This window comes from Staurois parvus, unplaced genomic scaffold (genome assembly GCF_062004578.1).
Source record: "Staurois parvus isolate SC_StPar_1 unplaced genomic scaffold, SC_StPar_1.0 ptg001137l, whole genome shotgun sequence".
Classification (NCBI taxonomy): Eukaryota; Metazoa; Chordata; class Amphibia; order Anura; family Ranidae; genus Staurois; species Staurois parvus.
The window spans coordinates 735,440-879,618 of NW_028318933.1; positions in this window are offsets into that span (position 1 = coordinate 735,440).

The following is a 144,179-nucleotide window of genomic DNA, read 5'->3' on the forward strand; positions in this document are numbered from 1 at the left end:
AAATGCTATATTACATGTTGTTCATATTCATTCAGTAACTATGGGATTCATTTTCTATATTCTGTAAACCTGGTTGATCCTGCTGTTCTCTATCTCCCCCTCCTTTCCATGTCTCCACTGCAGTTGGGGAATTTGCAGAGCAGTGTTGGCAGCTACTGCACATGCTCAGTTTTCAGTGTATTTCTATGCTGTGCATTTCCTCCCTATCACATCTGAGCAGCCCATGTGTCTATAGAGTCACACATGTGGGCGTATACATAGGGATAAATGACAGCCCACTCCCTCCCTCCTTTTCCACGCCCACTAACCAGCTAAACACAAGGGGGGTGGGATATTACATCTTTATTGATGGAAGCTTCGCCTCCCTGTTATTCTAATATTTGTTAACAAATATTAATATTGTTAATATTGTTAATATTTGTGACCAGTAGCAGAGGACAAGAAGCTCCTCCTGCCACTGTTTCCCTACAGACAGACTGGGAAAGAGCTGGGTTATGTGACTTTTGTATATTAATTAGAAAACGGGTACTTTTTTAATAAAAATAATTACAGTGTCATCATCCACAAACAGAAAAAGAAGGGACAATGTCAATTAAACAGTGTGTGTTTAGAACCACTTTAAATTTGAGAAAAATACATTTATTTAGAAGACAGAAAGGTACGATGCTGCAAACAAATTGTTAAAAAACTGTTGCACTTCAAGGCCTGGAAACTGTGAAATCTCCCACATGGAAAAAAAATATATTTGAAATATATTTAAAAAATATTCTTCCCAAATATATTGCCATATATTTGAAATGCTACAATTTCGGCCTTATTCAATATATTTCAAAACATATTTAAATAAATATATATATATATATATATATATATATATACTGCATGTTGAAATGCGTTTTTATTACAAAATATATGAAAAATATTTTTAAAAACACATTTCAAATATACTGTATGTCTTTAAAAATACAAATCTACATTTTTGGAATGCATTTACAGATATATGTAAAAATATATGTTAAAATTACTTTAACATATATTTTTTAAATATATTCTTCAGATTATATTCTTCAGATTTTTTTAACATATAGAAAAGTCCTTTTAACATATATTTTTACATATATTTGTAAATGCGCTCCAAAAATGTAGATTTGTATTTTTAAAGACCTACAGTATATTTGAAATGTATTTTTAAAAATATTTTTCATATATTTAGTAATAAAAACGCATTTCAACATGTAGTTTTTATATATATATATATATATATATATATATATTTATATATTTATTGAAATATATTTTGAAATATACTAAAACAAAAACAACCTTCGCCACAAGAACTATGTGAAAAGTTTGAAAGTGAATGCTGCTGTGCCTTGATAAGAATCAAAAAGATTGATAAAAATCAAAAAAATCAGTGAAACAATAAAACAGCGCTGTTTTATTGTTTCACATATTTTGAAATATATTGAATATGGCCAAAATTGTAGCATTTCAAATATATGGCAATATATTTGGGAATATTTTTTAAATATATTTCAAATATATTTTTCTTCCATATGGGCTGACCTGGTTCAAATGTTATAAATTCTTATTCATCATCCAATTTTTTTTTTTTTTTTAATGATACAAAAAAATATGTCATTTTTACCTCTGTCAAATACAGTCTAACCCCCATCCCCCACTAACTTAAAATTCCTTTTTTACTCTTGGCCAAATCCCTACTGGTTTTGTGTACTTTTTACTTGCCGGTTTCACGTTTCAGAAAACACAGATTTTCAATTAAAATAGTAATGTCAAGAAACCTATCAACAGCATTGCATTTTACGGGTTGACATCCACCAAACTGGCTGTTCGGAATGTCGATTAACCTTACTCTTTCTGACACTTATGACAGTAAAACAAGTTTGTGACTGCACCATAGTGAAAAAAAAAAAATCATCGTGTAAAGGTATTTTTTTTTTTTTCTTACGCTCTTCTTACTCCCGTGCCTTGTCCTAAGACGGCATTGACGCAGGGTTCACTGGGTAAAAACAGACGTAAAATAATATGATTGCTAGATGCGAATTGCATATTTATGAAGGTGTCAATGTCATTCCTCCAAAGAGTTACTTCATTTTCAACTAGGAATAAATTACCCCTAAATATTCATAAAATATTTATGAAGCCGGCTTTAATAAAAGCATCATTTCGTATTACAAAAATGTGAATCAACAATAAGTCGCAGGGCCTCATTAAGCGCACATTATACGCAGACGGCTGATACCTGAGAAAAAAGGGGGGAAGCTTGGCAGATTTATTTTCGACTTTTGATGTCTGCAACTGTGATGTTGTTTTGCGGCGGAGCATTGACAGATGTCTGTTTTATAAAGGTCAGGCGTAAAGTTCGTTTCTAACTACACAGGCCTTTGTTGTCTGGGGATGTATTGTTTGAAAGAAGTGTTTACAGTATAAAAGAGGGCTACATATATGAACTTTGTTCTATATGGCGGTGAGTTTAGCAGCGCAGTTTTTCTTCAGCCGAATGACAGGAGACTTGTGTCTGTGGAGGACTAGCCAAATGTATGCGTAGAAGGCCAAAAACGGTTATATGATCTGAATAATTGTGAAGCAGTTGCTTGGCTATGCATAGGCAGCCAATGTAGGCAGTGGCCTAGGGTGGCAGTGCCAGGGGCAGCACACAGTCGCCCAGACATTATTATCTTCTCCCCCTGCTGGTTCTTAGCAAGAAGTGCTGCTGAACATTTCTTTTGAGGTCATGTCAGGGCAAGCTATTTAATCTTCATGACTTGCGGAACGATCTCCTAGACCAGAGGTCTCCAAACTTTCTAAGCAAAGGGACAGTTTACTGTCCTTCAGGCTTTAGGGGGGATGGATTGTGGCCAGTGGAAGTAGAAAAATGCCCCGGCATCAGTGCCAGTGGTGTATTAAGGTTTTGTGCTGCCCTAGGCAACACAAAAATCGTCTGCCCCCACGAACACCACAAACACCCCCCCCCCTTCCTCCTCCCACAGAGAGAGCCTGACATTGACCAACAACACCCCTGCCCCCCACCTGGGAGAACCTTCCACTAGCCCCTCCCCCTCACAACGAAAAGAGAGAAAGACATCCATCTTCACAGCTCCGGACATGAATGAGAGTCAGGCTCTACATACACCATCAAGCAGCCCACAGCCTCTCTTGGAACCCACCTGGTTCCCATGGTGTGTGTGTCCCTTCTTCCATCCCTTCTTCTAAGGGGAGGTGCTGCCCCCCTGAAAAATGCCGCCCTAGGCAAGTGCCTTGTTTGCCTTGTGGTAAATATGCCCCTGATTAGTACCCCATCATTGGTTTTAATGGGAAGAATAGTGCCCCATTGATGGTATCAGTAGAGGGAATGGTGCCCCATCATTGGTGTCAGTTGGGGGAATAGTGCCCCAAGGGCCAGATAAATGCAAGCAAAGGGACACATCCGACCCCCCAGGCCACAGTTTGGAGACCACTGTCTTAGAACAGCCGTTCTCAACCAGGGTTCCTCCAGAGGTTGCTAGGGGTTGCTTGAGCTGTGGCTGACTGACTTCTCAATTGATGGTGTCTGCATAGTTTCAGGTTCAAGGCCTCTTGGCCAGGGGCAGACCGACAACTCATGGGGCCTCCGGGCAATAGGAGATCATGGGGCCCCTGTGTCCTCACCCACACTCAAACCACACCCAAAAAGCCTATGCAAAGGTACTAGGGGCATCTCATGGGGCCCTCTACTGTCCCTGGGCCCTCAGGCAGTGCCCGAGTGCCTGAATGGTCAGTCCGCTCCTGCACTTGGAAGCCAATGGCATGACACCAATGGTCTTTTTAGCTGTTGGTAATTGAGGATTCTCTCCACCACTGTAAGGAATGGGCATTTCTCCCACTGACCCCAACTGAATTGGTTTTAGCAGGGGTTCCATGACATCAGAAATTTTTTTCAAGTGTTCCTCTGGAGAAAAAAAGGTTGAGAAAGGCTGTCCTAAAGAATCTGTTCCTAGGCTCCTCTACCCCTGAGCTCTCTTCCAGTTACCTCTGATATCGATTTACAGCCGCTACCTGTTTCTCAATGATCCTTGTTTACTGCCTGCCCTGACCTTTTGCCTGTTTGACCACATCTTTGTTTGTTGATTTTGTACCATGCTTCAACTCTGCCTGTTGTCAGCTGTTGGCTCTCCAAGCAGAATCAAGGTCTTCAACCTAGGAGGCATTAACAGCAAATCTCACAATTCCTTGCAGGATGCTGTGTGCTCTAGGGCCTACATTTATCTGTTGACACAAAGGATGCACTACCTTCATGACAATCACATTGCTGCATGGCTTCATACACCCAGATACACTATATGGCCAAAAGGTTGTGAACACCTGTCCATCATACATCACACTTAATGTCATGAGCATTAACATAAATTTGGCTCTCCTGTTGGCGCTTTATAAATCCTGTATGATAAAAATAACAAAAGCAATATGTTCAACTGTATCTAGTGAATGTGAAAAAAAAATTTGTTTGAACTTCAAACCTCCTGGAATAGTCAGAAGGAAACATGTATGGTTGTCTTAAACTGAACCTGTCCAGACCTAAAAGGTAACTTGGTGCTGAAACGAGGGTACTATGAGGTGCCTGCTTACTTTGATCTGATTTCATATTCCCTTTAGCTTGGTATGGAGCAAATAGCAGTTTTGATACAAATGCCCAAGCACACAAGACTATAGTCTTCAGATCTATCTCAGTGTCCCAATGGTGGCCCTTGGGTCTTGTATTAGAGTTGTACAAAGTGCCTTGACTTCTCTCCAAGTCGAGATTAAACCCTGCCCTTCGTGGCAGTAATAGAAAGGTGGACCTCTTAAAGCAGTAAGTGTTTTCAGTCAGGCCTAAAGCAATATAGAGGTGATGATTCTTTTTAGACAGCTCTCTTAAGAGTGATATCTGGCAGTTGGCTCTTTTCCAGGAGGGATGAGGTATGCAAGGAGGTGAGTGGCAAAAGAAGAACATAGAAAGTCCAGATTTGATTTTATTCCCATTCCTATATAATAATAAGCCAGCATGGTTTGGGTAGTTGAAAGGTCCCTGTTCTTCAGGACTTGGTACTGTTGATGTAGTACTACCCTCATGAGGGCTGCTGGATTTGTTTTGGATCCACCTAAGCTCTGCAGGGCCAGGCAACACCCATTTTCCACACTGCAATCAGTAAACTGTCCTTGAGCTGGTTTTTAGTTGTTTTTTATGAAGGGGTTAACAACTTGGATGGGGTCTAGGGGTATATGGGATGCCCGAGGAACTGTAAACTTGAGGACAAATTCTTAGGAACCTGTACACCTACGTGGCTCCAGAAAACAGCAAATAAAGCACTGTCTCTTTTTAGAGAGCTCTAAGCCCCCCTTGGTGTACCTCCTAAGACCCCAGATGAATCCTTCCTCTTCACCTGGCTGCACTGAGGTTATCTCTAGGTATGAAATTCCAATATCTAACAATGAAGTAGTCCCGGATGACCACCCTCTCCCTTTATCTGGCCCAATAGGTGTAGGAGTACACACTGTCCTGTCAGCATGGTGGGTTGGTAGCTGCACTCAGGCCTTTTACTGAGCTGGCTCCTTCCCTACTGCTCAGGATGTCCGGTGGAACAGTGAAGATACTCCTGTCCAGCAACTTGCCTGTAGGTAGGCTTCCCTCCCTGGTAACCCTCCCAGGCTCCACACTCCAGCACCTTCCTTCACTCCATCGTCCACCCGACTCCGCTGCTGCTCAGGCTCTTCCACATTTAAAGTGTTACTAAAACCAGGACCCTGCATTCACTATATCTGGTCTCCCACAGTACATAGAACATGGAAATGCCATTATTTTAGTGAATATTAACTGCTAAATACCTTTTCTCATCAGCAGTTAGAGCAGTCATGTTACTTCTATCAGTGTCCAGTTGAACACTGGTTAAAGCTTGCAGGATGAGTTTTAATTCTCCTCTGACTGTCCTATGAGGCTGGGCTGAATAACCCCTGGCCCTCTGTCTGGACAGTGCTGATTGGCCCTGTGCTGATCACATGCACCCTCCCAAAGAAAAAAAAACTCTCTAGCAATACATACTAAACTGAGTATGTGCAGAGTGACTCCTAGAGCTCTGTACTATCAGCAGATGGATTGGGGACATCAGAAGAAGGGAAGGATCAGAGAAGACAGGATCAAACAGCGTTTTTACACAATGCAGAGGATTAATCCCTCAGGTTCCACAGTGAATATAACCAGCATGCTTTACTGCACATACTGACTGATTTACTGTTGTGAATTTAGCAACACTTTAAGGGTTGTCCTTGGTCACCATGTATGTCCTCCTGCCTGGGGAATGGCCAAGTTCCCTTCAACATGCAGATCTAGGCATCCTCCCCTCCCCTCTCCCTTTCCAGAAAGTTTCCTGAGTTTCTGGAAGGGTGGGAGGGCTCCAGAAGCCCTGACCTATAGAGCCTCCCAGCCTGTCTAAAGAAAACCAGGCTGCTACTCAGAAAAATACTAGCTAGCTAAGCTAGGGGGCGCTACATTGAACAGAGTGTGTAGTGGATTAATAGATCCTAGGGGGTAAGCAGTGAGATCTAGATCAGCCTTTCTCAACCTTTTCAACATAGAGGAACCCTTAAAGTAACGTTCTAGTCTCAGGGAACCCCCTACTAAAAGCTACTATATCTACAACTCTTGATACCTTAGTGTGATGGTCAGTGGGAAGAACGCTCCTTACACATGTGGTCATTGGAAAGAATCACCCCTTATAGATAGCTAAAAAGATCAATGGTGTGAGTGGAAACTTATCTGAGAGGCAGAAACTGCTCATCGCTCAAGGAACCCCTAGCAACCTCTGGAGTAACCCTAAGGTTGAGAAACCCTGCTCTAGATGCTAGTTAACCAGTTGCTGCCCGGCCTATAGCCAGATGGCTGGGCGAATAGCTCGTCCCTCTGGGTGGACGCCATTTCCGGAACACGCATTGCGCATGCCCACAGGGCCACACAGTAGCGAGATCTGTCACCGGCTGTGTACCTCGGACACGGCCGATGACAGATCTGTGTACCGGCCCCGTTGCCGGTACCATGTGACCTGCTGTGACCAATCACAGCAGGTCACATGACAGTTGTATACAATGGATGGCTTCCTTTCATGCCATCCATTGTATACAAGTGTGTCTAGCTGTGAATGGTCACAGCGATCACATGCACAAGCTGGGCCAATCACAGCCCAGCTGTGTCATGTGGTTAGCCGTGGCCAAATCACAGCTAATCAAAAAAAAAACCTGAATTAATCTATTTCATTCAGGTAAATGCTTGCTTATAGCAAAGTAATTCTTTGCTATAAGCAAATTGTGTAAAAAAAGAAAATACTGATCACTTCCCCAAAGTAGTACAATATTACTATGGTGACATTGTACTACTTTGGTCATAGTGCGATATGAAAAAAAAGATCTTAAAAAAGAGAAAAAATGTAAAAAAACATTTTTTTTTCTTTTTTCGTACTGTCACCAGTCAGTGTCCCTGATCACTGCTATGCCAGTTATATGACGATGTTGTACTGCACTGGTGACAGTATGTAAAAAAAAAAATAGTGAAAATCATTTTTTTAATTTCTTCATTTTCCGAAAAGTATGACAAAAAAATTACAACTTCAAAAAACTCGCCACGCCTGTTATGAAATACATTGGACAGTCTACTTTGAAAAAAGGAGTCATTTGGGGGATATCTGTACTGTTCTGACATTTGGGGGATATCTGTACTGTTCTGACATTTGGGGGATATCTGTACTGTTCTGACATTTGGGGGATATCTGTACTGTTCTGACATTTGGGGGATATCTGTACTGTTCTGACATTTGGGGATATCTGTACTATTCTGACATTTTTGGGCCTCAAGAAATTAGATTGGCTGTCAGTACTTCAGGACTGATCAATATTCAAATATATCCCATAGTTTGTAAACTCTATAACTTTCCTACAGACTAAATAATAAATACAAATTTGGGTTATTTTCATCAAAGACATGTAGTAGAATACATCTTGGCCTAAATTTATGAAGAACAATTATTTATTTGCAAATTTTTATAACAGAAACAATGAAAAACGTGTTCTTTTTTTCAAATATTTCGGTCTTTTTTTGTTAATTTAGCAAAAAATAAAAACCCCAGTGGTGATTAAATACCACCAAAAGAAAACTCTAGTTGTGTGAAGAAAATGATAAAATGTTAGTTTGGGTACAGTGTTGCATGACCGTGCAATTGGCATTCAACGTGTGAGAGCGCTGAAACCGGAAAATTGGCCTGGGCAGGAAGGGGGTAAAAGCGGTTAAGCACCTCCTGGCAGTAGGACCCACCTCCCTACCATTTAACTACCTTATGCTAATTTGTGCCAGGACAGAATACCTTTTACCTATTATTAGGATCTCCCATGTAGGAATTTAATCAACCCAGCTCTCAGAAAATTAATTTTCCAAAAGCAACCCAATGATTAATCTGGTTCCCCACTACCTAAATCCACAGTGTGGGGGTTGACTGGTCTTAAGTCATGTCTCTTGGAAATATTGTGAATGTATTTTGCTTCCGTGAGATGTTTCAATGCAATGCTGAAGAACAAGGAAAGAGCGGAGTTGAGTTATTGCTATCTTAAAACAGGATCCTGCAATATCGCCATAGACCGCTGGCTGCGGGCCATTCCTGGATTGAATTCATTCTGAATAGGCTAACTTCTTAAAGTGCCTTGCAAGTTAATAGCTTTCCGTTTTTCAAATTTAAGGGAAATCTATACTGCTTCCGTTTTATGGCTTATTATGATTGGATAATCAAACACTGCCATTATATCTTGCAAGAAAAAAAGGGGGTGGGGGGGGGGGGAATACGAGCCGTGGAAAATGAAAACAGTGACAGAACAAGTAAATTGCTGGTGACAATGGAATATAAATATATACTTTGAAAAAAAAACAGAATTACCGATCCATCTTTATTCTGTTGTTGTGTGTGGCGTTCGTCTGTTTGTTGATTCCTCGCTGTTGATTCTCTCCTGGTAATAGTTTTCCTGATGGGAGATAAGAGCGGCTGGTTTTAAATTTGGATAGGAGTTTTGACACACGGTTAACTTAAATTAGAGCTTTCAGTAGCTTTACAGGTCTGCGTGAATACATTCCTGACATATCGCAATATACAGCGGCGGTATCATTTTTTGAAAAATCTGTACATCTTATAATTAAAATGCCATCGTTGAGCTCCAGGTAAACCATTTATTTCCATTTAGATATAAATTTACAGCAAACTACAGCTTGGGCAAAATGGGAAAAAAAATTACTCCCTGACATGTAAAATTGAAAAAGCAACTCCAACTGTAATACTCTTTCCATCTCAGGCATTGTCCCCTGCAGGTTCACCGATCCAGCGATCCTGTGCCAATCAGCATCATTCAATCCATTTCCTGTCTGGGGCCCAGTCCCTACCATCCTAAACTTACAGGGGAATTACGTCATTACCTGTAATGTGGCACGACCCGACCAAAGTCACCTGGCCGGTGAGTGTACATGTTCTGCTGAATTGTCAGTAAAGTTGTTTTTACTGCACTATGCCTGGTCTGAAGTTACTCAAAGGGGTGTATGTTGGGTCCTGGTGTACTCCTAAAGAACCTGGGTCTGTAAAAGCACCATGGGGTATGTGTAACACAACTACAAAAAGGTTAACCTGCAAGGCTGGGAGATAGTTGCCAAAGGTAACCGCACAGCAAGCAGTCGTTGGCGTGGCACCTGGTTAGGGGAGCGGGAGAATAGGGAGGGGAGAATCTGAAGTTAAGCTTGTGGGCAGGGTCTAGCTGTACCCTCCGGCGACCAGAGTGCCCCCCTCGCTACCGGAGGACCTGTCACCTAACCAGGTGTCACGGCAATGGCTGGTTGCTGTGCGGTTACCTTTGGCAACTATCTCTCAGCCTTGCAGGTTAACCTCTTTGTAGTTGTGTTACACAAACCCCATGGTGCTTTTACAGACCCAGGTTCTTTAGGAGTACACCAGGACCCAACATGTAACCCTTTGAGGAACTTCAGACCAGGCTTAGAACAGTAGTAACAACTTTACTGAGAATCAGCAGAACATGTACACTCACCGGCCATGTAATTAGATACAGAGAAAGGCTTAACAACATCAATTGGCCAGTGTGTAGACACCCAGATGGGAACACACACAGCTCTATGCAAAAATGGAGAGAGCAGGTTCTGATGAGCCGACAGCATCTGTTTCCAAGGGCGGAATGTGGACTGGCCAGTCTGAGTCCAATAGGCAGGATACCTAGACAGGAGAACGTGCTCCTATCCTGTCCCTACACGACTGGAACCTTTCCGAGACAGATGGGTGACCTGTCTCTACGCTGCCCACTTGCGGTTACCTTTGGCAACTATCTCTCAGCCTTGAAGGTTAACCTTTTTGTATTTGTGTTACACATACCCCATGGTGCTTCTACAGACCCAGGTTCTTTAGGAGTACACCAGGACCCAATATGCAACCCTTTGAGTAACATCAGACCAGGCTTAGTGCAGTAGAGACAACTTTATTACTAGAAATCATCAGAACATGTACACTCACCAGCCACGTTATTAGATACACCTGTTCAATTGCTTTGTAACACAAACTGCTAATCAGCCACTCACATGGCAGCAACTTAATGCATTTAGGCATCGAGATGTGGTGAAGACAATTTGCTGAAATTAAAACTGAGCATCGGAATGGGGAAAAAAGGGAATTTAAGTGGCTTTGAAGGTGGCATGGTTGTTGGTGCCAGGTGGGCTGGTCTGAGTATTTAAAAAACAGCTGATCTACTGGGATTTTCATGCACAACCATCTCTAGGGTTTACAGAGAATGGTCCGAAAAAGAGAAAATATCCAGTGACCAGCAGTTGTGCGGATGAAAATGCCTTGTTGATGTCAGAGGTCAGAGGAGAATGGGCAGACTGGTTCAATGTTAATATGGACCAAAATCTCTGAGGAATGTTTCCAACACCTTGTTGAATCTATTCCATGAAGAAATAAGGCAGTTCTGAAGGCAAAAGGGGGTCCAACCCGGTACTAGCAAGGTGTACCGAATTAAGTGGCAGGTGAGTATATAACATGCATAAACCTTTTCAACCTAGCTACACCTAACTGAGGCTGCCCCAGGTTACCTGGACAGGTCAAGTAATAACGGGAATAGTCCATGCTTGGTAAGGCTCGTACAGAGAAGTCCATGTCCTTGGGATGTCCCAGTCACTTAGCATCTGATGCAGGACCACTGGTCTCAGCAGACTCTCGCAAATGCCCCGTGTTTTCTTTGGTCCCAGTTCTCCTGGGATTCGAACCTCTTCCCTTTTATACAACAAATGAGGGCATCTGATCCCATCAAAAAGTCCACAAACGCACACACACACAAGAATGGCAGTAATATGGTAACGTCTTCCCCCCACCCGGGCAGCTAAGCTGGCTAAACTGACAGAAAGCCACCTGCCTACAAGCTGGTCATACACTAGCAGATTTTCAACTGAATGTTCGTATGCACATCCATTTGAACATTTGTACAAAACTTCTCATCAGTACATTCCATGACAACACAAATGTCTTTCAAAGTATTTCAAAAGTTTGTTTACATAAAGCATTAGATTTTGGAGTGAATGGCCTTTCCCAAATGAAAACCACATTCATTGTTAGAAATTCTTTCATTCAAGAAAATCTTTCCATCCTTTCCATCCTGTTCTCTTGAATTTTCTTGTCAGTGTTTTCAAAAACAAGCATAAATTTGACCCCACTAACCATTGACAAATTGACAAATGTTCTTAAAACAAAACAAATTTGAATGAAATCCATGACGTTATCCACCTGGGTAAGATCCCACACCATGTGGGTGGCTGCAGCATGATGTGGCGGCAGTAATTACACTGAGTCTGGTTGGAGTTAACAGAATTTGTATGGAAAAAAGGCTAAACGACACCAACAGGCCAGTGTGAAGGCACCCAGATGGGAACACACACAGCTCTATGCAAAGATGGAGAGAGTAGGTTCTGATGCGCTGACAGCGTCTGTCTCCAAGGGCGGAATGTAGACTTGCCAGTCTGAGTCCAATGGGCATGATTCCTAGACAGGAGAACGTGCCCCTATCCTGTCCCTACACGACTGGAACCTTTCCGAGACAGATGGGTGACCTGTCTCTATGCTGCTCACTTGCGGTTACCTTTGGCAACTATCTCTCAGCCTTGCAGGTTAACCTTTTTGTAGTTGTGTTACACATACCCCATGGTGCTTCTACAGACCCAGGTTCTTTAGGAGCTTTTCCGAGACAGATGGATGACCTGTCTCTACACTGCCCACTTGCAAAATGCGCCAAGACCAGGAGCCAGGGACTCATATAGACTGCATGACCCAAGATAGCCGCTATGGTCACATTGGACAGCGCCATCCAATCAGATCGCTTCCTAGTGTCCCAGGAAACTGTAGAAGAAATATTCCTCCTGACTTCCTCTCCCTCTGCAGTGCCACCTGCAGTAGAAACAAGAGACTGCACCTGCCTACAGCCAGCCATTCTCAACCAGGGTTCATTAGAACCCTAAGGTTCTTTCAATGGCTGCTAGGGATTCCTTGAGCTGTTGCTAATTGACCTCCCATCTGATGGTTCCTGCATAATTACAGGTCCAAAGCCACTTGGCAGAGCCACCCGCATGAAACCAATGATCTTTTAGATGCCTGTAGGGGAGGCATCCTTCCCTGACGACCATTGTATAGGGGGCATTCTTCAATGACCACCAATGTAAGGGGGACATTCTTCACTGACCAGCATTGTAAGGGCAGATATTCTTCCCACTGACCACTATTGAAAGGGACATCCTTCCCACTGACCCCTGACAAATTAATATTAGTGAAGGTTCCTCGAGACCTGAAAATTATTTCAAAGGTTCTTCTGGGGTAAAAAAAGACTGAGAAAGGCCGCCTATCAGCATCTAACACTAGAGCTTATCCAAGGTGGAATCCTGGAAGTGGGAGATGAAGAGGTAGTGTTGATGGGTGTACCTTGCTGTGGTGTAGACTATAAGGAGGTACTGTCCTACTGTCCTGCCTATGGACAGGTGACAGTGTCTCTTTAAGTGGACATTTTGCAATTGTAACATATCCTGGAGAGCAGTGACATTTTTACTTTCCTGTAGTCTCTCTTGCACGCTGTACACGTCCAAGGGTAAAAAGATACTCCACAGCATTAGCGGAGGAGATCAGAAAGGGGTACTGTCACCAGGCAAGACTCTTGTGTTGCGCATTAATGGGGAGAGAACATGCACAGATGCCTCCTGTGATCAGCTGACATAGGATTCACTGTGTTCAGGGGCCTAATAAAAAAACATAGCTTTATTAGCAAGCCGTAAACCTCTCCACGTATACTACAAAGTCATAGAAATGCACCTGTGCCGATAATTATCATACAGACGGGTTATACAGTTACCGCTGGTAAGCAGTAAAATCTTTACAAGATCGTGAAAAACATTCCATTTTTTCATGAGAAATTTGAATAGGATTAAGTGCTAAAAGGCGCCTGTGGTCTCCATGTACACAGATACAAGCAGGGATGAGGATATAACTTGGCTTCTTCTGCTTCATTCTATAAAAAGAAACTAGTGCGTTTTTTATAAAAGGAAACCTTTCCATAGAGGAACATAGACTTTACCATCACTGACTTTTCATTCTGCAAATAACAGTTGCCTGGCTGTTGTACAGATCCTGTTACTTTAATACTTTTTTAGTAACTCAGTTCATGTAGCTTAACCCCTTCCCGCCGGCACCTCCCGGCCCTTTAAGAGTTTCAGAAGCCGGGAGGCGTGGTGGGCGGGGCGTGGTTTAGGGATCATGTAACCGCCGTGACGCGTCGTCACGGCGGTCACATGATCGGGAAAGGTCCCGATTGAAAGAGCAGACCGGGACCTTTCTGTGAGTAGCAGGGGGCGCGCTCTCAGCACATATGTTTTTTCTTACAAGAACGCAAATGTGCGGAAGCTCGGCGTCTAGGCCCAGACGCCGGGAGGCCGCACATTTGGATATCAACCAATCCCCATGTAGCACCCTCTAGCGTGCTACTAGAATAATGTATCATAGGTAAAATCATTGTGTATGACTCATGGTAGTTATGTGAGTCTGTGATTGAAGCAGGTCAGCTGGATGACTTTACAGGTTGTGGCTCTACCACCTCCTCCTGACTCTGGAGGACCATAGAACTTTCCAGAAGTCAGTAAGCAGGAAGGGGTGTTGACCTGATCTCCTTGTTCATGGAAGTCTGGCCAATCCCAAGTTTAGAGGCCCTGGTAGAATGGTGGACTGGCTGATGATAAATATGGGAGAGACAGTCTGACAGAGGAGTTGGGTGGAAGATGGAGTGCTGATGAGATGGTCGGTACCTGGGAGGGGTCCCCTAAGTCTCCGGGGGGGGGGGGAACAGCCTCCAGGGTGGTCTCGGGCTGGCTCAGGAGGCGTGAATGTGATCAAGATCTGGAGCAGCAGGGAGCAAAGAGGACAGAGTGAGTACAGCAGTACTCTCTGGGGTCTACAAGGGGAAAGACTGCCACACGTAGCAAGCTTTCTAAGGACAGCGCTAGGCTCAATTCTTTATCCTTGAGCTGTCAAGAGGGCTGGTAGTGTTTGCAGGTCATGGAGCTGGGAGAAGCTCTGCAGGAGGAGAGAAGATATCTCTGCAGGTAGCTACGAGAAGTTAAACTCATTTTTGAGGGCTGCTAGTTCCTCACCCATAAAGAGCTGTTGCTACTGATCTGCAACGACTGACAGCTTTCAAGAAAAGAACAGTCCAGGATCTGCTTTTGTATATTTTATCATCATCATCTATCGGGGGCCCCTTCAGGGTACCGCTACACAAGAAAGATCCAGCTACTGCAGGGAGCAGCGCAATTGTTTTCCAGAGTACTTTACCCTAAGTGGGGTGGTCCTTTGCTGCCACCATTCATTTGTGTTTCCATCCCAGACACTCCTTCAGCCAACTACCTGTGGAATCGGTCCTGAAATCTCTCTACCAGCTTGCCTGATTAATAGACCCATAATTCATGAGAAAGGGATGCTGCCCAGGGGCCAAGTAGCTGATCATGTACTTAAAGTGGTTCTAAAGGCAGACTTTTTTTTCATCATAACCTGTTGGTGCTGACCGTACGCAAATATGCAGCCTCTCAGTGACTGGGCCTTGACGCTGAGATTCTGCATATTTGCATACCCAAAAGAAACCACACGTGTTGAGAGAGCACACCCTGCGTGCTCCCGGCACATTTACCGGCAACTCACGGAGAGGTCCTGATCGCTACTTGTGATCGGGACCTTTCCGATCATGTGACTGCTGTGACAGCCAGTTATGGTGGCCACATGGCCCTAAACTCCATCCCGCTTCTCAGCATCACAAACCCCTTAAAGGGCTGGTAGGCACCGACTCCAAGGAGTTAATACATTCTCCGCATTAAGGTAAAAAAACCTTCTGGGTGCAGCTTCCCCCCAGCCCCCCTCATACTTACCTGAGCCCCAAATCGATCTAGCAGCATGCATGAGAGCAGTGGCTCTCTTGGGTTTCTTTGTCCTTTTTGGCTCACACAGCAGCGGGAGCCATGTCAATCACAGCCAACAAGCCAGTGAGGAGAGCTCGGGGGGGGCGCCTGGTCGAGCTGCACTCTCTGTTTGAATGGACAATGTCTAGTCACAGAATAGCAGCTCAGGAGGGAGCCTGCTCAAGTGCCCCCATAGTAAGAGGCTTGCAATTGGGGGCACTCGGCAGGGATAGGAGCTAGGACCTCCGACGGGAGACCCAAAAAGAAGAGGATCGAGGCTTCTCTGTTCAAAACCATTGCATAGAGCAGGTAAGTATAATAAGTTTTTTTTTAACCTCTTCCCATCCAGCCCATGTCGATAAATGGCTGGACGGGAGCGCTGCTGATGCGGGTGGATGTTTCTAAACGTCCCCCCGCATCCATTGCCTGTGCGTCCTCTGGACGCAACGGAACACAGATCTCTGTACGAGACCTCTGTGTGAGGTCCCGATTCATGTGATCACTGATTGGCCAATCAGTGATCACATGAACAGTAGTAAACAAGATGTCACTTTGTGACATCATTGCTTACTACTAGTGAAATCTGTGAATGATCACAGAGGTCACATGGTACAAGGCTATACACAACAGCCTTGTACCATGTGACAAGCTATGACCAATCACAGCTCGCACAGTATTTCTCAATGGCTGCAGGAATGCAACCAGAGAGAGAGAAATGATTGCTTTTACAGCCTTGTAAAAGCAATCAGTGTAAAAAAAGAGAAAAAAATCTTCATCGCCCCCCAAAAGTAGTACACTATGGTGACACTGTACTGCTAGGGTGACAGTATGTTAAAAAAAAATATAAATAATCATATAAAAAAATTAAAATAAAAATGTAAAATAATTTTTTGAAAAATTATAATTTTTGGTTATAAATTAATTTGGGTTATTTTTTTTTTACTAAAAAGATAGATGAATACATTTTGGCCAAGACTTATAAAAAAAATTATTTATTTGTAAAATAAAAAAAAAAACAAACACTTTTTTTTTCAAAATGTTTGGACTTTTTCATTTATATAGCAAAAAAATAAAAATCCTAGTGGTGACTAAATACCACCAAAATAAAGTTTTATCCATCTCAAAAAATTCATATGGGTACAGTGTTGCATGACTGCAGAATTGTCATTCAAAGTGTGATAGCGCTGGAAGTTGAAATTGGCCTGGACTGGAAGGGGGTGAAAGTGTCCGGACTGGAAGTGGTTAAATATTGGGCAGCACAGTGGCTAAATAGTACTAGTGTCATTGGTTCGAATCCCAACCATTTTTCTTTGGAGTGAGAAGTACAGTGCTCATCAGTGCAATTTTTTGGCATTCCTAAAGATAGTGAGGTATTTTTGAATGGCTATGGATATATACTGTATATATATGGCAGCACAGTGGCTACATGGTTAGCACTTCCGCCTGGCAGTACTAGGGTCGTTGGTTCTAATCCCAACCACGGCACCACCTGCCTGGAGTTTGAATGCTGTGCCTGTGTGGGTTTCCTTCAGGTACTCCGGTTTCCTCTCACACTCCAAAGACATGCTGGTAGGTTAATTGTCTCCTGTCTAAATTGTCCCTAGTATGTGTATGTATGAATGTGAGTTAGGGACCTTAGATTGTACGCCCCTTGAGGGTTAGGGACTGATGTGAATGTACAATATATATGTAAAGCGCTGCATAAATTGGTGCTATATAAGTACCTGAAATAAATAAATAATTACAGCCTTTAGAATCACTTTGTAGAGTTTATTGAAGTTGTGATCACTTTCTAAATTTGTTCCCTGTTGTCCTTACTGAGTAACAGAGACATTGCTCTTAGGAGCTTCTGTTTGCATGTCTACAGCACCCTTTCAGCCTCTCTTTCATTGCATAGAGAAGCACAGAGGCCCAGTGATGATGTAACTGTGTCTAAAAGAAAGTATGAAATGAAAGCGGAAAGGTTTACTTCAAAGATTTCAATCACATTTTGAATGGAGGGGGAGCCAGCCAAGGCGAAATATCATCTGATTAAACGCCTGCTTTAAGCAAGTCACAGACTTCTTCTACACGAGAAAAAAAAAAGTTGGAAACGTACATCACGCACAACGGCGACACGCGATTGTGATTTTGAATGACTTAGACACTTGTCATATGTGTGAAGTTCATAGTGTCACACAGAATTGTATGTACATAGTAATTGCGTTCCAGCTTTTAAAGGAATTTGTAATATTCTCCTGGTCTACAAATGGCGATAATTCCCGCGTTCTTTTTTTTTTCTTTGCGCTCAGTGGCCGGAATCTCCAAACAAGCTGCTAATCCGTATTGTTGTGCGTCCTCTGCAGCTGTTGGCAGTGACATTTGTGAAAGCGGCCTGCAGTGACTGAAAGGAAGGTTAATGAGCGTGACCGAGTCACCGTCAGTCACCGGCTACTTACACATTGTCTGAAGTTCAGGCCTTCGTGGCGGGGCCAGTGAACTCTGAGAGAGGCCTATTTATCAAATTCCCAGAAGGCTTTGGGGAAAGAGAGAACGCAGAGGGGCTATGCTGAAATACACAGCTAGATCCTTTCCTGCTCAGACGCATTCATCCTCCGGAATGGCTTTATTTTAAAGATGAATTGGTCCCTTGCAGGAGGCTTCCGTGTCCAGGTGGACTTCAACTTAAAGTGTTCCTGAACCCACAACAGTAACATCAGTCTGTAGATGCAGTAAAGCATGCTTGTTATACTCACTGTGGAACCTAAGGAGTTAATCCTCTGCATTGTGTATAAAGGCAGTTGGTCCTGTCTTCTCTGGTCCTCCCCTTCTTTTACTGTCCCCAATCAATCTGCCATATTACAGTGGCAAGTCTGCACATGCTCAGTTTGGTGTGTTTTACTAGAGAGTTTGTTTTTTTCTTTGGGAGAGTGCATGTGATCAGAACTGTCCAGACAGAGGTTCAGGGGTCATGGACACCCCCCTGTTCAGTTCACAGTCGAACATTCAAACCTACCGATAGTTCGACCGCGAACTTCGAACAGCGATAGAGGTATGTTGCCGCATCTGAGTATGTAGTAAGATACCACTCAGTTACTAAAATACAGCATGAATTATATTATTAAGTCATGCAGTATTTTAGTAGTGAAACATTCATTCATGGTTCAGCTGTCAGTGGGGTTCCCAATCAGCACTGTCCAGACAGAGGGTCATGAGTTATGAAGCCTCATAGGACAATTAGGAGAGAATGAAAACTCCGCCTACAAGCTTTAACCAGTGCTCTGCTAAACACTGATAGAAGTCACAACACTGCTCTAAATGCTAATGAGAAAAGGTATTTAGCAGTTTATATTTACTAAAATAATTGCATTTCCATGTTCTGTGTACTGTGGGAGACCAGATATAGTGAATGCAGGGTCCTGGGAGACCAGATACAGTGAATGCGGGATCCTGGGAGACTAGATATAGTGAATGCATGGTCCTGGGAGACCAGATATAGTGAATGCAGGGACCTGGGAGACCAGATATAGTGAATGCAGGGTCCTGGAAGACCAGATATAGTGAATGCGGTATCCTGGGAGACCAGATATAGTGAATGCAGGATCCTGGGAGACCAGATATAGTGAATGCAGGGTCCTGGGAGACCAGATATAGTGAATGCGGGATCTTAGGAGACTAGATATAGTGAATGCGGGGTCCTGGGAGATCAGATATAGTGAATGCAGGGTCCGGGGAGACCAGATATAGTGAATGCGGGGTCTGGGGAGACCAGATATAGTGAATGCGGGATCCTGGGAGACTAGATATAGTGAATGCATGGTCCTGGGAGACCAGATATAGTGAATGCAGGGTCCGGGGAGACCAGATATAGTGAATGCAGGGTCCTGGGAGACCAGATATAGTGAATGCGGGGTCCGGGGAGACCAGATATAGTGAATGCGGGATCCTGGGAGACTAGATATAGTGAATGCATGGTCCTGGGAGACCAGATATAGTGAATGCAGGGTCCGGGGAGACCAGATATAGTGAATGCAGGGTCCGGGGAGACCGGATATAGTGAATGCAGGGTCCTGGGAGATTAGATATAGTGAATGCAGGGTCCTGGGAGACCAGATATAGTGAATACAGGGTCCTGGGAGATCAGATATAGTGAATGCAGGGTCCTGGGAGATCAGATATAGTGAATGCAGGGTCCTGGGAGACCAGATATAGTGAATGGAGGGTCTGCGGAGACCAGATATAGTGAATGCGGGGTCCTGGGAGACCAGATATAGTGAATGTGGGGTCCGTGGAGACCAGATATAGTGAATGCGGGGTCCGAGGAGACCAGGTATAGTGAATGCAGGGTCTTGGGAGATCAAATAAGGGGGAATTCAGGGTCCTGGGAGACCAGATATAGTGAATGTGGGGTCCTGGGAGACCAGATATAGTGAATGCGGGGTCCTGAGAGATCAGATATAGTGAATGCAGGATCCTGGAAGACCAGATATAGTGAATGCAGGGTCCTGGGAGACCAGATATAGTGAATGCAGGGTCCTGGGAGTCCAGATATAGTGAATGCAGGGTCCTGGGAGTCCAGATATAGTGAATGCAGGGTCCTGGGAGACCAGGTATAGTGAATGCAGGGTCCTGGGAGACCAGATATAGTGAATGCAGGGTCCTGGGAGACCAGATATAGTGAATGCAGGGTCCTGGGAGTCCAGATATAGTGAATGCAGGGTCCTGGGAGTCCAGATATAGTGAATGCAGGGTCCTGGGAGACCAGATATAGTGGATGCAGGGTCCTGGGTTTAGGAACACTCTAACCCTGAACTCCAGGCAGTTATACATAAAAAAGTTAAACACCACTCACATTTCTTTTTAAACACAACCTATGTAAGTATCTAAAGTTACTTGGTATGAATCCCTTTTGATCTACTGTACATCAGCACCAGGGAGGGAGGGGCGGAAATAGGAGCGAATCAGATGTGCTGAATGCAGTTATGCTGGCAAACAAATTTGCTGGCAGCAGGAGTTTGTTAAAGCACAGTGTATAAAAACAACTGCCAATTAATAAATACAACACCTTTTTCACTTTTTATTCAACCTTTATTGCGTTTCAGTGCACATGCACTCCAAGGATGGCTGCATAGCAGTTTCCAGAGAGATTAGAGGAAGAAAACCCTTCTCCAAACCAATCACACTGTTGAAGCATGTTGATCGCCCGCTAAAGGAACGGTCAAACAGCGCTGTATAAAGTCAGAAGGAACTTAAGGAATGGACTCTCCACCAGCTTCTCCCCCAATTCTCACTTTCTTAGGTTTACAGATCGATCCAACCAGGTGGACAGGTTTACTCTCAAAAGATGTCAATCAAAGGAGAGAAAAGCCATCTCATAGTGTAGTAGGCCAGATATCAACTATTTCTTCAAAGTAATGCACTTACATATAAAACATATTAAAACCAGCATATAACCAATCTCCACATGTTGTTTACAACCCACTAGATGGCCGTTGTTTCCTGGTGCGTGATGACTTCACATGCCATAGCTCCACCCAATGCGTTTCGTCATCTATGGTGTCTATAATAGGAAGTGCCTGAACAACGACTTTCATGGCAGGATCAGCAGGGTAATTAGAAAATTCCTCCTTGCAGTGGGGCAACCCAAGCACTGCAAAGGTTGACTGCTCGTTTAGGTCTAGTGGAGAGTGAAACCATTTTATCTGATGTCATTCTTCCTACACTCTGGCGGTGGACTGTCCCTTGGCTTTATCACATTCAGTGCAGGCCAACAGACCTGCATTGGTCTTGATGATGACAGGACCTTAGATTGGTGGAGCATGGGTGAAAAGACATGAACCCAGGGGCATATTTACCACAAGGCAAACAAGGCACTTGCCTAGAGCTGCATTTTTTAGGTGGGCAGCACCTCCTCCCAGAAGAAGGGATGAAAGAAGGGATGAAAGAAGGGATATGCACACCATGGGAACCAGGTGGGATCTGAGAGAGGCTGTGGGCTGCTTGATGGCGTATGTAGAGCATGATTCTTGTTCCCGGGGATGTCTGCAGCTGTGAAGATGAGTGTCTTTCTCTCTATTGCCAAGGGGGGGGGGGGGGTAGTGGCAGGCTTTCCCAGGTGGGGAGCAGGGGTGTTGTTGGTCAATGTCAGGCTCTCTCCGCAGGGGGGCGGAAGAGGGGGGGGGTTGGTCTGTGTCCATGGGGGCAGACAATTTTTGTGTTGCCTAGGGCAGCACAAAACCTAAATACACCACTGCATGAACCAGTCTAGCAGCCCAGTGGTTTGGGTGAGTATATCTTATTGTATCCCTTAGACCTAAATGAGCAGTCATTGCTTGCAGTGCAGGCACATCCCCACTACAAAGGGTTCCCCAGAGTTGGGCTTGAAAGCTTATATGGAATTTTATTGATTGGGTTTACATATATGTCTCACCAGATGCATTGGGGTGCAAATTGTGTGTAGCACTACCCCCTCAGGAGTAGCTTGGTAATTTGGGTTCTCTGTTCTGTGCCTCTATTCCAAGAACACCCTCAGCCCCTCTGATTTACTTGGTTGAATAAAAGTTATTGCAGGCACTTATTCTTACAAGTGTTCTTACACAAGTATAGATATCTTTAGCTTGGCTGTGAGTTAGTACAAAGAGTGTTTAGAGGCAAATGAACTGAATGTATTGGTATGGGCAGAATAAATGAGTATACAGGTAGGTTCAGACACAGTCTGCTAGACAGTACTATCACTATGCCAAGGTAACTTAGAATAGAGTTCTGTGCCACTAGACTAAAATCAACACATAAATCAACAGTAAACAGTATATATAAGCATTAACTGCAATGTGAATAATAAAACTATAACTGGTTTAGAGTGCACTCTAGTAGAATGACACTGTCAGGAATGGACTTGCCAGTAATGGTGGGACTCACCTGCCTTGTGGGCTGCAGTACCAGGGCTGGCCAGCGGGTGCTCCCAGCAATCAGAGACTCAACCCTGCAGCCAGCCAAACACCTGAAACTGCTTATACAGGTGTATTTAAGTGATGGCCAGACCTGCAGTCTTTGCCTTGGTGTGTGTGGTTTTCCTGGGCCCTGTATCTTGTTCCTGCATTCCTGTTCCTGTCTGATTCGTTGCAGACCCTGCCTGATTCCGGACCTCTGCTGACTTCTCCTGTTTCATCCCTGGCTTGTGACCCCGACCATTCTCTGCCTGACCCCCTGTTCCTACCTGCCCGATTGTTATTGACCCGGCCTGCCTGACGACGCTTGCATTGTATGTACTGTTATCTGTGGGTGGTTTGGTTTGGTTCATTTGCACTGTGTTATGTTTTAGTATTGCACTGCGTTTATGTTTGTATTGTTAGTCTTTAATAAATTGTCTTATTGTTTATAACATATCTGAAGCCTGCGTTTCCCTGCGTCAGTCACATACCTCTGGTCAGACCCCGGAGCCCTGACATTACACCAAGGCCAATCCTGACCAGAAGTGGCTGCACAGGGAAGCCATCTTGGCTTGTTGCTGGGAAGGATGGATCTTGATGAGGTTGTGTATTTATCTCTGCTAGTGTTTGATGACAGAGAGTATGCTTATCAAACACTGAAGGAGTATCCCAGGGATGAACTACTAGAATGTATACGGATCGCTCATGTTCTAGTAGATCAGGGCACAGAATTATCTGAGGTGCAGCCATTGATTCAGGTTTGTGCTGAGTTGGTTTCATCTGGTACCCCCTAATGCAGGGATGAATTTTTGCCGCCATTTAGTGCAGACCAGGTAGAGTCCCTGGTATGGTTATTAGAGGATGATGTGGATTACTTCTTGGAGCATTATGCTGCATGTCCACAACAGGTATTAAGGGATTGTATAAACGCAGTGCAGTCTTTGGTCAGACAGGCTTTGTGTAAGCTGAGCTTTGTTCAACCCATACTGCAGACATGGTCAGACTTGTTGCACCCAGCCTCAGCTTGCAAAAACCCAGTCCTGCTTCAAATCTATTTCTTCAAAGCTCTATTCCTGCTTTCCCAACAGCACCTCCAGTTCCAGCCCAGTATACCCTGCTATCTACCGCATGACAGACTAGGATATGGTCTAATGTCCCCTGAGAGGTACCTCTTAGCAGTTACAATAGGTAAAGGTCTCTGTGTAGCAGCTGTAAAGGGGCAGTCTTTAGTCCTAACTCCTCAGCCAGCTAGCGTTGGGGCCCAGTTGTACCATTGGTGTAAGTAAGAATAATCCCAGTTAAGCCAGCAGGCAGGAATAAGGCTACTAGATGGCTGTAAGATCAGTTCCTAAAGGGCCCAGGCTTTCTAACAGCAGATAGTAAGTCCCCACAGCAGTGGCTCACCAGTCCCAGCGAAATTGCAGCTAACCATCCGGTCACACAAAGCAATTAGTCCACTCTCTGCTCTGCACCCTGAATGCCGGATCCCGCTCAGGCCTTTGACATACAGCAGTGATGGTGCAAACTGAACAGCGATGTGCATTTTCCGGTCTCACTCACAGCAAGAGGAAGTTGTGTCCTGTACAGCCTGAAAAACACAACTCTTTCCTCTCCTCCTGGCAATCTCCCTTTTTAAAATGCAGTTCAAAAACTCCTGATTACAGTAGAATCTCTCTCCTCTGGACTACAGTTTCAACAGTGCAGTGCTGCCTGACTCAGTCTATTGAACGCTTCCTGCTCAGTAGCTCCCTCCGCTCACTGAAAGAGCTGCTAACCAGTTCAGAGCTACAGAGAGCAGCTGCAGCCAGTGTTTCACTGACTCTCCATTCTTAGCCAAGCACATGGCTACATTTGTAACACAACACATGCATTTGGTTGCTCTCCTCTAGACTACAGTTCCCACAGTGCAGTGCTGCCTGACTCAGTCTGTTGAACTCTTCCTGCTCAGTAGCTCCCTCCTCTCTCTGACACAGCTGTTAACCAGTTCAGAGCTACAGAGAGCAGCTGCAACCAGTGTTTCTCTCACTCTCCATTCTTAGCCAAGTACCTGGCTACATTTGTAACACAACACATGTGCATTTCTTGCCATTCAAACTGAATGACGCAGAAACGCATGTAACATGTTTTGTCGCCCAATAAACGTTCAAGTTGAAATGGGCTCCGAGTGTGAATTTTTCAGCTTGTTGACAGGTGTTGAGAAGGTAGCGGAAACAGCAATGGAGGTTTTGTAGTAGCAGCCTTGAGTAACACAACCCAACATAAGACGCTAGGAGTCGCCGCGCTCTGACCTCTGCCCGGACCTCTGCCGCCCCCTGACACTTCCTATTGTGTTTGTAAACACGGTTTAATCAAGGTAGCACAGACCGCGTTCGCCTAAGCTGCCGCAGAGGAGAGAGCATATTCACAGCTTGTTCTAATTACCCTGACAGCTAGCCAAGCCTTTCATCTACTTAGTAAGGTTAAATGGTTGTATTTAGTCAACCCGTATGGATTACTCCTAGAATCAGCTTCCTGATGGAAGGGATTACAGACTTTTTTTTCTCCCTTTTCTAAAGCCAATGTGTTAATCTTTATCTGTGATTTACCGAATCACGGTGCAAAATATTAAATGGATACCAAGCTCATCCACAAGTCGTACAAAACGGGGAGCTGCCATTGTCAAAAGTTCCCAGGCATCAGGCTCAATTCACAAAGCTTCACACAGGGACAAGGATCTGTATTTTCAGAGATGGGACTGTTAATTTTATATTTCATTGGACTGAGCTGAAAATAACTGTCACTTAAAAAAAATACATATATATATATATCTTTATTCCAATGTGATATTCTCAATATGTCCATCCCTGTAGCTGCAGCTGCTGTTTCTTAGTATTTCTGGCTCTTCATAACAGACATAATGGAATGATACATCAGTGTCCTGCCTAATGCAACAATGAAATAGTGAAAAAACACATACCCAGGCACTCTTTAAACATGTATGTTCCAGGGAAGGAGTTGGGCACAGGATGGTGTAGACCAGGGGTCTCCAAACTTTCTAGACAAAGGGCCAGTTTACTGTTCTTTAGACTGATGGGGGCCGGACTGTGTACTTTGGGAGTAGAAAAGGTCCAGAGGTCAGTGGGGAAAAAACAATGACCAGTGATGTCAGTGGGAGGAATTGTTCCTCATCATCGGTGTCAGTGGGAGGAATTGAATTGTGCCCCATCAGTCAAGTCATTGGGCCTCATTGTTGGTGTCATTGGGAGAAATTGTTCCCCATCATTGGTGTCAGTGGAAGGAATTGTGCCCCCACCATTGGTGTCTGTGGGAGGAATTGTGCCCCATCAGTTGGGTCATTGGGCCTCATTGTTGGTGTCATGGGGAGGAATTGTTCCCCATTATTGGTGTCAGTGGAAGGAATCGTGCCCCATCATTGGTGTCAGTGGAAGGAATTGTGCCCCATCATTGGTGTCTGTGGGTGGAATTGTGCCCCATCAGTCGAGTCATTGGGCCTCATTGTTGGTGTCATTGGGAGGAATTGTTCCCCTTTATTGGTGTCAGTGGAAGGAATTGTGCCCCATCATTGGTGATATTGAGAGGAATTGTGCCCCATCAGTTGGGTCAGTGGGCCTCATTGTTGGTGTCATTGGTCGGAATGGTTCCCCATCATTGGCGTCAGTGGGAGGAATTGTGCCCCATCATTGATGTCAGTGAGAGGAATTGTTCCCCATCATTGGTGTCAGTGGAAGGAATTGTGACCCATCTTTGGTGTCAGTGGGAGGAATTGTGCCCCATCAGTGGGGTCATTGGGCCCCATTAATGTGTCATTGGGAGGAATTTTGCCCCATCATTGGTGTCAGTGGGGGGGAATTAGGTCCCATTGTTGGTATCGGTGGATGTAATAGTGCCCCAAGGGCCAGATAAAAGCAAGAAAAGGGCTGCATCTGGCCCTCGGGCCGCAGTTTGGAGACCACTGGTGTAAACTATAGCTATACAGTCTGCCCATCGGTTGCTTAATTAGATTCTCATTCAGTGACCAGCAGGTTGAAATGTGCTCATCTACAAGGATGTCAGGGATGTGTTCTTTCACTCATCACTTATCTCTTACACTCTTTGCTTTCAGTGCATCTGAATAGGTCGCTAAAAAGGAAGATATTGAGAGAGCTGAATCAATCGAAGACACAGGCATAAAGAAAATTTATGCAGGTGGGGATTTCTGGAACATTTCAATGGGCATGGCAATCTTTTACGTCTACTTGGAGTTCAGCTTTATCGTGCATTTGTAATGTTGGAGAAAACAAAATGTCACAAATGAAAACAGTAAGACCCCATTCACAGCTAGCAATTCAGAATCACTTGCAGAATTGGCATGATTCTGCCCATGATTCCAACTTGCGCAACATGTGTTTGGGTGCAATTCATTCTTAAGTTCATCCATCCCTGTAGCTGCAGCTGCTGTTTCTTAGCATTTCTCGTCCTTCATAACTGCCATAATGGAGTGATACATCAGTTTCCTGCTCAATGCAACAGGAAGCAGTTCCTTTCACTATATCCCAGGAAGCAGATGCTGCCGGTCTCATCCATACCAGGCTACCCGACCAGGCGGGCTGCAGAAAGGTTGAGGGGGACTCTGTTCGGCTGTCTGCCATAAAAAAACGATACTGGGATCATAGTTGTAGCCTCCCAATATAACCACTTCAACCTTAGGCTGTTTATAAATGGCCTTAATACAGGAAGTGGTTAAAAATCACCCAACGTTAGTAGTTACTAATGTACCTACCCCTGTCTTACTCATCGCTGGGCGTGACATCACCGCCCTTCCAGAAAGAATCCTGGGGAATGCAGAGCCACCACATCTCATGAGAAGATCCTCCAGTACATTTGAAGAGTGTCTTATCGAAGATCTCCTCCGCTTTGTATTTCCCAGGATGTAGATGTATGGAAAGTGTGAAGTCATCTTTGCCTAGGCAAGAAGATGGGATGAGGCAAGTATGACTCTAACTTCTTGCATTCCAGGTACATTTCGGAACTACTACCATTACGGTGGTGGAGGGGACCTGACAGTATAGGTGGTCCTTCCATTTTACTGCAAGGTCCACTTTAATTTGTGTATTTGTTCATCTTTAGGGCTCATGTACACGGGACGTTTGGAAAACTCTTCTGAACGATGGAAACTGACTGCTGGAAAACGTAGGTTAAAAAAACGCTAGTTTACCTGCGTTTGCATTTAGAAGTGTTTTTAAAAGATAACCTCAGGAGTCCTTCCCAAATGCCCAGAATGCACTGAAAAACTGTAAAAAATTAACTATTTCAGACATTTTGAGAGAAATAGAGAGAGGAGAAGCAGAGAGAGCAGTATGTGTTGAGATGACCTGTCTTTTCTGGTTGTATTCACTATGGATCCCATCATGAGCATAATACGGCACATTCTACCATTTTATCCTTCACGCAAAACCTTGAACTGGCTGCGCTGGTGTACCGGGTCCATTTGAGTACATGGAAAACGCTTTGCATGCATTTCTGATAATGAAAAAAGGCTCCGGACAGCATCTGGACATGGAACAGTTAACCACTTGACCTCCAGAGGATTTACCCCCCTTAATGACCAGGCCTCTTTTTGCTACTCGGCGCTGCACTAATTCAACTGATAATTGCGCGGTCATGCAATGCTGCACCCAAACGAAATTTATGTCCTTTTTTTCACACAAATAGAGCTTTCTTTCGGTGTAATTTGATCACCTGTGCGCTTTTTATTTTTCACGCTATAAACAAAAAAAGGCCAAAAATTTTGAAGAAAAACAATATTTACTTTCAGCTATAAAAAATATATAGTAAACTCAAAGTTGGTTATAAATTTAGGCCAAAATGTATTCTGCTCCATGTTTTTGGTAAAAAAAAATCCCAATAAGTGTATATTGATTGCTTTGTGTGGAAGTTATAGCGTCTACAAACTATGGTATAGATACTGCAATTTACACCATTTTTTTGCTATACAGCGCTGCGCTAGTTTAACGGACAATTGCGCGGTCATACAATATGGTATATAAATGAAATTTACATCCTTTTTTTCCCCACAAATTGAGCTTTCTTTTGGTGGTATTTGATCGCCTGTGCGGTTTTTATTTTTTGCGCTATAAAAACAAAAGGCTGACAATTTTGAGGAAAAAAAACAATATTTTGGACTTTTTGCTATAAAACATGTGCAGTAAAAAAAAAATGTAAAAATCAAATTTAGTCATAAATTTCTGCCAAAATGCAAAATGCGACATGTCTTTGCTAAAAAAAAAACACAACGTGTAAATTAATTGGTTTACGTGAAAGTTATAGCGTTTACAAATGGTGGGAAAGATACTGGGATTTTTAGGGGTTTTTTTATACTAATAATGGCGTCGATCAGCGAATTATGGCTGGCGGCGATCAGGGACTTATGGCAGCGACCAGCGACTTATGGCGGGACTGCGGGACTGCAGCGGACATTTTGACATTGGGGGGAACTGACTTGGGGTCACTGACATCCCCAAAAACACTAATACAGTGATCATGCAAAAAAAAAAACACTGACACTGTACTAATGGCAATGGGGAGGAAGGGGTTAACTTTATTTAGCAGGGAAGGGTTATAGGAGCGAGGGGAGTGTTTTACTAGGGGGCGGGGGGGTGTACTGGGAGGGACAAGGCTGATCGAGAAAGAGAAACTGTTCTTTCTCGATCAACTCATCCTCGAGCTGACAGGGAAGTGACAGACAGCACAGCTACTGCAGCTGTGCTCTCTGTCACTGTTTACCACCGATCGCCGGGAGATAGCCGCTAAGGACCGGCTGTGACCCAGCGACTGACATCTGCAGCGGTGATCGGCGGGACAGATAGGGCGGTGGCGCGCCCCCTATTTGTTTACAAAACACACATTTTAAAACGTGGTTTTGCCTGCGAGTGCCGCCCTGCCGCCGTATATCTACAGTGGCTGGGCGGCAAGTGGTTAAAAAACACTTCTAAATGCAAACGCTTATAAACGCAGTTAGCCACATTTACACGCGTTTACAAGCGTTTGGATTATGAAATGCTGATAAAATCTACTCATGAACGCAAGTTTGGTGCATTCAAAGAGACGACTGTAAACTCATATGCTTGTAAACGACTATATGTACATGGACATTAGGGAGAGTTCAGGGGCTGCTGAAGTTAGGAATCACTATACAAAAGTTCAATGCAAATGTTTGAGCACAGGGGTCAAATATATTTGTTTCCTTTGTGAAAGAAACTCTGTGAAGAAAAGTTAAATTAGAACTCAGAGTTATTTTAGACAGCAGCAGCTCCTGTATTTACACAGCAACTCCCGGCTGTAATTTTGACAACCGAAATTGCCAGAAAGTGGGAAGGGGGAAGCTACAGCGGGGCAGAGGAACAGGACGTACTACACATGTCCTGTGAACTTCAATGGGGCCTGTGTAGTACACCCAGTGTCCACAACTAGGTATTGAAGCTACGTATTTAGTCCCATTGTAGCCTTGATAGCTAATGCTAACTAGTCATGGTTCTTTCTATGGCACTATTATTATTATTATTATACAATGAAGGCAGACATTACAGTTACAATACAATTTGGTAGAAGAGGAAACAGAGGGCCCGGCTCCTCAGAGCTTACAATCTAGGAGGAAGGGTTGAGTGATACAAAAGGTAATAGCTGTGGGGGTATGGGCTGATAGAGGAAATAAATGGCAGTTTACAAGGTAGTAGCAAGATAGACTTCTTTAACTACTTGCCCCCAAGAGGACTTACCCCCCTTCGTGACCTGGCCATTTTTTGCATTACGGCTCTGTGTTACTTTAACTGACAGCGGTCATGCGACACTGCACCCAAATGAAATTTACGTCCTTTTTTTCCCACAAATAGAACTTTATTTCGGTGGTATTTGATCGCCTGTACATTTTTTATTTTTTGCGCTAAAAAAAAAAAACAGACTGACGATTTTGAGAAAAAAACAGTATTTTTAACTTTTTGCTATTAAACATGTCCAGTAAAAAAATTTCAAAAAAAAGTCAAATTTCGTCATAAAATGTATTCTCCATGTCTTTGCAAAAAAAAACCCCAATATGTGGAAATTAATTGGTTTACGTAATGGCGGTATATATACTGGGAATTTTCTTTCTATACCAGCAATGGCGGCGATCACCCACTTATAGTGGGACTGTGGGACTACGGCGGGCATTCTGACACCAATACAGTGACAGTGACACCAATACAGTGATCAGTGCTAATAAAAAGCACTGACACTGTACTAATGGTACTGGGCGGGAAGGGGTTAACATGTGGGACGATCAAAGGGTTAACTGTGTGCTGTTTTACTATGGGGGGCTGTGTGTTTGTGCTTCACTGTAAGCATACTGCTTTGCATGGCAGTGTGCACGATCTGACAGGGAGGAGAACTGTTTTGTTTACAAACAGTTCTCCCCTCCTGTTGGAGATGTTTGGCAATCACAGGGTGCCAGCGAGTAATCACCGGCCCGAAATTCTGAGGACCCTCTGCACACTGGTATATAGGGATATTTAGTTCACACATATTGCAATACATGCTTAAGCTGGCCAACTGCCTCAAAGTAATCGCCCGGACCCGGTGATTGACAGCGAATGGCAGCACGGGTAGGGTGCTCGGGTAGGGCGCACGGGTAGTACGTGCGTGCGCCTCACATGAACCCCCTACCTGGAAGTGCATAATCACATATATATACGTGATTTTGCGCACCCCTTACACCCTGTAGCAGCATATCTGGGAATGCGGTTAAAGAGAAAGATTTTCAGGGATCGTCTAAAGGTGGATAGATTAGGAGATAGCCGGACATATTGGGGTAGGGAGTTCTATAAGTTGGGAGAAGCTCAGGAGAAGTCCTGGAGGCGAGCATGGGAGGAGGTGACACGGGAAATACAGAGCAGAAGGTCTTGGAAGGCATGAAACGGGTTTAAGGTAAAAGCTGCAGGAAAAACTTTCACTTACTTACTTACTTACTTGTTATTCTCTTCTTCTAATTTGGATCATAGATTAACACTGGCTGGCTAATAATTCGCCGTCTGTATCTTCTGTTTTGACTGGATGCACAAGCTCAGCAGTTATTTCGGCGGAGGATTCGGTCCTGGGAATTGCTGCTGTGCCCCGACACTCTTAAAGATGTGCTTTTCTCCGAACGATAATGGTGATATGAGATATACTGACATTTTAATTATAAATCAACCCAGAAATAGAGTTTGGAGAAAAGCATGAATAATAATTAGATCCATCATCTCCAAATTCCATTGTGAAATGGAGTTATTTTGATGTTCAGGAAGACTTCTCAGAGACTCTTTGTTCATCTCAGGCTATGATGCATTGTAAAGCAGATGGGTGAGAAGTTAAAGTGAATTCAAATCCAAGAACAAAAATGGAATATATTGTACCTTACCAGTCCTTGGGTGTGGTGACTGCAGTTGTTTTCTTTTTTTTCAGGTTTATATTTCTTTAATTACACGCAGTGATCCCGCCATTAAAACCCATCCTGTCCTCGCCCAGTGTACTGCAGCAGTTCCCAACCTTTTTGATCAGAAATCGGTTTAATGGAAGTCAGTTTTTCCATGGACTGGGGGGGTCAGGGTGGAACTGGGGCTAATTTGCAGTTTCCGGTGACAGATGATTTACTATATTGTCACTGCACAGACACACAGAAAACAATTGTTTCCTATGTGTCCCATTCACACCTTGCCTATTCACATGACAATATACCTCAGCACAGCACATGGAGCTGCTGTACATTGCCATCACTGAAGTGGAAGTTTTGTACGCTTCAAATAAAGTTTGTACAAAAAAAAGAGAGCCGTGTGATGCACTGAATTGTGCACCACACTCGCCCCCTGCCGCGGCCAGCAAATGACGCTGTTGTGACATTTTACCTCTCCGTTCCCATGCTCAGAATTCCTCCATGGACCAGTTCCTAACAGGCCACGGACCGGTACTGGGGTTGGGGACCCTTGGTGTACAGCATCTATGGAAGCGCAGCGTTGTCATCCTGGAGCAGGAATTGTGTTGGGACTACAGACTTCCTCTTTCCTCGTCTCCTAATATAGGACGAGATGTTCTGTGGTTTTTGGAAGAAACCTGGTAAAACTGATGAAAAAATAAAATCTAATGCAGCCACCACATCTACATACATGCCAGCTGCCCTCTGTTCCACCAATGTTATGTCCAGGGCCATGTCCCAGGATCATGGAATCAAACGTATTTGACTTACTGCACATGCTCTGACCATCTTTTTGTATCATGTCTGCAGTCTCCGATCATCTGTTGTATCATATCTGCAATCTCTGACCATCTCCTGTATCAAGTCTGCAGTCTCTGACCATGTCATGTATCATGTCCAGGGGCGGACTGACCATTTGGAAATTCGGGCACTGCCCGAGGGCCCGGGGTCAGTAGGGGGCCCCATGAGATGCCCCTGGTACCTTTTTTATAGGCTTTTCTGAGTTTGGGCAAGGACACAGGGGCCCCATGATCCCCTATTGCCGGGGGCCCCATGAGTTGTCAGTCTGCCCCTGGTGAGGAGACATTGATAGATAGGAGAGTTTGCGCTAAATATTAGAAATGAATAGTGTTTTTGGTTTGTTTCTCAGATGTCAGTCCGCCCCTGATCATGTCTGCAGTCTCTGACCATCTCATGCATCATGTCTGCAGTCTATGACCACCTCTTGTATTATGTCTGCAGTCTATGACCTCTTCTTGTATTATGTCTTCAGTCTATGACCATATCTTGTATCATCTCTGCAGTCTCTGACCATCTCCTGTATTATGTCTGCAATCTCTGACCATATCTTGTATCATCTCTGCAGTCTCTGACCATCTCCTGTATTATGTCTGCAGTCTCTGACCATATCTTGTATCATCTCTGCAGTCTCTGACCATCTCCTGTATTATGTCTGCAGTCTCTGACCATATCTTGTATCATCTCTGCAGTCTCTGACCATCTCCTGTATTATGTCTGCAGTCTCTGACCATCTCCTCTATTAAGTCTGCAGTCTCTGACCATCTCATGTATCATGTCTGCAGTCTCTGACCATCTTTTTGTATCATGTCTGCAGTCTCTGACCATCTCGTGCATCATGTCTGCAGTCTATGACCACCTCTTGTATTATGTCTGCAGTCTCTGACCATCTCCTGTATTATGTCTATAGTCTATGACCATCTCTTGTATCATGTCTGCAGTCTATGACCACCTCTTGTATTATGTCTGCGGTCTCTGACCATCTCCTGTATTATGTCTATAGTCTATGACCACCTCTTGTATTATGTCTGCAGTCTCTGACCATCTCCTGTATTATGTCTATAGTCTGTGACCATCTCTTGTATGATGTCTGCAGTCTATGACCATCTCTGTCTGAAATCTCTGACCATCTCTTGTATCATCTCTGCAGTCTCTGACCATCTCTTGTATCATCTCTGCAGTCTCTGACCATCTCTTGTATCATGTCTGGATGAAATCTGATTTATTTTCATGAGGTGAGGGGTAGCGGTGGACGCGGTATACTTGGACAGAGGGGTGGCGGTGGACGCGGTATACTTGGACAGAGGGGTGGCGGTGGACGCGGTATACTTGGACAGAGGGGTGGCGGTGGACGTGGTATACTTGGACAGAGGGGTGGCGGTGGACGCGTTATACTTGGACAGAGGGGTGGCGGTGGACGTGGTATACTTGGACAGAGGGGTGGCGGTGGACGTGGTATACTTGGACAGAGGGGTGGCGGTGGACGTGGTATACTTGGACAGAGGGGTGGCGGTGGACGTGGTATACTTGGACAGAGGGGTGGCGGTGGACGTGGTATACTTGGACAGAGGGGTGGCGGTGGACGTGGTATACTTGGACAGAGGGGTGGAGGTAGACGTGGTATACTTGAATTTTGCAAAAGCATTTGGCGCAGTTCCCCACACACAGCTAATGTGTAAAGTAAAGTCTAGGGGCATGGGAAAATCTGTATGTAAATGGATAGAAAACTGGCTAAAAGATGGTATTCAGAAAGTAGTGGTTAATGATTCATACTCTGAATGGTCTAGGGTCATCAGTGGTGTACCCCAAGGTTCAGTGTCGGGACCCAAACTTTTTAATATATTTATAAACAATATAGGGTCTGGGATTATAAATCCCATTTCAGTCTTTGCAGATGACACCAAACTGTGCCGTGGAATAACGTCCTTACAGGATGTCTCCAACTTACAAGCCGAACTCAATGCTCTGTGTAATTGGGCAACTATGTGGCAAATGAGGTTTAATGTTGATAAATGTAAGGTTCTGCACTTGGGGGCTGAGAATATGCATGCATCATACATACTGGGGGGGGTACAACTGGGGGAATCAATGGTGAAGGATCTGGGGGTTCTGGTAGATCACAAGCTTAATAATGGCATGCAATGCCAAGCTGCGACTACTAAAGTGAGCAAAATCCTCTCTTGTAATAAAAGAGGTATAGACTCCAGAGAGAGATATCATATTACCCCGGTACAAATCATTAGTAAGACCTCATCTGGAATAAGCAGTTCAGTTTTGGGCACCAATTCACAAAAAGAACATTGGGGAACTGGAGAAAGTACAGAGAAGGGCAACCAAACTGATAAGAGGCATAGAGGAGATCAGCTATGAGGAAAGATTAGAGGAACTGAATTTATTCTCTCTTGAGAAGAGGAGATTAAGGGGGGATATGATCACCATGTATAATACATAAGGGGGGATATGATCTCCATGTATAATACATAAGGGGGGATATGATCTCCATGTATAATACATAAGGGGGGATATGATCTCCATGTATAATACATAAGGGGGGATATGATCTCCATGTATAATACATAAGGGGGGATATGATCTCCATGTATAATACATAAGGGGGGATATGATCTCCATGTATAATACATAAGGGGGGATATGATCACCATCTATAATACATAAGGGGGGATATGATCACCATGTATAATACATAAGGGGGGATATGATCACCATGTATAATACATAAGGGGGGATATGATCACCATGTATAATACATAAGGGGGGATATGATCTCCATGTATAATACATAAGGGGGGATATGATCACCATGTATAATACATAAGGGGGGATATGATCTCCATGTATAATACATAAGGGGGGATATGATCTCCATGTATAATACATAAGGGGGGATATGATCTCCATGTATAATACATAAGGGGGGGATATGATCTCCATGTATAATACATAAGGGGGGATATGATCTCCATGTATAATACATAAGGGGGGATATGATCTCCATGTATAATACATAAGGGGGGATATGATCTCCATGTATAAATACATCAGTGGTTCATATAGTGAACTCGGTGTAGAGCTATTCACTCTGAGGTCATCACAGAGGACAAGGGGGCACTCTTTACATCTGGAGGAAAAGAAATGTAATTTCCAAACATGGAAAGGTTTCTTCACAGTGAGAGCTGTGAAAATGTGGAATAGACTCCCTCAAGAGTTGGTTCTGGCCAGCTCAGTGGATTGCTTCAAAAAAGTCCTGGATTGTTTCTTAGATACACAGAATATAACTGGATACTAACATTTATAGGTAAAGTTGATCCAGGGAATATCCGATTGCCTCTCGGGATCAGGAAGGAATTTTTTTTCCTGCAGGAGCAAATTAGATCATGCTTTGCTGAGTTTTTTGCCTTCCTCTGGATCAACTGTGGGTATAGGATTATAACTTTTTTTTTTTGTTTTTTTCTATGCTTGAACTGGATGGATTTTTGTCTTTTTTCAGCCAGACTAACTATGTAACTATATACCTATAGTCCTTGACTATGAATTTTATATGTAGCTCTATGGTGATGTCAGGGGCTGCACTTGAGCCCCCCCCCCCATATCAAGAAAGCTGACCAGCACTGTTTTAGCTGACTTCCTCCCTTATCCCAGCATCTCTGCGGGGTGGCCAGGTTCGATGCGGCATTCGGCTGGTTAAACCCGAGGCAGGCTGACGCTAACTGAGATTAATTTTTGTTGAAAATAAAAATTATTTTTAATCTGCTATTTTACCACTAAAAACAGCTCCGCTAAGTGTTTCCAAGAAGTCTGACATTTGCAGTTCTGGATTCATTTGATTTAATTAGTTAATGCATTAAAATTCATGTTTGGAAATTACAATGTTTTTTTCCTTTAAATGCTCATTCATTCAATGTCATGCTTCCCTAATTGATCAACTTTAGTTTTGTGTTCCATTTATTTTCCGTACAAATGTACCTCGGTGAAGGGAAAGCACATCTCTCTCTTAATTACATTAATAGCGGTAATAGGGACAGTTTAAAGAATGCGGCAGCAAATTTAAGCCTTGCTGTCCGTTTATTAAATGCAGTTTTTCAGAGCAAGCGCATTTAAAACTGAAGGTTAATCTCATAATAGTTTTGTCTAACTTGGTTCCTTCTTTACTGCTTATCAATATATTGATGATTTTTTTTTTAAATAAAACCTTTCTTTTTTCATTATCTACACTATTTTATACCCTGTGATGTCATCACTAGGTTTCTGTGCTTCTCTATGCAATACAAGCAGATCATGGCTGGTGGGAAGGGTCAGCAGGGTGCTTTACATAACTTCCTTAAGGAATACAGAACCCTTCCTCAGTATACCTCTCAAGGGCCCTCGGTCCTGCTGCAAGCAGTGGGCTGGCTCTTGGGAGGAGTTATGCAAATAGTATGCCTTAATGGGTGGATGTAAGTCTGGAGGAGTGGGCGTTGCTAGGCAGACTGTATTTATATGATTAATAAAACTGAAATCCAATGAATGAAAAGGGTGCTTCTCTTTTTCTATCTTAGTTTTTTGTATGAGAGCCTGCAGTGGGAGTGTTTGGGACTGGCACATAGGTGTCATGGGGACCCAGATCACTAGGTTATTGACATAAGGTGTAGGCAGGTGCAGTCTGTACTGCCTACTGTGGCTATCGACCAAAGCGGCTCTGCAGAAGGGGAAGGAAGTCATGAGGAACTTGGCTCCTCTATGACTTCCTGGGGTCACCAGGGGGACAACTGTCCGAGTGGATGCTAGCACTCCACGTGACCTTGGTGGCCATCTTGGGGCAGGGTAGTGTCTGTTTAAGACTCTGGCTCCTGGGTTTAGCGCTCTTTGTGCGAGTGGCTAGTGTAGGGACAGGTTCCCCTTCTGGCAGGGACAGCGCATAGCAGCAGTGCGAGTTTCCCGAAGAGTAGGGAAAATGCAGGGACTACACTATCTCCACTTAGGAAACCTCTCATTTGGGTGTGGACCGGCCAGGCCCCATTCCCGCTCTTCGTTGCAGAAGATGTTGACATCATCTCAGGATATGCTCCTCTGCTACAGTTTTGTAATTGGCTAATCGGCTGTGCCTACCCGCCAGGCATAATTATACGTTGTTGGGACCAATACATTGTTTTCTATAATCTTGGACTCTGTGTGACACATCACACTGCAAGATCCGAGCATGTGGACTTGGTCTTCTTGTATGTACCCCAAAGTAAAATTTTCAGTTTTGGCTAAAATATAGCTTCAGGAGTTGTCTTACTTTCAATATTTTTAAAGCTTTAGAGGTTTTTACGACTACTACAGTTGTAGCACCCCCTTACCCACGTAAGGTGGTTATAGGGATCCACAAGTGCCTACATGGGCTAGCACTTCAGCTTAGGGTGGAATCCTTGACTCTTTATGAGTTGGAAGAAATCGAGGTTGAAGGTTTATTAGCGCCAAAACCCAGGTCGAAAGAGAACAAGGAACAAGAAACCTGAAAGACCAAAAAAAAAAGCAAACCTTGAATTTCTACTCAGTCAATACAGAAGGACTTTTAAGCTGAACCATCGCTCTATGTTCTCCAGACTGTAACGCAGTATTAATGTAGGACCTGTACTCCTAGAATTAACTGCAATGCATGAAGCTTCTACCCAGCTCTTTCAGACGCTCTTCACCAATGAAAATTTCATCCTTGGTGCTCCAGATCCTGGTAGTCAGATTTCTGCACCGACCACCCCTGGGATATACCCTTTAGTAGAACAGCTTTCCCAAGCAACGGACTTGGAAGAGAGTTTTCCAAGGTCACCCTTGCCAAGGACTTGGTACAGCTATAAATTGTTATGATCATTATTAGTTTAGTCTTACTAATGTGTTTACATTTAGGTCTATAAAATAGTATATTAGGCGTGATCTCTTACCTAGAAGGCAATATTGCAAAACCAGCTAAAACATGTAGTAGAAGAGAGTCAAGAATATTTGTCAATGTCCGAAAAAATGACCATGTTCTGTTTATTCTGCTTTTTTGTTCTGTTTGATTAAATGTGCAAGTGTTTGGAGAAAACCTAGAATTTAACTAGATCTTGCTGTCAAAAATGTGTTAAATTGTACTTTGATAAGCCACATTGCAAAAGTGATCATTGTGGAAAGGAAAATACCGTGATTAATTTATTAACCTGGTGTAGGCCCATGGTATGACCATAACACGCCTATATTGCAACTCATTAAGCTATGTATACACCTTTGAGTGAACAGTATCAAAGAAGTACCAAAACAATAAAAAAACAGTTCAGATGTTCTGAAAGCCTTCTGTCTATCTGAACGCACGATGCATCATCATACGTTCCTAAAGACAACCATCTTAATCAATTTCCTTAACACCCTAAATATTTATACCCTTCCCCAACATGCAAGGCTGGCAAGGACCCTCCTAGCTGTTGGCACCGAAGACATAAATATTCATATCTCAGATGATTGTATCATCTCACACTATTGCCAGGGACACTCCCCAACAGCAGGCGGAAGAAACAATAACAACGAGCTTATGGAAAGCCTGAAAAAAGCAAAGCTATCAATCCTAGATTCTTTAGAGTAGGTACACTACTAAATCAGAGGTCTACAAACTATGACCAAAGGGCTGTATGCTACCCTTTGCTAGTCTTTATCCAGCCCACTGACACCAATGATAGGGCACTGTTCCTCACACTGACACCAATGATAGGGCACTATTTTTCCCACTGACTCCATTGATAGGGCTTTATTCCTTCCTCTGACACCAATGCTGGGGCACTATTCATTCCAATGATACTAATGAAGGGGCACTATTCCTTTCATTATTACCAATGATGAGGCACTATTCCTCCTACTGACACCAATGATGGGGCACTATTCCTCCTACTGATACCAATGATGGGGCACTATTCTTCCCACTGACACCAATGATGGGGCACTATTCCTCCCACTGATACCAATGATGGGACATTATTCCTCCAACTGACACCAATGATGGAGCACTATTCCTGCCACTGATACCAATGATGGGACATTATTCCTCCAACTGACACCAATGATGGAGCACTATTCCTGCCACTGCCACCAAATATGGAAAACTATTCCTCCCACTGACACCAATGATAGGGCACTATTCTTCCCACCGACACTAGATGGGACACTATTCCTCTCCCGTTAGTACCAAGGATGGAGCACTATTCCTCCCACTGATACCAATGATGGGACTTTATTCCTCCAACTGACACCAATGATGGAACTCTATTCCTCCCACTGCCACCAAATATGGAAAACTATTCCTCCAACTGACACCAATGATGGGGCACTATTCTTCCCACCGACACTACAGATGGAGAACTATTCCCCTCCCAGAGATGAAGGGGCACTATTCCGTTCATTATTACCAATGATGAGACACTCTTCCTCCTACTGATACCAATGATGGGGCACTATTCCTCCCACTGATACCAATGATGGGGTACTATTCCTCCTACTGATACCAATGATGGGACACTATTCCCCCCACTGATACCAATGATGGGGCACTATTCCATCCACTGATACCAATGATGGGGCACTATTCCTCCAACTGTCACCAATGCTGGGGCACTATTCCTCCCACTGATACCAATGATGGGGCACTATTCCTCCAACTGTCACCTATGATGGGGCACTATTCCTCCTACTGATACTAATTATGGGGCACTATCCTCTTCCTACTGACCAAAGGTGTTATGTCATTTATTGACTCACACTTTCCACCAAGCCTGAGCCATCGTTTATTCCCAATGAATCTGTGACATTTTCCACTCCCACTGGCTGCAATCTGCCCCCCCTATAGTCTGGTCCTTTGTTTAGAAGGTTTGGAGACCCCTGGTTTAGACAATTTTTGGTTGGATTTAGCACAATTGACCCATCTTTGGACTTTTTTCCCTTGGCATTGATGCTTCATCTTACTGCCTTGGCACACATACCATGCTAAGGATGGGTTCTGGTCATAGGGAATAACAGCACCAGGGACAACAGTAGTGCTGGCGATCAGAGGGGTTAAAGGGGTAAATAAAGCCAATCACAATCCTGGGCAATACACCCAGAACATATTATGAAACAATGTGTAATTAAAAGTTACCATCAGTGACAACCGCATGCCATGACAAGAACTTACATGTTGAACGTGACCCCTCCTTCTGCATTCTGAGACTTTTCATTGGCCCCTCAAAGTTTAACTCTGGATGAACAGCTAAATGCGCAGCTAAAACAAATATACGAGAGCTGTGCTACCTGCAAAAGAATTTTTAACTCTGTCCATCCAGTCATAAGTTCTACAAAGCACTGCCACACAGCACAGTCTTGCTGGCAGGGGACCTGATCTTTCTCCTGCAGTTTCACTTTCACTTACAAGTCTGACCATTTCCACCCTGTGGAAGAGAAAGGTGATGTAGCACAATATGAGCTCATTATTCTGTCACTACGCTCTCCTTATATCAGCATGCCTTCTTGCACTGCGACACAACTGTTCGGCTCCTGATGCGCTGCTTCTCCCACTCTGATCTTTGCTGTACGGTAGACTGTAAAAAGCTGATACAAAGTCAAAATCAGATACTTACACTACTTGTATTTTATAATTACAGAGCTGCTGTAATGTGTGCCTTTAATATCTGCCTGGCACTCAGCTTTAAATGTATGGGTGGCCTCATTGACCAGTAGTATAGATTCCCGTTTGCCAGTAAAGATTTTTTTTTTGCTTAGTAAGAAGAGAAAAAAAATTGGATACAAGAAAAAAGGGGAAAAAATGGTATTTGTAGTAGAGGGCCAATCAGGAATCACACGGGACCATGCTTCCTGTGCGATTTGAGTGCAGTACATTTTCGGGCCATTCATTAGAATGGGTTGAATCGCAGTGCACCGCACCAAAAGTAGTGTGCGTACTACTTTTTTAAACGGACTGCAACCGGATTGTATGGTACTTATGTACCAAATGATCTGGTGAAGGCAAACGCACTGCATGTGTGGTGTCATTAGCATTGCATTCACATCCCCTGAAGATCGTAAGTGCAGTACATTTTGAACATGGTGTGGGAAACGTGCATGGAATGCGAGTTTCCCGCACCTCATTCAGGTATGAACCAGGGCTGGATCTAGCCTTTCCAATGTGGGGGTGCAGTAAAAAATGTGAGGGGGGGGAGAGGATGGGAGGTCGGCAAGGCAGAGGACAGAGGTCACTGCTGGTAGGGCAGAGGACAGGAGCATGGCTACTTCTCCCATCACTGCACTGCACACAGCCTGGGCACAGGGAGCAGAGCTCCCCACGTTGAGACCAGTATAGTTTCAGTCAAGGACAGTATAGTGTCAGGCTAGGGCAGTATAATGTCAAACTAAGGGGGTAAAGTATCAGATTAAGGTGGTATTTGTCAATTTAGGGCAGCATAGTGGCAGGGTAAGGCAGTACAGTGGCAGGTTAAGGCAGTATATTGGCAGGTTAGGGTAGTATTGTGGCAGGTTAGGGCAGTATAGAGGCAGGTTAGGGCAGTATAGAGGCAGGTTAGGGTAGTATAGTGGCAGGTTAGGGTAGTATAGTGGCAGGTTAGGGCAGTATAGTGGCAGGTTAGGGCAGTATAGAGGCAGGTTAGGGCAGTATAGTGGCAGGTTAAGGCAGTATAGTGGCAGGGTAAGGCAGTATATTGGCAGGTTAGGGTAGTATTGTGGCAGGTTAGGGCAGTATAGAGGCAGGTTAGGGTAGTATTGTGGCAGGTTAGGGCAGTATAGAGGCAGGTTAGGGCAGTATAGTGGCAGGTTAGGGTAGTATAGTGGCAGGTTAGGGTAGTATAGTGGCAGGTTAAGGCAGTATAGTGGCAGGTTAGGGTAGTATAGTGGCAGGTTAGGGTAGTATAGTGGTAGGTTAAGGCAGTATAGTGGCAGGTTAGGGCAGTATAGTGGCAGGTTAGGGCAGTATAGTGGCAGGGTAAGGCAGTATATTGGCAGGTTAGGGCAGTATAGTGGCAGGTTAGGGCAGTATAGTGGCAGGTTAGGGTAGTATTGTGGCAGGTTAGGGCAGTATAGTGGCAGGTTAGGGCAGTATAGTGGCAGGTTAGGGCAGTATAGAGGCAGGTTAGGGCAGTATAGAGGCAGGTTAGGGTAGTATTGTGGCAGGTTAGGGCAGTATAGTGGCAGGTTAGGGCAGTATAGAGGCAGGTTAGGGTAGTATTGTGGCAGGTTAGGGCAGTATAGTAGCAGGTTAGGGCAGTATAGTGGCAGGTTACGGTAGTATAGTGGCAGGTTAAGGTAGTATAGTGGCAGGTTAGGGTAGTATAGTGGCAGGTTAGGGTAGTATAGTGGTAGGTTAGGGTAGTATAGTGGCAGGTTAAGGTAGTATAGTGGCAGGTTAGGGTAGTATAGTGGTAGGTTAGGGTAGTATAGTGGCAGGTTAGGGTAGTATAGTAGCAGGTTAGGGTAGTATAGTGGCAGGTTAAGGTAGTATAGTGGCAGGTTAGGGCAGTATAGTAGCAGGTTAGGGTAGTATAGTGGTAGGTTAGGGTAGTATAGTGGCAGGTTAGGGTAGTATAGTGGCAGGTTAAGGTAGTATAGTGGCAGGTTAGGGTAGTATAGTGGCAGGTTAGGGTAGTATAGTGGCAGGTTAGGGTAGTATAGTGGCAGGTTAGGGTAGTATAGAGGCAGGTTAGGGCAGTATAGAGGCAGGTTAGGGTAGTATTGTGGCAGGTTAGGGCAGTATTGTGGCAGGTTAGGGCAGTATAGTGGCAGGTTAGGGCAGTATAGTGGCAGGTTAGGGCAGTATAGTGGCAGGTTAGGGCAGTATAGTGGCAGGTTAGGGCAGTATAGTGGCAGGTTAGGTGACCACCGTGATCGCTGTCACGGCGGTCACATGATTGGGAAAGGACCCAATCACAAGAAGAAATCGGGACCTTTCCATGCATACCGGACATGTGTGCTGGGAGCGCACAGGGCAGTATGTTTTTTTTAAATTGCACGCAAATGTGCGGCCACTCGGTGTCAAGGCCCAGATGCTGAGAGGCCACACATTTGCATGTGTGGCCTCTCGGCGTGAACAGGTTAAGAAGTATTTAACCCTTGAGGAATATCTCATCAAAACAGAAATTCCTGGCTGTACCAACTGTTAAACTTAATAAAAATAATTTTACCAAAAAAATAAACAGAAATCCCTAAAATTTGACTTATCTCAGTGAGCCCATCACACAAGGAAATTACATTTCTGGGGTTGCCAACTTGCATTGACTTTTAAGGAAAGGTCATTTTTACTCCAATTAAATTACAATATGGTCTGACCAGCAATTAGTTGTTTATTTATGTATTTATTTATTTTTGCTGTTTTTTTTCCCACAAAAGCGGAGTTATGCTTTAAAATGTACCCAGCGCTTGTATATTTCAGATGAACGGCGTCAGTATATGTGAAATGTGCAGGCACACACGGGGAGGTTTGGGACTCGGCATTTGTATATCGGGAATGTCTCTTCCTTTGCCAGTAATCTAATTATTGATGCATGGGTTAGTTTGTATAAAGGGGCTTTTTCAGGGTTACACATGACTGATGCCCGCCGCGGCTCACAATCAGGGATGCTTTAGTAGCCGGTCCACAAACATATGTCAGTGTTTCCACATTGTGTCACTTTCATTAAATGCCATGAATCCGCTGAGCCACCTGCCTTCCTGTTAGTCTTCTGCGGACAACGACCTCTTGATATGCAGAGGGCCCCAAAGAGCCCCATAAACACAAGGACTTATACAAGCACCAGCAAGCTTTGCCTTTAAGGGTGTTAAGGGGTTAAAAATCCCAGTATGCCTGCCAACCAAATACAGACACTAGTAGTAACCCAACATTGGAAGAGATTCCCAAAGTACAGGGGACTAGAGACATTTCAAAATGTTATGATGGATGTTTTTAAATGGCGTATCATCATCATCAAAGTCTCAGCGCCCATTTTTCATTCAAGTGCCTGAATGGTCAGTCAACCAACCCCTTGTTACATAGTATCTCTACTCATTCACAAACAAAAAGGTACTTTCTGCAGCTGTTAGCTGATGTGCAGAACGAAAAAAAATCGTTTTGCTTCGATTCGTTATTTTACCACTTCAAGTCCGGACACTTTCACCCCCTTCCTCTCCAGGCCAATTTTCAGCTTTCAGCGCTATCATATTTTGAATGACAATTGCGTGGTCATGCAACACTGTACCCATATTAATTTTTTAGCATTTTTTTGAGACAGATAAAAAACGTTGTTTTAGTGGTATTTATTCACCATATTTTTGCTATATAGATGAAAAAGTCCAAAAATTTTTTTAGAAAAGTGTTTTTCTTATAAAATTTTGCAAATAAATAATCTTTCTTCCTAAATCTTGGCCAAAATGTATTCATCTATCTTTTTAGTAAAAAAAAAAAACCCAAATTAGTTTATAACCAAAGTTATAATTTTTAAAAAAATGTTTTTACATTTTTATTTTTTTTTATATTATTTGTTTTTTTTTTATCTTTACATACTGTCACCCTAGCAGTACAGTGTCACCATAGTTACACTGTACTACTTGTGGAGGGTGATGAACATTTTATTTTATTTTTTTTACACTGATTGCTTTTACACCCATAAAGGCTGTAAAAGCAATAATTTCTCCTCTCTGGCTGCATTCCTGCAGCCATTGAGAAATACTGTGTGTGCTGTGATTGGTCACAGCTTGTCACATGGTACAAAGCTGTTGTGAATAGCCTTGTACCATGTGACCTCTGTGATCATTCACAGATTTCACACGTAGTAAGCAATGATGTCAGGAAGTGACATCTTGCTTACTACTCTTCATGTGATCACTGATTGGCCAACCAGTGATCACATGATCAGGACGTCACACAGAGGTCCTGTACAACAACCGGTGTTCCACTGTGTCCGGAGGACAGAGCGGGCATCGAGTTACGGTGCTGCGCACTCCCAGGGAGCTCGCACAAGCAGGAGCAGGGAGCCCATTTATAAACGGCCCCCTGACCCTGCACTGCCACCTTTCGCCCGTTTATATACATGGGCCGGACAAGAAGTGGCTAAATAGCGCATCATTTTACTTGCCCTCCAGAGGATTTACCCACCCTTTCCTGACCAGGCCATTTTTTGCGATACGGCGCTGCCTTACTTTAACTGACAAGTGCACGGTCATGCAATGCTGTACATAAATGTCTTGTTTTTCTCCACAAATAGAGCTTTCTTTCGGTGGTATTTGATCACCTGTGCGGTTTTTATTTTTTGCGCTATAAACGAAAAAAGACCAACAATTTTGAAAAAAAATATATTTTTGACATTTTGCTATAAAACGTGTCCAGTAAAAAATTGTAAAAAATCTAATTTCATCATACATTTAGGCCAAAATGTATTTTGTGACATGTCTTTGCTAAAAAAAATCCCTATAAATGTACTGTTTATTAATTGGTTTATGTGAAAGTTATAGCATCTACAAATGGCGGTATATATACTGGAATTGTTATTTTTTTTTACACTAGTAATGGCGGAGATCAGCGACTTATAGCGGGACTGTGGCGGGCATTCTGACACTGGGGGGGAACTGACCCCAATTACACTAATACAGTGATCAGTGCTAATAAAAAGCACTGACACTGTACTAATGACACTGGGCAGGAAGGGGTTAACATCTGAAGCGATCAAAGAATGTGCTGTGTGTGTTTTACTAGAGACATGCTGCTTTGTATTTCAGATTGGACATTTGAATCCTCCCCTCGCTCAAACTGTAGAAACTTCTCCTAGAGGCAGGGGGAAGTAATCAAACTCTCAGCCTTCAAAGCTTTTGAGCAGACCAAACCAACCTCTGCATCTGTGATCACAGCAGAAGCCAAAAACTAAATTTGCTTAGCATCCTAACAAGGAGGGTACTACAGACCAGGGGCGGACTGATAACTCATGGGGCCCCCGGGCAATAGGGGATCATGGGGCCCCTGTGTCCTTGCCCAAACTCAAAAAAGCCTATGAAAAAGGTACCAGGGGCATTTAATGGGGCCCCCTACTGACCCCGGGCCCTCGGGCAGTGCCCAAATTTCCAAATTGTCAATCCGCCCCTGCTACAGACATTAGAGACCAATGGGGTTATCTGTCATGAAAATCCTACTTGTACGCACTTTCTTATTAGCACTTGGGAGTACTACAGGTGAATCTAAAAAAATTAGAATATCGTGCAAAAGTCCATTTATTTCAGTAATGCAACTTAAAAGGTGAAACTAATATATGAGATAGACTCATTACATGCAAAGCAAGATAGTTCAAGCCGTGATTTGTCATCATTGTGATGATTATGGCTTACAGCTCATGAAAACCCCAAATCCACAATCTCAGAAAATTAGAATATTGGGAAAAGGTGCAATATTCTCGGCTCAAAGTGTCCCACTCTAATCAGCTAATTAAGCCATAACACCTGCAAAGGGTTCCTGAGCCTTTAAATGGTCTCTCAGTCTGGTTCAGTAGGAATCAGAATCATGGGAAAGACTGCTGACCTGACAGTTGTGCAGAAAACCATCATTGACACCCTCCATAAGGAGGGAAAGCCTCAAAAGGTAATTGCAAAAGAAGTTGGATGTTCCCAAAGTGCTGTATCAAAGCACATTAATAGAAAGTTATGTGGAAGGGAAAAGTGTGGAAGAAAAAGGTGCACAAGCAGCAAGGATGACCGCAGCCTGGAGAGGATTGTCAGGAAAGGCCATTCAAGTGTTGGGCACTTTCACAAGGAGTGGACTGAGGCTGGAGTCAGTGCATCAAGAGCCACCACACACAGACAGATCATGGACATGGGCTTCATATGTCATATTCCTCTTGTCAAGCTGCTCCTGAACAACAAACAACGTCAGAAGCGTCTTACCTGGGCTAAAGAAAAACAGACCTGGTCTGTTGCTCAGTGGTCCAAAGTCCTCTTTTCTGATGAGAGCAACTTTTGCATCTCATTTGGAAACCAAGGACCCAGAGTATGGAGGAAGAATGGAGAGGCACACACTGCAAGATGCTTGAAGTCCAGTGTGAAGTTTCCACAGTCTGTGTTGATTTGGGGAGCCATGTCATCTGCTGGTGTTGGTCCACTGTGCTTCATTAGGTCCAGGGTCAACGCAGCCGTCTACCAGGAGATTTTGGAGCACTTCATGCTTCCTTCCGCAGACGAGCTTTATGGGGATGCTGACTTCATTTTCCAGCAGGACTTGGCTCCGCCCACACTGCCAAAAGCACCAAAACCTGGTTCAATAACCGTGGGATTACTGTGCTTGATTGGCCAGCAAACTCGCCTGACCTGAACCCCATAGAGAATCTATGGGGCATTGCCAAGAGAAAGATGAGAGACATGAGACCGAACAATGCAGAAGAGCTGAAGGCCGCTATTGAAGCATCCTGGTCTTCCATAACACCTCAGCAGTGCCACAGGCTGATAGCTTCCATGCCACGCCGCATTGAGGCAGTAATTGCTGCAAAAGGGGCCCAAACCAAGTACTGAGTACATATGCATGCTTATACTTTTCAGAGGTCCGATATTGTTCTATGTACAATCCTTGTTTTATTGATTGCATGGAATATTCTCATTTTCTGAGATTGTGGATTTGGGGTTTTCATGAGCTGTAAGCCATAATCATCACAATGATGACAAATCACGGCTTGAACTATCTTGCTTTGCATGTAATGAGTCTATCTCATATATTAGTTTCACCTTTTAAGTTGCATTACTGAAATAAATGAACTTTTGCACGATTTTCTAATTTTTCGAGTTTCACCTGTACACATTCCCAAAGGACCTATGTAGTATGCCTTGTCTTGCCCCACTGCTTTGCCCCCTCTCATCCTTGCCGGCATTTCCCAACTCTCAAAATGACAGCGGGGAGTTGCTGTGATCCTGTGACTTGCTACAAGGTTACAATCTTGCAGTTTGGTCACTGGGGGAGAGGTGATGGAGGAAATGCTTCCTATTGCCTGCAGCAGACTAATAATCACTGGACTGGAGAACGGGGACTGCTGTTTGATGATAAAACATGGAAAAAAGTCAATTAAAAATGTATATAGTGACATGTTAGGAATTTATTCATGTAGACTTGTAAGGTTACATGAAGGTCCACTTTAATACCTACTGTGATCAGCGTGGTTTCTAATGACCTGCTATGTTTAACCAGTCCTGTTTAGTATGGACACTCGTCCTCTGCCGTGTTTCAGACATTTGCAAGTCATTACAGATTAAAGATACATTGGTGTGATATTTCCAACCTCAGTAAACTCATCAGCATACTTTTATGAAGCATCAACAAACTATGGATCCGTTCATCTCGAGGCCGAACTCATCTTTACTGCCGATCAATAAGTTTTATCTCACCACATCGTACATCTTTGCAGCTAGCAAAACTTTACCAGGTGATATAGCGGCAAGGAACACAGATTTCCATTTTAGAAGGAAAAAAAAAAAAAAGAACTGACAAAATACAATTTGTTCCGCAAACCTGGAAATCTGCACTTTGCAATTTCACGAAATTGTTTTTGCTTGTTGCTTCTATTTACAATAAAACGTTTAGAAAGATCATGCAATTTTTCTCATGCACGCGCCATGAAATACAATGCAGGTTTTTACAGAACAATGCTCGTAATTGAGTTATTTTTGATTTTATGAGCGATGGGTGTAAAGTTCTGCAATTCCTGTATATGCTAACAAGGTTGCATGCACAAAATATTTGGAAAAAATAAAAAATTAAATTGTAACTGTAGGCAAATCAAAAATGTGTCACTAGCATCACCACATCAATTTTTATTTTTCCATAGTCCCCCTGGTCAGTGGTGTATTTTGTTTTTTGTGCTGCCCTAGGCAACACAAAAATCCCCCCCCAAATAAAAGGGATTAGAGAGAGGAAGAGAAAAAGCAGCAGGCCATCCCCGGAGCTACAGACAGAGATATGTGTTTTTAAGGTACTCAGATGGACAAAATACTGAACACAGGATGTTCCTACTAGGGGTGAACTGACAATTCATGGGTCCCCCAGGCAATAGGAGATCATGGGGCCCCTGTGTCCTTGCCCACACTCAAAGCACACCCAAAAAAGCCTATAAAAGGTACCAGGGGCATTTCCTGGGGCCCCCTACTGACCCCGGGCCCTCGGGCAGTGCCCGAGTGCTGGAATGGTCAGTGTCAGGGCTCCGGGTATGACCAGAGGTGTGTGGACTGACACAGGGAAACTCAGGCTTCAGATATAGTATAAACAATATAATTTATTTAAGACTAAACAATACATAAACGCAATGCAAGACTAAACATAAACACAGTGCAAACAAACCAAACCAAAACCCCCAACAGATAACAAAAGAACAATACTAAGCGTAGTTGGGCAGGCTGGGTCAGTAGCAAACTGGCAGGCAAGGTACAAAGGAGCAGGCAGAGCGTAGTCAGACGGGCCGGGTCAGGAACAATCAGGCGGACAAGGTACCAAAGGAGCAGACTGGAGAGTGGTCAGGAATAGCAGAGTTCAGGACAGGTGGAGTTCAATCAGAGTCAGGGATCAAGCAGGATCAGACAGGAAGCAGACAGGATGCAGGTACAGGGGCTCTTGGGAAACATACACCAAGGCCCTGATTGCAAGTCTGGCCATTCCTTATATGCACCTCCTGCAATCAGCCTCAGGTGTTTTGGCTGACTGCAGGAGTGAGCCTCTGGTTGCTGAGAGCACCCGCTGGCCAGTCCTGGTACTGCAACCCACAAGGCAGGTGAGTCCCACCACTATTGGCGAGTCCATTCCTGACAGTCAGTCTGCCCCTGCCTGCACCTCTCCAGAATGAAAGCAGCCAGCCATCTCTTGTCTCGCCCTTGTGTGGGAACGAGAGTCGTCCTCTACCTACACCCTCCAGCCTCTCTCGGATCCCATGGCGGAGCTCAGGCAGTGCCTCACCTGGTGCCCATCTTCTGTCACCTGCCACGCGAGCCCCTTCTTCCCGGGGGCTGTGCTGCCCCCCTGAAAAATGCCACCCAAGGCAAACGCCTTGATTGCCTCACAGTAAATATGCCCCTGCCTCTTGTAACATAGTTATATCATCTGTTGATCCTGCCATTAAATCCATTGTTTTTCCAATTCCTGTATCAGGAGAAGCTGGCAGTTAAAGGGGTTATGACAAACCATAAGACACTGCCAGAGGGTGCATACAATGGTCAGCTTTTATTTATTTATATGGTTTAAACATTTTTATGGTTTGAACCTTTTATTATTTGTTTAAAGCAGAACTATACTCACCCTCACTCCAGCCCTGCATTGTCCCAGAGCTCCTCACCAGTCGCTGATATCTTCAGCCCATCTACCTCCAGGTGCCGATCTTTGTCCATTTACATTATATTTCATATATCATTTTTTTTATTTTGTCTGCTTTTGTCCACTTTAACATAAACCATCTGGTTATGAAGAGTGGTGGATGCTGGCTAATCCCTAATGAATATAAACATATAGGGGGAGATTTACTAAAACTGGAGCACTGTGCATAGTAACCAATCAGCTTCTAACTTCAGATTGTTCAATTAAGCTTTGACAATAAAACCTGGAAGCTGATTGGTTACTATGCACAGCTGCACCAGATTCTGTATGCACAAGTTTTAGTAAATCCCCCCCCCATAGTTTTTATAAACTATATCTACTTTGCCCATACTCTAATAAGGGTCCTAAAGGGTCAATCTGGTGGGCTGTGTCAGACGCTGAGGTATCTGTTTTCAGGATCCTAGTCGTGAGATCTTTCTGCCATAGTTCTGGGATGTATCTCTGGATATGTAGTTAGGGTGCCTGGTGAAAATGGTAATCTAACCTAAAATTTGTTTATGGTGTTTATTGAACAAGAACATCAGGTACAGCCAATGTGTTTCAGGAGGTAGGCCTTCCCCTTACCAAGAAAACATTTTGTGCAAGAATCATGACAATATTCGTTATGAAGCCTAAATTCAAGTTAAAACAGCTGAAAATGTCAGTGTACACTGAACACAGTAAATGTAGCTAACTGAATCTCTCGTTCAGTAAGGACCATAAGTGAATTTCCAAGCAGGATGACTGTTTTTACTAGGTGCTGATAACTACAGTGCATAACCAGGATTTCATCTTCTGGTGAATGGTTCCTCTGTCGTAATTAAAGAGGCATCAGTGTAGGACCAGAACTATGCATACCATACTTTCATTATGGGCTTACCTCCTTTAAGGAGAACACCCCTCCTTTGGAAATATACCAGAACCAATTTACATTCCTACTGGCCAGCGCTACCTCCCATCTACCAAAACTCATGTCTGTTTCTGACAACCTTAGAGTTCTGGGTGTTCTCACTCATCCTCTTCATCTTCTGATGTGTGTTCCTCTATCGTGGTCAAGGAGGCATCAGTGTAGGACTGGAATCAAGCACACCACACTTTCATTATGGATTTACCTCCTTTAAGGAGAATACCCCCTTCTTTGGAAATACACCAGATCCAATTTACATTCCTACTGGCCCAGCGCTACCACCCATCTACCAAAACTCATGTCTGTCTCTGACAACCTTAGAGTTCTGGGTGTTCTCACTCATCCTCTGCATCTTCTGATGGTGGTTCCTCTATCATGGTCAAAGAGGCATCAGTGTAGGACTGGAATCAAGCACACCACACTTTAATTATGGATTTACCTCCTTTAAGGAAAATACCCCCTTCTTTGGAAATACACCAGATCCAATTCACATTCCTACTGGCCCAGCGCTACCACCCATCTACCAAAACTCAAGTCTGTCTTTGACAACCTTTGAGTTCTGGGTGCTCTAACTAATCCTCTTCATCTTCTGATGGGTGTTCCTCTGTTGTGATTGAACAGGCATCAGTGTAGGACTAGAATCAAGCACACCATACTTTCATTATGGGTTTACCTCCTTTAAGGAGAATACCCCCTCCTTTGGAAATACACCAGATTCAATCCTTACGCCTCTTGGCCCAGTGCTACCACCTATCTACCAGAACCTAATTGTGTCTCTGACAACCTTAGGGTTCTGGGTGTTCTCACCTATCCTGATGCATTCTCCATAATTGTAAATTCTTACAGAAAGCACATAATAGACACAGCAGGTGTTCAGGACTGGGAACTCAAATGCAGATATTTCACCCATAGAGTGCCTGGGATTGATAAGAAACCATATGTTTTGGCCAAGGGTCAACATTTTTGCTAAAAAAAATCATGCTTGTCATAAATTGATTTATATTATGCATTAAATAATAGAAATTAGCATGAATTCATGCCTACAACTGAAAATGGAGCTCCAGCCAATTTAACAGTAGGGAAGGTTTGGAAGCACTGTCTGGCTGCGGAGCCAGGATGTTAGGGGAAATCTCATCAACAGGAATACAGTAATAAAAGCTGTTTTACATTTTTGCTTAAAAAGTCTACATTTTGCAGTTTGCATCTCCTCTGTAGAGATTTACTGTCACTGTATGTCTTGGTGACACCACGGGAAAACAAAAGAAAATCTCCCCACTGGGGGCACAGAAAACAATGAGAATCTGACAGGGGCTCTAACTCTTCCTGACTCCTCAACTAATAGAAGGTTTTGGCTGGAGTTGTACTTGGAGCTTAAACAGGGCATCATCTTTTTGGCCCTTGCCACTGAACAGAGCAGCCAGGGAACAAAAAGGAAGGTGAATATATAGGAACAGTTTAAAAATGGGGGTTAACCTCCTATTCTGGATCTGTCTAATAAAAAAATAGACTTGTTTGTCTCTAATGACATGGCGCACAGTTAGGTTTAACCCCCTGAGCTTTATGCTACATGAGAAAATGTACAAGCAGCAGTTATTTTATCCATGCCAAGAAATTGTTTCTTTTTCAACTGAGATTTGGCAATGTTGACATTTCCCCTATTGATTTATGTGTGAAAGTTAATGACAGGTCCACTTCAATATAATTCTAAATTCCACTGGGCCACATTCTCTGTGCTCATTTTTTTACATACTTTCTAAGCCTAGACGTGTGGCTTACACCCTGCTTTAGATGACAGCCTCCTAATATTAATTCTGGTCTTAAAAAATGAAAAGAAAATAAGTCATAAAACCAGTGACTTCATTTTCCAAGAATCCAGTAAAGCCTTTGAGATGACTGGACATGGGGTTAGGAGAGCTGATGACTTTCAGTTCTTCAACGTGCAAACAGATCTATGTGTATAGTAATCCGTCAAGAAGGTAAACAGCAAGGGTCATTTGGCAGAAATATCAGAGGGCAAAAATAGAGACATCATTCATACCAATCAGTCAGAAACTTGCTCTTATTAAGGAGACACTGTTATCTCAACGCTGAAGTGCAATTATAATAGTCACCATCCGCACCTATATTGAATAGAATATTTGCTGTCTCATTACTTGCAACACTAGAATCTTCTGCATTCTAACACTATGGCTATGTTGAATGCCTCAGTCTCCCCACAGTCCACTGTGCCCCCACTCCTGGTCATTAAGTCACTGGTGTGTTCTCGCAGTTCTGGAGTGTATACTTGCAATGTTGCAGGGGAGATGCAACATCCCAAAAAGTGTTGCATTTATATGATATCCTGGGAGAAATATGGGGTTTCCCATTGCTAGCTTCTTGGCTGTTGTGCCTAGATTCTTATTTATCCAGGTGAAAGCATAGAGCAGGGTTTCTCAACCAGGGTTACTCCAGAGCAGGGGCGGACTCACCATTGGGGAACTGTGGCACTGCCCGAGGGCCCAGGGTCAGTAGGGGGCCCCATGAGATGTCCCTGGTACCTTTCATAGGCTTTTTTGGGTGTGGTTTGAGTGTGGGCGAGGACACAGGGGCCCCATGATCCCCTATTGCCCGGGGGCCCCATGAGTTGTCAGTCCGCCCCTGCTCCAGAAGTTTCTAGGGGTTCCTTGAGCGATGAGCAATTTCTGTCTCTCAAATAAGTTCCCACTGACACCATTGAACTGTAAGTGTAAGGAGCATTCTGATCATCACACTAATGTATCATGAGTTGCAGATATAGTCGTTATTAGAAAGGGTTCCTTAAGACTGGAAAGTTATTTCAAGCATTCATCTGTGCTGAGTAGGTTAGGAAAGGCTGGTAGTAGTAGTTAGTCATATACACCAATGTAGTGCGACGCTACATAAAACCGATATGATGACGAGAGCAAGTCACAAATATATTAGTAACAATTCAATTACACACACTAAACAGTAGGTAAGTGCTGCTAAGGACACACTCCCCCTCCTGGATCCTCAACTGAGGGATCATAAGTAAGTGAGCACAGACAAACACACATGTGAAAGGGATCAGGAACAGCACTGCAGCAAGGAGGAAGGCCATGTTTACTGCTAGTGAAGTATGCAATAATAAACAGTTTTACACTATGTTGGCCATTCTCTGTCTCACTACTGGGGCCGTGTAAGGAGAGTTTCATGCGCAGGAGTGTTACTAGTGGCTGGAGGTGAAATTAACATAAGGAAATAAGTACCACCATCATCACCAAGAAGACTACCCAGGACTGGGAGGATCATATATTTGATTCATAAAGCTCATTGGGGCCTGGGCAGGAAGGTGAGGGGGCACCCCAGCTTTTGAGGATTGGCACAATACCAGCACAAGCACAAGAATATCACTTGCATGTGTATGTGAAGTTATGCCATTCATGTGGACTATCTATACTACGGCATCTATTATTATTATTATTATTATTATACAGTTTATATAGCGCCAAAGGGTATGCTCAGCACCATACAGTAGCAAGGGGGACAGAACATGAGACAAGACAGTAACAATACAATATCTATGTTATCTTTGGGGATAGTGTGCAGTAGTATTTTCCAGTAGAGTCTTTTGCACGGTTCACTGAGTTACTTCATCCCTCAGGGGATGCATACACTGTGTTTGCACTTACTTATGATCCCTCAGTTGAGGATCCAGGAGGGGGAGAGTGTCCTTAGCAGCACTTACCTACTGTTTAGTGTGTGTAATTGAATTGTTACTAATATATTTGTGACTTGCTCTCGTCATCATATCGGTTTTATGTAGTGCCGCACTACTTTGGTGTATATTGTTATCATTTTGTGCCTAGGTTGAGGCATTTTAGGCGGCACGGTGGCTTAGCGGTTAGCACGTCTGCCTTGCAGTAAAATGGGTCATGGGTTCGATTCCTGACCATGGCGCCTCCTGCATGGAGTTTGCATGTTCTCCCGGTGCTTGTGTGGGTTTCCTCCCACACTCCAAAGACATGCTGGTAGGTTAATTGGCTCCTGTCTAAATTGGCCCTAATATGTGTATGTATGAATGTAAATTAGGGACCTTAGATTGTACACCCCTTGAGGGTTAGGGACTGATGTGAATGTTCAATATATAGTATGTGTAAAGTGCTGTGCAAATTGACAGTGCTATATAAGTACCTGAAATAAATACATTTTGGTGCTGGCAGCTTATAGTTAGTGTATCCATATCAGCGCAGGAGGTACTATACATTTTTGCAGTAGTAGTTAGTCACATTCAACTGGATTTGTTCTATAATGTTGAAGATGTTTTGTAGGCTAGCCAAGCCACTTCTAATGTCAGAAACATCCCACAGCCTATAAATCCATGAAGATAGCATCAACACCCTAATCCAATCACCATGAAATGTGTAGATGCTGATTGCCCAAAAACAGGATGGGGATGTTTTAAAAGTTGAGGAATCCCCCGCCTTTGTAATTTTGAAGGCCATTCATAGGCTATCCAAGCTAATTCTTCAGTTCTAATGAGTATCAGAATAATCCCACAGCCTATAAATCCATGAAAATACTTTATTTCAATCACCATGAATTGTGTGGATGTTGATTACACAAAAACAGGATGGGAGGTGTGAAAGTTGAGAAACCACCCTGTTCTAATTATAAAATGCCATTCTTGGTGTCAGGTTGTCTGTATAGGTCTTACATCTTCGATTTATTTGCCTGAAGATGTGAATTGTTTTCAAACCCTGTTTGTCTAAAATTGTACATGTTTTGAACTGAGAGGACAACTGGTTCACAACAGGCTTGAAAGAGACCATCTACATTACACTGGAACAACCATCCCTAAACAGTGGTGGTGGACCTTCAAAACCATCTGTCCACTTATAATGCCATTTAAATATTTTTGACAACATGTTCACACCTTTAGACATGTAATTGAAGGGATTAACACCTATGCAGACTTCAGTCACCAAGGATAAGATTGTGTAACTAGAAGGGGGTGGTTCCCCAACTTTCACACCTCCCATCCTGTTCTTGGACAATCATCCTTAACATATTCCATGGTGATTGGAATCAGGTGCCTAGGCTAACTGTGTGATCAAAAATGACATGGTATGTTCCTCAACTTCCTCAACATTATAGAACAAGTCCATTTGAATGTGACTCATTACTGCTAGCTATCCTGGCTGATATATTTATTACTTTCAGTCACTGACCAGAAGCTCTAATCCCATGATCTAATAGGAGTTTTCCTTTTTGTTCCTCTTTTGTCAGTCTTGACAATGCAATAATGGGATTGGACCAGCTCAACACAACTGTTAAGTGGCTGCTGCAGATCTTGAGCACCAACAACAAATTATTTGGATTGTCTGCTTCAAAGGATCAGTCAATTTGTTCATCTCCCAGCTTCAGAAACAGAAATGTGTTAATAGGTTTTATTTAGAGATCTAAACAGCTCTGCTATTAGAAAGTTTAGAAACATTTTCATCTAGACCCAAATACATGGTGTACACATCGTGCTGATAAAATGGTGATGGCATTGTTGTATCAAGATCTGTGCAAACAAAGGCATACCCCAGGTAAAAAGATATTATGGACCCATAATCAGAATTTTTTTAATGTTAAGTGTATCCATGCTACGTTATGTGTAAGTGTAACACTTCCAGGTATTTATTACCAGCCACAGAGATCACAGTACAACATAAAGATGGATTCATCTCCGGCAAGGCAAAGTCACTAGGCTGGAGCTCTGAGGAAAGGTAGGAGGCACAAGGAGCAGGAGAGGTTAGTTAAAGCACTATTCTAGTGCAGGGAATCTTGTTTATGGTATTTTACACCTGTTACGTGTACAATACCATCTATCAGGGGCGTATGCACATATACAGTAGACTATCAACTAATACTTTTTATCAGCAAAACATTGTATTAACTTTTTTTTGTCAACAGTTAAGCCATGCATGTGCTCCTGTCATCTCAAAAGGGTAATTGATATTTGTTTGCTATCAAACACCAGTAATGGGGGGAACCTGTCCACAATCTGTGTCTACTTAGCTCTAAATAATTTAAAGCAGTGGTCTCCAAACTGCAGCGCATGAGCCAAATATGACCCTTTGCTTCCTTTGAGGCACTGTTTTTCCCAATGATATGAGATGCTATTCCTCTTACTGACACCAACGATGAGGCGCCATTCCTTCCACTGGCACCAACAATGGGGTACTATACCTTTCACTGACACTAACAATGAGGCACTATTCCTTCCTCTGATATCACTGATGATGCACCATTCCTTCCATTGACATCAACAATGAGGCCGCATTCCATCCACTGACACCAACAATACGGCACTATTCTATTAACTGACATCAACATTTGGGCACTATTCCTTTAACTGACATCAACAGTGGGGCAATGTTCCTCCCATTGACACCAACAATGGGGCACTATTCCTTCCAATGACAAGAACGACGGGACATTATTCCTCCCATGAATATCAATGATGGGGAACTATTCCAGCCACTAATACTAATGATGAGGTGCTATTCCTCCAACTAATACCAATGATAGGACACTATTCCTTCCCACTTATGCCATTGATGGGGCACTATTCCTCCCACTAATACAAATGATGGAACACTATTCCTCCCACTAATACAAATGATGGAACACTATTCCTCCCACTGATACAAATGATAGGACACTATTCCTCCCACTAATACAAATGATGGAACACTATTCCTCCCACTGATACAAATGATAGGACACTATTCCTCCCACTAATACAAATGATGGAACACTATTCCTCCCACTAATACAAATGATGGAACACTATTCCTCCCACTAATACCAATGAGGGGGAACTATTCCTCCCACTAATACAAATGATAGGGAACTATTCCTCCCACTAATACAAATGATGGGGTACTATTCCTCCCACTAATACCATCGATGGGGCACTATTCCTCCCATTAATACAAATGATGGGGTTCTATTCCTTCCCACTAATGCCAATGATGGAGCACTATTCCTCCCAATAATACCAATGATGGGGCACTATTCCTCCCACTAATACCAATGATGGGTCACTATTCCTCCCACTAATACCAATGATGGAGCACTATTCCTCCAACTAATACCAATAATGGAGCACTATTTCTCCCACTAATAGAAATGATGGAGCACTATTCCTCTAACTAATACCAATGATGGGGCACTATTCCTCCCACTAATACCAATGATGGGACACTATTCCTCCCACTAATACCAATGATGGGACACTATTCCTCCCACTAATACCAATGATGGGGCACTATTCCTCCCACTAATACCAATGATGGGACACTATTCCTCCCACTGATACCAATGATGGGGCACTATTCCTCTAACTAATACCAATGATGGAGCACTATTTCTCTAACTAATACCAATGATGGGGCACTATTCCTCCTACTAATGCAAATGATGGAGCACTATTACTTTAACTAATACCAATGATGGGACACTATTCCTCCCACTGACACCAATGATGGGGCACTATTCCTCCAACTAATATCAATAATAGGGCACTATTCCTTCCCACTAATACCAATGATGGGACACTATTCCTTCCCACTAATGCCAATGATGGGGCACTATTCCTCCCACTAATACCAATGATGGGGCACTATTCCTCCCACTAATACCAATGATGGGGCATTATTCCTCCCACTAATACCAATAATGGGACACTATTCCTCCAGCTAATATCAATAATAGGGCACTATTCCTTCCCACTAATACCAATGATGGGACACTATTCCTCCAACTAATATCATTGATGGGGCACTATTCCTCCCACTAATACCAATGATGGGGCACTATTCCTCCCACTAATACCAATAATGGGGCACTATTCCTCCAACTAATATCATTGATGGGGCACTATTCCTTTCTACTAATGCAGTGGTTCTTAACCTGGGTTCGATTGAACCCCAGGGGTTCGGTGAGTCAGTGTCACGGGTTCGGCAGAGGTGAAGACCCACACCCGACTCATATGATTCGTGCAGTAAATATTCATTATTATGTTTTTGTTTTTGTGTGAAAATCATGTTTTAATGGTTTTGTTCTTTGTTCTTAATGGTTTTGTTCATTTTGTGCACCTATGTATAAATATATACCTAAATATATACCTATGTTTTGAATTTGAAAAATCATATTTTATTTTTCCAATTAAGAAGGGTTCGGTGAATGCGCATATGAAACTGGTGGGGGTCAGTACCTCCAACAAGGTTAAGAACCACTGTACTAATGCCAATGATGGGGCACTATTCCTCCCATTAATACCAATGATAGGGCACTATTCCTCTTCCTACTGACTGCAGGTACTATGTAATTTTTTTAATCAGACAAGAACCAGAAGAAGTAGGAGACTTCTAGGCCAATAGATTAGAGTCCAAAAAGCATTTATTCCATAATAAAAGTCCAATTGAAAATCCATATACAGTGTACATACTGTATATCCAATACTTTTTAAGGACTTCAGGGTGCTGCCTTCATCAGGGCTTACATTTTTGGCTAAAAAAAAGAGAATGCAAACATTTCTTACTGCAAGATATTCAAAGGTAAGATCCTCAGTAGCAGGTAGTTGTAAAAGTATTGTAAGCAAAATATTTATTTATTTAATTAGCAAAACGGTGTATTGCATATAAGTGACTGAACAGCTCAGTTCCATTTTGCTAATTTCACCCAAAAACCTATATCCCCTCGGTCACATGAAAACTAACCACCTACTTAGAAGACAATATGACCCAGTTTAAGCAAATTTAGGGCCTTTAGGAATCATTCAGGCCTACAAGCTGTAAAGTCTTCAATCATGTAAAATTAGCATCGCTAATGCCCTAATTTTGTGTTTGTGAAAAATGAATCCCTTTAGAGTATGTTTTAGTATTGCAACTGGCACTTTTGTCATTAGGATTGTTATTTACGATGTTGTTGTTTTACACCTGCCACAACTTGGGCAATTCACACTGGGCACATACTAACACAATACATAATAATCTTCAGGTAAAACCATATGTGCAAATGGTCAATAGTGTAGGCAGTGGATCCTTCCTAGTTGTCCTATAACGAGACATATATATATTCTCACAGCTTGTATATGTGGGAATTTGTGCTAATTAAGCCAAAATGGCACTTGTGAGGTCTACAGACAACAACAGTAGTAGCCAAGGACATTTTGAGGAACACTTCGTGTATAAAAACCATAACTTTTATTATAACATTCGGTAAAAGCCAAAGAATAAAACAGACAATAAAATACTGAATTTAGGGTTCAAAAAACTGTTTAGATCCAATACAGTCCGCATAAAGACGCATATGCATTTTGATAGATCTTCTTCAGGAGTACATGTGGATGATCGGCATAATGAAACCAATAGTTCTCATTGTAATAAAACCATATATGGGTTTCATCATGATGATCATCCACATTTACTCCTACAGATGATCGATTGAAATGCATTAAGTCTTCATGTGCGCTGTATTGGATGTAAACAATTTTTTGAAATCTAAATTCAGTATTTTATTCTCGGTCTTGTTCTTTTATTAAGTGTTGTAAAAAAAATGCATTGTTTCCCTTTTATCTATATGTTTCTAGAAAAGTCCTTGGCTAGTAATATTGTTGTCTGTATACAGCATGTCTGGGTGGCACAGTGGCTTAGTGGTTAGCACGTCTGCCTTACAGTAAATGGGTCAATTCCCAACCATGGCGCCTCCTGCATGGAGTTTGCATGTTCTCCCTGTGCTTGCTCTCACACTCCAAAGACATGCTGGTAGGTTAATTGGCTCCTGTCTAAATTGTCCTAGTTTCATCCCTGGCCATGCGGGATCTCCTGCATGGTAGGGGTTGGGGAAAGACCTGGCAACCTACCCTGTAAAAATAATTGCTAAGAGAATTCATGGAAAAGGTTGCTTACGAGTGACGGTCCATGCAATCGCCAAGGGTTGGATACAACTGAATGGATAGATACAGTATGTCTAATCAAGGGATGAGGACATATAGCACACAGTATATTGGATAATCCACTTCTAAGAATTTATGAGGTCAAGTGTTGATGTTGGATGAGAAGACCTGGCTTGCAATCAGCATTCCCATTCAAACTAAATTAATGTGGTGATACCTGGCCACTCTTCCACACCAAACTCGTTGATCCATGTCCTTATGAAGTTGTGCATCCTAATTTGGAGGGAGATACATATATATGTTACTTTGGTAATCTTGCTCCACACTTAGTTGATGCAGAATCGGAAACTCCAAAAAAGCTTGCACATGAGCCTACGTTCCGTCTCTTCTTTTCTTCTCTGTCGCTCCACAATGGCAGGAAGGCACTGAATCTGCTTCATCTCATTTTTCTTAGGAATCCTGTAAGAGAAATTGTAATGTAAATCATGTGGCTTTGTGTTACCAGTTTTTATGATAAAGTGAAGTAAAACAGAGAATTGTATGAGTGTTATATTTAAAATGTTGTGATTAGAATAATTGGAAGAGATCATCTCAGACTAGGCTGATGTGCTGGGCCAAGAGAGAAGCAAGCGTGGCAGTTGTCTCTGTGGCCTATTGCAGTCTTGCTGCCTTCTTCCTTTTGCCACTTTCTGGCCAGAGGATTAGGAAACCTCAATAGACATGACAGAGTGGCCACATTGCACATGCAAGAGTCTTATCTCCTCCAGTCCCAGAGCCATCTCTCCTCTTTCCCACTTACAGCTCTTGTCCCCCGGTAATTTGTTTTGAACTGGTTATTGGTTAAAAACGTCATATATTGTACACTCTCTTGTTCTTCTACACTCTCTTATTTTCCTTCCAGATCTCATTCTTCTATCTCTTCTTCTACACTCTCTTCATCTCCTTCCCTATCTCATTCTTCTACACTCTCTTGTTCTTCTACACTCTCTTCATCTCCTTCCCTATCTCATTCTTCTACACTCTATTGTTCTTCTACACTCTCTTCATCTCCTTCCCTATCTCATTCTTCTACACTCTCTTGTTCTTCTACACTCTCTTCATCTCCTTCCCTATCTCATTCTTCTACACTCTCTTGTTCTTCTACACTCTCTTCATCTCCTTCCTTATCTCATTCTTCTACACTCTATTGTTCTTCTACACTCTCTTCATCTCCTTCCCTATCTCATTCTTCTACACTCTCTTGTTCTTCTACACTCTCTTCATCTCCTTCCCTATCTCATTCTTCTACACTCTCTTGTTCTTCTACACTCTCTTCATCTCCTTCCCTATCTCATTCTTCTACACTCTATTGTTATTCTACACTCTCTTCATCTCCTTCCCTATCTCATTCTTCTACACTCTCTTGTTCTTCTACACTCTCTTCATCTCCTTCCCTATCTCATTCTTCTACACTCTCTTGTTCTTCTACACTCTCTTCATCTCCTTCCCTATCTCATTCTTCTACACTCTATTGTTCTTCTACACTCTCTTCATCTCCTTCCCTATCTCATTCTTCTACACTCTCTTGTTCTTCTACACTCTCTTCATCTCCTTCCCTATCTCATTCTTCTACACTCTCTTGTTCTTCTACACTCTCTTCATCTCCTTCCCTATCTCATTCTTCTACACTCTATTGTTCTTCTACACTCTCTTCATCTCCTTCCCTATCTCATTCTTCTACCCTCTCTTGCTCTTCTACATTCTCTTCATCTCCTTCCCTATCTCATTCTTCTACCCTCTCTTGTTCTTCTACACTCTCTTCATCTCCTTCCCTATCTCATTCTTCTACACTCGCTTGTTCTTCTACATTCTCTTATTTTCCCTCCCAATCTCATCTTCTACACTGTCTTCTTTTTCCTTCCCTATCTCATTCTTCTACCTCTTCTTATACACTTTTTTGTTCTTCCACACTCTCTTATTTTCCTTCAAGATCTCATTCTTCTATCTCTTCTTCTACACTCTTTGCATCTCCTTCCCTATCTCATTCTTCTATATAAAGCCATTTATAACTCTGCCCCAAATAACATCACCAATCTTATCTCCAAATATCACCCAAACCGTCCTCTCTGCTCTTCGCACGACCTCCTGCTCTCTAGCTCCCTTGTCTCCTCCTCCCATGCTCATCTCCAAGACTTCTCCAGAGCTTCCCCCATCCTCTGGAACTCTCTACCACCAACTCCTCCCTCTTAGATTGTAAGCTCCGAGGATCAAGCCCTCTTAACCATATTGTATTGAACTGAATTGTTGCTGTATCATCTCCCGTTATATTGTAAAGCGCTGAGCAAACTGTTGGCGCTATATAAATCCTGTATAATAATAATAATAATACAGTTGCAAGAAAACGTATGTTAACCCCTTGGGATTACGTGGAGTTTTGCATGAATTGGGCATAAAATGTGCTCTGAACGTCATCTAAGTCACAACAATAGAAGAACACAGTCTGCTGAACATAATACTACACAAACATTAGATGTTGCCATGGTTTAATTGCACATAACATGTAAACATTCACAGTGCAGGGAGGAAAAAGTATGTGAGGCCCTAGCTTAATGACTTCTCCCAGACCTAATTGGAGCCAGGAGTGAGCCAACCTTGACTCCAATCAGTGTGATGATATTGGATGTGTTGCTGACAGCTGTCCTGCCCTTAAACACACACCTGTTTTGGGTTTACTGGTTTCAAGAAGCACTGTCTGATGTGAACCATGCCTCGCAGAAAAGAGCTCTCAGAAGACCTACGATCAAGAATTGTTGACTTGCATGAAGCTGGAAAGGGTTACAAAAGTATCTCCAAAAGCCTTGATGTTCATGTGTCCACGGTAAGACAGACGGTCTACAAATGGAGAAAGTTTAGCACTGTTGCTACTCTCCCTAGGCGTGGTCGTCCTGTAAAAATGACTGCAAGAGCACAGCGCAGCATGCTGCATGAGGTAAAGAAGGATCCCAGAGTGTCAGCTAAAGACCTACAGAAATCTTGGCACATGCTAACATTTTTGTTGACACATCTACAATAAGGAAAACATTAAACAAGAATGGAGTACATGGGAGGACACCACGGAGGAAGCCATTGCTGTCCAAAAAGAATATTGCAGCACGTTTGAAGTTTGCAAAAGAGCACCTGGATGTTCCACAGCACTACTGGCAAAATATACTGTGGACAGATGAAACCAAGATTGAGTTGTTTGGGAAGAACACACAACACTATGTGTGGAGAAAAAAAGGCACAGCACACCAACATCAAAACCTCATCCCCACTGTAAAACATGGCGGAGGGAGCATCATGGTTTGGGGCTGCTTTGCTGCCTCAGGGCCTGGACGGATTGTTGTCATTGATGGGAAAATGAATTCCAGAGTTTATCATCAAGACATTTTGCAGGAAAACGTACGACCATCTGTCCGCTAACTGAAGCTCCGCAGAGGATGGGTGATGCAACAGGACAATGACCCAAAACATACAAGTAATTCAACAAAACAATGGCTGCAACAGCACAGAATACGCCTTCTGGAGTGGCCCAGTCAGAGTCCTGACCTCAACCCGATTGAAATGCTGTGGCATGACCTTAAGAGAGCGATTCACACCAGACATCCCAAGAATATTGCTACACTGAAACAGTTTTGTGAAGAGGAGTGGTCCAAAATTACTCCAGATCGTTGTGCAGGTCTGATCTGCAACTACAGGAAACGTTTGGTTGAGGTTATTGCTGCCAAAGGAGGGTCAACCAGTTATTAAGTCCAAAGGTTCACATACTTTTTCCTCCCTGCACTGTGAATGTTTACATGTTATGTGCAATTAAACCATGGCAACACCTAATGTTTGTGTAGTATTATGTTCAGCAGACTGTGTTTTTCTATTGTTGTGACTTAGATGACGTTCAGAGCACATTTTATGCCCAATTCATGCAAAACTCCATGTAATCCCAAGGGGTTCACATACTTTTTCTTGCAACTGTAATCCCAGTAAAGGTATAGTCCCAGTAGAGGCATTTTATTCCCCGTAAAGAAATTTTCCATTTTGGCCACTAGATGGAGCTGACAATCATAGAGAAAAGGTTTCGCATTAGCTCCATCTAGTGACCAAAATGCAATATTTTCATGATTTACTCTCTTTTGTATGAATGAAGAACATTCGACCTGGAGAAAAAAAATGGCCTAATAACATTTGGTTTAGCCCTTATTTGAATAGAATTAATATACAGGCGTACCTCGGTTTATGAATTTAATGCGTTCTGCGGGACTTTTCATATTGCAAAAAATTAGTAAACGAAACACGGTTTCCCATAGGATTGCATTGAAAACCAATTAATCCGTTGTGGAGGTCAGGAAAAAATTAAAAAAAAAGTCTTTTATCTATTGAAAACTCTTTATAAAGTGCATTTTAAAGGCATAAATACTGTACAGGGACATGATTAAAAATTAATTTGTAAATGCATTGAAAATCAATTAATCCGTTCTGGAGGTCAGAAAAAAGTAAAAAAACGTCTTATCTGTTCAAAACTCTTTATAAAGTGCACTTTAAATCCATAGTACTGTACCAAAACCAATTAATCCATTCGTATTGCAAAAAAAAAAAAATTTGTAAACCGAGGCATTATTTTCAATGGATTTTTATTCGTAAACTGAAAATGACGTTAACCGAGTTGTTTGTAAACCGAGGTACGCTTGTATATGCAGTTTCACAGGAAATGGTTTTTTTTATATATATATAAATACACAAGGAGACTTCATGATCTGGGATCCAAGCTTTTTTATTTATTTTAGGCAATGGTATAGCACCAGCAGTCTACCTTCACATCAGTCCCTGACCCCAAGGAGCTTACAATCTAAAGTCCCAATCACACACTCATATTAGGGGCATTTTTGACAGGAGGCAATTAAGCTATTAGCACATCTTTAGAGCATTTGAGGAAGCTTTTGCAATCACATGGAGAACATACAAACTCCATGCAGACAGTGTCCTGACCGGATTCGAACCAAAGACCCCAACGCTGTTTGGCGTAAGTACTACCCTTTAAGCCACTGTACTGCTGGCATGTTAAGTACCTTTTCTTTTTGGTGTGTTTTTAGCTTTTATTTATGTTTTTTGTTTTTCAAGGTGCAGGAGCTCAGTAGCATTTTCATGCTAGGTCCACTTTAAAATCATTATTTCCAACCCAAATCCGTAAGACAAGGGATTTTGTTCTTTACTGAAGGACAGTGGGAAAAGCCATGCATATCATATCCTTATGCTCGAGTGGCCAATTGTGCATCCAGATCTGCTGGTTTACGGCACAGATACAGCCTGAAATGACAGAGCCATTTATTCCAACCTGCCTACAGCTATTTCAGGCTCGTTGGCTGTCGTCGGTGCAAAGCAGGGAAAACGCGGCATCTGCGGCTAGAAGAAAGGTTTTTATCATTGTGTCATATTATCACGGCCACTAGGGGCACTTTGAACCAGCATGTCAAGCAAAGGTTGTGTTGTGTGACGTGTCGGCTATCAGGGGAACTGTCAGCATTAAGAAAAAAATGTTGTCAAAACTATGGTTGCCGTTCCTATTTGGGGAAAACACTACAATTGCACGATCGCAGATTGTGAAAGAATGCAATAAAAAGGCTTGCAGAGTGCATGATCATATGCGCATAAGCAGCACTTTAAGGGCCGGTTCACACTGTAGAAACGCAGTCCAGATGCGTTCCGGATGTGTTTACACATGTGCGTTTTTTGCGCTTTTCGGTGCACTTTTATGCTTTTTTTGACACGTTCCAGTGCGTTTTTTATGGATTCCAGTTCATTTTTCCCTCCTTTCTTTCTCTTCAATTTAACCCCTTGCCTACCCCCCTCCTGCCCGGGCCAGTTTTCAGCTTTCAGCTCTGTCACACTTTGAATGACAATTGCACGGTTATGCAACGCTGTACTCAAATGAAATTTTTATCATTTTTTTTTTAGACAGATAGAGCTTTCTTTTGGTGGTATTTCATCACCTCTGGGTTTTTCATTTTTTGCTAAACAAACCAAAAACAACTGAAAATTTTGAAAAAAAAATTTTTTTCTTAGTTTTTGTTATAAAATTGTGTAAATAAGTGATTTTTCTCCTTCACTGATATGCACTAATGAGGCTGCACCCATGGGCACTGATAGGCTTCACCGATGGGCACTGATAGGTGGCACTGGTGAGGGGGTACTGGTAGGTGGCACTGATGGGCATTGATAGGCATCACTGATGGGCACTGAAAGGCAGCACTCATATATGGCACTGATAGGTGACACTGACTGCCGCTGATAGGCGACACTAATAGGTGGCACTGACTGACACTAATAGGCGGCACTAACTGGCACTGACTGGCAGCACTGGCTGGCGGCACTGATAGGTGGCACTGACAGGCAGTGATAGTTGGCACTGATATATGGCATTGATATGCACTGGTAGGCACTGATATGTGGCATTGATGTGAAACTGATGAACACTGACAGGTGGCACTGCTGGGGCTACACTGATCATCAGGGCACACTGGTGATCTGGCCAGTACCACACCTCCTGTATTAGAGTGTCCCTACTCTGGATGAAGGAGCACAGCACCCAGGGGCGGACTGACCATTTGGAAACTCTGGCACTGCCCGAGAGCCCGGGGTCAGTAGGGTGCCCCATGAGATGCCCCTGGTACCTTTTTCATAGGCGTTTTTGAGTTTGGGCAAGGACACAGGGGCCCTGTGATCCCCTATTGCCCAGGGGCCCCATGAGTTGTCAGTCCTCCCCTGACAGCACCTTTTGACAGCAGAATTGTCAGCCTGGGGGGAGGGGAGTGTTAAATGGACTAGCAGATTTAGATACACTAACAAATTGACGCCGAAATCCAGCTCACAAGGCAGTTACAGCAGCAGTTTTTTTTTATTATTTGGGAGGTTTTACATAAATAAAAGCTGATCATCGTAAGCACCGCTGTCAGTGGTAAATGGTTTGCCTCAACACTCTAATTGTTACATCTGCAGGGCAGCTTGTTCTGCTGAAAAACAACAGACATGCTGGCTAGATCACCAGATGAAAATATGAGAAAGGAAGCCTAAAAAAGGAAAACTAATGCAGTCATCACATCTTAGAAGGTGCAATATAACAAATGTTTTATGCTGCTTTATTATTCTGACCAGAGCCTTACCCAGAAATGCAGCCTGGATGGCCAGGAAACTGAGGGCTGCAAGCATGTCCCCCCTCCCCCCTTCCCGGACCATGCAAGGTCACTTGCCTCTCAGCCTTTCAACATCGGGGAGTTCCTTGCAAAGTACCCTTATCCTCGCCTTTATGTCCCCCCGAAAGGGAGGTGGTGGTAATATGGGGGAGACTTATTGTGGAATCTGGAAGCCTTCAAGACTGTTGGTATCCAGAGTGGAGTAAATGCACACAGAGGCCAAAGAATGCAGCACAATGTATAAACTCAACGTTCCACCAAGTTGGCGACAGGGTCTGAATATCACGGTTGAACCCAGTACAGGCAGTACCTTACAGAAGGACTCATAGTACACAGTCTCAATACTGTAGAACACATCAGCAGGTTTGCGATAACTGGCAGCATTTGAGGTGATTGGTAGGCGGTGCGGTGACCATGGCACCTGAGAGGCAGAGGAGGTCCAAGGTAGCAGCTCTGGTATAAGGTCCTTGCACTGTCCCTCCTCCTCCTGAACCTTTCCCTGTACTAGACACAATGTCCCCCACCAGCAGGTTCCTGTCCCTGACCTAACCACTTCACAAATGCGTGTCAACTGCAGTGGGACAGTGCTATATATTAGTATTGCCCTCACTAAAGATGGCCACCGAGGTCAACCAAGGCAGCAGTGTCCAATTCAATGGCTGCTCTCCTGACAATGCCTATAGAGGCCAGAGAGGAACAAGAGTTCCTCTCCTCCTTTCAGCCTTTCAACATCGGGGGGTACCTTGCAAAAAGCACCCTTATCTTTGCCTTTGTGTCCCCCCGAAAGGGAAGTGGTGGTAATATGGGGAAGACTTATTGTGGAATCTGGAAGCCTTCAATATGGTTGGTACCCAGAGTGGAGTAAATGCACACAGAGGCCAAAGAATGCAGCACAATATATAAATTCAACGTTCCAGCAAGTTGGCAACAGGGCCTGAATATCACGGTTGAACCCAATATGGCAGTACCTTACAGAAGGACTTGTAGTGCACAGTCTCAATACTGTAGAACACGTTAGCAGGTTTGCGATAACCGGCAGCATTTGAGGTCATTGGTAGGCGGTGCGGTGACCATGGCACCTGAGAGGCAGAAGAAAGGAGGTCCAAAGTAGCAGCTCTGGTATAAGGTCCTTGCACTGTCCCTCCTCCTCCGGAACCTTTCCCTGTACTAGACACAATGTACCCCACCAGCGGGTTCCTGTCCCTGACCTAACCCCCTCGCAAATGCATGTCAACTGCAGTGGGACAGTGCTATATATTAGTACTGCCCTCACTAAAGATGGCCACCAAGCTCATCCAAGGCAGCAGTATTCAATTCAATGGCTGCTCCCCTGACGATGCCTATGGAGGCCTTAGAGGAACAGAAGTTCCTCTCCTACTCCATCCTCTCTGCACAGCGGCTGCCGTAACAACGCCACCTAGGCAGGGAGGTGGAACTACATCTGCCTACAAGCCCCTTTAAAATAAGGGGGTAACCAGATACTGTATCTGCCCCTCCCAGAGGAACAAGCATAAGGGTAAATTAGTACCTCTCACCCATTTTCACCATGCCTTCATGGACATGAGTGCATTCGTTATTTCATTTATGTAACGGCAGAGCTTTACATGTATATTGTACATTCATATCAGTCCCTAAACTTCAAGGGGCATACAGTCTAAGGTCCCTAACTTACATTCATATACTAGGGCCAATTTAGACAGGATCCAATTAACCTACCAGCATGTCTTTGGGAGGAAACCCACGCAAGGCCAGGGAGAACATGCAAACTCCACGCAGGTGGTGCTATGGTTGGGATTCAAACCAATGATCCTAGCACTGCTAGGTGGAAGTGATAACCATTTAGCCACTGTGTTGCCCATTAGGCCATATAATGTAAATTGTAGGTGTATTTCTGCATCTATGGGTCACACAGGTGATGCGTACAGCCCTGGATACAAAAGAAAACAAAAAGAGGGCACTCCGGCCTAGTGCATTATCATAAAAAATATTTATTAAAAGGATAAAAAGTAAGTATCATACTCACAATGGACATATAAGACAAAGGCACATCACAATAAACAGCGGTGTCCAATCCACACTGCATCTAAATGGAACCCTGGACTTCCAACTGGCTAACGCATTTTGAGGACTCAGCTCAGAGCTCTGAGGAAGAGGCTGAGTCCTTGAAACGCGTTAGCAAGTTGGAAGTCCAGGGTTCCATTTAGATGCAGTGTGGATTGGACACCGCTGTTTATTGTGATGTGCCTTTGTCTTATATGTCCATTGTGAGTATGATACTTACTTTTTATCCTTTTAATAAATACTTTTTACGATAATGCACTAGGCCGGTGCGCCCTCTTTTTGTTTTCTTTTGTATCCAGTGACTTTGGATTACCTTGGTCCGTTGAGGGCAGCAAGGAGTGCATATTCCAGGATATCTGAATTGTTATCTTAGCCTCTGCTGAGTCCATCCCCAGCGCAGGAGTACAGAGTTTGCTGTGGTTGTGATGCGTACAGCCCACCATAGTAATGAATGGCTGTATGCGGTTGTACAGCAGCTTACGCCACTACTTCTGCAGTACCTTACAACAATGGATGCATATAGTGTCTGGGGGGCTACGACTTTTTGCATGCGTGGGTTAAAACAAGTAGAATCATAAACCTGTGATGCAATACAGCAATTGATTACTATGGTTGGCTGTACAGCGGATGTGTATCCCTGGCACAGAAATACATGTTGTATGCCAAAAAAGTGCCCAATAGGCATGAGCCCAAAGAGTTAAAGGTTAAAATAAACACCTAAACCAACAGCAACATAGTCCTTTAAGTACATAAAACACAACCACATTCTTACTGGCTTAAAAATTTAGTTTATTAATGTCCCCCCCGAGTAAATCCAGTGTCAGTCAAGGCGTCCAGCATGGTAATCCACATCAGCGAGGTACTCCACATCAATTACGCTGTCAAGCAGGGTAATCCACGTCAATCACAGCATCCTGCAACGTAATCCACGTCAATCACGATTACCCATCACTAACCGATCTATAAATTACCGCAGCCTGGAATCTGTCATTTAGAGGCGGGAGTGTGGCATGTACGGCCCACCCAAATTCAGTCACTATTGACTTCAGTGGTGTTCAGATTTGGATTTGAGGTTTTTGCCAATTTGCATCATGTTTGGACCAAAATATCCAAAAAAAACGATAGAGGCATGTACACGCAACATCGGTCAAGACACCCATGGTCATTGGGGAAGCAATTGCTGAAAATATGAGCAGTGATTGTGTCAGGATCTTCTGGATAACAGGAAGTGTTGAAAACAATCAAAGTTGACTTGTAGAGAACATTTTTTTTTATTGTTTTTGTAAAATTCATAGCAGGCTATCTCAGATCTTCCACGACAATTAAATGTATTCTTCTATTGACATGTCAACATCTGTCCACTAGGGGCGCTGTAAGATTGTGTTCCTCTCTCTTGTAGTCTTGTTCTTTAGCATACATTAGACCACGGGTGTCAAAAACATTCTTCCCACTGACCACCAATATAAGGAGCATTCTTCCCACTGACCACCAATGTAAGGAGCATTCTTCCCATTTACCACCAATGTAAGCAGCATTCTTCTCACTGACCATCAATCTAGGGGACAATTTTCCCACTCATCATCAATGTAAGGAGTATTTTTGTCACTGTCCACCAGTGTCAAAAACATTCTTCCCACTGACCACCAATATAAGGAGCATTCTTCCCACTGACCACCAATGTAAGGAACATTCTTCCCACTGACCACCAATGTAAGGAGCATTCTTCCCACTGACCACCAATGTAATCAACATTCTTCCCACTGACCATCAATGTAAGGAACATTCTTCCCACGGACCACCAATGTAAGGAGCATTCTTCCCACTGATCACCAATGTAAGCAACATTCTTCCCACTGACCATCAATGTAAGGGGCATTCTTCCCACTGACTACCAATGTAAGGAGTATTCTTCCCACTGACCATCAATGTAAGGAGCATTCTTCCCACTGACCACCAATCTAAGGGGTATTCTTCCTACTGACCACCAATCTAAGGAGCATTCTTCCCACTGACCACCAATCTAAGGGACATTCTTCCCACTGACTACCAATCTAAGGGGTATTCTTCCCACTGACCACCAATCTAAGGACATTCTTCCTGCTGACCACCAATCTAAGGGACATTCTTCCTGCTGACCACCAATCTAAGGGGCAGTCTTCCTGCTGACCACCAATCTAAGGGGTATTCTTCTCACTGACCACCAATCTAAGGGGTATTCTTCCCACTGACCACCAATCTAAGGAACATTATTCCTGCTGACCACCAATCTAAGGGACATTCTTCCTGCTGACCACCAATCTAAGGGGCATTCTTCCCACTGACCACCAATCTAAGGGACATTCTTCCTGCTGACCACCAATCTAAGGGACATTCTTCCTGCTGACCACCAATCTAAGGGGCATTCTTCCCACTGACCGCCTATGTAAGGGACATTCTTCCCACTGATCACCAATGTAAGGAGCATTCTTCCCACTGACCACAATGTAAGGAGCATTGTTCCCACTAACCTCCACCCTAATAATTTGTGAGCTGTGGATATAGTAAATATCAGCAGAGCTCATTGAGATCCGAAAGTTATTTCAAGTGTTCCTCCATCTTAACAAGGTTGAGAAAGGCTGCCTTAGGTGTATGTCAGTTGTGAAGGCACAAGCCAACCACTTGAAGGAATGTCAGTTGACATCTAAACGTTCTGCCATCCAAGTACTTTGGGCTGAATGGGGAGGAAATAAGAGGCCAAAAGATAAAGAAACAATAGAAATGAAAACAATGTTTTTAAACCCATTCGGTTGATCAGTCCCCAACAGTGGTCAGCATTTCTCATTCTTTCATTCTCTTAGAAATGTGGTGATCACTATGGTCTTCGGTAACGGGCTCTACTGTACACTGCATAGGGTGCCATGAATGACTATGAATGACACCTCAATGACACCTCAATGCACCCCACATAGAGCAGGTGAATTGCTATGCATTGCCACAATTCATAAATGTGCATGGGCTCTTGGGAAGCTGCACATGTGGTAGGTGTGGTATTGGCATACAACAAGGGTCGCTCCTCCATCAAAGACAGAGGGACAGCATCTGTATAAAGGGGCCCCTCTGACCCATAGACAGTCACCATGCCCATGTCTCAATGATTCTGGTGCCAGCTACAATGAAGGAAAGACCAGTGGGGAAGTGATGGCTAGAGGAGTATAATTGGGTCGGGGGGACCCCATTACTCTTCAGTGACTTTTTACCCTGAATGTGGAAGGTCTTTGTCTCTTTAGAGTGGAGCACCATGCACCATTGGCTGGGATAGGCCCCTTGTGAATGGAGACCTGGGCCAATTGGCACTGCTTACCCCCTTCTCCAAGCCCTGCCCAGACTATAACCATCTCATTGTGTCATCGGCTACATTGTTGATGTCATCAGTTCCCAGTCAAGTGATAAATGTCTTTCTTATGTATATTGATTCCAGATGTAAAGCCGCCTCGCCTCCCCCCTGCAGGAAAGGGATCACTGTTCAGGAGTCATTTATTAAAGGAGAGTAAATAGGCGGCACGTAGTAATCCATACAATCGATCAGATAGGAACTGCAATGGGAAGGCATTAGACCACTTGTGGCAACTTGTTAGATTTTTGGGGCTTTCTTTTGCCTTTCATCTCCTTCGGAGGACAGTTTATTTTCACAAAATAATGCTTACATTTTTATCATTTGATTTTTAATTTTGGAAATATATAAATATAGTCACATAGTTAGTCTGGCTGAAAAAAACACGCCCATCCAGTTCAACCATAAAAAAAGTTATAATCCTATACCCACAGTTGATCCAGAGGAAGGCAAAAAAACAGCAAAGCACGATCCAATTTGCTCCTGCGGGGAAAAAATTCCCTTGAATATAATGAGCCACCCAAACAATGCTCCCCATTCAGTGTGGTCAAGGATTACGCTGTGCTGGGATTTCATAGGTAGAGATTAAGATCACCTCTGGCCATAAGGGGCACATTTTACTGCACACAGGGTACCTCTCTGTAACTTCACATATCTGCATGAAGACATTCAGGACAGGTCACAATGTCATGATAGATCATACTGTCATCATGTCAAATCATAGCATTATCATGACAAGTTACAGTATTCTCATAAATCACAGTATTATCATAACAAGTAATAGTATCACCATAGCAAGTCACAGTATTTGTATGAAAAGTCACAGAATTATCATGACAAGGCACAATATTATCATGACAAGTCACAATAATATAATGGTAAGTCACAGTACTATCATGCCATGCCACAGTATTATCATGGTAGGTGACAATATCATCATGGCAAGTCACATTAATATCATGGCAGGTCACAATATCATCATGGCAAGTCACATTAATATCGTGGCAAGTCACAGTAATATAATGGCAAGTCACAGTACTATCATGCCATCCCACAGTATTATCATGGCAAGTCACAGTTATATCATGACAAGTCACAATAATATCACGGCAAGTCACAATATTATCATGACAAGTCTCAGTATTTTCATAACAAGTAATAGTATCATCATGGCAAGTCACGGTAATATCATGGCAAGTCACTGTATCATCATGACAAGTCACAGTTATATCATGGCAAGTCACAGTAATATAAAGGCAAGTCACAGTACTATCATGCCATGCCACAGTATTATCATGGCAAGTCACAATATCATCATGGCAAGTCACAATATTATCATGACAAGTCACAATATCGTTATGTCAAGTCACAGTACCATCATGGCAAGTCACAGTAATATCATGGCAAGTCACAATATTTATCATGACCAGTCTCAGTATTTTCATAACAAGTAATAGCATCATCATGGCAAGTCACAGTAATATCATGGCAAGTCACTGTATCATCATGATAAGTCACAGTAATATCATGACAAATTACAATACCATCATGGCAAGTCACAGTATTATCACGGAAAGTCACAATATTATCATGGCAAGTCACAGTATAACCATGGCAAGGCACAATATCTTCATGACAAGCCACAGTATTATCATGACAAGCCATAGTATCATCATGAAAAGTCACAGTAATATCATGGCAAGTTACAGTATTATCATGGCAAGTCACAGTAATATCATGACAAGTCACAGTATCATCATGGCGTGTCACAATATTATCATGACAAGTCACAGTATTATCATGACAAGCCATAGTATCATCATGGCAAGTCATGGTATCTTCATGGCAAGTCACGGTATCATCATGTCAAGTCACAGTAATACCATGTGAAGTTAAAGTGTTATCATGACAAGTCACAGTAGCATAACATTTTACAAAACCTGTATCTATTATCATGAACACGCTGCTCTTTATCTCCAACAAACATTGGGTGGCAGTTCTTGTCCCTTACAGTACAATGGCCCCATTCCCCAAAACTAGTAAATACAGTAACACAATGATCATTTCCATAATAACCCCCCCCCCCAGAAAAGGGGGAGGAGACCATGGAGAACTGGGGACTTTTAAGTTTCACTCCGACACAAAAAAGTAGAAATATAATTCTAAAAACACTTTTTAATATGCAATTGAAAAGATTTTTTTGTGGTTTGCATTAGGGATGCACCAATACCGATATCGGTGCCAAGAGCACTCATGATATCTTAACCGATACTTTGCGGTATGCAGGCCATAGACGGTTCGTTTGTTCGAAAGAATAATCGTCTAATTTTCGCACTGTTAGTGGGGCAATGGCATCGGCCTATGTTCCTCCTGATTTCGTTTATCAGTCATGCTGGAAAATGTGTGAAAAAGGCCGATATTCACAATCATTAGAGGCAACATCGGTTTACAGAACGAATGATGTTTCGTTTTTCGGATGAAAAATCGGCCGATAAACGAACCATCTATGGCAGGGGTGGGCAAACTTTTTGACTTGAGGGCCGCAATGGGTTCATATATTGGACCCGGGGGCCGGACCAAGAGTAGATGAATGATGTGTATGTGTCATCCATAGTAAGTATAGTAATATTCCCCCATAGTAAGCATAGTAATTAATCCCCCATATAGTAATTCATCCCCCATAGTAATTCATCCCCCATATAATAATGCATCCCCCATATAGTAATTCATCCCCCATATAGTAATTCATCCCCCATGTAGTAATTCATCCCCCATAATAATTCATCCCCCATATAGTAATTCATCCCCCCTATAGTAATTCATCCCAAAGTAATTCATCCCCCATATAGTAATTCATCTCCCCTATAGTAATTCATCCCCCCTATAGTAATTAATTCCCCATATAGTAATTCATCCCCCATATAGTAATTGATCCCCCATATAGTAATTCATCCCCCATAGTAATTCATCCCCCATAGTAATTCATCCCTCATATAGTAATTCATCCCCATAGTAATTCATCCCCCATATAGTAATTCATCCCCCATATAGTAATTCATCCCCCATAGTAATTCATCCCCCCTATAGTAATTCATCCCCCCTATAGTAATTCATCCCCCATATAGTAGTTCATCCCCCCTATAGTAATTAATTCCCCATATTAATTCATCCTCAATATTAAGTCCCCAAGTCCCCCCTGTGTCAATTCACTTACCTTTGCTCCGCGCGTTCCTCTCGCCGTGTTCCTGCGCCGTTCCGGTGTAGCATGAAAATCTGTCTCCTATGAGGATCTGTCCCCCTCGACGTATCTGCGCATGTGCCAGTTTCAGGCATTAGCAGCCGATCGGCGATCTCCGGCACATGCGCAGATACGTCGAGGGGGACAGATCCTCATAGGAGACAGATTTTCATGCTACATCGGTCTTCAGGGCGGACTGTGAGAGAAGCCTAGCGGGAGCCTAGCTCCGCGGGCCGGATTAAAAGGTCTGCCGGGCCGTATACGGCCCGCGGGCCGTAGTTTGCCCATTGCTGGTCTATGGCCTTCATTAACTGACGCAACTTGATTAGCATTGCGATTTGAACAGGAATATGATTCCTGTCCAAATCGCATGCGGCTTCCCCTCTGCACCTGTGTGAATGCAGGCTTGTCATTCCTCTCCTTGCAGGGAAGACAGTTCGGGCTAGAGAGATTCTGATTGGCCAGCTCTGTCACATGGATGGTGCTGACCAATCAGATGCCGTCTAGCCCGAACTGTCTTCCCTGCAAGGAGAGGAAAGAAAGGCCCACCACTTTCTCTCCTCTCCTACCAATGACACTCAGCATGGGATGCCTGCAGGAAGGTTGCCCTGTGTTCTTCAGCTCCAGTCTAGTGACTTTGCCTAGGCTGAGAGGATGCCCTCAGTCTGCTGCAGGCAGAAGAGACATATACACCCATTTACACCTTTCCAGTGTGTGGCATTGCACAGACGCACACATTTCTGAAATCTGCACCAATGCATGTTACATGCATTGCAGTGTCTTTAATTGTCAGTAGCACCCCAATGGACCAACACACCTCTGACATACATGCATTGCAGCACACAACATACATGATGACTCACGTTATAATATTCTGTGTCGTAAGATCTTCTGCCCCTAACATGACACACGTTAAAAAAAAAAAACACATAGATGCACAACAGTTTGCCAAGAAGTTTACAAAATAAAGGGAGACACTACAATTATAATTCGATACAAGAGGGTTCGGTGGGCTCTACTTGCATACCTGTCCCTCAACTGTCCCTCATTTGGAGGGACTGTCCCTCTTCTGGAACCAAATCCATCTGTCCTTCTTTCTCCCTCTATTCAGATAGATGTGTTGTCCTCTGTGATAAATGCAATACTTAACTAAAAAAAAAGGTATGACACTGCACCACATTCACATAACAATTCACCCAGTGAGAGTGCATGTACGCTTGTTCTTTGGAAATGGGACCAAAAAAAATGAATGTTAATAGGCTATTTCCCATGCTGGATAAATGTTTCCCATTTAAAAAAGAAAAATACCCCATTTGGCCACTAGACGGTGCTAAGTATCATAGTCATTTTATGTGACAGCAGGAAATAGCCTAAAATGTTTGGTTTTCTTTTTTCTTTCTTTTTTGCCCCATTCACAAAGAACGAATGTGCCTGCGCTTTCACTGGGCGAATAGTTTTTTTTTACATTATTATTATTTTAATTAGAAATTAGAAATACAGCCCTAGGTTTTCACAAGGACCTTTTTATAATTACATTTTAAATGTTATTTATTTCCTAATCATTTTTTTAAAATAAGATTTTAACCAAATAAAATACAAAATCGAGCTTGGTTGACATTGTTTTTTTTTTAAAGAGCAAATAATTAGAATACATAAAAATGATATTATTATTATTAATATTGTTATTATATAAGTACCTGAAATAAAATAATAAAACCATTATTATTAGTAGTATTATTCTTAATAAAATACTACTACTACTACTACTACTACTACTACTACTACTACTACTACTACTACTACTAATAATAATAATAATAATAATAATAGTAGTAGTAATAATAATAATAATAATAGTAGTAGTAGTAGTAGTAGTAGTAGTAGTAATAATAAATTATAATAAGAATAATTAGAAGTAGTAGTATTTTATTAATACTTCTACTACTACTACTACTACTACTACTAATAAATGATTACTATTAGTACTAGTATAGTATTAATAAAATACTACTACTTCTAATTATTCTTATTATAATTTATTATTATTATTATTACTATTATTATTATTAGTAGCAGTATTTTATTAATACTACTACTAATAATAATAATAATAACAATAATAATACGAAGAAAAATACATTATTATTAGTAGTAGTAGTAGTAGTAGTAATAAAATACTACTACTACTACTACTACTATAAAATACTACTACTACTACCACAATAAAATACTACTACTACTACTACTACTACTACTACTACAAAGAAGAAGCAGAAGAAGAAGAAATTATTATTATTATCATTAGTAGTAGTATTTTATTACTACTACTACTACTACTAATAATAATAATTTATTTTTCTTCTCCGTATTATTATTATTATTATTATTAGTAGTAGTAGTAGTAGTAGTAGTATTTTAATACTACTACTACTAATAATAATAATAAGAAGAAGAAGAAGAAGAAATAATAATAATAATTATTATTATTATTAGTAGTAGTAGTAGTAGTATTTTATTAATACTACTACTACTACTAATAATAATAATAATAATAATAATACGAAGAAGAAATTAGTAGTAGTAGTATTAATAAAATACTACTACTACTAATAATAATAATTATTAGTAGTAGTTTTTCTTCTTCTTATTATTATTATTATTAGTAGTAGTAGTATTTTAATAGTAGTAGTATTAATAAAATACTACTACTACTAATAATAATAATAATAATTATTATTATTTCTTCTTCTTGTTATTATTAGTAGTAGTAGTATTAGTAGTATTTTAATACTACTACTACTACTACTAATAATAATAATAATAATAATATTAATAAGAAATAATAATAATAATTATTATTATTAGTAGTAGTAGTAGTATTTTATTAATACTACTACTACTACTACTACTACTACTAATAATAATAATAATAATACGAAGAAGAAATTAGTAGTAGTAGTATTAATAAAATACTACTACTAATAATAATAATAATTATTAGTAGTAGTTTTTCTTCTTCTTATTATTATTATTAGTAGTAGTAGTAGTAGTAGTAGTATTTTAATAGTAGTAGTAGTAGTAGTATTAATAAAATACTACTACTACTAATAATAATAATAATTATTATTATTATTTCTTCTTATTATTATTATTAGTAGTAGTAGTAGTAGTAGTAGTATTTTAATACTACTACTACTACTAATAATAATAATAATAATATTAATAAGAAATAATAATAATAATTATTATTATTATTAGTAGTAGTATTTTATTAATACTACTACTACTACTAATGATAATAATAATATGAAGAAGAAATTAGTAATAGTATTAATAAAATACTACTACTACTACTAATAATAATTATTATTATTTATTATTATTATTATTAGTAGTAGTAGTAGTAGTAGTAGTAGTAGTAGTAGTATTTTATTACTACTACTTATTATTATCATTATTATCATTATTATTATTATTATTATATAATGAGCAGGGCCATCTGATTCCTCCTGTATTGAATAGTCATGTTGCACAGCGCTGTGCAAACTGTTGGCGCTATATAAATCCTGGAAAATAATAATAATAATTCTAATATTAATTATATAATTATTATTATAAAACATAGTGATAAAAAAGACACATTCAGATTTACCAATTTATTTTTTGCTTATTAAACCTTCAGGGCCCACACAACTATAAGCACGGCAGGGGGGGTGTCCTTTGCCTACAGATTTTTTTAAAATAGAAGTAGTCCTTTGTTCCTATCTCAGAAATTTGGGAGGTGTGTGCTCACAGGAGCTTACAATCTAAAAGGGAGGAGCTAATGATGTAAATGTGTTTCAGCCCAGTTACCATCTTTTGCAGCCCATAGACGGGTCGTTTATCACCGAATTTTCGTCCGCACGAAAAATCGTCTGATATTCACGCCGTTAGTGGGGCCATTTTTCGCGGATCTTCACATTTATTTATATTGGTCATGCTGGAAAATCCCCGAAAAACGGCCGTTTTACATGGACATTGGTGGCAGCATCGGCAACGGGGCCAACCGATTTTTTTGTTTATCGGCCCGTCTATGGTCTGCCTTTTTCAATATCTAATAAAATATTTGTACGTCTGTGGCCAGCCTAACAGAAGTCAGTGCAATGAGTTTTCTCTATGGGTTCTTATTGTTTCCTGTGATGGCAGCAGAAAAGGGGGGGAGGGGCAGAGCTGTCAGTCACTTATAGCCACCAGTCTGGCTCGGCAGTATAAAAGGTCTGGAATTCCAGCTGTGAATTATTCAGAGAAAGAGAGGAGAGAGAGATTGGCCTTGGAAAAAAAAATTATTCCACCAACACACCGTGTAAACAATTAACTAAAACCTGGAAAAATAAATAGGCGGAACAGAGCTGGAAGGAATAAGAAGGGTACAGTAACCAGCTTAATTGATCTGTGAGGACGCAGGACCCTGGCTATGCAAATCGTCCTTTGTGGGAAAAGCCCATGGCATTGAGAAGGCGCAGTGTGGTGTACGGACGACTTATTGGAGGTTTAAATCTGGAGACGGTTTAAAGGACTCTGATACAAAGCCGGATCCTTCCTACTGGGAAGTGGCTGAGCATGTGCTTAGAGATGCCCATCTTAATTACACTCCGCTCCAGTAATTCATCGTATTCCATGCCATCCCTTCCCTCTGTCATTGACAAGAAACTTTGTTGTGTTTTGTTCTTCTGGAGATTTTTGTAACCATTTTTTTTTCAATGTGTTAAAAATGCTGTAAATTGTCTTTTTGTGTTCCAAGTCTGTTATTTATTGTCATTGTTCTGTGTCTTATATTCAAAGTAAAAAAAAAAACATGAACTGTATGTTCTACTTGTTTGCTGATGAAGGGATGCACAGCGCTTTTCACCATCACTAAAAAAAAAAAAAAACAGAAAAAAGAAAAGGAACAAAAAAATTGTCTATAAAATGTACCAATATTTTATAAGAAGATGTAAAAAAAATAAAAAATATTTTAAAAAATTTTTAGAAAGGCATAGTGGCTTAAATATAAAACTAAAGTTTTGTTTTTTAGAAACTGATTAATAAAAAAGAAAGGGAACAAAAAAAAAAAAGAAAAAATAGGTAATGGTCTACAAAATGTACCAGTATTTTATAAGAAGATGTAAAAAAAAGTGTAAAATATTTTTTTTAATATTTTAGAAAGGCATAGTGGCTTAAATATAAAGCTAAAGTTTTTTTTTTAGAAACTGATTAATAAAAAAGAAAAGGAACAAAAAAAAAAAAAGAAAAAATAGGTAATGGTCTACAAAATGTACCAATATTTTATAAGAAGATGTAAAAAAAATTTAAAATATAAAAAAAAAAAATATTTTAGAAAGGCATAGTTGCTTAAATATAAAACTAAACTTTTGTTTTTTAGAAACTGATTAGTAAAAAAGAAAAGGAACAAAAAAAAAGAAAAAATAGGTAATGGTCTACAAAATGTACCAGTATTTTATAAGAAGATGTAAAAAAAATTAAACATATTTTAAAAAATATTTTAGAAAGGCATAGTGGCTTAAATATAAAACTAAAGTTTTGTTTTTTAGAAACTGATTAGTAAAAAAGAAAAGAAACAAAAAAAAAAGAAAAAATAGGTAATGGTCTACAAAATGTACCAGTAGTTTATAAGAAGATGTAAAAAAAAAATAAACAATATTTTTACAAATATTTTAGAAAGGCATAGTGGCTTAAATAGAAAACTAAAGTTTTTTTTTTTTTAGAAATTGATTAGTAAAAAAAAAAAAAAGAAAATGAACATAAAACAAAAAATAGGTAAGTGTCTCCACAATGTACCAGCTTTTTATAAAGTGATGTCACAAAAAAATTTAAATATCTTTTAAACGTTGCAGAAATGTATAGTGCCGTGTATATGACACTAATTTTTCTTTTTTGTAAATTGATTAGTGGAAAAAAAGAGAGAAAAAATAGGTAATTGTCTACAAAATGTACCAGTATTTTATAAGAAGATGTAAAAAAAATAAAATTATTTTTAAAAATATTTTAGAAAGGCATAGTAGGTTAAATATAACACAAAAGGTTTTTTTTAGAAACTGATTAGTATAAAAGAAAAGGAAGAAGAAAAAATAGGTAATTGTCTACAAAATGTACCAGTATTTTATAAGAAGATGTAAAAAAAATGTAAAATATTTTTTTTAATATTTTAGAAAGGCATAGTGGCTTAAATATAAAACTAAAGTTTTTTTTTTTTTTAGAAACTGATTAGTAAAAAAGAAAAGGAACAAAAAAAAAGAAAAAATAGGTAATTCTCTACAAATTGTACCAGTATTTATAAGAAGATGTAAAAAAAAATTAAATTTTTAAAAAATATTTTAGAAAGGCATAGTGGCTTGAATGTAAAACTAAAGTTTTTTTTAGAAACTGATTAGTAAAAAAGAAAAGGAACAAGAAAAAATAGGTAATTGTCTACAAAATGTACCAGTGTTTTATAAGAAGATGTAAAAAAATTTAAAATATTTTTTTAAATATTTTAGAAAGGCATAATGGCTTAAATATAAAACTAAAGTTTTTTTTTCTAGAAACTGATTAGTAAAAAAAAAAAAGAAAATGAACAAAAAAGAAAAATAGGTAATTGTCTCCACAATGTACCAGCTTTTTATAAAATGATGTCATAAAAAAATGAAAATATCTTTTAAACATTGCAGAAATGTATAGTGCCTTGTGTATGAAACTAAATAATTTTTTTTTGTAAATTGATAAGTGGAAAAAAAAAAAAGTAATTGTCTTCAAAATGTACCATCTATACCATCTGTTGTAAAAAAAAATTAACAATATTTTTCAAACTTTGTAGAAATGCATAGTGCCATAAATATAAAACTAAAGATTAGTAAAAAAAAATAAATAAATACATCAATAAAAGAGAACAGGAACAAAAAAAGAAAAAAAAAGGTAATTGTATCAAAATTAAAAATTGAACATTGTAGATATGCAAAGTGCCTTAAATATAAAACTAAAGATAAAAAAAATTGCTTATTAAAAAAATGTAATAAAATGAATCACAATTTTCTCTAATATTTTCTGCATCCAAAGCTTTTTTTTTCTGCACAGTATAAAATTTAAATAAAAAACAGAATGCAGCTGAAAATGTCAAGATTCTTTTAAAGAAAGAAGAATGGAATCATGATATTTCAAAACAGTCACGTAGCACGAAAAACAAGGTGCAACATCAAACACAATATTTTTTAAACTTTGTAGAAATGCATAGTGCCCTAATATAAAACTATAGATATAAAAAAAGAGTAGTAAAAAAATTAAATAAATACATCAATAAAAGAAAACAGGAACAAAAAAAGAAAAAAAAAAGGTAACTGTTCCAAAATGTTCTAGTTTTTATGTCATAAAAAACTAAAAAAGGTAAACATTGTAGATATGCCAAGTGCATTAAATATAAAACTAAAGATTAAAAAATTGCTTATTAAAATAAATAAAATGAATCACAATTTTTTTCTAATATTTTCTCCATCAAAGATTTTTTTATTCTGCACAGTATAAAAGTTAAATAGAAAAAAAAAACAGCTGAAAATGTCAAGATTCTTTTAAAGAAGGAAGAATGGAATCATGATATTTCAAAACAGTCACATAGCAGGACAAACAAGGTGCAACATCAAACACCTCCCTAAAAATCACTGGCAGCAATAACATTCACAACAAAAATATAATTAATTATTAATTAATGAAAAAAAAAAAAAGTTCTTTGACATTTCTACTTCTCCCATGGGTGCAAATAAATTGCCTGCCATCCTACAGTGAACGTCTGTCACAAAACAAAAATAAAAGTAGTTGCTTCTATTTTCTTTTCAATGGCTTCTATTTTTTTTCAATGTTGGTATTAAAAATAATGCAATAATAACACCGATGACTTTATATAGTATGATTTTTATTCAATTCACTTTTTGGGGGATTTGTTAAATTTTGCAATAGTGCCACACACTGCTTTTTTATTCAAATAAAACAAACATATTATTAAAGCGCTGAGCAAACTGTTGGTGCTATATAAATCCTGTATAATAATAATAATAATTACCCAAAAAACACCAATTTGATCATTTATTATTTAAAAAAAATATTTAAAAATATTAATATTTAAAAAAATATTTTAAATTATTTATCCATGTATTTTGGATGTGTTTTCTTTAAATTCTGTTTAATATTTAGTGTATTATTTCATTTATTTTAGTATTAATTTATTATTAATATTAATTTATCATTTATTAATACATTTCTATGTAAATAAACCAATCACACAATAATATGAAATGGATAGATCCAATTTGATTGGAGAAAACATTTTCTCCAGCTATTAGTCCTACTCAGTCCAAACAGAAGGCACTGATCATATCTGATCCACAACAGGCCCGCCCACCTTCCAATCCCTAACCAATCAGATTAGAAAAATAAACCAGAAAGGCTGGCCATGTTTGCAACAAGAAAATCATTTGGATATATCTGTCGTCACAATAAATTGAAAGAATAATCGGCTATCATCCATCGCCCACTGGACGATCGATCCGAAGTAACCCAGAATGCACGCAGCGTCACGCTATGAGTGAAGTCCATGAGGTGCATGACACCTCCTGAACTTGTCTCTTTTATTTAATTCGGACATTTTTGTTGAGCTCCCTGGAAGATGGCTCTGAGCATCTTCCACATTAGAATCGGTGCAGCTGCTTTGCAAGCCCCTCCCCCTGCTCCTGCCCATTCACAGAAGCCTTTGTATTACGTGACCTAATTCACAAAATACAAAGGCTTCTCTGAATGGGCAGATGTAAATAATGGAGATGGGTTCAGGAGATGTCTTGCACCTCCTTGGACTTAAAGGATAAGTTCACCTTTTTGACAAAAAAAATAATAAATGCTAATTTTTTTACAGGTAAAAAAAAATATGTGCATTTATTATTTGCATAGGTGGCAAGCACAAGACCCACGGGCCGAATCTGGGCTCGTCAGACCCGTGCAGCAGCAGCCGCCACCTGCAGCTCTCACCCGCTCTTCCCGCTGACACATGAGCCTTCTGTGTTCACAGTGACAGCTATGCTCTCAGAGGCTCCTGCGGCGCTGGCAGCAGGGGATGGAGGGGACCGCAGCATCTCCCTGCAAGATGACAGACGGGAATTCCCTTGTATTGGAACCGTCAGATCCCCCGACATCGGTACTACAGCCCAATACACAGGGAGGGAGACGCCTACTACAGAGGAGAGGGAGCCTATGGGGAGGGCTGTGGAGCTATGGAGGAAGATTTGTGCAGAGGTGGGGAGGATGGTGGGGGGGGGGAGTGGAGGGTGCAAAGGTCAGAACCCAGGAGGAGGGGTGGAAAGGAGATATTGCCCTCTGTACAAAGCACAGCCCTAAACCCTGCACTCTGTATGTAACACACTCCTAACCCAAACCCAGCACTCTATATATAATGCACTCTTAAACCCTGCACCCTGTACGAAACGCACCCCTGAACCCTGCACTCTGTACATAACGCACTCATAAACCCTGCACTCTGAACATAACGCACTCCTGAACCCAGCACTCTATATATAATGCACTCTTAAACCCTGCACCCTGTACGAAACGCACCCCTGAACCCTGCACTCTGTACGTAACGCACTCCTAAACCCAGCACTCTGTATAGAATGCACTCCTAAACCCAGCACTCTATATGTAACACACTCCTAAACCCTGCACTCTATATATAATGCACTCTTAAACCCAGCACTCTGTATAGAATGCACTCTTAAACCCTGCACCCTGTACGAAACGCACCCCTGAACCCTGCACTCTGTACATAACGCACTCCTGAACCCTGCACTCTGTACATAACGCACTCCTGAACCCTGCACTCTGTACATAACGCACTCCTGAACCCTGCACTCTGTACATAACGCACTCCTGAACCCTGCACTCGGTACATAACGCACGCCTGAACCCTGCATTCTGTATGTAACACACTCCTAAACCCAGCACTCTATATATAATGCACTCTTAAACCCAGCACTCTGTATAGAATGCACTCTTAAACCCTGCACCCTGTACGAAACGCACCCCTGAACCCTGCACTCTGTACATAACGCACTCCTGAACCCTGCACTCGGTACATAACGCACTCCTGAACCCTGCACTCTGTACGTAACGCACTCCTGAACCCTGAACTCTGTACGTAACGCACTCCTGAACCCTGCACTCTGTACGTAATGCACTCCTAAACCCAGCACTCTGTATGTAACACACTCCTAAACCCAGCACTCTGTACATAACGCACTCCTAAACCCAGCACTCTATATAGAATGCACTCTTAAACCCTGCACCCTGTACGAAACGCACCCCTGAACCCTGCACTCTGTACATAACGCACTCCTGAACCCTGCACTCTGTACGTAACGCACTCCTGAACTCTGCACTCTGTGCATAATGCACTCCCGAACCCTGCACTCTGTACATAACGCACTCCTAAACCCTGCACTCTGCACGTAATGCACTCCTAAACCCTGCACTCTGTACGTAACACACTCCTAAACCCTGCACTCTGTATGTAACACACTCCTAAACTCGGCACTCTGTACATCATACACCGTACATCATACACCGTACACCGTACACCACACAACGTACACCATATAACGTACACCATACACCGTACAACGTACATCATACACCGTACATTGTACACTATACACCATACACCATATACCGTACACCGTAATCATACACCGTACATTGTACACCACACAACATACACCATATAACGTACATCATACACCACACAACATACATCATACTCCGTACACCACACAACGTACACCATATAACGTACACCATATAACGTACACCACACACCACACACCACACACCACACACCGTACATCATACACCGTACATTGTACACTATACACCATACACCATATACCGTACATCGTACATCATACACCAGACACCGTACATTGTACACCATACACTGTACATCATACACCGTACATCGTACATCATACATCATACTCCGTACACCACACAACGTACACCATATAACGTACACCATACACCACACACCGTACATCATACACCGTACATTGTACACTATACACCATATACCGTACACCATACATCGTACATTGTACACCATACATCATACATCATACACCAGACACCATACATTGTACACCATACACTGTACATCATACACTGTACATCATACATCGTACATGATACACCATACACCATACATCATACAACGTACATCATACACCGTACACCATACACCGTACATCATACACCATACACTGTGCACCGTACATCATACACTGTGCACCGTACATCATACACTGTGCACCGTACATCATACACCATACACTGTGCACCGTACATCATACACCGTATATCAAACATCATACACCGTACATCATACACCGTACATCATACACCATACATCATACACCGTACACCATACATCGTACATCATACACCAGACACCGTACATTGTACATCATACACTGTACATCATACATCGTACATCATACACAATACACCGTACATCATACAACGTACATCATACACCGTACATCATACACCGTACATCATACACTGTACATCATACACCAGACACCGTACATTGTACACCATACACTGTACATCATACACCATACACCGTACATCATACACCGTACACCATACACCGTACATCATACACCAGACACCGTATATTGTACACCATACACTGTACATCATACATAGTACATCATACACCGTACATTGTACACCATACACTGTACATCATACATAGTACATCATACACCATACACCGTACATCATACACCATACACTGTACATCATACATAGTACATCATACATCATACACCCTACACTGTACATCATACACTATACATCATACACTGTACATCATACACCGTACACTGTACATCATACATCATACACCATACACTGTACACCATACACTATACATCATACACTGTACACCGTACATCATACACCGTACACTGTACATCATACATCATACACCATACACTGTACACCATACACCGTACATCATACACCGTACACTGTACATCATACATCATACACTGTACACCATACACTGTACATCATACACTGTACACCGTACATCATACACCGTACACTGTACATCATACACTGTACACCATACACTGTACATCATACACTGTACACCGTACATCATACACCATACACTGTACATCATACACCGTACACCATACACCGTACATCATACACCATACACTGTGCACCGTACATCATACACTGTGCACCGTACATCATACACTGTGCACCGTACATCATACACCATACACTGTGCACCGTACATCATACACCATACACTGTGCACCGTACATCATACACCGTATATCAAACATCATACACCGTACATCATACACCGTACATCATACACCATACATCATACACCGTACACCATACATCGTACATCATACACCAGACACCGTACATTGTACATCATACACTGTACATCATACATCGTACATCATACACAATACACCGTACATCATACAACGTACATCATACACCGTACATCATACACTGTACATCATACACCAGACACCGTACATTGTACACCATACACTGTACATCATACACCATACACCGTACATCATACACCGTACATCATACACCGTACACCATACACCGTACATCATACACCAGACACCGTATATTGTACACCATAGACTGTACATCATACATAGTACATCATACACCATACACCGTACATTGTACACCATACACTGTACATCATACATAGTACATCATACACCGTACACCGTACACCATACACTGTACATCATACATAGTACATCATACACTATACACCGTACATCATACACCCTACACTGTACATCATACACTATACATCATACACTGTACATCATACACCGTATACTGTACATCATACATCATACACCATACACTGTACACCATACACTATACATCATACACTGTACACCGTACATCATACACCGTACACTGTACATCATACATCATACATCATACACCATACACTGTACACCATACACCGTACATCATACACCGTACACTGTACATCATACATCATACACTGTACACCATACACCGTACATCATACACCGTACACTGTACATCATACATCATACACTGTACACCATACACTGTACATCATACACTGTACACCGTACATCATACACCGTACACTGTACATCATACATCATACACCATACACTGTACACCATACACTGTGCACTGTACTCCGTACACCATACACCATACACTGTACAGACAAGCAGATACACACTGACAGGAAGACTCAATGAACCACCACAGCACCCCGCAGCACCCTGCAGCACCCCACAGCGCCCTGGTAGGTCATGAAGAACTACAAGCCGACATCCGCTAAGGCTGCCAAGACTTGTTGTCTTCCATTCGCAGGGGACTGTGAATAAGTGATGAGGCCGGTTGGGCGGAGTTTCTCTTTTCTTTTTTTAAAGTTGTGAAGGCTGTCATGGGGAGAAGAACCCAAAGGTGAACTTATCCTTTGCCTCATAGTGTGCCTACACTTTACACACCGCGGCTGTATTCCTGGCATTCCCCTCCCCCCTCCATGAATGAAGATCTGTGTACTTACCTATTGTCAATCTGCTCCGGTCCGGTCATGTGATCCTGCAGCTCCAGCTCTCCTGTGAGCAGCAGCTGCAGGGCAGAGGAGGGAGAGCTGACATGGGAGGGGCCTATGTGTGATGTCACTGCCCCCAGAATTCACAGCTGTTGTCCAGCGCCATATGACATGGGGCTGCAGGGTCACATGACCTGAGATGATTCAAAATCGGTAAGCACGCAGGTCTCATTATACCGGGTGTGCTGGACAGGTAGGGAGGGGGAGGGGTCATTTTTTAAGAAGAGATATGTGGTGTAATGTGTCTCAACAAGCTGGGCTTCATGAAGATGCCGAATCACCGACTTTTTTTGGTGAAGCAGACCAATAGAGTATATCAGCCCTAAGTGGGGGCGGAGCCAGAATTGTTCCGTATGATTGTACACAGCAGCAGAACTCAGCAGTATTGGCCCCATGAACGGGATATCCAATCTGATTGTACAATCTCTGTACAGTCTCCTTAAGGCTGGCCATACACTACACAATCTGATTGTACAATCTCTGTACAGTCTTCTTAAGGCAGGCCATACACTACACAATCTGATTGTACAATCTCTCTACAGTCTCCTTAATGGGTTCCCGAGCAGCGGCCGTTTGACTGGTTGAGCCACGATGACGTCACTCCTGTGTATGGGTGCCGGAGTTCCTTCTGTGGCGCGGCTCTATCATTGGACGGCACGTCGCTCACTGAGAACACACTGAGCATGCTCTGATGACATCATCAGCACTGCAGTAAATATCTCCCACACAGTCCATGTATGGGACCTACAGATACGTCACACACAATCTAGTCTGCTTCCACTCCTACTATAAATCAATAATCATTTGATCAATTGATTTTTACAAATTGTATAGTGTATGGTCGCCTTTATCTAGATTGTATAATCAGAATGTATAGTGTATGGTCACCATGTACAATCAGATTGTATAGTTTATGGTCACCATTAGGGGCATCGTACAATCAGATTATATAGTGTATGGACACCTTTAAGAGGGGATTGCACAATCAGGTTGTATAGTGTATGATCATCTTGTACAATCAGGTTGTATAGTGTATGATCATCTTGTACAATCAGGTTGTATAGTGTATGATCATCTTGTACAATGAGATTGTATAGTGTATGGTCACCTTTATCTAGATTGTACAATCAGATTGTATAAAGTATGGTCATCTTGAACAATCAGATTGTAAAGTTTATGGCCACCATTAGGAGGATCATACAATCAGATTGTATAGTGTATGGTCACCTTTATCTAGAATGTACAATCAGATTGTATAGTGTATGGTCACCTTTATCTAGAATGTACAATCAGATTGTATAGCGTATGGCAACTTTGTCCAATCAGATTGTACAGTGTATGGTCACCTTGTCCAATCAGATTGTATAGAGTATGGATACCTTTAAGGGGGATTGTCCAATCAGATTGTACAGTGTATGGTCACCTTGTCCAATCAGATTGTGTTTCTGTCCCTTTAAATCCTATGATTTCCCTGCCATGTATGGCCAGTCCTTTCCTTCCTATTAATAATAAATGGATACAATGTCCTCTCCCCCCAGCCAATCACAGGCCAGCTTTAGGCTGCCCTCATTCCTCCTAGTAGTACTAAATGGATACAATGTTCTCCTCCTCCAGCCAATCACAGGAGAGCTCCGTCTCCGCACACTCGGGCAGGTGGAGGGAAGGCTGTGCATCCCTTCGTAGCAGCGCCCCTAGCGGCCATCCTCGGTAGCGGCAGCAGCGCGGAGCTGAGTGTGTGTTGTGTGTCCGCAGGTCCGCCCGCACATTGTTCACCCGCCTCCTCCCCCACCCCTATAGAGCGACCCCCCTCCCCTCCCCCCCCCAGCCCGGGAGCCAATGGCTGCCACAGGAGGATGATCGGCGGCGGCGGAGGGTGCCAGCAGTCCTCAGCCCCGGACTCCGGAGACTTTCTACTACACGACCCCTTCCCTGCCAGCCTGGGGGGCTCCGCTAATGGTGAGTGTCCGCTGCATGCCTCTGTGTACTCCGCCACTGCCTAGGGCTCCGCTATCCCCTCCATGTGTGCTCCGCCATCCCCTCCATGTCTCTGTACTCCGCCACTGTCTAGGGCTCCGCTATCCCCTCCATGTCTCTGTACTCCGCCACTGCCTAGATGCTCGCCATCCTCTGCATTTCTCTGTACTGCGCCACTGCCTAGGTCTCCACCATCCCCTCTATGCCTCTGTGAGTACTCCACCATCCCCTTTATGCTTCTGTACTCCTCCACTGCCTAGGTGCCCGCCATCCCCTCTATGCCTCTGTGAGTACTCCACCAACCCCTCCATGCTTCTGTACTCCGCCACTGCCTAGGTCTCCACCATCCCCTCTATGCCTCTGTGAGTACTCCACCATCCCCTTTATGCTTCTGTACTCCTCCACTGCCTAGGTGCCCGCCATCCCCTTTATGTTTCTGTACTCCTCCACTGCCTAGGTGCCCGCCATCCCCTTTATGTTTCTGTACTCCTCCACTGCCTAGGTGCCCGCCATCCCCTCCATGCTTCTGTACTCCTCCACTGCCTAGGTGCCCGCCATCCCCTTTATGCTTCTGTACTCCTCCACTGCCTAGGTGCCCGCCATCCCCTTTATGCTTCTGTACTCCTCCACTGCCTAGGTGCCCGCCATCCCCTTTATGCTTCTGTACTCCTCCACTGCCTAGGTGCCCGCCATCCCCTCCATGCTTCTGTACTCTGCCACTGCCTAGGTGCCCGCCATCCCCTTTATGTTTCTGTACTCCTCCACTGCCTAGGTGCCCGCCATCCCCTCCATGCTTCTGTACTCCTCCACTGCCTAGGTGCCCGCCATCCCCTTTATGCTTCTGTACTCCTCCACTGCCTAGGTGCCCGCCATCCCCTTTATGCTTCTGTACTCCTCCACTGCCTAGGTGCCCGCCATCCCCTTTATGCTTCTGTACTCCTCCACTGCCTAGGTGCCCGCCATCCCCTTTATGCTTCTGTACTCCTCCACTGCCTAGGTGCCCGCCATCCCCTTTATGCTTCTGTACTCCTCCACTGCCTAGGTGCCCGCCATCCCCTCCATGCTTCTGTACTCTGCCACTGCCTAGGTGCCCGCCATCCCCTCCATGCTTCTGTACTCTGCCACTGCCTAGGTGCCCGCCATCCCCTCCATGCTTCTGTACTCTGCCACTGCCTAGGTGCCCGCCATCCCCTCCATGCTTCTGTACTCCTCCACTGCCTAGGTGCCCGCCATCCCATCCACGCTTCTGTACTCCGCCACTGCCTAGGTGTCCACCATCCCTTGCATGTCTCTGTACTCCGCCACTGCCTAGGTGTCCACCATCCCTTGCATGTCTCTGTACTCCACCATTGCCTAGGTCTCCACCTGCATGCCTCTGTGTACTCCACTACTGCCTAGATGCCTGCCATCCTCGGTCTGTATATATCTGTACATGGGGGGTACAATGATGGGGATCTATGGATCGGTCGGTGTGGTCAGTTGTCTTATGTTGTTTATTAACCCAAAAGTGACATTTCTTTCCTGTCGCCTCATCATCTCATCCAGGAGACCTCCTACAATCATCCTGGGGGGGGGCAGTGCAGAATTTGGGGGGTCTGTATATAAGAGGGGTGTCCCCAGACTGTACAATGATGGAGGTCAGGGATCAGCAGGACAACCCTTCCTGATCTCCAGGTGTGGGCGATGGTTGGGGATCGGTCAGGAGGGACTGTTGGCTTTATTTTGTATTTATGTGAACTTTATTCCTGGAAGTTTTCCCACCACCTCCCAGATGGATTGCTAATCCTCCCTCCGGGGTCTTGGGATTTGTGTCACTCAGGGGGTCACTATGGGAGGATGGCAGAGCTTTGGATGCTGTAGCCTGACAGCCCTTTGTGATTTCCAGGTTTGGGCAATGGTTACAGGCTGGCTGGTATTGTCATGTGTGTTCCTTTGTATATTATTATTTGTTCACAATTAATATTTTAGATTAATATTTATTTTTTTTATTTAAAAGTTACATTAACAAATGTCATGCTTGTTGCCTTCTGCCTTGGAATATAAAAGTGATATTTCCTATCAAGTTATCATATGTTATGTTATTAGACTTCCTAAACTGATTAGTATTACACCCCCCCCCCTCCCCCCGGGGTTTCTGGCTTCTATAATCCGTATAATGATGGAGATCTATGAATAATTGGGGGGGGGGTTGGTTCTGTAAATAAGGTGTCCCTGGATTGTACAATGCTGGAGATCTATGGATAATCGGAGGGGTCTGTAAATAAGAGGTATCCCTGGATTGCACAATGATGGAGATATATGGATAATTGGGGGGGGGGGGGGGTCTGTAAATAAGAGGTGTCCCTGGACTGCACAATGATGGATATATATGGATAATTGGGGGGGGGGGGGGGTCTGTAAATAAGAGGTGTCCCTGGACTGCACAATGATGGATATATATGGATAATTGGGGGGGGGGTCTGTAAATAAGAGGTGTCCCTGGATTGTACAATGATAGAGATCTATGGATAATTGGGGGGGGGGAGTCTGTAAATAAGAGGTGTCCCTGGATTGCACAGTGATGGAGATATATGGATAATTGGGGGGGGGGGGGGGTCTGTAAATAAGGTGTCCCTGGATTGTACAATGATAGAGATCTATGGATAATTGGGGGGGGGGGGGAGTCTGTAAATAAGAGGTGTCCCTGGATTGCACAGTGATGGAGATATATGGATAATTGGGGGGGGTCTGTAAATAAGGTGTCCCTGGATTGTACAATGATGGAGATCTATGGATAATGGGGGGTTATTTATTTGAAAGTACAATGTAATGTTTTAGTATTAAGATTTAATATTATTAGATTATTTCTTGAACTTGAATTACTATTTTAAATTGTCTATTTTTATTTAAATGTAGTTAATATTTTATTATTATTATTTGTGTGTGTTCAGTCTTTTATGATCAGGGGGGGGGGGGGGGGTTCTTTAAATAAGAGTCCCTGGATTGTACAATGTGATGTTGATTTTTATCATTGTTACTATTTAATATTTTATTTTAAATTACTATGCAATATTTTTAAATTTTATATTTTAATAATAATATTTGTGTGTGTTCAGCCTTTTATGATCAGTGTAATAACTTGGGGGGGGGGGGGTCTTTAAATAAGAGTCCCTGGATTGTACAATTTTATGCTGATTTTTATTATTATTACTATTTATTTTATTTTAAATTATGATGCAATATTTTAAAATTTAATATTTTAATATATTTTTATTCAAAAATTATATTTAATTTCCTGTCACTTGTCAAATGTTTTAGGAGACTTCCTAAACTGATTAGTATTCCAACCCCCTGGGGTTTCTGTCTCTTACAATCAGTGTAATGACTTGGGGGTGTCTGTAAATAAGAGTTGTCTCTGGAATGTACAATGATAGAGATTTGTGGATAATTACGGGGGAGGGGGGGGGGGTCTGTAAATAACAGTTGTCATTGGAACTGTACAATGTTGGTGGATGGCACCTCTATAGATTCAACCCTTTGTGATTTCCTGGTCTCAGCAATGGTTACAGACAGGTTGGTGTTGTCATGAGTGTTATGTTTATTATAATTTAATATTTATTAAAAATGAACGTTAATTAAACATTTACATTTAAATTGATTTGAAATTTGAATTATTTTAAGTCAATATTATTTAAATTATAATTGAATTAGTATTTTAAAATATTTAATGTTTTTTTTTTATTTAAAAGTTGCATTTCCTATCAACTTATGTTCTAGGACACTTCCTAACCTGATTAATTTTTCAATCTCCGGGGTTTCTGTTTCTCTGATGCGGTGTAAAAATGGGGATGTTGGGGGGGGCTTTAAATAGGAGTTGTGTCCCTGGATTGTATAAAGTTTGCAGATCTATGGATAATTGTGGGGGGAGGGCTGTAAACAAAAATTGTGTCTCTGGATTGTACAATAATGGAGATCTATGGACAATGGGGGCTGTGAAAAGAAAAACATTTGTGTCTCTGGATAGTACAATGATGGAGATCTATGGATAATTGGGGGGGGGGGGTTAAAAGTTGTTTCTCTGGATTGTACAATGATGGAGATCGATGGATAATTGGGGGGGTAAATAAGTTGTGTCCCTGGCTTGTACAATTATGGATAATGTGTGTGTGTGTGTGTGTGGGAGGGGGGTGAGGATTAAATAAAAGTTGTGTCTCTGGATTGTACTATGATGGTGATATATGAATAATTGGGGGGGACTGTAAATAATAGTTGTGTCCCTGGATTGTACAGTGATGGAGATCTATGGATAATGGGGGGGGTTGTAAATAATAGTTGTGTCCCTGGATTATACAATGATGGAGATCTATGGATAATTTTTTTTTGGGGGGGTTAAATAACAGTTGTTTCTCTGGATTGTACAATGATGGAGATCGATGGATAATTGGGGGGGGGGGGGGGGGTAAATATGTTGTGTCCCTGGCTTGTACAATTATGGATAATGTGGGGGGGTGAGGATTAAATAAAAGTTGTGTCTCTGGATTGTACAATGATGGAGATCTATGGACAATGGAGGGACTGTAAATAATAGTTGTGTCCCTGGATTGTACAATGATGGAGATCTATGGATAACTGAAGGAGGGGGGTTAAATAAAAGTTGTCTCTGGATTGTACAATTATGGATAATGGGGGGGCTGTAAATAATGGTTGTCTTTGGATTGTACAGTGATGGATATCTATGAATGATTGGGGGGAGGGCTGTAAAAGATGTTTCTTTGGATTGTACAACGATGGAGATCTATGGATAATTGGGGGGGCAGTAAATAATAGTTGTGTCCCTGGATTGTACAATGATGGAGATCTATGGATAATTGGGGGGGGGGGGCAGTAAATAATAGTTGTGTCCCTGGATTGTACAATGATGGAGATCTATGGATAATTGGGGGGGGCAGTAAATAATAGTTGTGTCCCTGGATTGTACAATGATGGAGATCTATGGATAATTGGGGGGGGGGGCAGTAAATAATAGTTGTGTCCCTGGATTGTACAATGATGGAGATCTATGGATAATTGGGGGGGGCAGTAAATAATAGTTGTGTCCCTGGATTGTACAATGATGGAGATCTATGGATAATTGGGGGGGGGCAGTAAATAATAGTTGTGTCCCTGGATTGTACAATGATGGAGATCTATGGATAATTGGGGGGCAGTAAATAATAGTTGTGTCCCTGGATTGTACAATGATGGAGATCTATGGATAATTGGGGGGGCAGTAAATAATAGTTGTGTCCCTGGATTGTACAGTGATGGAGATCTATGGATAATTGGGGGGCAGTAAATAATAGTTGTGTCCCTGGATTGTACAGTGATGGAGATCTATGGATAATTGGGGGGCAGTAAATAATAGTTGTGTCCCTGGATTGTACAGTGATGGAGATCTATGAATAATTGGGGGGGGGGGGGCTGTACATATGAGTTGTATCCTTGGAACTGTGCAGTGCTGGAGGATGGCAGTTCCATCTACTGTCAGCTGATCATGAGCTCTGGGAGACTTTTTGTACCATGATGACTGATCCACTCCCCCCCCCCCCCCCCTTCTGTAGTTATGTCCCATTGTGCAGTGTAGGGACTGGGGAGGAGGGGGGGAGATCTGTAATCTGTGTCCCTGGAATGGACAGATCTGTAGAGCGGATCTGCAGCATGCCAGCCCTTTCTGACTCCCAGGTTTTGTGAACAGTTCAGGCCGCTCCCATCATGTGTGATATTTGTGATTTCAAAGCTCCATTTATTTACTGTCAGCTTATCGTTTCCTCCGGGAGACTTTATAGAATGATTCCTAATCCCCTCCCTCCCGGGGGTTCCGAGGTTTCTGTCACATTCAGCTCTCAGTGTAAAGTCTGGAAGTGGCAGTTGTGTCCCCGGATTTCACACTGCTGGAGGATGGCAGATCTGTGTGTCTGCAGCATGCCAGCCCTGTCTGATGTCCAGGTCTTTGGATTGGATAGATGTCGGTCAGCAGGCGTTGAAGATCTGATTTATTCTATTCATTTTTTTTTTTTTTTTTTTTTAAGTTGCATTCCTAATACTGCCAACTTTTTTATTTCTGTTTCAAGACTTCCTAAAAAAAAAAAAAGATGATATAGCCAATCCTGGGGGGGTCTATGTTGTCACTTTCAGTTATCAGTGTATGGATTTTGGGGGTGGTGGGGCAGTAAGTAAACTTTGTTTCCTGGACTTCATTGTGCTGGAAGATGGCAGATCTATAGATTGGAAAGGGGATCTGCAGCATGGCAGCCTGGTCTGATGTCCAGGTTTTGTTCATGCTTAGATTGGTTAGGATTGTATCGTCCTGTTGGATGAGGTTTTTTTTTTTTTTTTTTTTTTTTTTTTTTGTTACATTTCTGTAAACCTTTTACTGAGTTTTTTTTTTTGTTACATTTCTGTAAACTTTTACTATCTGCATCCAGATTTCTTAAAGTGTTTACTAATCCAGACCCTAATTCTGCCTTTAGGCTCCATTCACATCTATGCAGGTTGCGATTAATGTGTTTTTGCAGTGCATTTTGCGTGGGTTTTTTTTTTTTTTCTTTTTTCCAACACATGATTTTTGATGCGTTTTCATGTTTACTCTGTTTATCAAGGTCTCAGCACATACAGGTCAAAGACAGTATTCATATAAAATACAACAAAGTATACAATACCAGAGCATATTATGATTATTATTACACAGGATTTATATAGCGCCAACAGTTTGCTCAGCGCTGTACATTACAATGGGGGACAATACATGAGACAGTACAGTAACAATACAGTGCGATACACGAGGGGTTTGAGGGCCCTGCTCCTTGGAGCTTACAATCTAGGAGGGAGGGGATAGTGGTACGGGAGGGATAGCTGTGGAGGAGGTCGGCAATTAGCAGGGGGTGGGGTAGGCTTCCCTGAAGAGATGGGTTTTCAGGGTGCGCCTAAAGGAGAGGAGAGTAGGTGAAAGTCTGATGGATTGGGGTAGGGAGTTCCAGAGGATGGGTGATGTCCTGGAGGCGGGCGTGGGAGGAGGAGACCAGGGAACTAGAGAGAAGGAGGTCTTGTGAGGAGCGGAGTGTGCGTGTTGGGCGGTACTTGGATATTAGGTCGGTGATGTAGTTCGGGGCAGTATGGTGGACAGCTTTGTCCGTCAGCGTTAGGATTTTGAATTTGATCCGTTGCGTAATAGGAAGCCAGTGGAGGGATTGGCAGAGGGGGGTGGCGGAGACAGAGCGGTTGGAAAGGTGAATGAGTCTGGCCGCAGTATTCAGGATCGACTGAAGCGGGGATAGCCTGTGGTGAGGTAGGCCGGTGAGGAGGGAGTTGCAGTAGTCAAGTCGTGATATGATGAGGGAGTGAATGAGTTGCTTTGTAGTTTCCGGGGTTAGGAACGGACGTATCTTGGAGATGTTGCGGAGGTGGAGTCTGCATCTAAGAAACAAGTTCAATCTAATAAGCAGCAGCCCAATGAATATTTTTTTAATGTGTTTTTTTTAACAGGAAAGAATGACAGTTCTGTTCATGTAGTGCAACTTTGATGTGATTTTACACTCTCTGGCACGCAAGTAGGGTCAAAGTCGCATCAAATTAGTGCAAGAACCTTTTATGTGTCCAAAGTAGCAGTTTTTTTTTGGCTAATAGGAAAGTATAACAGTTCTGCTCATGTAGTGCGACTTTAATGCGACTTTACACTCTCTGGCTTTCAAGTAAAGTCAAAGTAGTGCAGGAACCTGTATGTGTCCAAAGTCGCATTTTTTGGCTAGTAGGACAGTTCTGTTCATGTAGTGCGACTTTACACTCTCTGGCACTCAAGTAGAATCAAAGTTGCATCAAAGTAGTACAGGAACCTTTTGTGTGTCCAGAGTTGCATTTTTTGGCTAATAGGAAAGTATGACAGTTATGTTCATGTAGTGCAACCTTTATGCGACTTTACACCCTTTGGCACTCAGTAGAATCAACGTAGTGTAGGAACCTTTATGTGTCCAGCGTTGCATTTTTTTTTTGTGCTTATAGGAAAGTATGACAGTCCTGTTCATGTAGTGCGACTTTGATGTGGCTTTACACTCTCTGGCACTCAAGTCGCATCAAAGTAGTACAGGAACCTTTGTATCCAAAGTCGCTTTTTTTGGCTAATAGGACAGTTCTGTTCATGTAGTTCGACTTTACTTTCTTTGGCACTCAAGTAGAATCCGTAGCATCAAAGTAGTACAGGAACCTTTGTGTGTCCAGAATTGCATTTTTTTTGGCTAATAGGAAAGTTTGACAATTCTGCTCATGTAGTGCGACTTTGTTGCGACTTTACACTCTCTGGCTTTCAAGTAGAATCACTAGTGCAGGAACCTTTATGTTTCCAAATTCAGATTTTTTTTTTTGGCTAATAGGAAAGTAGGACAGTTTTTTTTCATGTAGTGCGACTTTTATGCGCCTTTACACTCTGTGGCACTCAGTAGAATCAACGTAGTGTAGGAACCTTTATGTGTCCAGAATTGCATTTTTTTTTTTGGGCTGATAGGAAGATATGACAGTCCTGTTCATGTACTGTGACTTTGATGTGACTTTACACTCTCTGGCACGCAAGTAGTCAAAGTAGCGCAGGAACCTTTGTGTCAAGGTTGCATTTTTTTTTGGCTAATAGATAAGTAGGACAGTTCTGTTCATGTAGTGCGACTTTTACACTCTCTGGCACTCAAGTAGCACCATAGTCTCACTACATGAACAGAACTGTTTTATACTTTCTTATTAGACCAAAAAAAAAAAAACCCAGCAAAACGCATCAAAAACACAACATTTGCATTTTTGGTGCGGGTCTATTGAAGTTTATTACATGCAAAATGCAATCTGCTGCAGGGAAAAAAGTCCCTGATCCTTTCTGAAGAACGCACTGGCCCAAAACACAGCGGTGACCTAGATCCATAAGAGATCATGTTAAATGGACTGTTGTGCATTTCTGCAAACTGGAAAACGCACTGAAATCCGCCTAAGCGTGAATGTTGGGGTCCAGAGTTGCATGACCAGTCGCACCCCATGTTTCCCAATAAGTATCATTCATATCTGTGCAACCTCGTGTTGCAGCGACTTGAAAGTAGTTCCTGCACTACTTTGGTCCAACTTCACTGCAACTTGAGGGCCATAGACTTCAAGGTAAACCCTTCAAAGACCATCACCGCAATGCAATCCGTTTCGGAGTTTACCAGCACACCATATGATATGTTCACAACAATGGAAGCCTTTTCTCATAGGGGGTCCTAACAAACCAGCAGCAAGGTGCCCCTTGAAACTGTTGGAAAATCTTGGCAGATCTCTGTAGTGAATCCGTATATCAAAGGCTACAGTCGTTTTTTGCTGCTGCGGCGTCCAGCACGTGGTGTCGAGGACTGCAGGGCAGAGAAGTATGGAGGCGACCCCTGAGAACGTTGTTCAGTCGCTCTCTGTGTATGTTAATGGCAGATGGCGGGTTGGCATTGGAACCTGATCTGTAGAGTTTGACCCATTATAGATACCGTGCGTTGAATTAATGAGGAGGTCCTGTGTGGCTGAGCGCTGTGCATGTGCGATGTCAGATGGATGATGATTGATGAGGCTGGAGTGGAGGTACACGGCTGATCCTTGCTCTGAGTAAGTAATATGTACCTAGAGGTCGGTCCTCAGCTGCAGCACATGGCTGCGTTTACAATGTTCACATCTCTGCCGCTATCTACTTGGTCTGTATTTTATATATATATATATATATATATATATATATATATATATATATATATAATTTTATTTTTTTTTTCCTTGTTTTTGTTTTTTTCCCCCCTAGAATTACCTTGAAAATAGGTGGAAACTTCAAGGACTTATTTACATTATGCCATGCGTTATTATACATTGTGACACAGATGTTCATTCATTTGCATGGGTTGCCAGTTGCACCAAAACGTCCAAAAAAAGCAAATGTAGCAATCCTGCAAATATTATTATATTTTGTATTATTTTTATACAGGATTTATATAGCGCCAACAGTTTACTCAGCGCTTTACAATATAACGGGAGACAATACAGCAACAATACAGTTCAATACAAGAGGGATAGGAGGACCCTGATCCTGGGAGCTTACAATCTAGGAGGGAGGGGCTAGTGGTGCAAAAGGTAGTAACTGTGGGGGATGGACTGGTAGGAGGAATAGAAGATTCCGTTATTAGCTGAGGGTAGGATAGGCTTCCCTGAAGAGATAGGGTTTCAGAGATCGCCTAAAAGTGGGCAGAGTAGGCGATAGTCTGATAAATTGGGGTAGAGATTTCCAGAGGATGGGGGAAGCTCTGGAGAAGTCCTGGAGATGAGCATGGGAGGAGGAGACAAGGGAGATAGAGAGCAGGAGGTTGTGGGAGGAGCGGAGAGTACGGTTTGGGTGATATTTGGAGACAAGATTGCTGATGACATTTGTGGTAGAGTTATTAATGGCTTTATATGTTATTATACAGGATTTATATAGCGCCAACTGTTTGCTCAGCGCTTTACAATATAAAGGGAGACAGGACAGTTACAATACATTTCAATACAGAAGGGATAGAAGGGCCCTAAAATTCAGGATGCATTTGGCCAAAAATCTAACCCGAAATAGACAGTTTTTAAAAATATAGTATTTATGTTATTCATTTATAATATTATACTAAATATATTATATATATATATATATATATATATTGTATTTGACTTCTTAGTTAATATCATGAATTTAAAGGAATTTGAATTTTATGAATTTATTTTCAGCACCTTTTTGACCAATATGCTGCTTTCACACTGAGCAGTTTTAAAGCGTTTTTGCATATATATATATATATATATATATATATATATATATATATATATATATATATATATATATATATATATATATATATATATATATATATATATATATGTGTGTGTGTGTGTTGTATGTATATGTGTGTAAAATAAATATATATATATATATATATAAAATAAGCGCAAGAAAAATGCATCCCTTTAAATTCAATGTATGTTTTCACACTGGTCCGTTGCACTTCCCTTGTAGTTACATAGTTAGTCTGGCTGAAAAGACAAAAGTCCATCCAGTTCAACCAAAAAAAAAAAGTTATAATCCTACACCCACAGTTGATCCAGAGGAAGGCAAAAAATACCCAGCAAAGCATGATTGAAATTGGTCCTGCGGGGGAAAAATTCATTTCTGATCCCCCGATCCTGAACCTTGTGGTGTTAAAAATCCTGCTTGCTGCATTTTTGGTGCATGTTTGGTCAGTTAAAAAAAAACGCACCTCCCCATTGAGGCCTGGTTCACACCGATACGTTTTTTTTTTTTTTGTAAAATGTAGCGAGTAAGTTCTTCTTTTTTTCATCTTTTGTTCTTAATGGCTTAAACAAAAAAGAAAAAAAAAAGAAATCAATGTGGAAAAAGTAATTGGCTTTTTGTGTGGCTGTGTAAATGTTAAAGGTTGTTTAATATGATAAAATGATGAATATTTGTCAGGCCGGTGATGATGGTATTTTCGGCCGAGTGAAATATTTACTTTCCGCAGAGATTGTGAGTCAGACTCGGTGATTAAATAAAGTGTCATTAATTGAAGGCGGTTGGAATTTTTTTGATGATGGGGGATGGGATTTTGCACAGCAAAGACAAATAGTCTTCATAGAGCGAAGGGCTGAGCGTCTACAGGCAGAGAGATGGGTCACCTAGAGCTGGAATACAGCTTGGGTTGTAAAGGGTGTTAGGAGTCTGGAGAGAGATAGGGATCAGAGCTTAGATGTGTGATCCCGGCCATTGACTCTAAGATGTGAAGTCTTATCCTAATTACCCCAATAACACTTCTAAACAGATCCCTACAGCCCCATCCCTACCCCCTACAGCCCCATCCCTACCCCCTACAGCCCCATCCCTACCCCCTACAGCCCCATCCCTACCCCCTACAGCTCCATCCCTACCCCCTACAGCCCCATCCCTACCCCCTACAGCCCCATCCCTACCCTCTACAGTCCCATCCCTACCCTCTGTAGCCCCACCCCCACCCCCCTACAGCCCCATCTCTCCCCACTATAGCTCCCTCCCTACTCTATAGCTCCATCCCTACCATTCTACTCTACAGCTCCATCCCTACCCCTCTACTCTACAGCTCCATCCCTATCCTACTCCTCTACAGCTCCATCCCTATCCTACTCCTCTACAGCTCCATCCCTATCCTACTCCTCTACAGCCCCATCCCTATCCTACTCCTCTATAGCCCCATCCCTACCCTCTGCAGCCCCATCCCTATCCTACTCCTCTACAGCCCCATCCCTACCCTCTGCAGCCCCATCCTTACCCCCCTACTCTGTAGCCCCATCCCTACCCTCTAAAGCTCCCTCCCTACTCTACAGCTCCATTCCTACCCCCTACTCTATAGCTCCATCCCTACCATTTTACTCTACAGCTCCATCCCTACCCTTTTACTCTACAGCTCCATCCCTACCCCTCTACTCTACAGCTCCATCCCTACCCCTCTACTCTGCAGCCCCATCCCTACCCCTCTACTCTGCAGCCCCATCCCTACCCCTCTACTCTACAGCCCCATCCCTACCCCTCTACTCTACAGCCCCATCCCTACCCCTCTACTCTGCAGCCCCATCCCTACCCCTCTACTCTGCAGCCCCATCCCTACCCCTCTACTCTGCAGCCCCAGCCCGTTCCCTACCCATCCCCAGCCCCTCTACAGGCTGTTCCCTACCGCCTGCAGCCCGGTCCCTTTCTCCATAGCCTAAGGTCGGTTGTACAGAAGTCCATCGGTACTCAGCAGTGCCCATACATAGATCAGTATTTTGGCAGGTTTCTGCTGCACAACTTGAATGTGATCCATGTGTAGCCAGCTTGAAGTTGGACATACACGGCTAGATTTTCTCACATTCAGTCCCAGGAACAGAGCAAGAGATGTGATTTCATCCCCCATGAACCCTGAACAGCATGGAATTGATTTCCAGTTGCATTTTTTGCACGTACTGAGATCATTGCGCTACACTCATTGTGAGATATTGACTACATAAAGGGGTGATGTGAAGTTGCTGCAAAGCGCTTAGCTAGCAATATAACCATGTTCTATTTGTTTTACACTTTTGTGATTTTTCTTTTTTATTCATTTATCACAGATACTTATGTAGCGCAGTCAATTTACATATATATTGTACATTCCCATCAGTCCCTAACCCTCAAGGGGTGTACAATCTAAGGTCCCTAACTCACATTCATACATACATATACTAGGGCCAGTTTAGACAGGATCCAATTCACCTCCCAGCATGTCTTTGGAGTGTGGGAGGAAGCCGGAGTACCCGGAGGAAACCCACCCAGGCACAGGGAGAACATGCAAACTCCAGGCAGGTGGTGCCGTGGTTGGGATTTGATCCCAGGACCCCAGACAGCCAGGCAGAAGTGCTAACCATTTAAGCCTCTGTGCTTCCACATAGTTTGGTTGCGCTGATTGTGATTGGGTAATTATTTTCGCTTTTTTTAATCTGTCTGTGTCACCATTGCAGATTTTCCCTCACTTCCTCTCTGGTTGAACTATGATCACTGGAACAGGAAGTGAGGCGTAAGGCATGCGTTTGGGGGGGCTGCAAAAATTTGGCTGAGCCACCCAACTGGTGTGAATGGGCCCTTAAAGCAGTATAAAACCCAAAAGCAAACATTTGTGACTGCAGCTTACCAATTCTTAGATGGGATGTCTGCATTAGTTTTTTTTTTTTTTTGCAGTTTCTTTACTTTATTTTCACCTGGTGATCTGGTCAGTAAGTCTGTTGTTTTTCAACAGAACAAGCTCTCCTGCAGATGTAGCAGTTAAGCAGTGGATGGGGGTGCTTACATGCCGCGGTCGCAGTGCTTTGCACCCACGGCAAGCTTTACCCAACGTGTAGTGTCTGGCAGGTGCCCAGTCCGCTGAATGCTACACACTATCATATGGGGGAAATGCTGCACACACCCTGCAACTGCATGCAATGCACATGGTTGCAGTGTGTATGTGGGCAAAAATGGGTTGACAGGGTCGGCCACCCTCTGAAGCGTGATACAAATGCAGATCGCGCTTTAGAGGAAAGAGAGATTTAGTGTCTAACACTACCCTGAGGACCGGTTCACATTACATGCGTTTCAGTTGCTTTTTTGAATCAGAAAGTAGGTGATATGGTTGTCAATGTCATAGTTCACATCAGCGCTTGCAGTTCCAGTGCAGAAAAAAAAGTGGAACAGGCTGTATTTTTCCTGCACTGGAATGCGGTAAAACCTATAAAAATGCACATGTCCCTATGTAAGAGGGAAAAAAAGATGTGCACAAACGCACACGTAGAAACGCATCTGGAGTGTTTCTATGGTGTAAACCACCCCTGAATTTTTCTAACAGAGCCCTAGATAGCAATGAAAGCCCGATAAGGGGGTATAAATCCATTCTCCGCATATCCCAAAAAAAAAAAAAACATTCGTCGGACATATATTCCCAGGTCGCATGTACGCGATGACATTCCAAATACACTGGATTTTTTTTTGCCGGAAGTTGGGAAAAAAAATGCCTCTAATGTTGCGTATACATGCGTATTGTTTTCAGGTGGAATGCATTCTAGTGGATAGAATATGAATTTATTCTGGCCATTGGAATAAGGATCAGTTTATATCACAAAAACGCACTCCAGATCTCTTCCAGATGCTTCCTCCATGTGCGTTTTTGTTGCTTTTTCTGGATGTTTTTTATTTATTTTTTTTTCCCGGGTGTTTTTTTTTTTTTTTTGCTGAAAAATCAGCCGATATTAGACCCGTCTATGGCCAGCATAAGTCTAGGTTCACACCTGTGCGCTTTTTTTTTTTTTTTTTTTGTGTGTGTATGCAGTACACACCATTTTATCATGATTTCCTATAGGTCCCATTCACATCTATGCATTTTTTGGAAAAGGTTCTCGCAGCAGTTTGCGTTTTTAGTCCATTAGACTTCAAAGGAACCGCGTATAAAACGCACCTGCTACGTTTTGCATGTGTTTTTTCACACTTTTTCTTGTTTTTAATCTGCCCAGCAACAAGGCTAAAAAACAAAATAAAATCGTGTCAAAAAAGCATTAAAACGCATGTATGCAAATACGCAGAATTCACTGCAGAAACGGATCAAACGCAAACTGCATAGATGTGAACCTAGCTTAAAAGCTTTCAAAATGTTGCCTATGAATAGTAAAATGCCATTTGTGGCCATTTTGCGCAATTTTAAAGCATGACATGTTTGGTATCTATTTACTCGGTGTAACATCATCAAAATAATGGGTTATGTATTGTGTGGTGTGTGGGGTTTTTTTTTTTTTTTTTAATTTAAAAAAAGTGTTCTTTTTTCCCCCAAAAAAATTGAGTTTAAAAAACCTCTGCACGTACCATGCGACAAAAAAAAAAATAATGCAAAAACCACAATTTATTGCCTAGGACCTCTGCTTTATTAAATGTATGTTTGGGGGTTCTGAGACATTTTCTAGCAAAAAAAAAATAAAAATGCTGCCTTTAGAATGTAAACAAAAAGTGCCGGAAATGGCTTGGGGCTGAAGTGGTTTCATGGGCAAAAAAAAAAAAAAACGGGTGCCCTTAGATGCCGTGTTTTACGCCCGTGTGCATGAGGCCAGCATTCGCACTCCTGCATCTATCCAAAAATAAACCGTCTGTTTTGGATGGAGTTGTGAAACCAGTTCCTCCCCCTGATGGGGGTCACCTGCAGATGCAAAGGGGGGAGGAAGGAGCCCCCCCACTGCATTGAATGAGTATTGAAGCCATTCATTGAACCTTTTCACTAGTTTCTATGGTATGCAACCTTTTAACCCCTTACACCCCCCCACCCCATCATGGAGGTGTAGGCATGGATGAGGCGTGGGCCGATGCCCGCTATGCAGGGCGAGGACTTTTAGCGCCCCCCTCCTCTGTCATCCCTATACTTGGTAGAGGATAATGAAGAGTATTGGGAGATCGGGGAAGCGGGGGTTGGGGTCATCCATTATTTACAGAAAAATTCTAAGGCTCCATGCACACTAGTGGTTTGTTTTGTTGTTTTTTTCTTGTTTTTTGTTTTTTTTTAAAGCTAAAAAACCGCCGGTTATAGATTTTTTTTTTTTTTTTTTTTTCTTTTTTCACAGTAAATGTAGAAAAAAGCCGTTAGGAGCATTTTGGTAGTGTTTTTTTTTTTCTGCTGGACAAATGCTCCTAAAAACTCTACAAAAACAGTTATTTTATTAATAACATTATTATTTCTATATAGATAAAATGACTTCTATAATGCATGTAAAAAAAAAAAGAGAAAAAGCTAGACAAAAGCTGTTAGTAGCGTTTTAGGAGCATTTAGAAGCGTTTAGTGGCATTTTTTTTTTCTGCTGGAAAGATGCCCCTAAAAACTCTACAAAAGCTGTATAATAATAATGTTCTTCATAAAATAACTGATAAAATGACTTTTACAATGCATGTAGAAAAAAAAGAAGAAAAAGCTGTTTAGTAGCATTTTAGGAGCATTTAAAAGTGTTTAGCTGTTTTTTGTTTTTTGTTTTTTTTTTCCTGCTGGAAAAATGCTCCTAAAACTCTACAAAAACTGTATAATAATAATGTTAATAAAATAATTGATATGCATGTAGAAAAAAAGAAAAAGCTAGAAAAAAAGCTGTTAGCGTTTTCGGAGCGTTTTAGTGTTTTTTTTTTTGTTTTTTTTTTCTGCTGGAAAAATGCTCCTAAAAACTATATTCTAATAATAATAATAATTAATAAAATAACTGATAAAATGACTTTACAATGCATGTAGAAAAAAAAGGAGGAAAAAGCTAGATGTTAGGAGCATTTAATGTTTTTTTTTCTGCTGGAAAAATGCCTCCTAAAAACTGTATTATAATAATATAATAATGTTAATAAAATTAATTGATATATAGACTTTTGCAATGCATGTAGAAAAAAAGAAGAAAACGCTAAAAAAAAGCTGTTGGTAGCGTTTTAGGTTTAGCGTTTCTGCTGGAAAAATGCTCCTAAAAACTGTATTATAATAATGTTATTCATAAAATAACTAATAAAATGACTGATAAAAAGCTGTTTGGAGCATTTAGTGTTTTTTTTTTTTTTTTAATTTCTGCTGGAAAAATGCTCCAAAAAAACTCTACAAACTTTTTTTTTTTTTTTTTTTGCTCCTAAAATCTGAAGCTCAAAACATGCCAATAGCCTACAGTAGTAGTAGTAGTAGTAGTAGTAGTAGTAGCTTCTAGGAGGAGGGAAAAAAAACACAAGTAACTGCTTCTAGGAGCTTAAAAAAACACCAGTTTGCATGGAGCCTAATAAAGCTGATCAATAGAAAGAGATGGGGACATTGACAGCCACGTGTTTAATTCCAGAAGGTGTGTGTTTGCTCAGATCTCATCCACACAACTCAGCCCTTCCTGTGTCAACAAGGCTGAATGATCTCAAAACGACCCCTTCCCCGCTTTATGGACTGTCAGAGGGACCTCCATGTGTTCCCAGGCTGTTCCAGCTTTATGAGGATGCCATTTGTTCTGCTTTTATGGAGTCCCAGAAGAAAAGAAAACAAAAAAAGTCAACAAAAAGGAACATTGGAGTTGTGAACAAAGAGTACCTGTCACCCAGACGCCAGGATCGGCCGTGTGCTGGGGTCCGCCGATTTACAGCGATTTATCATGGCCGCCCCTACGTCAATCAGTGTTCTGCACTGTACAGGATTTCTATAGCGCCGACAGTTTGCACAGCGCTTTACAATATAAAGGGAGACAGGACAATAAAATACAAGAGGGCCCCTGATCACAAGAGCTTACAATCTAGATTAGAGCCCATTAACCACTTCATGTCTAGACACTTTTACCCCCTTCCTGTCCAGGCCAATTTTCAGCTTTCAGTGCTAGCACACTTTGAAGGACAATTGCGCGGTCATGTAACATTATACCCATATAAAATTTTTTACAATTTTTTTGAGACCGATAAAGCTTTATTTTGGTGGTATTTATTCACCCCCACCACCATTTTAAGTTTTTTTCTATGTAAATAAAAATGTCCAAAAATGTTTTAAAAAAGTGTTTTTCTTATAAAATTTTGCAAATAAATATTTCATCATAAATCTTGGCCAAAATTTATTCTGTTATCTTTTTAGTGAAAAAAAAAATAACCCAATTTAGTTTATAACCAAAAACACTAATTTTTAAACTTTTTTTTTTTTTTACATTTTTATTTTATTATATATATATATATATATATATATATATATATATATATATATATATATATATATATATATATATATAATTTTTTTTTTTTTTTTTTACACACTGTCACCCTAGCAGTGCATGGTGACACTGTACTACTTGTGTGTGTGTGTGTATGTGTGTGTATATATATATATATGTATATGTGTATGTATGTATATGTGTATGTGTGTGTGTGTATATATATATATATATATATATATATATATATATATATATTTTATTTATTTATTTTTCCCTCAATGTTAAATCCCCCATGGGATCTGGAAAATACATAATTATGCGTGGTTTTTCCTTTAAAAAAAAAAAAATAATAATAATATATGCAGCACAGTGGTTAAATGGTTAGCATTTCCTCCTGGCAGTACTAGGGTCATTGGTTCAAATCCCAACCATCACACCACCTGCCTGGAGTTTACATGTTCTGCCTGTACTTACGTGGGTTTCCTCCGGGTACTCCAGTTTCCTCCCACACTCCAAAGACATGCTGGTAGGTGAATTGTCTCCTGTCTAAATTGTCCCTAGTATGTGTATGTATGAATGTGAGTTAGGGACCTTAGATTGTATGCCCCTTGAGGGTTAGGGACTGATGTGAATGTACAATATATATGTAAAGCGCTGCGTAAATTGACGGCGCTATAGAAGTACCTGAAATAAATAAATGTGTGTGTGCGCGTACTTTTTTTTTTTTTTTTTTCCCATTCAAAGTATATGTATACAAAGCCCTAAAAAGTGTTTGTATACTGTACATATATGTTAAATATATATTTTATTTTTCATTAGAAAACCCCCGTAGCATTCCTGCACCTTGCCACATGGCCCTTAAATGAGAATCATTGGCTAACAATCAGTGTCAGTAAACTGATCCACTGAAGGAAAAAAAAAAAAAAAAAGGTCAACATCATTTTAAATATCCAAACTGGGTATCTTACTGAGCAGTTAAAAAGGTTCTTGCATGCAGTGTGTGGTGGTCCTACTGTCGATAATACATTATTGATGACCTAGGAAGCTAGTGAAAGCTGTAGGCCCTTAATAAGTCGGGTTATTTACGCCCTCTGCACAGCGTTTTGTGGTTTTTAGACACTTTGCTTTCTCCCAGGGGGGCATCATTTGTGTTTAAAAATCTGCAGGTCGGTTCTAAGGTTGTCCCACACAGAGACGCGGTGTCTGAGGCCCGGCCGCTCAATGCTTTCAGCTGTCAGTAATGAGTAGCACAGGTAACCTGTGACTTACCATGACCCGGGGAGATGTCTCCATCACGTCAACCTAGCTCAGAGTTGACCTTTTCAAGAGGTGCCATTGACTTGCAGCATTGTGTGAGGAAATTAACATAATCCCGGGGCTTTTAACTAGAGAATCTCCCACCACTTTAGGTGGATTCATTGGTTTTAGCATCAAGGATGCTCCAAAGAAAGCCAGCAATTATATTTGAAGCATTGGGCAATTACCCAATTTTTCCTAACTTGGTTTTGTGTGCCTATTACACTGTTCAACAGGTAAAAAGTTTTGGGCATAAAATTAGCTAATCTTACATAATTTTGAGGTGCTGAAAACGAAAATGACCCTAAAAAATGTTGATTGGCTCTAGTTTCCATGATATATTCACCCATCTAATGACGTAAGCCATTCAAAATTATGATGCAACTTCAGCTGCATATTGCGCAATTGATACTGGTGACCAATAGAAAATTGCATGTATACTGAGATGATGCAATATTAGCCTTTAATTGCATCACTTCACTGCATAAAAGCTGCAGTATCTGTAGCTGATTGTAGTTCGACAGCGTCTTTACATTTCGTTTTATGCTTATATAGGCTACTCAGTAATGCCTCGAACTTGTGTGAATAAAGCAGATAATTTCTGCTATATCTGCGGTGAAATAACTTTTATCTCACAAAAAGGAGGATAACAGGAATGATTAAGAAAGCCTACAACTTGTATTTTGGCTGCAATATAGGAGACCAGGACAAGAGCTGGGCACCACATATATGCTGCAATTCTTGTGGGACGGCACTGGAGCAATGGTTGAATGGAAAAAAGGCATCTATGCCTTTCGCTGTGCCAATGATTTGGAGAGAGCCAACAGATCATGTTAGTAATTGTTACTTTTGTATGGTGCCTCCAATTGTAAAAGGGCTAAATAAGAAGAAAAAGTTATCTGTGCACTATCTAAATATTCCATCGGCAATACGTCCAGTTCCTCATGGAGAGGGGCTACCAATTCCTAAAGCACCAGAATCCTTTGTGGCTGAGTCAAGTGAGGAAGAACCTGAAGCGTGTAGTCACGTGCAGTTGTAAGAGATAGCCCTTTCCTCGAATACAAGAGAAAAGCCAAGAGAAGCAAAACCGACACAAACTGAAGACAAAACTAGTGAGAATCCTAAGTATTAAAATGATTCAACTTGGCTTATGGCTATAATTTTTCTTGGTAATCCTATGCAATATATTATGCCATTTAGGCTTTGTTATGTAGTCAATATCACTTGCTTTATATTTGTGGAAAGACATCTATCTATATAATTATTGTGCATTATGTAGTCATTACGCCTATAGTAGAAAACTTTCCGTTTACAGAAAAACTAGAGCCAATTGACAAATTTCATTGTTATATTTGAACTCAGAATGTGAAATTCATTAAGAAATGGATCCTTTTGTTTCCAAAACTGGCAAAAAATAAAAATTTGTTGAACAGTGTTATCACCATCAGATCTTTCACATCAGAGGCATTCGTTTAAAAATAGTTGATGTTCATTTTCTGGTTTGATGGAATACTTTTGAAGATTCTTGCCTGGCCACCATTAGTCAAAAAGACTAAAGTCTTGTCAAATAGGCTTCAATTTTATTATGCAATCAATGTACGGTCACAACTATCACATCAGAAACCAATCAAATATCTCATTCATTTTTTTTCTGATCAGTTAAGACTTTGTTTAGATTGGATTTCATTAAACTGAGACAGTTGGCCAGAGCGGAGTGTTGTTAATCGTTCACTGATGATCTATGGGCAGCACAGTGCCTAATTGGCTAGCACTTCTGCTTGGCAGTATTAGGGTTGCCGATTTGAATCCCAACCATGGCACCACCTGCCTGGAGTTTGCATGTTCTCCCTGTGCCTGCGTGGGTTTCCTCCGGGTACTCCGCTTTCCTCCCACACTCCAAAGTTTAATTGGCTCCTGTCTAAATTGGCCCTAGTATGTGTATGTATGAATGTGAGTTAGGGACCTTAGATTGTACCCCCCTTGAGAGTTAGGGACTGATGGGAATGTACAATATACCGTATTTGCCGGCGTATAAGACGACCCCCTACTTTTCCTGTTAAAATATAGGGTTTGAGCTATACTCGCCGTATAAGACTACCCCTCTTCCAACGCACACCAAATAAAAATGAAAAAACATCAGATTTGATTTCAATATGGTATGGTATTTCAGTATGGTATTCCCATGATGGGGTGCTATTCCTCCCACTGACACCAATGATGGGGCACTATTCCTCCCACTGACACCAATGATGGGGCGCTATTCCTCCCACTGACACCAATGATGGGGCGCTATTCCTCCCACTGACACCAATGATGGGGCGCTATTCCTCCCACTGACACCAATGATGGGGCACTATTCCTCCCACTGACACCAATGATGGGGCGCTATTCCTCCCACTGATACCAATGATGGGGCACTATTCCTCCCACTAATACCAATGATGGTGCCCCATCATTAGTGTCAGTGTGTGAGGAATAGTGCCCCATCATTAGTGTCAGTGGGAGGAATAGTGCCCCATCATTAGTCAGTGGGAGGAATAGTGCCCCATCATTAGTGTCAGTGGGAAGAATCGTGCCCCATCATTGGTGTCAGTGGGCGGAATAGTGTCCCATCATTAGTGTCAGTGGGAGGAATAGCGCCCCATCATTGGTGTCAGTGGGAGGAATAGCGCCCCATCATTGGTGTCAGTGGGAGGAATAGCGCCCCATCATTGGTGTCAGTGGGAGGAATAGCGCCCCATCATTGGTATCAGTGGCAGGAATTGCGCCCCATCATTGGTGTCAGTGGGAGGAATAGCGCCCCATCATTGGTATCAGTGGAAGGAATAGTGCCCCATCATTGGTGTCAGTGGGGAGGAGGAATAGTGCCCCATGGTTGGTGTCAGTGGGGGAGGAATAGTGCCCCATCATTGGTGTCAGTGGGGAGAATAGTGCCCCATCATTGGTATCAGTGGGGAGAATAGTGCCCCATCATTGGTGTCAGTGGGGGAGGAATAGTGCCCCATCATTGGTGTCAGTGGGGGAGGAATAGTGCCCCATCATTGGTGTCAGTGGGGGAGGAATAGTGCCCCATCATTGGTGTCAGTGGGGGAGGAATAGTGCCCCATCATTGGTGTCAGTGGGGGAGGAATAGTGCCCCATCATTGGTGTCAGTGGGGGAGGAATAGTGCCCCATCATTGGTGTCAGTGGGGGAGGAATAGTGCCCCATCATTGGTGTCAGTGGGGGAGGAATAGTGCCCCATCATTGGTGTCAGTGGGGGAGGAATAGTGCCCCATCATTGGTGTCAGTGGGGGAGGAACAGTGCCCCATCGTTAGTGTCAGTGGGGGAGAGGAGCGGCTGCTCCTTCTTTCAGTTCGGCTGCTTGATTTTCGCGGGGCCGTTCGGCTCCGCCTCCTCGCCGGTGATTGGTCGCCTGTGTGCCTTTCCAGTGCTGGCGCCCAATCACCGGTGAGGAGGCAGAGCCGAGCGGGCGGCGGGACCATCGAGCGGCCGAACTGAAAGAAGGAGCAGCCGCGCTTCCTGGACCGGATCGTCGTGGGACCGGAGCCAGGTAAGGTACAGCAGCCCCTCTGCCCACCCCTGTACTTGGCGTCCGTTGGAGGAGGAGGGGGGGTGGCGCCGCCCCTCGAAAAAGTGCCGCCCTGACACCGGCTCGCCGTATACCGGCGTATAAGACGACCCCCGACTTTTCAAAAGATTTTCACGGGTTGAAAAGTCGTCTTATACGCCGGCAAATACGGTATATGTAAAGCACTGCGTAAATTGATGGCGCTATATAAGTACCTGTAGTAATTATAATAAATAATGATCTGGTCATGAATTCAATTGTATTACTTCGGAACGGAATATGAGGTTGACTGGTGGAAACCGCTACGATGGATAACTTGCCATCATATCTTCCAACTATCAGTTGAGTTAAACTTTGTATGTGTCATTGATTTATTGTGTTGTTGGCTATCGATCAATTATTCGTAGCGGGGGAGATTGATTGGAAAAGAAAACATTATTGAAGCATGTTTGTCCACCATATAGGCAGATACGCAGTTGTGCTTGGGTATATGTGCATTGGGGTGCATTGACATTTATTGTGGTCCCAATTTTACAGCCAATTTTATGGGTGCAAGTGCATGTCCCTGAAAGCGCTCGGTCTACTTACCCACCCAGGTGTCACATTGGGATCAGCATCTGTGTCCATGTAGCCACTTATATCGCCAACACACACATTCCTAAAAAAACGTCTGAACAGTAAGTGGACACTGTAGCACCCACTAGCTAGGACTTCAGGGCAAGGAGTATGTCCCCAGCACACCAAGGGAGCTCCATAAAAGGGTCAATGCTTTATCGAAGGATCACAGCAGAGGATAGATAAGTTTTGGAGCCACACAGGGCCCCTTCATGCCTGATGAAGGGGTCCTGTGTGGAAGCGAAACATCGCTATCTTGTGATGTGATCAAACAATAAAGCATTGGACCCTTTTATGGGGTTTCCTGGTGTGCTGGTGACACATTTCTTGCCTTGTAGTTGCTGCTTCCCAGTAGACATGAATAGAACCTCCGGCACACAGATGCACATCACGTCCCTGAAGAAGGGGTTCTACGAGGGTCTTGAAACATTGCTTCTGTTTATAATGATGTGATCACTGGAGATCCATTCTGGAGATCCGTGGTGTGCTAGTGACATTCTCTCGCTCTGTGTAGGCAAGGACCGTCCTTCGGTATGGGTATGCTTGTGTGAATGAGGCCTAATATTGTTTATTGAAAGATTGAAATTCTGTCAAATTTTAATAAAAAAAAAAAAAAGTAATTAACTCAAAGGATATTTTTCCTTTGCATTTTGTGGTTGATCAAAACCACATTTTATGCCTATTGTGATTTCAACATATAGAATGAATGAACTTTTGATTCCATCAACTGGCCACCTTGAATGTACATCTGTTAGGTCATGGCTTGGTTTGTGTAGAGCTCCTCCTGGGTAATGTCCCACCAGGGTTATGGAGAAATGTGGAACGGGCAGGGGTCCTACAATAGGATGCATATATCAGTGTCTTTACCCCTGGATGAAGTTGGCGATAAGCCTAGGAGGAAATTACAAAAATCTGTGTAGTTCACAATTACAGGCTACAACCCCCTTTGGTGGTAGGTGTTGACCTAGGCACCATCATTTTCTGTAGGAGCTTCACAAACAAGAGTTTGAACTTTTCAGTGTAGTTTCTCGGGAGAATCTGCAGCTTGGACAGGTTGTAGACCTCCAGATGTGGAGGCACTAGAAGTTCCAACATGTTCCCTATGCATCTGGAGTCTTTTACATTTCCACATCTTGGCCCCAGGAGTCCTAAGCGTTTCAGCAAGTTTTGGGAGTGTTCCAGCAGACAAGGTGTTCTAAAACACTTCCCTTGTATTGTAAATGTGCATTTTAATTGATCCCTTCTAGGCTCCTGTACAGCTGTGTAAACTTGGCCTACAGAAAACTGAATTTGAGACCAGTCACTCAGGGAGTGGTTGTGTTGATGCTAATGTAACAAGACTCTGGTCTCCTTCAGACACCACATCACTAACTGGATGGGAGGAATATGGAAAAAGGGGAAGCTAGTCACTTTTTAAATGGTTTTAAAGCTCAACTCTGGGCCCCCCTTTTCTCCTTTGGAGGAGCCCAGCTCTATTTCTTCTTCCTTTTTTAAAAAATATTTTTTAGTTTACCTTTTTACAAAGTCATTGGGCCAATATAGTTGCTTAAATGGTCCTCTTTCTTTTCCGATCTTCTCTGGTGCTGGGCAGTCCTCAATGACATGGAGAGTGGTGCTGACCTTCACATTAACTCCACTTTCTGCATCATTACATGGTAATTTGGTAATGTACTGTTAAGGGTTCGTTCCACCACATCCTGCACTGACAGTACGTCCTCAGTCTTTTGGGTTTAATGATATAGAGCAGGGGTCTCCAAATGTTTTAAACAAAGGACCCGTTTTCAGTCCTTCAGAGTTTAGTCAAGGTTGGGGGGGGGGTGAAATTTTGCCAGTGGGAATAGAAAATGCCCCAGCAGCATCAGTGGGAGTAGACAGTGTCTCAGGGCTGGTGGTCAGTGGCAATAGAAAAAAAATTGCATGGTGCCTTTTGGTCAGTAGGAGGAGGATTAGAGCCCCCGTATTAGTGGTAGGAATACTACCCCGTCCTTGGTGTAGTTGGGAGGAATGGTGCTCTGCAATTGTAATCATTGGGAGGAATGGTGCCTTGTAGTTAATGTCATTGCGAGGAATGGTGCCCCGTAATTGGCATCATTGGGAGGAATGATGCCCCGTGTTTGGCATCGTTGCGAGGAATGGTTCCCTGTAGTTGATATCGTCGAGAGGAATGGTGCCCCATAGTTGGCATCGTTGTGAGGAATGGTGCCCCATAGTTGGCATCGTTGAGGAATGGTGCCCCATAGTTGGCATCGTTGAGGAATGGTGCCCCATAGTTGGCATCGTTGTGAGGAATGGTTCCCGATAGTTGGCATCGTTGTGAGGAATGGTGCCCCATAGTTGGCATTGTTGTGAAGAATGGTGCTCCATAGTTGGCATCGTTGTGAAGAATGGTGCCCCATAGTTGGCATCGTCGTGAAGAATGGTGCTGCATATTATTGAGTAGAACAGTGTCCCAAGGACTGGAAACAGGTCAGCATAAAACGCTGCATCTAGCCTATCGGCCACAGTTTGGAGACCACTGACTAAAGAGAATCATTGAACCGAGAGACTGAAGACATCTTGTAGTGTAATGGGGTTACTTTGTGGTGGGAATCGCCAGAAAGGAGATGAGTGTCACAGACAGAAACTTTTTTTTTTTTTTTTTTCTTGAAATCTGAGATGGGCTTCTTTTGCCTTTATTTAATGAGGAGTGTGCAGATGACATTAATTTATATAAACCAATCGGCAATCCTTTTTTGTAAAGTTCATACTGAAATGTTAAAGCACTCTTGGTGATATCTGTAGTCTGTGGAGCCAGTGTTTGCCAGGTACCCCTTGGTACGGCTTAGCTGATCTCAGTCCCTTAACTTGCAGAGATTTTCTGGCAGTGCATCTAATTGGATATAAATGATTGCTAAACCAACCATTATGTTTTTAAATAGTTTCATGAGCCCATATTAGGTATGAATTTTCATTATAAGGAAACTATGCTGATGTGATGTATTTTGTAAGGCAGCAGAATTACCTCCTTTAAAACTTCGATGTACCTATTGGGGGATATGTACGGCTGATTTGGAACCTGACCACAAGAGCTTGGAAAGGCTGGACCCTTAGTGAAGTTCAGGTCTCTAGTGAAGGGATAGGTTGTATTCTCAGTGATGTCACTGGTCTCTAGTGAATGGATAGACTGCATTCTCAGTGATGTCACCGCTCTCTAGTGAAGGGATAGACTGCATTCTCAGTGATGTCACCGCTCTCTAGTGAAGGGATAGGTTGTATTCTCCTTGATGTCACCGGTCTCTAGGGAATGGATAGGCTGAATTCTCCTTGATGTGACCGGTCTCTAGTGAAGGGATAGGCTGCATTCTCAGTGATGTCACTGGTATGTAGTGAAGGGATAGGCTGCACTCTCATTGATGTCACCGGTCTCTAGTCAAGGGATAGGCTGCGTTCTCAGTGATGTCACTGGTCTGTAGTGAAGGGATAGGCTGCATTCTCAGTGATGTCACTGGTCTCTAGTGAGTGGATAGGCTGCATTCTCAGTGATGTCACTGGTCTCTAGTGAGTGGATAGGCTGCATTCTCAGTGATGTCACTGGTCTCTAGTGAGTGGATAGGCTGCATTCTCAGTGATGTCACTGGTCTTCAGTGAAGGGATAGGCTGCATTCTCAGTGATGTCACTGGTCTCCAGTGAAGGGATAGGCTGCACTCAGTCTCTCTGTGATGTCACTGGTCTCTAGTGAATGGATAGGCTGCACTCTCGGTGATGTCACTGGTCTTCAGTGAATGGATAGGCTGCGCTCTCGGTGATGTCACTGGTCTTCAGTGAATGGATAGGCTGCGCTCTCGGTGATGTCACTGGTCTTCAGTGAATGGATAGGCTGCGCTCTCGGTGATGTCACTGGTCTCCAATGAATGGATGGCCTGTTAGCACTGTTTTTTTTGCCTAATAGAGGGTGAAATATAACATTAATGGCTGATCATGATTGTTCCGTACTACATAACTAATGCACACTGTTTTCTGGGCAACCCAGAGTGTATCAAGTGGATCATGGGTAATTCTCAGTTTACTGCTAATCCAGAGAGTCGGCCTAGGTACTTGACAACACCATAAATGTACATTTTGGTAGGTGACGGGGTCAGGAGTGAGCTGACAGTTCCCAGGTATAGGTGTAGGGGGTGCCCCTCTTCATACTCCTCTAATCACTCAGCAGCCTGGAGATGTCTGCCTGACCTTTTGCAACAGGCATGAAAAATGATATTTTTTTACATCCCCTGTAAAGGAATGTGTGTGCTATCTGTATGGTTTACCAAACCACAAGCACACGCTGATAACTAGCTCATCACAAACGCCAAGCACTTTCTTGTTTTCAGTGTTTTTCATGTTAGCTGTGTGAGCTGGCGTTTGATCTGAGCTATGTGGGCAATTCTTATCCCGTGGTGATGAGAGAGTAAGCACAGTGGCTCTCATTAGGGTGCTGTGTAGGTCTGTCCGGTGCGCTGCGTTTTGAAGAGTTTGCACCATCTGTCCATTGGTCTATCCAGGCAGTAGGGCTGATTTATAAACGTAAATCGGTGTCCAAAAAACTCCTATAAACCCTGTGAAAAGTCACTAAAGGAAAGTCCCACTTTCACCCTTGAAAGTATTATTATTATTATACAGGATTTATAAAGCGCCAACAGTTTGCTCAGTGCTTTACAATATAAAGGGAGACAATACAGTTCAAAACAAGAGGGATAGGAGGGCCTGATCCTTGGAGCTTACAATCTAGGAGGGAGTATAAATTATTGTCAAAAACCCTTCTTGGTGTCCATACAATTGTAACAAAAAAACAAAATAAAGTCCATAAATCTTTTCTTACAAAAACTCGCCGTATAAATCCAGTAAGTGCCGTGTACCTCAAAATATAATAATACTCCAATAGTGTATTATCCTCACAATATAAATTCATCCAAATCCCAAAATTAGTTATGCCAAAAAAAAACTATAAGTTTCATGCAAAAATGCATAAATCGTGAAAATGCGTGGTGACCCGTGAAACACGTGATAGTGAACCACTCTGTGTATTCTTACTATATATAGTACTTTAGTAAACTCTCGTTATGCAATTCTGCCACATTAGACTCTTACCCAAATGAATAATAAGCCAGCCTTTATAAATAAATCCAAAGGAGGGTACGGATAGGGATCTACTAGAACCTCGTGGGTACCTTTCGGATCCCCCAATGCTCCTTTCAATACTCTTGCCTCCTTAGTACTCCAATACATCCATTCATAAAGAAAAAGCAGATTCATATAGTGCAGTATGTTAAAGATAAAATAGCTCCACGCTTTAGTTTGCTTACATACAATGCCAAATAACTAGCATAAAATATCCCATGATTCCACCATGCAGCAGCTTCCAGGAACACCAAACACTATTACCACTGTTAAAATGGCCGCTCCGCTACTTCCGGTTACTCGGGCAACGTCACGTCCCTTGACGTGTTTCGTCACTTCCTTTGACGTCCTCATAAGGGGTGTCACCCTTTCCAAAATGTTCGAACTTTTGTAAATGCATGCAAAGATTCATCTTTGCTTACTTTTTTTTGCAGATCAGGTTTTTTCAGTCATACTTGTGCACGTGTGGTTTCACTCCTGCGTGGGAGGTGCATTTCAAAATTTTAACAGCAGCTGAATAAACCCAAAAGCTTTAGGTCTCCGCATATTTATTTTAGGCATGCCATGACTTGGTCAGTGTATATTGGAGAATGAGTTCCAGTTGCAAACCACACTTGTTCGTGTACCCTCCTAGTGTAGCTCCACTGGGGTTGATTATCCAGGGCTGCTCAGATTTTCACAGGCCGCTGCTCTGTTACTTCCCTGTCTTTTAGAGGATTCTAGAATCCTAGTGGGAGGAAGAACAGAGTGGGCAACCCAAATATTTGAATATTTATGGAACTCCAGGCAGTCCCTGGGGAGGTGTGCCCAGTAGGTGGTGAAAGAGCCTATAAATAGTCTGGGACCTTAGCAGCAGGGTGCAGAGTTCCTGGGTCTAGTTCTTCTGGAAGGAGATCCTTATGTAGAGGCTCTGCCCCCTGGGGCAGAAGACTGGAAGGAACCATCAGGAAGACATTGTGGTCCCAGCTAGGCTTAGTTGTTAGGACTGTTTGCAGGCTTAAGTCTGGGGATCAAGTTGGGTCTGGAGAAGCTCACTGGAGGGAGCCAGGAAGAAGTTGGTCTGAAAGAGTCCAGCTGTCCTATTATGGTGTGAGTCTACATCTCCCTCGTTAGGAAGAGTCTGGTGGATGTCAGCAGGAGGCAACCGATGATCTTGTGCGTAAATGACCCCGGTGGTGAAGGGTTAGTGACTCTGTGTAGCTTTTAATCTCTGGAAGGAGTACTAGTCACTGGCAGTATAGAGATCCTGTGGGACATTCCTTTTTGTACAGTATAGCCATAGAATTACGGAGTCTTCAGTTTTTCAATTTGTTTTCAATCCCATGCTCCCTTACTCTATCCTCGTTCAACATTCCCAATAAAACCCCAAAAAGATACCCCTAGACTGTTCTTTGGAAAAGTTAGGAAATTCCAGTTTGCCTGGCTGTGTGTGCACGCTAAGTGGGGAAATAGGACTACATTGACGGCTCCTAAGGGGTGTGTGCTACATTAGTAAATTGTTTGCATGTGTGCACACCCAACTGCACGCATCATGACTGCATAGTAAATTCCATGAGCATGTGATTTACATGTTCATACATGGTCAATGTGCTGAGGTAGCAATCTTTTAGGAAATCAGGCTCTCCATTCGGTCTAAAAATACCATTCTACTGTGTTTTTTGAAGATGCTTACGCCAGCTGCAGGTGATGGCCAAACTCTGGGTTTTACAATGCAATACGGCAAGCCTACACAATGCTAGTTGAGGACCCATAGGGTTGTGTTGTTGATGTACATAATCTTGATCCCAGATAGGCGGCTTCTTCACCCCAGAGGATCTCTATGGTCTCTTTGGGTTGTGATGCTCCAAAAAATTTAAATTCAAGTTCCACACCACTGCTATAAGGTACAGATACAACTTTTATTCCAATAAAAATCAGGAGGACAAGTCAAAGAGTAGACAACATGTGTCGGAGGTCCAAAAATGTCTCCATCAGGCCAAACCAGCTGCTGACTAGGTCTGTGCTTGTAATCACACTGGGAGAAATAACATTAAAGATCCAGATATTTTCTAGTCCATTTACATTGTTTTCAATTAATGCCTGATGAAGGTGGTGTTTTTGGACCCATGAAATGTGTTTGATAGACTTTGTATCATCTGCTTGACGTTTAGTTGGAGTAAAATTGTACCTGAACCTCTTGGCAGTGGTGTGGTGCTTCAATTTTCCTATTGGTTACATTACACAATGCTTCCCAGTCATAGAAGTCCAGGCTTCATTGAACAAGTGTCCACTGGGTTGTAATCATATGGGCAAAATGCATTGGTTGAAAGAATAAATGGTATGTCTTTGCCACTTGTGCAGACTGGAAGAAAAAAAATCTTGACTGCTGCAATCCAAAGAGACCTGATGGTCATACAAGTGGAAGCAGCCTCAGTCTAGCTCCAACCAGGCCATACCTTCATTGCATTTCACCCCTACCTCGGGACTTCATCATGCCCTGGGGTGGGGCGAAATGTGTTGGAGTCGTAGCATGGACAGAGCTGTAGCATGGATGGAGCTAGGCTGAGGCTGCTTCTAATTGTATGACTATCGGGTCTCTTTGAAGTGCAGCAACTGGGATTTCTTTCTCCCAGTTTGCACATGTAGAGCCAGGAGAAGCTCTTACCTGAGCCAGCACCCATAGTTCGAGTCCACTGGATATGGCTACAGAGAGCAGCAATTCAAAATATTTTCATTCAGGTTCTTCATCACCAACAAAGCTCAAACTCATACAATTGGGAAGCAGTGTGCAGCCTTGCATTATGGCATTGCTGTAAATCCAGCACTGTGTACATTGTTTTGGCCTATTGACCGCCAACCCACTATCCCAATATCATTTTACTGGATGGAGACAACAGAAAAGGCAAGATGTATCGCTCACTGTAGTCACTAATAGGTGTTGGATGAGGACATGGACAAGAGGCTGCAGAACAGCAAACAATGGAAAGTGTTGGGGTCCGTGCAGATGGTGGTGGTGGTGGTGGTACAAATCTTTCTGATATGTGCATATTTCAATTATAGATTTTGCGGTTTGGTGATCAGTGCTTTCACCTTAACCTACTAGTTGCAGTTGGTTGCCGTAATCCCTTTCCCCCAGACGTGATGAGTCTAAATCCTCATGGGGTTAATAACTACCCAACTAATTGCAGCAAATTGCTGATTATTGTGTTGTCATTACAGCGTGTTGCATTATGATTGCAGCACGCAGGTTCCTCATATCTCTGCTTCACAATTAATCTGTCGGAGATGGAGGTATGTATACACTTGCAAAAAATCAAGTGCTTTTTTTTTTGTTTTATTTTTTTACTGACAGGTTAAAATTGATGTATCTCCCTCGTGCCTCCCTGTTTCTTTAAAAGAAGATTTATGTCTGCAGGTTGGTGACAGTTCCTTGATTAATATGCAGGCGGAGAGCAAGGGGGTGACAGGATCTGGCTGTGTGATGTGACTTTTTGTTATCATTTGCCTTTTGCTGGAAAGCGATCATTTATATGGCACGTTGTACAGAAGCAACACAGGAACCCCCTTGCTCCATAGAGAGCTCATGTCACACTCCAAATCTCACTGCCAAGGTCGTCCCCTCATATAGTTCATTCTCTTTTAGGACTGATCTGTGCATATTAATAAAAATGAGTGACGTAGCCTAGAAACAGCTTTAGCTTCCAACAGAGTATGAAATTCTGTGCTATGTGCAACCCAATCTGTCCATTCTATCAGCTGTTATACTTGGTATATGTAGGTCAGGAATTACTTGCTGCATATTTGTTGCTGGTGGGAACCCCTGTTGGGATTTTCTTCTATCTGCCTCTCCTCTAGGGCCTGAGTTGACCGCTTTTGGACTTGCATTGGTAGTTATGGCTGGACATACCTTAACCAAAACAAGATTTAGCTTGTTTTTGGCAGTGATCCTGAGAATAGAGGGTGGGGGGATTCATATTGTCATATGATTCTTGCTGCTCTTCTATATATTAACTACAGAGGGGGTTTCTGCTTGGAATTAAGGCCATTTAAAGGACATACAACCCATGTCCCCTGGCTTTGCCTTCAATGCAATGAACCTTTTATAGAAGCGTTTTTCAACCTTCTCACTCCATAAAATATTTTCAGGTCTCAAGGAACCCTTGCTAAAATTAATTGGGTGGTAGTGGGAAGAATGCCTCTTACATTGGTGGTCGTTGGCAAAAATTTGCCCCTTGTTAAAAATTAATCAGAATGCCACCCTTACAGGTAGCAAAAAGATAATTGTCATACGAATGGCTCTGCCAAGTGATGCTGGACCTGGGACTGTGCATGCTCCATCAGATGGGAGGTCAGTCAGCCACATTTCAAGGAACTCCTAGCAACCTCTGGTAGAACCTTAGGGTTCCTCGGAACCCTGGTTGAGAGTGCCTGTTGGTGTTGGCCCTGAAAGCAACTTCTGGTAGAACCTTAGGATTCCTTGGAACCCTGGTTGAAAATGGCTGTTGGTGTTGGCCCTGAAAGCAATCTCTAGCAGAACCTTGGGGTTTCACGTAACCATGGTTGAGAATGGCCGTTGGTGTTGGCCCTGAAAGCAACTTCTGGTAGAACCTTAGGATTCCTTGGAACCCTGGTTGAAAATGGCTGTTGGTGTTGGCCCTGAAAGCAATCTCTGGCAGAATCTTGGGGTTTCACGAAACCATGGTTGAGAATGGCCGCTGGTGTTGGCCCTGAAAGCAACTTCTGGTAGAACCTTAGGATTCCATGGAACCCTGGTTGAGAATGGCTGTTGGTGTTGGCCGGCCCTGAAAGCAATCTCTGGCAGAACCTTGGGGTTTCACGAAACCATGGTTGAGAATGGGTGTTGGACCTGAAAGCAACTTCAGGTAGAACCTTAAGATTCCATAGAACCATGATTGAGAATGGGTGTTGGCTTGAATGCAACCTCTGGTAGAACCTTGGGGTTCCTCAAAACCCTGATTGAGAACGTCTGTTAGTGTTGGCCCTGGAAGCAACTTCTGGGAGAAACTTCGGGTTCCACGGAACCCCCGTTGAGAATGGCTGTTGGTGTTGCCCCTGGAACTATGCAGGCACCATCAGATGGGATTTCAATCAACCTCAGCTCAAAGAACCCTAAACAACCGATGGAGGAACCCTAGGTTTCCAAGGAACCCTGATTGAGAATGGCTGCTTTAGAGGATACTTTCTATCATACTCATTTTATTAAATTTAGGGGCACATGTTCACAAACAATACTGAGTAGCTGAAAAAAGCAGGCATTCCCACTTCCATTTGGCTGATATGTCTGGGCAAGCTTTTAGAATCCAGAAGGATGCTGATGTGTCTAGCAGCCAGGTTTTCCACATGGAGCATATATAAGTTGGTTGGCTCCTTGACAAGACCTTCCAAAAGAAGGAAATAAATGGATAAGTTAACCGTGTTTAACTTTGCAAACCCTGATTTGTATGGCTGTAAATAGGTGAGAGAAGCTAATGTGTTGCCACACATATATACATGTTTACCTAGAGTTACTTTTTTGAGGTTTTTTTTTCCTGAGTATGATGCAATGAGGAAAGGTGGAAGCAATAATAGGCTTGCCTGCTAATTATATGGGTATGTGTCTGTACACACATATATACACACCTTGATATGTATACAGTGTTTGTATATATACCCACATATACAAGGCCCTCGGTGTGCGCTGGGGACGCATGTAAAATAAACAAAGGTAACCGACACTGGCGCTCAGGTTGTGTGTGCCACAAATGTTTATTATTGTAGTATCTGATGCAGTAAACACACTTTGATCATACTAAGTCTCGTGTTTGTGTCCACACTTGTGAAACACGGGAAAACCACGTAGATGTCAAATTTCAGAGATCTGTAATATCTGTGCTGCAGACCATCCACCCAAGATGTTAAAGTGTACCTGGCTTCCATAAACAATACTGGCATATGCTTTATGCAGAGAACCGGTATTTGCTAGGAACTGCAGTTCACATTATGTTGGCATGATCCAGCTAGTTGTAGACTTAATTATAATAAATAATTAGGAATGAAATTTTAACTCCGGAATGTTCTGCTGGTTCAGTGGAAAAATGGTCATTTTAGGTTGGTTGTCATTGGATAAGTATCAACATACTGTATGTTGGTGGAAAAATGTCCAGTTGTGGAAAAGGGCTCATGTTGGTGTCAGTGTTTTAGTTGCTTGTAGGACGCTTGGTGTCTCACGTTGTTGGCTCTGGCTTCACCAAGTGATGTTTTAATCTAAATAATTCTTTTAGGGAGAATCAAGGAACCCGGTTTGAGTTTTGGGTCCTGAGGGTACAGGCGTTGACATCCTAATTTTGAGTGATGAAAGAGAGTATAGTTCCCAACTGTCTCCTTAATTTGGATGGACTGTCCCTTTTTGAGGAACCAAATCCCTTTTGTCTCTCCTTTTTTTTTTTTTTTTTTTTCTCCTTCTCCATTGACCTTCTTGGTCTGATGTGTACACTTCTAAAATGACATGGATTTTTTAGTTATAAAAAGTGTTATACTGTATTTTGACAAGTCAATAAAAAGCACTTGGGTTGTGGTGAGGGTGTGTCCTTTACCTACATACTTTGTTCTAAAAGGTGGCCAGCTTTATTATCTAAGGTACCTCCGTTGCGATTTATGTGAGTGGGTTGCACCAGAACTGCATCATGTTTTCAGGTGCCATTTAAAATTAATGGCACCTAAACACTCTGTTCTGCAATTTCTCATTTTAACAGAACATTTTGAAATCGCATCGGCTTCGATGGGCTGATCGGTCGGGCCTTCCTTCGATGGGCCGACCGGTCGGGCCTTCCTTCGATGGGCCGACCGGTCGGGCCTTCCTTCGATGGGCCGACCGGTCGGGCCTTCCTTCGATGGGCCGACCGGTCGGGCCTTCCTTCGATGGGCCGACCGGTCGGGCCTTCCTTCGATGGGCCGACCGGTCGGGCCTTCCTTCGATGGGCCGACCGGTCGGGCCTTCCTTCGATGGGCCGACCGGTCGGGCCTTCCTTCGATGGGCCGACCGGTCGGGCCTTCCTTCGATGGGCCGACCGGTCGGGCCTTCCTTCGATCAAAGGAAAAGATCGATTTGAACAGTCAATTGATTGATCAAAGAGAGGCTCCAAAATTGCAGCTGTATCAAAATCCATGGATGAAGGATGACCAGGGAGGAGAGGACAGGGTTAAAAAAAAAAACACTGAATCCATCAAAGTCATATAGGAATGATTCTTACCTATGCTGATGCGACTTCTGTGAGATAACATAGAAGTCAAAGTGGCTGAAATCTCATTGATGTCCACCAGGAACCATTTCCTAAAATCGCACTGTGCTCCATTGCTTAGAAGGGCACTATTGAATATAATGTGATCTCCCTTGTCATGCGATTCTGTACACCAGGGCTCAAGAACTTCCCACAGGTTTGTTGCAGTTTCCATTTATTTCAGTGGAGTGGTGCATTCTTGGTACTTTTTTTTTTTTTTTTTTTTTACTGGACCAAAAACGCAGCAAGCAGGTTTTTTTTTTTTTTTTTTTAAACCACAACTGATGTGCAACAGACCAGTGTGAAGCGCTACTTTTAGGATTTAAAGGGATGCTGTTGTTGTTCTGCTTTTTTTTTTAACTAAAGAACGCACCAAAAGTGGATCAGTGTGAAAGCGGCATTATCCTTTTATTTGTGCAGTTTATTCAGGTTTCTTGTACGCAGAACAGTGCGATTCATAAAGGGAGGCGCAAAAGATGATTTATTCATAATGGAATGAACAGAACTGTATTCACATGAAGAGACATGAACTGTCCAGGTGTTATCTCTGCATTACAAATGTTCGATGTGAGCCCTGTTGACGACATGACTGATGTTAAGACGGTACTCTGGTTCTGTCTAAATGGTGCCAGCATGTGTTCTGATATGGACTCCGGTGCTTCTGCGTTGCCTCGTCTTGGGTCGTTCAGGTCCTGTGACACACGGCAAGCAAATAAACACAATAACTTGAGATCTGTTGCCTTTGTCATTTTCTGCAATTATTTATTTATTTCAGGTACTTATATAGCGCCGTCAATTTATTCAGCACTTTACATATATATTGTACATTCACATCAGCCCCTAACCCTCAAGGGGTGTACAATCTAAGGTCCCTAACTCACATTCATACATACACATACTAGGGACAATTTAGACAGGAGACAATTAACCTACCAGCATGTCTTTGGAGAGTGGGAGGAAACTGGAGTACCCGGAGGAAACTCACACAGGCACAGGGAGAACATGCAAACTCCAGGCAGGTGGTGCCGTGGCTGGGATTTGAACCAGCGACCCTAGTACTGCCAGGCGGAAGTGCTAACCGTTTAGCAATTGATCGTTTACCATTGTTGGTGCAGAAGTAAAAATGTTGTTGCGAGAGCGACAATGGTAAACGGCAATCATCTTCTGTGTCACCAGCGAGGCTGACATCGAACATTTGTAGTGCAGAGGTAAAACCTGGAGAGTAATGTGTCTTTTCATGGGATAACAGTCGTGTTCTGAATAGATTAGTTTTACTTTTGCGCCATCCTTCTTTTTTTTTTTTTTTTTTTTTAATCGCTTTGAATTACAAAGCTATTTACAAACGAATTGAAGGCTTAAAACATGTATAAAAATAGTTTTATTATGAATGGTTTAAAAACAGAAATGAATAAATCGGATGCAGGCATTGTCAGGAGGAGTACTAATCTAATATTATATTGTAAAGCGCTGAGCTTTACAATATAATATATGTTGGCGCTATATAAATCCTGAATAATAATAATATTAATAATCTAAATCTCTATTAAAAATAGGCCTGGTGGGGTGGGAATGGGGGGGGGGGAGGAGACAGGGCTAGAGCAGGGGTCTCCAAACTTTCTAAACAAAGGGCTGGATTACTGTCCTTTAGACTTTAGGGGGCCAGACTCTGGCAAGTGAGAGTAGGAAATGTATTGGGGTCAGTGGGAGTAAACAAGTTCCTATCTTTTGGTATTGGTGAAGAATAGTGCCCCATTGTTGGTTTCATTAGAAGGAATAGTGCCTCATCATTGGTGTCATTGGGAGGAATAGTGCCCCGTTATTAGTGTTATAGGGAAGAATTGTGTCCTATTGTTGTTGTCAGTGGGAGGAATAGTGTCCCGTCGTTATTGTTATTGGGAGGAATAGGGCCTATCATTGGTGTCATTGGGAGGAATAGAGCCCATCATTGGTGTCATTAGGAAGAATAGAGCCCATCATTGGTGTCATTGGGAGGAATAGAGCCCATTGTTGGTGTCATTGGGAGGAATAGAGCCCATTGTTGTTGTCCATTGGGAGGGCTAGAGCCCATTGTTGGGTGTCCATTGGGAGGGCTAGAACCCATTGTTGGGTGTCCATTGGGAGGGCTAGAGCCCATTGTTGGGTGTCCATTGGGAGGGCTAGAGCCCATTGTTGGTGTCATTGGGAGGAATAGTGTCCCATCGTTGGTGTCATTGGGAGGAATAGTGTCCCATCGTTGGTGTCATTGGGAGGAATAGTGTCCCATCGTTGGTGTCATTGGGAGGAATAGTGTCCCATCGTTGGTGTCATTGGGAGGAATAGTGTCCCATCGTTGGTGTCATTGGGAGGAATAGTGTCCCATCGTTGGGAGGAATAGTGTCCCATCGTTGGGAGGAATAGTGTCCCATCGTTGGGAGGAATAGTGTCCCATCGTTGGGAGGAATAGTGTCCCATCGTTGGGAGGAATAGTGTCCCATCGTTGGGAGGAATAGTGTCCCATCGTTGGGAGGAATAGTGTCCCATCGTTGGGAGGAATAGTGTCCCATCGTTGGGAGGAATAGTGTCCCATCGTTGGGAGGAATAGTGTCCCATCGTTGGTGTCATTGGGAGGAATAGTGTCCCATCGTTGGTGTCATTGGGAGGAATAGTGTCCCATCGTTGGTGTCATTGGGAGGAATAGTGTCCCATCGTTGGTGTCATTGGGAGGAATAGTGTCCCATCGTTGGGAGGAATAGTGTCCCATCGTTGGGAGGAATAGTGTCCCATCGTTGGGAGTAATAGTGTCCCATCGTTGGTGTCATTGGGAGGAATATTGCCCCATTGTTGGTGTCATTGGGAAGAATAGTGTCCCATTGTTGTCACTGGGAGGAATAGTGTTTTATTGTTGGTACCAGTGGGAGGAACAGTGCCCCATCATTGGTGTAATTGGAAGGAATAGTGCCCCACCATTGGTGTGAGTGATAGGAGCAGGGCCCCAATCATTGGGGTCATTGGGAGGAAGTGTGCCCCAATCATTGGGAGTAATTATGTCCAGTTGCTGGAGTCAGTGGATGGAATAGTGCCAAGTAAAGGCAAGCAAAGGGCTGCATCCAGACCACTGGGCTAGATGATGCTGGACATCCTCCATCCAGGAAATAATGTTGGCTTATCTGACTTGCTTCAGCTTCTGAAGCACATTGTGAGAAGCTCACAGTGTGCATTGAAATCAGAGTAAGCCATTTCAGCACAATAGAGGAACCGGTACAACTGCAAGACTGAAGGGAGTTCAGCTTTAGATATGACATTTTTTTTTTTTATAGAGGGCTCTAAATCAGACCATGGCATGCAAACCCAAAAGGGTGACCGTTGCTTCATATAAAGGACAGTTGGGAACCATGCAGCGCTCCTTCTTATTTCTGACATGGGCCTCATTTGCATCTAGGGCTTTCCACACTCCAAACTTTCCAGTAGCCACTTTCCAAATTCCTCTGCACCCCAGCCTTGGAAGAAAAGCATCTGGTAAAGATTTCCTTTGGCCCACGATGGCCTGGGGGCTTGTTCTTTTAGATTAGGGAAAGAGGCCCTTTTCTGGAAAGGAAAAAAAAAGGGGGGGGACTTAAGTGGCGTCCTTGTTGGAAAGCTAATCCCCGAGTACACCTGTGTGGGAGCGCGGATTAGTGAAGTGTGTCCATCAGCTCACAGGCCTGAATGAATTGTCCGCCCGCTTGCTGCTCTTTGAGACACCTTATGTTTCTCTTTTTTTTTTTTCGTACGTTTATATGGAGTACAATGGAGATTTGTTCTGAGCTGAATGGAATTTTAATGGGCAGAGGGGGTGACTGTGAAAAAAAAATTGGGATTAAAACACATGCAAGAAATAAAAAAAAAAAAAGTGTGGACAGTATATCATGTCCATAGCGGGCTTTTGGTGTGAATGGTTGTGCAGATGTGTTGCGGCAAGGCCGATCCACTCACCACCTCGATCTGCTAAATGCAAGCCGCCTGCTGTCTTGAGTGTCCGTTGTGTGTAACACTTTACAGAGCTTTATAGAAGCTGATGTGGTAAATCCCGTAGTGATGGATGAAAGTGATGCCTGTGGATGTACCTACCCATCGGTTTTATCAACGGTCAGAACTGATTTCCACCGGCAGTTTTATTTCTTTATTTTAACGCAGAACTGCTTCTCCTTTCACTGCCCAGTCACAGGTTGGGGGCTGGTCCGGGACAGCTTGAGTTGAATGATGGCGGCCACCAACCGGGCTATTCATTCTCATCTTGTTTTATTTAGCTCGGTTAAAGATAAAATAACCAAACTAGTCCAGAGATTTCCTCCGCAGTACTGCTTTTCTGACACTAGATGTCTTCAGTCTGGTGGCCAGCATCATTCAACTCATTTTGTCCCGGACCAGCCCCCAACCTGTGACTGGGCAGTGAAAGGAGAAGCAGCACAGTGGTGAGTTCATCTGTCACTCTGCTCTCTCCTCTTGTCAGCACTTGATCTGGTTGGCTTCTTGTTGTGTTTTTCTCTTCCCCTGTCCCATTGGATGATTTCAGCTTACCACCTATTCCTGTCTCAACTCAGAATGTTGGATTTCCCATTATTGTCCATGGTCACCAGAATAAATAAAGAACATACCCGATGGGAACTCAGACAGCTGTAAAACATTACAATAAGTGTTAGATTTGCTCGCTCTATTCAAAACTTTAAAAAAATAAAATTGGCTTTGCATACACTTTTAACCTCCCTGGAGGTATTCCCGAGTGTAGCTCGGGGTAAAGTTTCAGTACCACAAGCGGTAACCCCGAGCTACACTCGGGAATACACTGCAGCATTGCTCCGGGATCTCTTCTTCACTTACCTTGTCCTGCGGTCCCGCGATGTCCCCCCTGCAGTGTCTTTGGCAATGTCCTCCGGCCGATACCAGCATCTGTCTTCTGGATTCCGTCCCCTGCGACGTCAGGACGTACGGGGACGGAACGGCGGGTAATTTAAAAATGTGAAAAAGTGACATTCACTAAATACACTAAAATCACATAGTAAAACATTCCTGTATCAAACCATTTCACATACATTTTGTCCTGAGTGCTTTGTCCTGTGCCCTGCCTGCATTTTGACTGTTCTTTCTGCCTGGAAACTGAGAAACGTCCATGGCGTCCAAAAAGCGTCCCTTTAGGTCAAAATCGGTTTTAGACCGGCTAGAGAACAGCGATAGTAAATTAGAACCACTTGCAGAATTGAGTGATAATGATTCGTGGGGGAAATTCCTCATCAGACACTGAAAACAATTCTGCGACTTTGCTCAGTGATGTGCGAACTTGGCGCTATATTTCAAATTTCAGTGTTTTTGGTTTGATTATATTATTGAATTTAAATGTATTACTTTATTTTTTATGATTATTTATTAAATTATAATTTATGATTTCATGTTGCAAATTTTAACATACCCGGGATGTTTACTAGACTCTTGTTCGGACAGATTTCAGGGAGTTATTCCTAAGAATGACAGGCCTACAATAAAAAAACACATATTTCCATGCAAAAAAATGTACCGCTTTGAGCACAGAAATACTGTCATAATCAGACCGCTAGGGAGGTTAAGGCTGCTACCCAGTAGCTTTTCCTGTCTCCTCTCCCCCTCAGTGATCATTTTGTACAGAAACAGGAGAGGCTGGAGTAGGGGCTGATCTGTGTCAAGCATTTGTGAGCACAGCCAAGAACTACAAAGGCAACAGCAGGGGTGGACTGACAACTCATGGGGCCCCCAGGCAATAAGGGCTCATGGGGCCCCTGTGTCCTTGCCCACACTCAAAGCACACCTAAAAAAGCCTATAAAAGGTACCAGGGGCATTTCATGGGGCCCCCTACTGACCCCGGGCCCTCAAACAGTGCTCGAATGGTCAGTCTGCCCCCGGGCAACAGGATTTACATGATTGTGTCATCTCTGAGCCAGCATCTCAGTCCAGGAAGTAGATGGTGACGTTGGATGATGCCTGAACAAAGATGGCGCCGTCCTTCTGGGGAGGAAGGCATACACAGTGAGAGTACTGTGATCTCTGTAAGAAGTAATAAATACCTGGAAGTGTTAGGCTTGCACAGTACTGATCATGTACGCACCACGGGAAAAATATATATAAATTCTGATGCCGAGTCCACTTTAAAAAGAAGAAGAATGCACAGTAACATGTAGAACTGTGAAAAGAGCGAATGCAGGATTTATACTGCACCAGACTCCCGTCCTTTCTGCTCTGCAATCCAAGGTCACAGGAGACTGGCACAGCCGTGCTTCCTCGCCGTCTAAAAAGGGAAGCATAAAATCAGTTTATTTTAGGCTATCGATAAGCAGACTATTTACTGTTAATTACTATCAATCTACAACAGAACCCTCGGCCAAAATATAAACGGAATCCGATTAGAGCAGGCGCTGGTTTCTATATATTCCTTTTCTGATCTATGGAGCCCTGCGAGTTTTCTGTCTGTGACACAGTGCCATCTACAGCCCGGTGATGAGGCCTGGTACGCAGGGTGCCCGCTCACAGCACATCCATTTAGGGGGGTTCAAGATGCACCATAGAAAAGACAGATCGGCGCCCATCGGCGCCTCTGCATCCTCATCGCCAATTGTCCTCTGTTTTTCTGGAATAATTCATTGGTCACTGGACCTCAGATTGATCCCTTGTGCTAGAGCTGAAGTAGTTTAATGCTGCTGATAGTCTTGTTGGTTAGTAATTATTTTTTTTAAATTATTATTTTATTATGTTGGTTATTGATTTTGTTTAAATAATAATTTAAAAAAAATATTAATACAATTGTAACAATAAAAAATGTTAGGAGCATATTAATCATATTACATAAAATAAATAATACTTTTAATTAAAGTAATAGTAAATATTAAGAGTACTAATAATAATTCATATAACAAGTATTCATAAAGTGTCAACCATAAGCTATTATTTTATTATTGACACTATGTATAATTTTTAGTGGTATTATTTATTAAGTGTCAATAATAATAATAAATAATGCCACTAATAATTATTATTTTTGACACTTTATGTAGAATTATTAGTGGTATTTATTATTATTATTGACACTTTATAATTATTAGTGGTATTTATTATTAAGTGTCAATAATAATAATAATAAATATTGCCACTAATATTTATAATTATTATTATTATTATTATTGACACTTTATGTAGAATTATTAGTGGTATTATTTATTATTATTATTATTATTATTATTGACACTTAATAATAATAATAATAATAAATACCACTAATAATTATAAAGTGTCAATAATAATAATAATAATAAAAAATAATACCACTAATAATTCTACATAAAGTGTCAATAATAATAATAAATACCACTAATAATTATAGACACTTTATGTAGAATTATTAGTGGTATTATTATTTATTTCAGGTACTTGTATAGCGCCGTCAATTTACGCAGCGCTTTACATACATATATTATACATTCGCATCACTCCCTAACCCTCAAGGGGTGTACAATCTAAAGTCCCTAACTCACATTCATACATACACATACTAGGGCCAATTTAGACAGGGGCCAATTAACCTACCAGCATGTCTTTGGAGTGTGGGAGGAAACTGGAGTACCCACGCAGTCACAGGGAGAACTTGCAAACTCCAGGCAGGTGGTGCTGGGGTTGGGATTCAAACCAGCGTCCCTAGTACTGCCAGGCGGAAGTGCTAACTTTAGCCACTGTGCTGCCCACAATTATTTATTATTATACAGGACTAATATAGTGCAACAGTTTGCTCAACTCTTTACAATATAACAGGAGACAATACAGCAACAATACAGTTCAATACAAGAGGGATAGGAGGGCCCTGATCCTTGGAGCTTACAATCTAGGAGGGAGGGGCTAGTGGTACAAAAGGTAATAACTGTGGGGGACGGACTGGTTGAAAGAGTAGAAGATTCCAGTATTAGCTGAGGGCAGGATAGGCTTCCCTGAAGAGATGGGTTTTCAGAGATCGCCTAAAAGTGGGCAGAGTAGGCGATAGTCTGATAGATTGGGGTAGAGAGTTCCAGAGGATGGGGGATGCTCTGGAGAAGTCCTGGAGATGAGCATATAATTAGTAGTATTTATGTATTGTTTTTAAATTTTTACTCTCCTAATAATATTTATTATTTTAATTGTTAATCGAATAATGTTTTATTCTCCTAATAATACTTGTTATTCTTTTATTTATTATTACAACAAAATGTATTAATAATAAATATAATATTGGTATTATCCTAATTTTTTAGTAAGTGTTTATTTCGCTTTTTTGTGCTTGGAACAAAGAACAGGCATCTACACCACAACATGTAAGACGGCAACAGGCAGGAATACAATACACATAAAGCATCACTCCAAGCCACCTTGTGCATTTTTTTTTTTTTAATTGATCTAAGGACTGGGCCACAATTTTTGCATTCCAGATGTTTTTTGGTGCGTTTTTCACTGTGTTCCAGTGCATTTTATTTCTCTTTTCATTTTTTTTTTTTTGACACTTGAAAAATCCAAGACAATGTGCGTTCTGGTGTGTTTATATGCATTCTGGTGCGTTTTTATAGAGAAATCATGCAGCAGGTTCTACTTTTGTTGACTGGAACTGACTGCACTGGCGTGAACTTGGGCCATTGGAATACATGGAAAACATTAGAATTGTCGGCAAGTACCTGAAGGTTCTTCCTCTTATTTAGTATTCTAGTTCTGACATTTTTATAGCATTGTCAGTATTGTACATTCACATCAGTCCCTGCATGTAGTAGTTTACAATACAGTCTCTATCACACACGCACACACGGGCTGTTTTAGACAGGAGGCAATTAACCTACCAGCATGTCCTTGAAGTGTGGAAGGAAACCGGAGTACCATGAGGAAACTCATGCAGGCACAGGTAGAACATTCAAACTCCATGTGGTGTCTTGGCTGGGATTTGAACCTGGAACCCCAGTGTTTGCAAGGCAGAAGTGCTGTCTTATGATCCATTCATTGTTCATTGGATCATGCCAAACCATTGAACGTGTGACCACATGGCACTGGGCTCTACACATTAAAAGATGCAATTTAGCTATGGCCTCTATGGCTGCAAAAAAAATATATAATATTATTATATAATCTATTATTATATAATCTTATTATTATATATATATTATAATATATTATATATATATATGTGTGTGTGTGTGTGTGTATATATATGTGTGTGTGTGTGTGTGTGTATATATGTGTGTGTGTGTGTGTGTATATATATATATATATATGTGTGTGTGTGTGTGTGTGTGTGTGTGTGTGTGTGTGTATATATATATATATATATATGTGTGTGTGTGTGTATATATATATGTGTATATATATATATATTTTATAAAAAAAATATACTTTTTAATTTTTTTATTGCAGCACAGTGGGTTGGCCACAATGCCCAGATACTGAAAACATGCATCAATGTGTTTTTATTTTTGTTTTTTTTTATTTATTTTATTAATTTTAATTTACATTATTTCACGTTATACAATGTTTTTTCCATATCAAAAATTTTTACACTAAACAAAGAAAAAAACCCTACACCCCTCCCCAACCCCATAGGCACCTCTATACCCACCATGGACAGCTCACAGACCTGTACTGACAATTGGGAGGTGTTATAAAGGGCTCCTGATTATGTCATTACTTTTCAGTGAATGAATGAAGGAGAGCCTTTCCTACTGGCCTCGGGCATCATGGCCCACTGAAAGGGCCAGCTCCCTATAACAGCAGCCAATTGTAATGAACAGGAACCCCCTCTTACTAGTTCCCAGCATCATGGACCACTTAAAGGGCCAGCTCCCCATAACAGCAGCCAATTACAATGAACAGGAACCCCCTCTTACTAGCCCCCCAGCATCATGGACCACTGAAAGGGCCAGCTCCCCATAACAGCAGCCAATTACAATGAACAGGAACCCCCTCTTACTAGCCCCCAGCATCATGGACCACTGAAAGGGTCAGCTCCCTATAACAGCAGCCAATTGCAATGAACAGGAACCCCCTCTGACTAGCCCCCAGCATCATGGACCACTTAAAGGGCCAGCTCCCCATAACATCACTTTGCAGCCAATTGCAGTGAACAAATGAACAAGAGCCCCTCCTATTGGATTGACCTCCAGCATCCAAGCCCACTTAAAGGGCTCCTGCTGACAGCAAAGGGTTAAATACATGCATTAATATACTTGATGTATCAAGAAGTTTTAAGTTTTTTACTTTTAAAGCATACCCAACAGCGGATCATTATTTCGTCTTTACATCCTACATTCAGGCGGTCGGCTGTTGGAAGGTGGCGGTTGGCCCTTTCCAGTTGGGTTGATGGTATTACAGTTTGAAGAACACTTTAAGACGCGTCGAGACAGCCAGATGGTTCATCAGGAGCCCCCTGATACCGTCTATGGCATACCTAAGCCACTGGAGAGTCTTCTCTCAGGAAATGGGGGTCTTTTAGGATTTTAACCCCTTGGCTCCAGCACCTCCCGGCTCTTTAAGGGGCTTGTAATATCGGGAGGCAGGGTGGCGTTTAGGGTGATTGGCTGTCACATCGGTCACATGATCGTAAGTCGCTATTGTGGTCTTTCCGTGAAGTGCTGGTAAATATTCTGGGAGCACGCAAGACGCACACTCTTGGCGCATGTGTGTTTACATTGGGTACACAAATATGCGGTCTCTCGGTGTCCAGACCCAGCCGCTGAGAAGCTGCATATTTTCGTACCGTCGGCGCCAAGGAGTTAAACTAAGATTTGTTAACAACTTGGCCTCTGGAGGGTTTTACCCCCTTCATGACCAGGACATTTTTTTTGCAATTCAGCACTGCACTACTTTGGCAATTGTGCGGTCATGCAAAACTGTACCCAAGTCAAATTTGTAACATTGTTTCATACAAATAAAGCTTTCTTTTGGTGGTATTTGATCACTACTGGGTTTTTTTTATTAATTATATAAATTTAAAAAGACAAAGTTTGAAAAAAATATATATTTTCTACTTTCTGTTTATAAAACCTATCCAATAATAAAAATAAAAAAAAATTTAATTTCTTCATAAATTTAGGTGTATTCTGCTACAAGTCTTTGGTAAAAAAAAAATCCTAATAGGTGTATATTATTATTATTATTATTTATTTTATTTATACAGGATTTATATAGCGCCTACAGTTTGCTCAGCGCTTTACAAAATGAAGGCAGACATTACAGTTACAATACAATTTGGTACAAGAGGAAACAGAGGACCCTTCTTGTTAGAGCTTACAATCTAGGAGGAGGGGTTGAGTCATACAAAAGGTAATAGCTGTGGGGGGGGGGGTGAGCTGATGGAGGAAATAAATGGCGGTTTACTAGGTAGAAGCAGGATAGGCTTCTTTAAAGAGAGAGGTTTTCAGGGATCGTCTAAAAGTGGATAGATTAGGAGCCGGACAGATTGGAGTAGGGAGTTCCATAGGATGGGAGAAGCTCGGGAGAAGTCTTGGAGGCGAGCATGGAAGGAGGTGACACGGGAACTAGAGAATTATTGGTATATTGGTTTGTGTGAAAGTTATAGCATCTGGGATATTTATTTATTTTATTTATTTCAGGTACTTATATAGTGCCGTCAATTTACGCAGCGCTTTACATATATATTGTACATTCACATCAGTCCCCAACCCCCAAGGGGCGTACAATCTAAGGTCCCTAACTTACATTCATATATACACATACTTGGGCCAATTTAGACAGGATCCAGTTAACCTACCAGCATGTCTTTGGAGTGTGGGAGGAAACCCGAGTACCCAGAGGAAACCCATGCAGGCACATGGAGAACATGCAAACTCCAGGCAGGTGGTGCTGTGGTTGGGATTTGAACCGACGACCCTAGCACTGCTAGGCGGAAGTGCTAACTATTTAGCCACTGTGCTGCCCACATATACTGAATTCACACAGCTATGAAGCTATACTGAAATGGCGGTGATCCGCGACTTATAATGGGACTGTGATAATGCGGTGGGCAATCTGGCACTAACAGACCCTTGATCAGATCTAATACTGTCATTGTACGAATGACACTGGCTGGGAAGGGGTTAACATCCAGGCGGTTAACTGTGTGCCTAAGAAGTGTAATATGTGCTGCTTTTACTTACAGATCTGGCTGTTTTTTCCTCCCTGCTTTGCAGGGAGAAGAAACAGCCAGATTGCTGCTCTGTGTACAGAGTCGTGTGTTTGTAAACACAGGACTCTGCTGTGATTGGCTACAGCCGATCAGCCAGGTCGCAGCCATAAATCATTGCCTTGAACCTGCTGACAAAATCCCTCTGGAGGCAGCGACAGTGCGGATCAGCAGGGGGCTTTTCACGTGTGCACCCCTAACTCTGAACAGGCTGGATGACATACATGTACGTGATCCAGCCTGCTCATGCAGTGCATTTACTGCGGGCGGGTGGGAAGTAGTTAAAAATGGTAAGAAATAGTTGTAGTCTGTTTGCTGTTGCTATATATTGGACGCGATGCATTGTAACCAATCTCCCTGCAGACAGCTTGTGGTCACTAGATTCCTTGTGATCTGTCACCGGGCTCTAAGCCATGGCATGGAAAGATGGTCTTTAATTGGCAATATTAATGTGGCTTGGTCACGTTGACATGTCCTCTGTCGATTTTTTTTTTTTTTTTTTTTTTTTTTTTTTTGTGTGAATTTGGCATTTTAATGACGATTTCACATTAACCACTTTTTTTGACAGCCCAGGCATTTGCAGCATGTTGATTTCCAATGACACGTTTGCTGACAAGTGGTTAAATCACTCAGCAGCTGGAGACCTGAAAGCGCCCCGTAGATTAGACTGGATTCAACCAGACATGAAACGCACTCGTCATTACTGGTGTCAAGAAATAAAGAAACACGCCAATGTTCAGGGGGGAGCAAAACAGGAGAAAATAGGCCACACAATACAAACCACATTCTAAGCCGTCTTTATGTTTTCCGGGCTTTTTATTTTTGGTCGGCTTCGAAAATTGACTTGGAGGGCCCAAACGCACCTATGTTTTGTAGCAGCATGTGTCCATGCAGGAGCTATCTTCTGAGGGCTACGTTGCCAATTATGAAGAATGGCATCCCAACGCACACATCATGTGCCAAGAAAAAAAAATAGTGGGTGCGCTGCTTTGTCCAATTACACTAATATTGCCAAAATTATTGGCCCAGCCCTCCAAATCATTGGATTCAGGTGTTCCAGTCCCCTCCATGACCACAGGTGTATAAAATCAATCCCCTAGGCATGCAGACTGCTTCTACAAACGTGTGAAAGAATGGGTCGCTCTCAGGAGCTCAGTGACTCCAAGCGTGGTCCCGTGATAGGTTGTCACCTGTGCAATAAGTCCATCCGTGACATTTCCTGGCTACTAAATATTCCACGCTCAACTGTTAGTGGTATTATAACAAAGTGGAAGCAACTGGGAACAACAGCAACTCAGCCACCAAGTGGTAGGCCACATAAAGTGACAGAGCGGGGTCAGCACATGCTGAAGCGCACAGTGCGCAGAAGTCACCAACTGTCTGCAGAGTCAAAAGCTAAAGACCTCCAAACTTGGTGTGGTCTTCAGATTAGCACAACAACAGTGCGTAGAGAGCGTCATGGAATGGGTTTCCATGGCCGAGCAGCTGCATCCAAGTCTTACATCACCAAGTGCAATGCAAAGCGTCGGATGCAGTGGTGTAAAGCACACCGCAACTCTAGAATAGTGGAGACGTATTCTCTGGAGTGACCAATCATGCTTCTGTGTCTGGCAATCTGATGGACGTGTCTTGGTTTGGTGGTTGCCAGGACTGGCCTGACTACGTTTTGCCAAGTGTAAAGTTTGGTAGAGGGGGGATTATGGTGTGGGGTTGTTTTTCAGGGGTTGGGCTTGGCCCCCTAGTTCCAGTGAAGGGAACTTTTAAAGCGTCAGCATACCAATACATTTTGAACAATTTCATGCTCCCAACTGTGCAGGAAGAGTTTGGGGATGGCCCCTTCCTGTTCCAACATGACTGCGCACCAGTGCACAAAGCAAGGTCCATAAAGACATGGATGAGGGAGTTTGGGGTGGAGGAACTTGACTGGCCTGTACAGAGTCCTGACCTCAACCCCATAGAACTTGCCTTGCCCATAGCCTTCTCGTCCGACATCAGTGGCTGACCTCACAAATGCACTTCTGGAAGAATGGTCAAACCTTCCCACAGACACCCTCCTAAACCTTGTGGACAACCTTCCTAGAAGAGTTGAAGCTGTTATAGCTGCAAAGGGTGGGGCCAACTCAATACTGAACCCTACGGACTAAGACTGGGGGCCATTAAAGGTCAGGTGGCCCAATACTTTTGGCAATATAGTGTAGGTGTGATGGCAGCCCATTCGTAATAAATGAGCTTACCTTAACATCTCACTTGTTGCCATGCATGTTAATGCACCACAATGGACCCCAAAAAGTGTAAAAAGACCCTAATTATTATATGGGGTTTCTATAGCACCATTGCATTTTTTTAAGCCTTTATTATAATAGTCAAAGGGCCCTGCCCATTAGAGCTTACAATCTAAAACAGTGGTCTCCAATCTATGGTCGTGGGGCCGGCTGTGGCCCTTTGCTTGCCTTTGAGGTGCTATTCCTGCCACTGACACGAGCAGTGGGGTGCTATTCCTGCAACTGACACGAACAGTGGGGTGC